The 144,179-nt window shown below is 38.1% G+C and overlaps 5 protein-coding genes across 7 annotated transcripts; 4 read left to right on the top strand and 1 right to left on the bottom strand.

Annotated features, from left to right (window-relative positions):
- Positions 1 to 16,520: 16,520 nt before the first annotated feature.
- On the bottom strand, positions 16,521 to 17,771 carry LOC131996249 (uncharacterized). Its single transcript, XM_059365761.1, has one exon. It carries the CDS (start codon positions 17,769 to 17,771, stop codon positions 16,521 to 16,523), a length of 1,251 nt encoding a protein of 416 aa, XP_059221744.1.
- Positions 17,772 to 26,949: 9,178 nt separating this feature from the next.
- Positions 26,950 to 45,960, top strand: LOC106082591 (transcription factor glial cells missing 2). Its single transcript, XM_013245598.2, has 3 exons — positions 26,950 to 27,039; positions 43,793 to 44,547; positions 44,615 to 45,960. Exons 1-3 carry the CDS (start codon positions 27,029 to 27,031, stop codon positions 45,958 to 45,960), a joined length of 2,112 nt encoding a protein of 703 aa, XP_013101052.2. The 5' UTR covers positions 26,950 to 27,028.
- A 12,205-nt stretch (positions 45,961 to 58,165) lies between these two features.
- LOC106084430 (thioredoxin-2) lies at positions 58,166 to 71,709 on the top strand. The gene is made up of 3 exons (XM_059364787.1): positions 58,166 to 58,307; positions 70,825 to 70,971; positions 71,031 to 71,709. The coding sequence occupies exons 1-3, from the start codon at positions 58,284 to 58,286 to the stop codon at positions 71,178 to 71,180; spliced, it is 321 nt and encodes a 106-aa protein (XP_059220770.1). The 5' UTR covers positions 58,166 to 58,283; the 3' UTR covers positions 71,181 to 71,709.
- On the top strand, positions 58,322 to 65,062 carry LOC106081830 (uncharacterized). Of its 2 annotated transcripts, none has more exons than XM_059364785.1 (2): positions 58,322 to 60,205; positions 63,353 to 65,062. In XM_059364785.1, the coding sequence occupies exon 2, from the start codon at positions 63,912 to 63,914 to the stop codon at positions 64,575 to 64,577; it is 666 nt and encodes a 221-aa protein (XP_059220768.1). In that variant the 5' UTR covers positions 58,322 to 60,205; positions 63,353 to 63,911; the 3' UTR covers positions 64,578 to 65,062. The 2 variants fall into 2 exon arrangements, with proteins under 2 accessions (XP_059220768.1, XP_059220769.1); XM_059364786.1 differs by lacking the exon at positions 58,322 to 60,205 and adding an exon at positions 62,880 to 63,286.
- Positions 71,710 to 77,820: 6,111 nt separating the features above from the next.
- Positions 77,821 to 111,946, top strand: LOC106085478 (galactosylgalactosylxylosylprotein 3-beta-glucuronosyltransferase S). 2 transcript variants are annotated; one of them, XM_013249781.2, is made up of 7 exons: positions 77,821 to 78,092; positions 78,495 to 78,912; positions 78,970 to 79,236; positions 98,656 to 98,931; positions 104,116 to 104,378; positions 104,476 to 104,827; positions 104,895 to 111,946. In XM_013249781.2, exons 2-7 carry the CDS (start codon positions 78,669 to 78,671, stop codon positions 104,954 to 104,956), a joined length of 1,464 nt encoding a protein of 487 aa, XP_013105235.2. In that variant the 5' UTR covers positions 77,821 to 78,092; positions 78,495 to 78,668; the 3' UTR covers positions 104,957 to 111,946. The 2 variants fall into 2 exon arrangements, with proteins under 2 accessions (XP_013105235.2, XP_013105316.2); XM_013249862.2 differs by lacking the exon at positions 78,970 to 79,236 and having other exon boundaries at positions 77,821 to 78,912.
- The last annotated feature ends 32,233 nt before the right edge of the window (positions 111,947 to 144,179 follow it).

The following is a 144,179-nucleotide window of genomic DNA, read 5'->3' as shown; positions in this document are numbered from 1 at the left end:
CCAAATCTGAACCGATCTAGGCCAAATTGAAGGAGGATGTCGAAGGGCTTAACAGTAGGCACTGTCCCAAATTTCGGCAAATTCGGACAATAAATGCGTATTCTATGGGTCCATCGGACCCTCCCCCTTACCCTAATGGGGGTGGTGCGATTTAAGTGAACTTTTGTGTTCTCTCTTATAGTAACCTAAAAATAAAAATTTGGTTTCCAAATTTTGGATGAAGAACCTAGGGAGGCCGCCCAACCCCCAAAACCTACCAAATATGTATTTAGACCAATCACGGCAATATGGGACTCAAATGAAACGCATTTAGGATAAGAAAAAGTATCTGATATCGGACCAAATGTTAGGGGGACCACCCCAACCCCCAAGCACCCCTAAATCAGACATACTTACCGACCATGGCAATATTGGACTCAAATGAAAGGTATTTGCAAGTAAAATACGAATCTGATATCCAAATGTGGGGCCCACCCCTGGGGGTCCACCCCTTCCCCAAAACATTGCCCAAACAGGACTTATTTACTGACTATGGCAATATGGGGCTTAAATAAAAGGTATTTGAGTGTAGAATACGAATCTGATATCCAAATGTCGGACCAAGTGTTAGGAGGACCACTCCAACCCCCAAAACACCCCTTATTCAGATATATTTACCGATCATGGCAATATTGGACTCAAATGAAAAGTATTTGCAAGTAGAATACGAATCTGATATCCAAATGTGGGGCCCACCCCTAGAGGTCCACTCGTTACCCAAAACATCGCCCAAACAGGACTTATTTACTGACTATGGCAATATGAGGCTTAAATAAAAGGTATTCGAGTGAAGAATACGAATCTGATATCCAAATGTTCCGCCAATTTTTTGGGGGCCACGCCTACCAAAAACACCCCACAAAGAGAACAAATTTACGACCATAGCAATATGGGGCTCAAATTAAAGGGCTTTGGGAGTAAAGAACGAATTTGATATCAATATACGGGAAAAAGTGTCTACGGGGCCTCCCCACCCTCATAACGCCATCCATATAGGATGTATTTGCTGACCATTGCAATATGGGGCTCAAATAAGAGGTATTTTAGAGTAGAACATGCATCTGGTATATATTTTAAGGGCCAAGTCACAGAGTGGCCATCTCATCCCCCGCAACACCCCTCAAATCGGACATGTTTGCCGACTATGGAAATATGGGGCTCAAATGGAAGGTATTTGGGAGTAGATCACTAATCTGATATCAACATTCGGAACCAACTGTCTAGGGGAAGTCCCACCCCCATAACAACCCCCAAATAGAACGCATTTGCTCACCATGACAATTTGGGTCTTAAAGGGAGAGGATTCCGATATTGTGGGTTTAAAAAGTATTTGGGGTTAGATGGCGATATAGGGTTCAAATAAGTTATATTTGAGAGTAGACCACGATGCAGATATATTTTCAGGGCTAAGTGTTTGGGGGACCTCCAGACTCCCCAAAACACCCATAAATCGGGTATATTCACCGACTACGTTAATGTGGGGCTCAAATCAAAGGTATTGGGGAGAAGAGCACGAAATTGATACCCACTTTCGCGACCAATTTTCTCCAAAACACCCCACAATTATTTACTGAGCATTGCAATATGGGGCTAAAATAAAGGTATTTTGGAGTAGAAAACGTATCTGTTATCCAAATGTGGGACCATATATTTAGGGCATCGCCCCTTTCCCAAAATACCCCCAAAGGGTAAAAATTTTGGGGCCAAGTGTTGTGCCTCATCCCATAAACTCCCCTTAAACCAATGGCAATATGGGGTTTAAATAAATCGTATTTGAGGGAAGAGCGCAATGATGATATTTTTTAAGCGCCAAGTATCTAGGGTACCACCTCACCCCCGAAAACACCCCTAAATCGGACATCATGACAATATCGGGCTGAAATAAAGTCTTTAAAGAATGGAGTATATCTAACACCCAGACGTTAATGACCCTAAACCCTCCGAGCGAATTCATAGACCAATAAAGATCATAAGGGATTTAGAAAACTAAATAGGTACCTATTTTAGAACATTTTTTTATTAAAAACATTACCACTTTTATATGAAAATTTAACATTTCATATGATAGTAGTAGGGGACAGTAGGAATAACGAGTAGATAGGTATAGAAAGAAATTTATTTTTTACCATTTAATTAAAGTTTTTTTTGTTTTCTACACTACGCCCATGATTTACCTGACTACTGACATGCACCAGTCCATCTTAATTTGTAAGGGTTTTTTACCTTGTCGTCCAACTCACACATCGTACTTCAAATTTTATCGTCCATAACACGAGCATCCGACTTCTTGGCAAAATGCTCTCCCAAAAACAAAAAAAAAAACATGTTCATTAATGTTAGCGAACGTGATCTTCAAATCGATTTTTGTCGCCATTGGTGACAATAATAACAGACTATGGTCCAGGGAGAATGCTTGTTTGAACAACACTTTAATGGCCAAAGGCGCAAAACCGCAAAAAAGCAACAGAAAACCCTTGGCCAAATCAAAATATTTGGTCAGTGAATTATATGCCCCCAAAGAACGTGTTTGGAATGTCAATATTTGACACTGAATATTAAGCAAACATATGATCACCAGAGCCAGCTAACGGGCAACTCAGGCAACCTCCCCATCAAGGATGATGCCTGCTATCATCAGAACCCTTTAAACTGAAATCAAACAGGCGTTCCTTAGATGCTGCCATTGCCAAGATGCTGCTCTCAACAAATTTATGCGATGCAGTTAGTGGCCTGGGGACATGTCCACTAACAGCTAATCAGTGGAAAAGACGGCAACTGCTCATCGTCATTGTTATCTTGGGGCCAGACAAGGCTAACGGCCCTGTTTATGTTTATGATACTCTCAAACTAATTTTGAATGTTTTAATTCATTCGCTCATATTTTCTTGGGAAATATGGCCCTAAGATAAGCCTGGCCCATGGTGGCCTTAAACTGCGATCAGTTAAATTTCCAATTTCATATGAATCTTCCCATATCTGGTGGCGAACAATCAAAACGAAATAAAAAAGCCAATTTCATAGTCCTGCTGCAGCAGCAGCAACACCTTGCTGCTGCAATTCTGATAGATTCGCCATATATTTGCCTTGTGATGATGCTAGGCCTCCCTGAAACTTGTCAATATGATAATGACTACCAGTAGCAAAAGACCGACGATAAGAGAACAAGGCCACCATCTAAGCATGCCAACATATCCAGGTGTTTAGCATAGGCGTAGAGAGGAAAATTTTTTGCCTAGTGAGTCAAAGACTATTTCGAGTTTTAATTTTTGATGTTTCTTCGTCCTTCCTAGAAAATTTGCAACTTTGATCATTACATTTAGCCGCTGGCATTTTACCACTTGCCCTTTCCATGATGGGTGACTTAATGGAAAGTCCCTTATTATGATTATGGATGGACAAATTAAATCGAAGAGCAACTTCAGCCTTTATTGTCAGCTACATGGAAGTTACATGAGGCTGCCATAAATGTCCCATTTTGAGTTGATGATAGGCTATGATTACCTAAATGTCTATGCTTGTGGGCTAAGGGTTCTATTTTTGTAACAAAAGTGCAAAATTGTCTTTCAATCTCTATGGCAAGGTTTCATTTACAGCAAGGCCATCTGACTTAACCCGTGCCCCCTACCCAAGCAAGCAAGCATTGACAGGCATTTGTTGTCAACATTATGACAACCATTGACAGGTGGAAAAAGCCTTTTTGAGATATGGCAGCAGAAAAAAAAATCATATATAAACCAAGTATTAATTAATTTAGCCCAACGATACCATAAAAATCCATTCCCATCGTTAGTTGTTGTTGCAAAATTACAGACTTGTGCCTGCGGCAGCAGATGAGGCATAAATGCTGGTCTTTAAAGGCGCAAAGTGGCGGTGCCACAAACAAATATTGGCTTACAGCTAAAGACATGGTCAACAACACAAGCGTGCTAACATTGTTTCACCATCAACAACTTGTCCTGCTGACTATCGCCCAGTTTTGTTTTGGAGTTGTTAAAGCAGATACCACAATAACCAGCACCTATCTGCTGAACGAGTAATAAATAGAGGCACTTACATTGTATCTTTAGGGGTCTTAAAAGATTGGCACGTGCTTAGAATCGATTAAATGAAAGCAAAAGTCTTTTTAGACCGAAAGAATCCTGCTAATTATGTGATCCACCAAGAGTGGTAATACCAGAATAGTATCATACCACCATGCTCCATTCTTGCTGGACATTGGTCTAATTAAATTGAATCTAATTTTAAAGGTGGAATTTTTCATGCATAAAACGGAAAATTGTTGTTAAATATTAATTAAATTGGATGCTTCATCAGAAGAGGATAGTAGTTTGATTTTATTGGAAAATTTATGATTATGGAACCCATATTATATGGAATATTTTAAAAATAATCAAATAATATAGAAGAAGCAAGTAAAAGCCCGTTAAGCTTTGTTGAGCAGAATATAACATATTAGTCCGTTGCGTTTCGTTACGTTCTCAATAAGTAGAATACAAAGATTGAATTAAAGATTTTAAAGTGAAACCAAGAATTTTATCCGGTGGCAAATCCCTTATCTTCTCTCTTGATATTTATGGCCAAGTGAATCGTGTAATGGATTCAAGAAAAAACGAAATGGAAAATCTATTTGTATAGAAAAAGAACACAAATCCCCGTTGAATAGATTAATAGATACAATCTTAGAAAACTCTCGAAAGTACCATCCAGCAGCAAAACAATATCAAAATACGTCTAGGTGAATACTTTCTTAACGATACACAGTGGAGCGGACTGAGGAAACAGGTGGCAAAAATCAGATATAGCTGCCATATAAACCTATCCTGGATCTTGACCGCTTGAGCCTTTTATCCCAGTTAGCTGCAATTTTGCACCAAGCGTTTCATTTAGACTTCCAATAACTGTGCTAAGTATGGTCTAAATCGGTTCGTAACCTGATATAGCTCCCATATAAACCGATCAAAGATCTTTAATTCTTGAGCCTCTAGAGGGCGCAATTATTATGTGTTTTGATTTGACCAACAACAACTGTGCAAAGCATGGTCTAACTCGGTTGATAACCTGATATAGCTTCCATATAAACCAATCACGGATCTTGACCTCCTGAGCCGCTAGAGGGCGCAATTATTATCCTTTATAGCTCCTATAAAAGCCGACCTAGGATGATGACTTCGTGAGCCGCTAGAGGGCGCATCATTATCCGATTTAACTGAAATTTTTCAACAAGCATTTTATTTTGATCATCAACAACTGATATGGCTCCCATATCCACCGATCTCAGACATTGACTTGTTGCACCGCTAGAGGGTACAATTCTTATCCGATTTGGCTGAATTAAGCGTTATTTTGACTTCCTACAACTGTGCCAAATATGGCTCAAATCAGTTTATAACCTTTTATAGCTCAACATATCAACATATCTCGGATATTGGCTTCTTCAGTCTCTAAAGGGCGCAATTATGATCCGAATTGGTTGAGATTTTGCCCAAAGCGTTTTATTTTGACCATTAACAACTGTGCCAAGTATGGTCTCAATCGGTATATAACCTGATATAGCTTCCATATAAGACGATCTCGGATCTTAAGTTCTTGAGCAGCTAGATTACGAAATCATTATCCGATTTGGATGAAATTTTGCACCAAGTGTTTCAATGTGACTTCCAATAACTGTGTTAAGTATTGTTCAAATCGGTTCATAACCTGATATAGCTCCCGTTTAGACCGACTTAGGATCTTGACTTCTTCAGCCGCTAGAGGGCACAATTATTATCCGATTTAACTGAAATTTTGCACCAAACGATTAATTTTGACCTACAACAACTCTGCCCAGTATGGTATAAATCGGTTCATAACCTAATATAGCTGCCATATAAACCGACCCTGGATCTTGAATTCGTAAGCCTCTAGAGGGCGCAATAATTATCTGATTTTTTCTGAAATTTTCTATGATGTTTTTTTATTTAACCATCAACAACTGTTCTATGTATGGTCCAAATCTGTTCAAAAACTAATATAGCCCCCATATAAACCGATCTCAAATCTTGACTTCTTGAGCCTCTAGAAAGCGCAGTTATCATCCGATTTTGCTGAAATTTTCCATGAATAATTGGAGTGGGATAGTCAATGAACTGTCATCTGTATACTCCGATGTCCGTGCGGAATTTCCTAGGTCTCCTCCAGTTTGTGACGATGCAGCCTGGTATCAGGGCCGATACAGACTAATTGCCTTCGGAGATCAACGCTCAATTGAAATGTATCGTTGGGAAGTAAAAAAGATTGGTGAGATTTGGCCAGGTGCAGCACTAGATTTAGTCAAGAAGAAAGATATTCCTTCTCGACCAATGGCGCATGCTTGGAACCCTGGGATTCCCTCAGATCCTGAATCGATACATGGAAGACTAAGGGAATGTAATCCCAATTTTTCAACCACCGACTGGAAGATTGGCAGATTGGGTGAGGCTTATGGTGGCCGGAGACATGCAGTATTCGTCCTAAACTAAGGCTGTCTCGCATATCTCAACAAGTCTGAAGAGGTTGTATTCTACGGATTCAACAAGTTGAAACTCAACAAGGGAATCAGGAGACGACTCAGCAGTTGCCGCTAAACACTTGCCTGAGGAACTATCGACCACATCGCTAAAGTCTGGCGGATTGCAGGAGACTAAAAATCCCTCTGCCACAATCGAGACAGTTCGTTGCCATCCCCTCGGCAACGAAACGGGACCCGACAAGCCCTGTGTGAGTGATCACAAAGTTGGATTAAGCTTAAGGTTTGCGCCAGCAGGGAAGCACGGAACTCAAAAATTACTTTCACAGCAGCAGGTTGTGAATCATCTAAGGAGAAATCGTCCACAACGCAAGTGCCCAGTGTCCTGAGGAAGAGTGATTCCACAGCTTTCTCACCTGCTCCTGGATGCGTACGGAAGCTCACGGAACTCCTGGTGGAATCAGAAGACGAGGCTAATAAACAGTGGTGGAAGTTCTGAATCCTGACTATGGTCCGGTTTCTACAGATAAATCTCCACCATTGTAAGAACCCTTCGGCGGCACTAAAGATCCTCCTGATAGCAGGGGGATTTGACATGGTTCTTATCCAGGAGCCATGGATCCGCATTCATTCATTTATGCGATTCATGAAGGAGGGCAGCCAAACTAAACGCGTATTTACTTCTTTTTCGTTATATTAAAACTGTTGTTCTTGCCTCCCAATTTCTTGTTTCATTTTTGATTGCCTCATTATATCAATAATTACTTTAAATTAATTTTTTTGCCTTCACTCAAAACTAAATCAGACAATCATAAAATATCTCCCGGATCTTTTCGAGCGAATTCTGACGGCCATTAATTACATTTACACCTTTAACGCGCAGACAATTAATGATTTTTGTATAAATCTGCTTTTTTCGTTATTTTCTTTGCTGTATGTAAACAGTTTACGATGATTTTGCTATGGTAAACAATTGGGCATTTATATGCAAAATGTGTTAAAGCACATCATCATCATAAACCGCAATAATGATGCGCATGACTTCTATTTAAATGGATGGCAAGCCTTATTGAAGATTTATTCAATTAATCGATATTAATGGTTGGCAAAGCGCCGCCGACATTTACTTGCATAAAAACTATTAATTTTCCATAAACTAAACAAAATATGCCATGTAGGCATTTTGACAAAAATGACGAAAAAAATATAGACACAATTTTGCTTTATTTTGTTTGAACAAAATGATTGCAAATTGTTGTAAGCCAGAGCTGATGGATGTTGTATTTTTATACCCTCCACCATAGGATGGGGTTTTACTAATTTCGTCATTCTGTTTGTAACTCCTCGAAATATTCGTCTAAGCCATAATTTTAAGTCGATCTAACCATGTCCGTTCGTCAGTCCGCCCGTCTGTCTGTCGAAAGCACTCTAACTTTCCAAGGTGTAAAGCTAGCCGCTTGACATTTTGCACAAATACTTCATAGTAGTGTAGGTCGATTGGGATTGTAAATGGGCCATATCGGTCCATGTTTTGATATAGCTGTCATATAAACCGATCTTGGGTCTTGACTTCTTGAGCATCTAGAAAGCGCAATCTTTATCCGATTATGCTGAAATTTTGCACATAGTATGAGTTTAGTATGACATGCAACAACTGTCCTAATTATGGTTGAAATTGGTCCATAACCTGGTATAGCTGTCATATAAACCGATATGGGGTCTTGACTTCTGGAACCTCTAGAGGGCGCACTTCTCATCCGATTTAGCTGAAATTTTGCTGCCATATAACCGATCCGGGATCTTGACTTCTTAAATTCTTACTTATGCTTAAATTTAGCATGTCGTGTTTTGTTTTGACTTCCGACAACTGTGCTAAGATCGGACCATAACCTGATGTAGCTGCCATATAAACCGATCTTAAATCTTGACTTCTTGAGCCACTAGAGGGCGCAATTCTTATCCGATTTGGCTTAAATTTTGCACGAGGTGTTTCGTTATAATTTTCAACGACTTGCTTAGTATGGTTCAAATCGGTTCATAACCTGATATTGCTGCCATATAAACCGATCTTAAATCTTGACTTCTTGAGTCGCTAGAGGGAGCAATTCTTATCGGATTTGGCTTAAATTTTGCACGAGGTGTTTTGTTATAATTTTCAACGACTTGCTTAGTATGGTTCAAATCGGGCCATAACCTGATGTAGCTGCCATATAAACCGATCTTAAATCCTGATTTCTTGAGCCACTAGAGGGCGCAATTATTATCCGATTTGGCTTAAATTTTGCATTACGTGTTTTGTTATGTTACTTCCAACGACTGTGCCAAATATGATTTAAATCAGTCCCTAACATGATATAGCCGTCATATAAATTTGTGTATAACGGCCTCTCCCATAAGCTTCAAGATACGTGTCAAATATGGTCTGAATCGGTTATAGCCTGATACACCTCCCATATAAACCAATCTCCCTATTTTACTTCTTGAGTCCCTAAAGGTCGCAAATTCCTATTCGATTTGGAGGAAATTTTACACAATGACTTCTTCTATGGTCTCTAACATTCAATCAATTAAGGTCCGAATCGGACCATAACTTTATATATCTCCAATAGCAAAGCAATTATTTTCTTTTATTTTTTATTTATTTATTTATTTTTTTTTTTGGCTAAAAAGAGATACTGGAAAAAGAACTCGACAAATGCGATCCATGGTGGCGGGTATATAAGATTAGGCCCGGCCGAACTTAGCACACTTTTACTTGTTTTGCCTAAAAAGAGATACTGGAACAAGAACTCGGCAAATGCGATCCATGGTGGAGGGTATATAAGATTCGGCCCGGCCGAACTTAGCATGCTCTTACTTGTTTTTCTCTTTTCTGGTGCCCATTGTGTACCCCAAACCTCATACAATTTAGTATTTTGCCTATCAATTGATGACCAATGCAAAGTCCCTAACTATAAACAAATTTGCCTTCTGCATTTGCCCATACTTTTTTGGCTTACGCTAGCCAAATATGCATTCTATCAAAAAAAACTGTCAAAATATATAATTTATTAGCCACGTCATTAGATTGCTCCATGTTGCCTTTCTAGCACTAGTGCCCATTTGCTGGCGGCAGAACCTAAAAGGTGGGCATTTAACACCAACAAGCACAATGGGTTGGAAAGAGAGAAAAACTGACCTGCTACAAATTATTCCATATGTCCTGTAAATGAAGGAATTCTCTTCCGAAGAAGCTGCTTCTCTGCTATCAAGGCAAGGAAGCTAATCTTGTGGCAAATAGGAAAATAGTACTAAGAACATGGAAAGAAGATTTTTCAAAGCTATTGACCTCTGGTAGATTCGGCGATAAAAATTCCTATTTTCTGACAAGTGGGGAAAAATAAACACTAGATTGCTAAAGAGCAACAAGGCAGCAGCAGCTAATGGGTTGCCTTCTAAATTATTTAAGACTGACGCAGAGATACTGTCAGTGTTTTGTAAACCGTCGGTTATGACAACAGTTGCCAACCTCTGCTTAATCATCAATAAATTTGATCGTCCATCCATCCAATATGTATGTCGAACCCTATGTATGCCTCCTACCTTTACAACAATTGCAGTAATTTATTTTAGTACCATCCAATACAAATCAGATATACTGTATAGTATATCAGTGCAAAGTGCTGCTGGTAAGCTATCGATATCATACAACCAAATGATTAATAGTGATTTGCGCTATATAGTACCAAAATAAAATACAAAAAATATTAAAATTTTTCACCCCACTGTGCTTAGTTGTGCTGCATACCATTGATTGTTAAATGCAATTTTTCTTTGTAGCAATTTTGTGAGCGCTTTCATAAATTATCCCAGCCCATTGAGGGCCTAGAGAGAGAGAGAAAGCCAAACAGTTAAAAATTAGCATTCTATTATTATGTAAGTATGCATGCAAAATAAACAACAAAAGAATGTTTATAACGAACTCGATACAAATAATCAAATGGTGAGTTGCCGATCTCTCTCTCTCACTCTCCCTCTGTCACTGCTTAGCCTGCATATGAGTGAGGGAAGTACTGGTAAAGAAAAAAACCCATACACACACATCCAAATACCCAAATAATTGCAATCATTAACACAAAAGGTAGCAACAACAACAAAAATCAAAATAAATATTGAACACCGATAAATTTCAACTTCAAAAAAAGGTACAACACAAACAGCACAGACAGACAGGCAATGTGACAGACACATGCAATTTCTACCCCCACATACCAAATATATTGTAAAAAAGGACAACTTTGGCAAACAAAGGACCTACAATTTAGAATAGGCGTACGCTAAACATCATCGTTGTCATTACAAAGCATTGACTAATGAACATGAAGCCGCATAAACATTCAAAACCATAATAGATGGAGGGACAAACAGACAGGCAGAAAGGCTGATAACTAAAACAATCAAATAACCGTTTATTTCGTCCTTTTTTATTGCAATTTTGTCCAACATTTTGGTGGTGAAAACAAAAAAAATTTAGCTTAGCACCTCTTCAAATCTGGCCCAGCATTGCAAATTGATTAGAGTGTGCTGCTATAGGGTGTTCTGTGCTATGTTTAGCAACAACACCAAACACCATTTACAATGTGGCAAACAAGGTCGTTAAGGATCAAATAACTTGAGTAATTTATGAGTCTTTGGACATTTGTCTAAAAGAATCAAAGGCCCAAACCGAGGGCCAGAGTACTTGAGAGACAATGGCATGTACCAAATCGAATAAACCATAACATGGTCCACCACAAAAGGTGTCCTTTATTAGAAAGCTATCAAGGCGGCCGGTCGTTTTATAGCCATTACAAATTCAAGTGTTTCATCTTTTATGCTAATTTCATATGGCCCATGATGAATACACCCGCTGCTACTGGTGGTGTTGGTAATTTTGAATATTTTTTGATGAGATGAGGGCAATGTTTTGAAAGTTTTAGAAAATGTTGGTAAAATCATACAAAAAAAATAAAACAAAACAAAAAAATAACAATTAAAAATAAAATAAAATAAAATATTATAATAAACAAGTAAACGCGTGCTAAGTTCGGCCGGGCCGAATCTTATATACCCTCCACCATGGATCACGTTTGTCGAGTTCTTTTCTCGGCATCTCTTCTTAGGCAAAAAAGGATATAAGAAAAGAGTTGCTCTGCTATTAAAACGATATCAAGATATGGTCCGGTTCGGACCACAATTAAATTATATGTTGGAGACCTGTGTAAAATTTCAGCCAATTCGTATAAGAATTGCGCCAATTGGGGCTCACGAATTAAAATATAGAGAACGATTTATATGGGATCTGTATCGGGCTATAGACCGATTCAGACCATAATAAACACGTTTGTTGATGGTCATGAGCGGATCTACCGTACAAAATTTCAGGCATATCGGATAATAATTGCGACCTCTAGGGGCCAAGAAGTCAAGATCCCAGATCGGTTTATATGGTAGCTATATCAGGTTATTAACCGATTTGAACCTTATTTGACACAGTTGTTGAAAGTAAAAATAAAATACGTCATGCAAAATTTCAGCCAAATCGGATAGGAATTGCGCCCTCTAGAAGCTCAAGAAATCAAATCCCCAGATCTGTTTATATGACAGCTATATCAGGTTATGAACCGATTTGAACCATACTTGGCACAGTTGTTGGATATCATAACGAAATACTTCGTGCAAAAATTCATTCAAATCGGATAAGAATTGTGCCCTCTAGAGGGTCAAGAAGTCAAGACCCAAGATCGATTTATATGGTAGCTATATCAGGTTATGGACCGATTTGAACCATACTTTGCACAGTTGTTGGGTATCATAACAAAACACGTCGTGCGAAATTCCATTCCAATCGAATAAGAATTGCGACCTCTAGAGGGTCAAGAAGTCAAGACCCAAGATCGGTTTATATGGTAGCTATATCAGGTTATGGACCGATTTGAACCATACTTGGCACTGTTGTTGGATATAATAAGAAAACACGTCGTGCAAAATTTCATTTCAATCGGATAAGAATTGCGCACTCTAGCGGCTCAAGAAGTCAAGACCCAAGATCGGTTTATATGGCAGCTATATCAGGTTATGGACCGATTTGAACCATACTTGGCACAGTTGTTGGATATCATAGCAAAACACGTAATGCAAAATTTCATTCTGATCGGATAAGAATTGCGCACGCTAGAGGCTCAAGAAGTCAAGACCCAAGATCGGTTTATATGGCAGCTATATTAGGTTATGAACCGATTTGAACCATACTTGGCACAGTTGTTGGATATCATAGAAAAACACGTCATGCAAAATTTCATTCCAATCGGATAAGAATTGCGCACTCTACAGGATCAAGAAGTCAAGACCCAAGATCGGTTTATATGGCAGCTATATCAAAACATGGACCGATATGGCCCATTTACAATACCAACCGACCTACACTAATAAGAAGTATTTGTGCAAAATTTCAAGCGGCTAGCTTTACTCCTTCGGAAGTTAGCGTGCTTTCGACAGACAGACGGACGGACGGACGGACAGACGGACGGACATGGCTAGATCGACATAAAATTTCACGACGATCAAGAATATATATACTTTATGGGGTCCCAGACGAATATTTCGAGTAGTTACAAACAGAATGATGAAATTAGTATACCCCCCATCTTATGGTGGAGGGTATAAAAACAAAAAATTTAAATAAAAGTAAGTTCAGCCGGGACGAGTCTTATATTCCCTCAGCATGGATCGCATTTGTCGAGTTCTTTGTTTGATATCTCTTTTTATGCAAACAAAGAATAATGGAAAATAATTATTATGCTACAGTCCGATTCGGACCATAAGTAAATTGAATGTTGTAGACCATAGTAAAAGTCATTGGTTAATATTTCAGTCCATTCGGATAAAAACTGCGTCTTGTAGGGCTCAAGAAGCATATTCAGGAGATCGGTTTATATGGAAGCTGTATCAGGCTATAGATCGATTAAGACCATATTGGACACGTATGTTGAAGGTCGTTGTGCAAAATGTCAGCGAAATCAGATAAGAATTGCGCCCTCTAGAGGCTTTAGAAGTCAAGATCCCAAATCGGTTCATATGACAGTTATATCAGGTTATGTATCGATTTGAACCATGTCATTTGTTGAAAGTCATAACAAACAACTTCATGCAAAATTTCAGCTAAATCGGATGAGAATTTCGCCCTCTAGTAGCTCAAGAATTCAAGACCCAAGATAGGTTTATATGGCAGCTATATCGGCTATGAACCGATTTGAACCATACTTAGCACAATTGTTGGAAGTGATACCAAAACACCACGTTCAAAATCTCAGCCAAATCGGATGAGAATTGCGCCCTCTAGAATATCAAGAAGTCTAAACGGGAGATCGATTTATATGGCGGCTATATCAGGTTATGGACTGATTCAGACCATACTTGGCACAGTTGTTGGAAGTCACTCTTCAACGATATGTGCAAAATTTCAGCGAAGTCAGATAACAATTGCACCCTCTAGAAGTTCAAGAAGTCTGATCGGGAGATCGGTTTATATGGCAGCTAGATATCAGGTTATGGACTGATTCAGACCATACTTGGCACAGTTGTTGGAAGTCATTCCTCAACGATATGTGCAAAATTTCAGCCAAGTCAGATAACAGTTGCGCCCTCTAGAGGCTCAAGAAGTCTGATCGGGAGATCGGTTTATAAGGCGGCTATATCAAAACATGGACCGATTTGGTTCATTTCCAATCTAAACCGACCTACACTAATAAGAAGTATTTGTGCAAAATGTCATCACGATATTTCGAGGTGTTACAAACGGGATGACTATATTAGTATACCCCCTTCCTATGGTGGAGGGTATAAAAACGAATTTGATATGCAATTGTTCATCAACGTCTTTGGGAAACCGTCTCACCCCAAAACCCTTCCAAACCGGACATAATTACCGACCATGGCAATGTGGAGCTTAAATGAAAGGTCTTTGGGAGTATAGAAATAAGCTGATATCAATTTTCAGGACCAAGTGTCGAGCGGCCGCCCCACTCACAAACACTTCCCAAATAGGAAGTATTTTCAGACCATGGCAATATGGGATTCAAATAAAAGATATTTGGTAGTAAAGCGATTAGGACGTATTTGCTAAACTTAGTAATATGGAGCTCAAATTGAAGGTAGCCGCCCGCCCAAGTCTCCGGGAGGCCACCCAACCCCAAAAAAAACCTCCACTCCCGCAAATTGGACATATTTTCCGACCATGGCAATATGGGACTCAAATGAAAGATATTTGGTAGAAGAGCACGAATCTGATATCAACAAAAGGGACCGAGTGTCTAGAGACCGTCCCAACACCATTACACCCTCCAAAAAGGTTGTATTTGCTGATCTTTGCGATTTGGGGCTGAAATAAAAAATATTTGAGAGTGAAGCACCATGGAGGGCCACTCCCACCTCTTAACAATCCCAGACAAGATATATTTTCAAATTATGGCAAAAGATACTTAAAAGTAGAGCACGAATTTGACATTTGTTTTGAAATCTAGTGTTTGGGGAAAACTCATCCCATGAACTCCCCCCAAACCAGACATATGTAGAAACCGACCATGACATGTGGGACTCAAATGAAAGTTATTTCCTGGTAGAAAACGAATCTGATATCCACTTTTGGGGCTAAAGGTCTGACTACCCGAAGCTACCACCATAACCATACCGTACATATATACCGACCATGTCAATATGTGGCTGAAATGAGAGGTATTTGGGAGTAGAGAACGAACTTTATATCCACATTCGAGGCTAACTATTTGGTAGGACGTCCCACTCCCATAATCCACAAAGGTAATATCCGGCTCAAAAAAAGGAATTTAACATACAAAATGACTAAAAACCTCCCGAAAAAAATTACTAAAAGCAGCCAAAGATCATTTCTTGGATCACTCTTTCCTTTTTTTTTGAGTACCCTGTGGTACAAGTGATAGATTATAAGATCTAGATTAGAGTATCACAGAATAGACTGAAAACATTCTATCCATATGAAGTGAATGTGCATATCTTGAAAATCAGACTAGAAACTTACTTCTTGCCACGTACGGCGAGTATTGTTATGTACTCGCAGTACGTGGCATCGCTGCTACATAAAATTAATTAAATTTGCATCCAAGACACTTTACTGGGTTGCGGCAGTTAGGTCGTCTTTCAGTAGCAACAGCACTGTCATCACCACATGCCCATAGGGTAATTTATAGCAAAACCATTATATCATAAAAAATGTACCTAATCATGTCATCGATTGAATTATGACTCAATTCCTTAGCCAATCACACTTAAGTTTTATCACCCATTTTGGTACGAGCCAACCGGGTTCTAATAACATTATTTAAAAAAAAATGGCCGTTATTTTGAAAATAAAAGAAAAACCAAAATTAAAACATCTGTCATATGTTCCTCCATTACAGCTACTTATTTGCATAATTCCTTTGAGAGCTTCCTGTGAAGTGGCCATAGCCATTTTCTCTTCTTTCTCCTCTTTACTTTTGTTTAACAAAGCTGACAATTTAACTCCCATAATACTTTTTCTTTTGTTGTTAATTAACTTAATTCGACGAAAAAGAGACACCGCAATGGTAGTGGCGTAGAGTACAATATCCTCATACAACGGTGTTTACATCGAATTATTGATGCAAATGCTAAGGTGAAAAACTTTTCACCTGATCAGCCCGCATCACTTGTTGGAAAAAAATACAAAGTGAATTTGTTTGTCATTATTTTTGGCCTGGTGTTCCCTTCAAAATGGTTAGATGATGTACTCCAAAGTGAACGGAAGTACGCCATGGTGTAGAACAGCATATGTAAGACATACACTGGGGGAAACACAAAAAACTTTAACTTCTTATTTGAAAATGTTGGAAAAAAAACATGAAACTCATAAGAATGATCTGGATTGAAAAGTTCCTAAGGAACATAGATACATCTATTGTAGTTTTTTTAATTAACCTGGGAATTATGATCCACTATGCAGGAATCTCAAAAATACCAACTGATTCCGCAAATACCAACTGAATCCGGTCGAAGACATGGTCGAAGACATGGTCGAAGACATGGTCGAAGACATGGTCGAAGACATGGTCGAAGACATGGTCGAAGACATGGTCGAAGACATGGTCGAAGACATGGTCGAAGACATGGTCGAAGACATGGTCGAAGACATGGTCGAAGACATGGTCGAAGACATGGTCGAAGACATGGTCGAAGACATGGTCGAAGACATGGTCGAAGACATGGTCGAAGACATGGTCGAAGACATGGTCGAAGACATGGTCGAAGACATGGTCGAAGACATGGTCGAAGACATGGTCGAAGACATGGTCGAAGACATGGTCGAAGACATGGTCGAAGACATGGTCGAAGACATGGTCGAAGACATGGTCGAAGACATGGTCGAAGACATGGTCGAAGACATGGTCGAAGACATGGTCGAAGACATGGTCGAAGACATGGTCGAAGACATGGTCGAAGACATGGTCGAAGACATGGTCGAAGACATGGTCGAAGACATGGTCGAAGACATGGTCGAAGACATGGTCGAAGACATGGTCGAAGACATGGTCGAAGACATGGTCGAAGACATGGTCGAAGACATGGTCGAAGACATGGTCGAAGACATGGTCGAAGACATGGTCGAAGACATGGTCGAAGACATGGTCGAAGACATGGTCGAAGACATGGTCGAAGACATGGTCGAAGACATGGTCGAAGACATGGTCGAAGACATGGTCGAAGACATGGTCGAAGACATGGTCGAAGACATGGTCGAAGACATGGTCGAAGACATGGTCGAAGACATGGTCGAAGACATGGTCGAAGACATGGTCGAAGACATGGTCGAAGACATGGTCGAAGACATGGTCGAAGACATGGTCGAAGACATGGTCGAAGACATGGTCGAAGACATGGTCGAAGACATGGTCGAAGACATGGTCGAAGACATGGTCGAAGACATGGTCGAAGACATGGTCGAAGACATGGTCGAAGACATGGTCGAAGACATGGTCGAAGACATGGTCGAAGACATGGTCGAAGACATGGTCGAAGACATGGTCGAAGACATGGTCGAAGACATGGTCGAAGACATGGTCGAAGACATGGTCGAAGACATGGTCGAAGACATGGTCGAAGACATGGTCGAAGACATGGTCGAAGACATGGTCGAAGACATGGTCGAAGACATGGTCGAAGACATGGTCGAAGACATGGTCGAAGAGGGAGATAAGGGGATCCGCTAAACAATTTTCTGATGTTTGCTCCGGGATTTGAACTCAAGCGTTCAGCATCATATACGGACATGCTAACCTCTGCGCCACGGGAATTAGGGTTTATGCATGATCTAGAGAGTCTTTGCGGATTTTTGAAGTAGCTGCACTGTGAGACGGTCATGGACTTTGTGGACAGTCAGACAAGGCTTAAGGCTCTGGCATAGGGACTTCTAAGATCGAGGCTGACATTCTTCGCGGGGTTTCGAAGCGTCTGGCTGCCTTGTCAGACTTTAGCGAGCTATGTGGGCAGTAGAAAAGTAAAAATCAGGGAATCGATTTATATGGAAGCAATATCAATGGACGAATTTAATCAAATTAAATAAAGTAAGTTGGAAGTCATGAGAGCAATCATGGTACAAAATTTAAGACCAATCGAAAGAAAACTGCGCCCTCTATAGGTGCAATGTAGCTTATAGGATACACTCAGTGTCGGAACATTTATTTTTGTTAAATTTTGCAAAAAATTTAACTTTGCCGATAGTATCGATAGGAAAAATATCAATCGAAATATAGACAAAAAATAAAATATCGAAAGTGCTATCGATATTTTGCCAGCTCTAGTCCTAGGGTCTCCAAGGAAGTGGCTAGAACTACCCTAGCCCCTAGGGTTTTATAGCCTACGGTTGCGGCTATAAAGTATACATCATTTACGTTTTTTTAAGTGTATCAAACATATCTTAGCACACTCATGCCGACTTTTACAAGATGTCAGTGTTAAAAATCCAAAAGAAAAAAAGACAAGGAAACGTTGACCCGAAGTTAGAGAGACGAGGACAACTGTCAAGCTATAAAGCGACACAAATGTTCCGCCAAACTTGTGATGATGGCTGTAGACAAAAAGGCTTAAAGATGACACTGAAGATGATTCCGTCTATTCCTCTGGCAACAAAAAACCCCTAATACTAGTAACGCATGGTTGCTTCTATGGACGATGGAGCTTGCCATGAAGGCAATGGATGTATGGAAGTACGCATGGCTGGTTAGTGAAACATGTCGCCTGGAGTTTATTCAAATGAATTAAGCGTGAAATTTCCAAGTCTATTTGCTACGCTATATGGGTACTTAGGTAGCGCGTAAATACTCTAATTAAGATGGCCACAAAACTATGGAAACTTGTACTAAAGACAAAGACTTTGCAACACTACCAATGGGCTTGCTTTGCTGTTAACCCCTTTCGCAGGTTTCATTGTCAAAGAAAGGAAGTGGCAATGGTAACACATCATGCTAGACATTTTTCGTTGGTTAACAGCTCATCTCGACTATAGGCAAACATTTTAATTACCGTAGTAACGTTTTTCTGTCAGAGGAACGTACCAAAATGTAACCAAAAAAATTAAAGGAAACAAACTCTGCAACAAACCTTTTTGACTACATTTTATACGGGTGACACAAACGATTGAGTGTGCTAGTCTTTGCGGTAGGGGAAAAATGCACAAGACATTAATGAAAATGAAAAAATACAACTTTTGAAAAACTCTCTGCCTGATAACATCTTTGAAAATTGATTGGCAACATGGCCCTCAAAAGTGGTGTAGAAAGCATTTTGGCTTCCATGCACGCACAGCTGCCGCCCGCCATTAGTCATGAGCATAGGTATATTGCAAATCCATAGAGAAGAACCTCATTCGAATGGGAACAATAGACAGCATATAGACGCCACAGATAAACTCCATATCGTAGTCAGCACACACATATGAGTAATTTATCCAAAAGTATCCAAGCTGTAACTGTTTCAAACGCTGTGTGAGGTCGTCTGCATTTTGGAGTTTGCCAAAGAATTCCAAAAAACAAATAATTTATTATATTCAAATTATGAAAGAAATGATTGAAAATAAAGTTTTTCAAAGCGTTGGTAACGTCTGAGAAAAACAAGTAAAGACACATTAAGTTCGGCTGTGCCGAACTTTTGGCACCCGTATAGATATCCAAATATAGGCCGATCTTAATCATATTTGGTTCAAGTGCCGGGAAGCTTTATACAAATAACAGTTTAAAATTTCAACGAAATCGGGTAATAAATGCTGCTTTTATGTGCTCTTCAAGTTATTCCAATTCTGGTCGCCCCAGTAGCTGACTAGGTAGCTTTATCGGCCCACCAGTGCGGGGGTCATGATCAATTCCCAACTCAGGTCTATTTTGAATATAGACTGCCAATCTAACCTAATCTTTACAAGTCTTGTTGAAATTACGCCCAAAGTCGGCGAGTACTTATTCGCTCGCAAAGAACTCTCCACATGCCCTTTAAAAGCGTAACCAATCACACGTACACATGTCTCCTAAGCTCCACTTTTGTGTAAGCCGAAGGTCTTACTGTTCTCGCTCCCCATAGGACCTTCCTATTCCCCCTTCAGCTTCCTCGTTCTCTCGTGTTACCAGCGGGTCACTCATTCAGGTTCATAACTCGGATATCCTTCGCACGAAGAGCTGAGTGCTCTTAAGTTTACAGGGAAAAACCTTCAGCCTTCAGTTACCCCACTGTAGCTCGACATCAAAATAATGCGGGTCTCTGATCCATACTCGTATTCTTTCTCAGATCACGTTGACACGAAGTTCTAAGCGTTCTGTAAGTTTATCGTTGGCGAAATAGTGATACGCATTCCGCGATTACTCGCATAGCAGTAGCTTTATGTGTCTCTTGTAGATGTCAATTCTCCCTTAGCAGTTTCCTTATATTATCGCGGTCGGGATCTTCCTTCCCATCGGATCATTATTAGCGGTTGAGTAACCTCTTCGTTACATCGTATTACATGCGCTAGTCTCGCCCATATTCTTAACGGTTATGCTATTGTCACAAAGATCTTTGTGTTAAATTTAAATTAAATTTAATGTAGGCAAAAATCTGACACTTACCATCAGCTTGTCCGCCTATTAATTGCCTCTAACCCCACTGGAAATCGGTACCCCAATATCGGGTATCTTAGTGTAAGTTGCAAAAACATAATGTGCCCTGTTTAGATGCCAGAGGTGGTACTGATCTCTTTCCCATTCTTCCACAGCATATGCCTTGTCTTGTGCTGTCTGGATCTCTGCATGGAATCTTTGCTGTACTAATCTATCTCCTATCCTTTTTCAACATTCGCCTTGTCTTATCGCAGTACGGATGTTTACATAGAATCTTTGTGATCCTTTCGACAAACTCTTCGTTGGCTCATGATAAGTGCACATCTCTCACCCATTTTGTAAACTCGCATAACATTGTCAGAAAGCCTTTCCTTATTGCTAGGTTTTCCGCTCTTGCATGCCTTAACAGCGTGTGCGCTAATCATTCGGATATACAACTGTAGGACTGTGTAATGATGATGCAGGCGATAGAAAAGCTCCATCTCTGGATTTTCAATGAAAATACCCATACTCGTTCTCTAGCCTAACTTCGAGCTACTCATTCTTTTTCGGGTCTCAAACCTCATTTTCTTAGTTTCCGCTTCTCTTTCTCTTCCCTATCTTCGAGTCACTCACACCGTCCAGGTTGGTTCCTTGCTCTGCAAAATAAACATCCATACCCTTTTCTTCCCAGCTTTGAGCAACTTATATCCGTTGGGGTCGATTCCTGGTTCAAAAATATAAGCACCAATATTCTTCCACTTCCACCCTATCTTTCCCAAGCTTTGAGCCAGCCATACCCGTTCGGGTCGGTTTCTGAATCTTCAATGTAAGCACCCATACCCATTCTCTTTCAAAGCTTCACCCATACCTGTTCTCTTTCCAAGCTTTTAGCCATTACAGCCATACCCATCGATTAGGCTACTGGATATGAACTATGAATACACATTACCCTTCTCTTCCATAGCTTAGGTTTGAGTCGGTTTCTGGATCTACAATATAAACACCCAATTTAATTATCATATTCATACTCTATTCTCAAATAACTTTTATTTGAGTCCCATATGAGTCCCGATCGGTCCACTTTTAATTTTGGACGCTAGTTTTGGGCCTGGATCGGCCTTCTAAGTACTTGGACCTAATTATAAATACCATATTCGTATTTAACTCCCAAATACCTTTCATTTGAGTCCCATATTGGCTCAATAGGTAAATATATCTTGCAGAGGGTTTTGCGTAGGTGGGGAGACCCCTCAGACACCAAGGAATAAATTTTTGTCAGATTTGTACTCTACTTTTACATACCTTTCATATCAAATCCATATTTCCCAAAGCGGAAGTGTTCTGTTTGGGGCTTTTTTAGGGCTGGAGGACCCCCGAACCCTTAGCGTGAAATTTGTATATTCTAAGTTCTTACTCTCCTCTTAAATACCTTTCGTTTGATACCCATATTATCGCAATCGGTAAATATGCCCGTCGGGGTGGGTTTTGGGATGCATCTGCATGATCGAAATTGAGCCAGAACTGATGCGGATTGCCAGGGGAGGTTAAATTCTTCAGATGCGAAGTGTGTTGGTCGTTCTCCAAGGACAACATTCACTCGAAAGCCATTTGCGGCATCTGTTACCGTGTCTGCATACACACACCCGTTCTCTTCTCCAGGTTCACCCAAACCCGTTCTCTTCCCTAGCTTTATACATATCCGTCCTCTTTCCTAACTTCATCCAAACCTGTTCTTTAACCTATCTTTGAGTCAACCATAAAAGTAAGGGTCGGTTACTAGATCTAAAATGTAAGCACCCATAACAGTCCTCTTTTCAAACATCGGACCAGCTGTAACCCTTCGATTTTTGAATTTACCATGCAAACACTTATACCCATAATTTTCCCTTACTTCATGCATACCCATCCTCTTCCATAGCTTCACCCATACCCGTTCTCTTCCCTAGTATGCTCCCTATTGTATGTTGCACCGACTTTACCGCTTGTAGCGCTCCAACCCAGTAAGCTTTTAACCATGACTAATGCCTGTCAATGATATTGACGCCACAAATTAATCAAAAAACATTTGGTTGGAAATCTCGCTTCTTCTCTAAGTCATCAGGCATTCGATAACAAACAACAACAATGATTTCTTTGCTATTTTTTGACTGGAATAGTTTTTTTTTCTGGATAATTTTTTAAACAAATTACCCATAACCAAATAAAAAAAAATCTAAACTAAATCCTAAGACAAACTACAAAGTGTGACTTGTGGCAGCTTTGGCATCATCATCATCAACTTGAGCATCGTCATAGTCGTCATCGTGAAATGGTTTTTTGGGGTAATTTACGCAATTAATTGGTGCTCACACTGGGCGGTCGTAAAGATTAACAGTTTTTACCCCTGCCAACAATCACAGCTAGATTTGAGCATAAACTCCCCAAATGATACCAAATGGGGATCATCACACAATGCTCTCCGTGGTTGGTTAGGGTTTTAGAGTTGAAGTTTTTTTTGTGTTCTTTCATATCTTTAACGCTTTTTATCATTAAAGTTTTTTTTTTGAAAAAGTTTTTGGCTGTTTCCAATTCCTTAGAAGTATTAACAAAAATCTTTACAGAAGAAGAAATTAATCAACACAAGAATAACTAATGCCACACAAGGAGTGTGAGTCGGCAACACATGACGAGTAGGGTACCAATTATTGCATTATCTACAACTAAATAGCACTTGTCACACCCTGTCGTACATGATTTTCATACAAAATTAGCAGACCAAGTTCATCCCAGGAAGCGGGAACATAATTCTCTTCTGTTAGTTTTTTCATTGGTTTTCTTTTAAGCGCCAAGTTGCCTGAAAATCTTCCTCAACGCTGAAATTCGGATGTCAGATTTGAACATTCATTTTCTTATTGTCCTTATTGGTCTATGTCTATGAAGAGGGGCGAACTCCGAAGATTTTTCTCCAAATTTTAAAGTCAGATTCACTCGATACTCCCGAAATTCATTTAATTTGAATCCCAACTTATCGCAGATGTCAACAATGGGTGGGGGCCCATAGAGTACCTTGTTTATACTTTTGACTTTATCGAATATTGCTGTGGCATGTGGCGAGAATGTGTAAGAGCTGTCAAATGTGACGCCAAGTATTTTGGGTCACTTGATGGTTGGAATCATTTCTCCATCGACCATCACAGTCAGCTCGGCATTAACATTAGTGGCAGATATCTTCAGATTTCGTGCAGCGAAATATGAGGCAAGTTCGTTGAAGTAGACGTTTAACCTATCGCAGATGTTAACAAGGGGTGGGGGGCCTGTTGCCATGATCGTACAATCGTCCGCATATGATACGATCTCTATGCCATCTGAAGGAGTGGAATGGAGGATAGGTAGAGGTTAAACAGTGCCAAAGATATCACCCCGCCTTGGGTTACTCCCTGTTTCATTCTACGGTGCTTCGACTTTTATCTTTAGATTCCACAAATGACTTGCGACCAAACAAATAATTCGCGACCCACGGTTTCAGGCCTGGTTGGAGGGACGTGTTTTTGGCAAATAGTTTGGCTTGGCTGACCGTGTCGAATGCCTTCGACAGGTCCAGTGCCACGATGACCGGCTTATCACATGACCTGGGCTGATTGAAGCCACGACAAATGTGTGCGGTGATGGCATGCAAAACAGTTATTGTCCTATTGTGTCTTCGGAATCCATGTTGATGCCCGGCGAATGGAAATTCTCCAACGAGGCCGGGAAGGAGCAATGCTTCAAGCGTCTTTGCTACTGGTGAGAGAAGGGAGATCGCTCTGTACGACTCCCCCAAACTCGGGTCCTTTTTAGGCTTCAGTATACCTTACCTTACTACTGTCCTCAGCCTGTTCAAAGACAGTGTAGAAATTCCGTCGGAGCCCAATGCCTTGAATGATTTGCGCCACGGATGACATTCGTAACTTAGCCCACGGTGAATTGTGATGGCTGTCCATCGGCTCGGATACCACGGATACGGCCTACTTGCCCAGTCACTCTCAAGATGCACAATAAATTGACGGTTTTTAGTACTATACCGTTATTTAATATTTCAACCCCTAATGAACTAAAATAAAAAACCTTTGAAAATTACTTTCATCTAATTTTATTACGATTATCTATGTCAAAAATTGCAATTAAATAATAACAAGAAAAATTTTTACCGTGACCAAACTCGATTCTTTGTATTCAGTAATTTATTCCACATCCATTGACTCTCAGAAATGGTTCTCATATGAATTCACCAACACAGCACAGTTTACCACACAAAAGACTTTATCATGTTTTTGATATACATAGATAACTTCCTTAACTCAATTAACTTAACTCCACTATCGAGCATTTGAACACGATTTTAAAATCATTTATTAAATTAAATAAATATTTTATAATCGCCTGAATAATGTAATTACAAAGCTAAACAACACTTTTGCCGCAGTGGAAAGAATACAAATGTGACGCCGTCTATTCTTAATAGCTTCCTCCGTCTGGTATTAATTTGATACCAAATGGTATTAAGAATATTTGCCAACAACAAAGTTTCGTCGTTTTTCTATCAGTGTACAAAATCTGTACACTATAATCTATAGGCAATGCAAAAACGCGGTTCTAACCTATTTTACAATTAATTAAATATATTTTCGATTTTTAATTCTCAAAAGAACCAGCAAAACAACAAATATATTTCTTTTTAAAAACATTGATGACCTTTTAAATACCACATATAAATTCATTTTAAATTCACCACTCGCACACACACACAAATAAAAAGAAATCATCAATTAAAGTGCATTTATCAGCTAATAATGAGCAACCCAACCACCTAAATGATAATGATAAAATGTTACAACAACAACAATAAGAGCTACGGTAAAAAACAAAAAAAAAACATTAAACAGAGAATTAACAGCTTTGTGTTATAATTATTGGTGGGTGGAGGGGGGAGTGGGGGAGAGCTATAATTACTAACAACAATAACACCATCATCACCACCCAGAAGTATCAACTACTCGTGTTTTAGTACATCGTTTATGATGATGCTTAAATATACTCAACCGCAAACATGCACACACACATACCCAAATTGGTATCATTTTCTGCTTGGTGTTGGTGTTAACAATGCATTTGAAATTTTATCCCACCAATGAGAAGCCAGCAAATGTAAATTTTACCACACACACACACTCAAGCACCAACCTTCACCCACCTCATACAATTCTTATTCACATGGCCACATGATGAGTAGTGCGCGTGTGTTTTTCTCTTCTCTTTGGAGTATTCTTATGTTTAGTTTCAGTTGTTGTTGTTGTTGCTATTGTTTTCAGCTGCTTGTGCGATTTGGATATGCTCGTTGGGTATATTTTATGCCCAGTGTAACGGAATTGGAGTTTGAGCTGTGTTGTGCTGTTTAAGTGGCATTTATGCGGGTGTTAAGCAACTTTGGCGCATTTATTCCTCTTTCTCCTTAGACGTATGTATGGATGGATAGATGGATGAAGGGTCGGTCGTGTACAGATAGATGATTGGATGTTTGTTGGTTTTCTGTGAAGTTCCCATATACATATAGTACATCTGCAAGTGTGTGCCATTCATTTGAGTTTTTATTGTTGTTTTATTTGTTTTTGTAGGTGGAGTCTTTGTCTGATTGTTTGGTGAAAACAATATCGTTATGAAGTGCTATGGCTATGTCTGCAAAAGGGGATCGTGTTCGAGTAACCGTTAAGTCGTTCATGGGGTTCATGCCGGTTAGTTGTCTAAAAGCCGCTTCAGTGTTTAACCCGTGCAAAGCCCCTAACAACGGATGATTGTTTAGTAACGCATCATCAACAGCATCATTTAGCAACACTACCGTCGTCGTCGTCGTCGTTGTTGTAGTCGTACTCGTCATATTCGTCGTGAATCTCTTTGTTTACCCCCAAAAAGTACCTCGAATGTGCTATTTGGCCAATTTTAAAACGGGCGACGGCAAAACGGAATTCTCATGCATCAGCCAGCCTCTTAACAATAACACAATAGCAATATAAGAAAAACTAAGCCTATTGTATGTGTGCGTGTGTGTGTGTCTTTTAACTATTGTAATTTTATTAATTAATTATTAACGTTTGATTGTTAGTTGTAAGTTCTAAAGCAAATAATAAAAACCAGTACAATAACATAATAAAAAAATCGCTTATTATGTTTTAACATGTAGCCGACTTATCAAAAGAATGTGTAACACTTAAAACAGCGATTACATGGAAGTGCATAACAATTTTTTTAATTAAGCAAAAATCACCCCACTTTGGATATAAAGGAATACCCAACCAGCAACACACACTCAATCAACTAATTGATAGCTGCTTTCTGATCTCAAGATACCTTCCCTTGGAATATGGTTATATTGTAAGTTTAAATTTAATCGAATATCTTTCACTGCAACTGCTGTAGAACTCAACATGTCGTAAAAATTTAAAAAAAAAAATCTACTTTTTATAACTAATCGGAAATTTGATCGGCTGTAGGTAAGAGGAATTCGATTTACAACACTTCTATAGACTTCGACACTTACTTCTAACCAATTTAGGCTTTGTTTGCCTGAGTAAATAACTAAAGTTATACCTTTTAACAATGTCCCGAGATGTACAATGATTAATCCCTATTCCTCAGCCCAAAGACCTTAATTCTGACTTCGAAAAGGATTTCAAACTATATTTTGAGCTATTGACCATGATTGATTTCCAATCCTGATTGCTCTCTTTAGTCCTTACTTTAATGTAACAATACATGAAAATCCTATTGGGCCAAGTATTATGCACCATGGATCCCTTTTTGAAGTCCGGCCTAAACAAAAAGCACAGAGTTTGAGGTAGTAATAACAAATCCGTATAAAACAATCCATCAACTTCGTATAAAAACTACAGATGCTCGAAAGTCACGTTGAAAGACCGCTTTGTACCAGCTTATTAATTGACTTGGACCATAGTTGCATACTAAGTTGACTTTCGAAGACCGCGTTATCCATTTGATGAACGCGGAATAGATTTCATTCCTTGTCCAATAAGTTTCCTAATGTCTTTTTAACATTTACATTGGAGTTTTGGTGTTTCCTTTCTGCATTTACCATCAGGTAAATGCCTTTTAGCTGGGACTTCCCATTCATTTCCAAAAATAGGGCCTAGCTAACCTAAGCGTTGTATTGTGATACATTAAATGTAATCATACAGGTCGTGGTTCCTAAGAAGCCGATGTTCTCCACCAATTCAGTTTGTTCTATAAATTCGGAATAAATTTCTTTCCTTGTCCAATTTCTGAAAACAAGTTTCCTAATATCTTCCTTAACATTTACATTGAAGTTTTGGTCTTCCCTTTCTGCGTTTACCACTAGGTTCTCCTTCCAATTACCTTTTAGCTGGGACTTCCTTTTTATTCCCAAAAAAAAAAGATCTAGCTAAAGTAATCGCTGTATTCTGATACGTTAAACGTCAACATACAGCTCGTGAATCCTAAGAAGCCGATGTTCTCCATCAATGCAGTTTGTTCCTTCCTTGTCCAATTTCTGATAACAAGTTTCCTTATGTTTTCCTCAACATTTCCATTGGAGTTTTGGTCTTCCCTTTCTGCTTTTACCATCAGGTTATTTTTCCAATGACTTTTTAGCTGGGAATTCCCATTCAATCCCCCAAAAAAGAGCTAGCTAAAGCAATTGTTGTATTCTGATACGTCAACATACAGCTCTTGAATCCTAAGCAGATATTCTCCATTAACGCAGTTTGGTCTATAAACTTTACTCATAATCTATTTCTCAAACACTCCATGTACTACCTCGCTATTTGAAACCCTACTTTGAAACCCTATATCTACACGGTTAGTATCAAAGTTTAGAAATGTGTACACCGAAAGAAAAGATGATTGATAGTTAATTAATACCGTGAATTAATACCAAAACAATACCGTCTGATATTTATAATGCTTTACATCGTCCATACCATATGGTATTGTTTTGGTATAACCAAAATTAATCATTGACGTTGGTATCAATTTGTCGTTCGGTGTAATATTTCCGTCATGAAAAAGGGCTATTAAATCCAAAGTAACATTTTAGGTTATTCTTTGTTATACACTTCACTATAGGATAGGGCTATACTAATTTCGTCATTCTGTTTGTAACTCCTCGAAATATTCGTCTAAGACCCCATAAAGTAAATACATTCTTGATCGTCATGACGTTGAAACTTTGTACAAATACTTCTCATTAGTGTAGGTCGGTTGGGATTGTAAATGAGCCATATCGGTCCATGTTTTCAGGGCGCAATTCCTATCCGATATGGCTGAAATTGTGCATGACGTGTTTCATTATGACTTCAACAACTGTGCTAAGTATGGTTCAAATCGGTCCATAACCTGATATAGCTGAATCTTGACTTCTTGAGGCACAAAAGGGTGCAGTTCTTATCCGATTTGGCTGAAATTTTGTCAGACGTATTTTGTTAAAACTTCCAACAACTATGCCAAATATAGTTAAAATTATTCCATAAGTATGGTTCAAATCGGTTTATAACTAGATATAGCTGCTATATAAACCGATCTGGGATATTGACTTCTTGAGCCTCTAGAGGGCGTAATTATTATCCGATTTGGCTGAAATTTTGTACAACGGCCTCTCATATGACCTTTAACATACGTGCTAAATATGGTCTGAAACTTTATATAGCCTGATATAACTCCCTATTAACTGATCTCCCTATTTTAGTTCTTGAGCTTCTAAAGGGCGCAATTCATATTCGATTTGGATGAAATTTTACACAACGACTTCTACTATGGTCTCCAACATTCATTTCAATAATGGTCCGAATCGGACCATAACTTGGTATAGCTCCAATAGCATAACAATTATTTTCTTTTATCCTTTGTTTGCCTAAAAAGAGATACCGGGAAAAGAACTCGACAAATGCGATCCATGGTGGAGGGTATATAAGATTAGGCCAGGCAGAACGTAGCACACTTTTAACTGGAGTATTCGTTTCGTTCATGGCGGTGCAGAGGTAGATTAAATTGCTGTCTTTCCCAAGTTGTGGTTATGAACTCTCTCCGTTTGCCCGGGTTTACACCACCACCCACCACCGAAGGATGAGGGTATATACATTTTGTCGCTTAAATTTGGCACAATGTTTTGCGAAAGGCTCCTCGACATTCGTACTGAGTATGGTCAGGATCGGGTTATATTTGGATATAGCTGCCCTATAGATTGATCTCCCGATTTAGGCTTTTGGGCCCATAAAAGGAGTTTTTATTACCCAATTTGTCTAAAGTTTGGCACAATCTCCGGGTTTTAAGCCTTGGGCCCCAAAAGCAGCATTTATTACCCGACTTCGATGAAATTTTGCGCCATATCGACCGATCTGCCGATTTAGGGTCTGACTCCCATAAAAGGTTTATTTATTACCCGATTTCGCTGAAATTTGGATCAGTGAGTTATTTAAAGCCTCCCGAAATCCGACTTGAATATGGTTCAGATCGGACTATATTCAGATAAAGCTGTTATATAGACTCATCGGCCGATTAAGGGGTTGAAACCCATAAAATGCAGATTTATTATTGTATAAGATTCTGATTCAGAAGAGCCCCTATTTAGATATAACTATGGATATGGAAGTGGAGTTATAAAAATATAGGATGATTAATATATACCGTAGCGCAGAGATTAGCATGTCCGCCTATGACGCTGAACGGCTGGGTTCAAATCCTGGCGAGACCATCAGAAAAAATTTTCAGCAGTGGTTTCTTCCTCCTAATGCTGGCAACATTTGTGAGGTACTATGCCATGTAAAACTTCTCTCCAAGAGGTGTCGCACTGCGGCGCGCCATTCGGACTCGGCTATAAAAATGAGGCCCCTTATCATTGAGCTTAAACTTCAATCGGACTTCATATGTGAGAAGTTTGCCCCTGTTTTTTAGTGGAATGTTCATGGGCAAAAGTTGCAAATATATACATGGTGGTGGGTATCCAATGTTCGACACGGCCGAAATTTTCACGTTTTTATACCCACCACCATAGGATAGGGGTATACGTATCACGAAATATTCGACTATGACCCCATAACATTCTGAGTCAATCTAGCCATGTCCGTCCGTCTAACGAAATCATGATAGCGCTTAAAATTTTGCACATATACTTTCAATTGATGTAGGTCTTTGGGGATTGTAAATGGGTCATATCGGTTCAGATTTAGATATAGCTCCCATATAAACCGATTTCCCGATTTCATTTCTTGAGTCTCTGAAAGCCGCAGTTTTTGTCCGATATAGCTGAAATTTTTCAGATAGTGTTCTGTTACGACTTTCAACAACTGTGTCAATCGGTCTATAAAGTGATATAGCTCCCATATAAACCGATCTCCCGGTTTGACTTCCTGAGCCTCTAGAAGCCCCAATTTTCATCGGATTTGGCTGAAATTTATTTGAATTTCCACAAATGCGCCACGTACGTCCAATTCGGTCTATAACTAGATATAGTTCCTATATTTTAGCAGAATCCACGGTGGAGAGTTCCCAAGATTCGGCCCGTCCGATGAAATAAACTTGTTTATTTGCATTTTGAAACATATTGACCCTAACAAACCGCAAAAATCTCGTAAGAGATTATAGAACGCTTTCATTATTACTTTTTTGAAACATTACGAAAATAGCAGTGATAAAGTTACAATTTTATTAAAATTTTACCATTAATATTGAGGGAATGTCCTACTTAATGAAATCAGCTAGTTTTCTTGCTTGAAAAACTATATCTAAAAAAAGTAATCGGCGAAAAATATTGCGAAAAGCGAATATAATACCAGCCTTTACTCCAAAGAAATCATAAAACGATAAAACGAACCCCCTTATATTAAAGACCCCTGCAAACGAACTAAGGATCATCTGGATGTACGAACTCTATACATAGAAGGTCCCGTTACTTGGTATTAATGAAGGAAGCAAAGGTTATTCTGTCAGCGGCTTGCTCAAAATCCTATTAGGCTACTGAATAAAAGTTGTATTCCTCAGATTTATCGTTCGACATGTCTCGTTCGCATATCGTCGACTCAGAATCACTTTCTGATTCGATTTAGCTATGTCCGTCTGTCTGTCTGTCTGTCCATGTTAATTTGTGTACAAACTACAGGTCGCAAGTTTCATCCGATCGTCTTCAAATTTGGTATGGGCGTGTTTTTCGGCTTGGGGCCAAACCTATTGAAATTGGAAAAAATCGGTTCAGATTTGGATATAGCTCCCATATATATGTTCGTCCGATTTGCAGTAATACTGCGATAAAATGGTCATTTGTTAACCGATTTTCTCGAAATTTGGCAGCAAGGATATTCTAATGACTCTGGACATTATTTCCAGAATTCCAATGACCCCAAGATTTTACTAAAAACTCCTAGCTCTTTTATGAATCAAATCAATCCTGAACAACTTAATTTATAGAAAATGTTATGGTTTCCACTTTCAATTTCAATGCAAACTTTAATATAAAAAAAAACATCTCCTAAATTCCTCTTTGATCTGACCACAGTAAATGAAACCATATACATTTATCAATTTTCAACTGTCTCGTTCAATTTCAAAGACTCACTCACCTTAAAAGAAGATGTTTTTTCTTAGTTATGCATAACAATATTGATTTGCAAACAAAATATTCTTCTCGGAGCTCTATGTTTGGCAACTGCAAATTAAATTTGTCCTCAAGCTAAGTAAACATTCCCATTAACACCTTTGATCTGACCGATTTTTGGCAAATAGACAAATGACCACAAAGTCCAAGTCAATCAGGGACCAGAAGTTAGAAATTGACAGAAAAAAATACAAAAAACCCAACAAACTCCGAACCATATCACTCTATTCCAACCAACTCTTCTAAGACAACATTTAAATGATGAGTCTGTGATGAGGTGGGCCACCACTCAGTTCATAGAGGTTTTTGAAACATTGGCTAATTATGAGATAAATTTTATCTCACTTCACTAAGGTGGAAGGAGAATATCCCATTTTTTGTCCCCCCCAAAAAGAATGAAAAAGTAGAAAGTGAGTGAGTGACAATGTTAAACCCACCCAAATGAAGATAATAAAGACCTTTCAATAAATTTATACAAACTATCTTTATAATATCCCAAAGCCGCCACAGACCACACACATGGTCAAGTTAACACTTTGGCCAGAATGGGACAATATCTACAAATCAAAGAAATGTATCCCCCACTCCTACTGCTGCTTTTCACAAAAGAAAGGGCCCATAAAACTATTAACTCTATCATGAAAACATTTCCATGAAGTGGAGGAGGAGGAGGAGTAGAAAAGACACAAGAACATAATTTACTCATTGATGGCTCATTATGATGTCAAAACCTTAAATTATAGAGGACAGACAGATGAAAAAAAACTTATAGGCCATATCTTCAATAAAAAAAATTATCATCATAGCATACTTCGCTTAACATCTTAGCCATAGAAAGCCATGCATAGAGCCATTCTCCCCCCTGCCACCGTCAATATACACCTTCTCAAGGGCTGGGAAAAATTATAGCAGAAGGACCCTTCATTTACAGTGGACAAAGGCTAATCTTCTGTAGGTGACAAGCTTATTATGTTTTGTTTAGAAGATCAACGGCTTACTATGACACTATCGGTGGCTATGATCTCTGAGTCTCTATCTCGCTCTCTTTCTCTATCTCCATGTCTCTACTAACCCCAGAGAGCTGACCAGCCAACATTGTCGTTGTAGTTATTAGCAAAATAAACCCCTAAGAAACATAACAAACAACAAAAAAGACACAAACAAACTGTGATACGAAAACAAGTTGAAATATTACATTCAACAACATTATTAGGCCTAAGAAATCACACAGAAGGTTAAGAACACTGAGGAAGATTCAATTAGGTGTAGATTTAAACAAATTCATTATGAGTTGGGAACAATACATGACAAAAGCTATCCAGGTGTTGTATTTAACACACACGACACGTTAACGAAAGGATTTTACTTTTGAGAAGTAGAAACATTGCCTCACCTGCTTTTTCAGCCGCTAATCTGCTGTAGTAGTTTCAGGTAGTACCAGTGTTTTGTAGAGAGACTACCCAGCTAACAATATGATCCGACTTTGTCGGACATCCGACATGTCTGCACATAGTCGGACGGAACATACGTTCCGTGCACAAGTCAGAGGGAATTAATTTTTCTATCCCGACATCTAAGAACGAAATCGTAACGATTTCTTATACTTTTTATTAGTGTAGGTCGGTTGGGATTGTAAATAGGCCAAATAGGTCTATGTTTTGAAATAGCTGCTATATAAACCGATCTTGGGTCTTGACTTCTTGAGCCTCTGGAGGGCGCAATGCTCGTCCGATTTGACTGAAATTTTGCACGTAGTGTTATGGCATCACTTTCAATAATTGTGTCAAGTATAATTCAAATCGGTTTATAATCTGGTATAGCCAAATAGATTTATAATCTGGTATAGCTGTCATATAAACCGATCTTGGATCTCGACTTCTTGAGCCAATAGAGCGCGCAATTCTTATCCAATTTTGCTGAAATTTAAGTTGAGGTAATAAGGTGTTTTGTTATGACTTCCAATAACTGTGGTAAGTATGGCGCAAATCGGCACATAACCTGATATAGCTGCCACATAAACCCATCTGGGATCTTGACTTCTGGAGCCTCTATAGGGCGCAATTCTCATCCGTTTTAGCAGATATTTTGTACAACGGCTTCTCTGATGACCTTCAACATACATGTCTAATATGGTCCAAATCGATCAATAGCTTGATACAGCTCCCATATAAATCTATCTCCCGATTTTGCTTCTTGAGCCCCTACAAGGCGCAATTCTTATTCGAATGAACTTAGATATTACACAATGACTTCTACAATGTTCAGCATTCCGAATCGGACTATAACTTGATATAGCTCCAATAGCACAACAGTTCTTATTCAATATTCTTTGTTTGCCTAAAAAGAGATACCGCGCATTGAACTCGACAAATGCGTTCCATGGTGAAGGGTATGTAAGATTCGGTCCGGCCGAACTTAGCACGCTCTTACTTTTTTTTGTTGAAATTGCGTGTGATGCTGTTAACTGTTGGCTTCGAAGATATGTTTTGTTTGATCAGTTGTAAGACATTCGTCAAGAAATCGGACCGAGTCGTCGGTAATACCGTCCGCATTTTATAAGACATTCGTCGAAAATCGGTCCGAAATCGTCTACGAATTCGGTCCTAATTCGTCAAGAAATCGAACCGATTCGTCGGCAAAATCGTCTGTATTTTGTAAGAAATCGGTCTGAAATCATCTACGAATTCGGTATGACGTAAAATTTACCATCCGAATTTCCCTGGAATTTTGTTCCGACATCGGTACGATATGAAGGTAAAAATATCAAATTTCCCTCAGCCCTGTCGTTCCGACAATATTATATGTATTTCATTCGATATCGGATGATTCATTCGATATCGGATGATTCATTCGATATCGGATGATTCATTCGATATCGGATGATTCATCCGATTGTCGGACCGAAATCGGAAATTTTGTTAGCTGGGTATATCGACGGCATTCAGAATCTATCGTAGAGTGAATAACTGGTCAGTGGTGGATTTGCCAGGTCTAAGGCACCGCTTATAACATCCACTTATTTCATTTACTTAAGACTTCCACTTCTTACACAATACGCTTGATAATATTTTGTAACCAATTGGTAGGAAACAGGTTGTTGACAATTGCCTTTTTGTCTCCCTAACTCTAACGTTAGCACCGCAGCGCAGAGGTTAGCATGTCCGCCTGGGTTCGAATCCTGGCGAGACCATCAGAAAAAAAAAACATTTTCACCGGTGGTTTTCCCCTCCTAATGCTGGCGACATTTGTGAGGTACTATGCCATCTTAAACTTCTCTATAAAGAGGTGTCGCACTGCGGCACGCCGTTCGGACTCGGCTATAAAAAGGAGGCCCCTTATCATTGAGTTTAAACTTGAATCGGATTGCACTCATTGATATGTGAGAAGTTTGCCCCTAATCCTTAGTGGAATGTTCGTGGGCAAAATTTGTAAAAATTTGCATTTGCATGTTCGCCCATTAACGTAAAAAAATAAAGTCAAAAACTAGTAAAACAGTGCGAATCTTATAATGGATAAGAATTGCTATGCTATTTCAGCTATACCAAGTTATAAACCGGTTGGGCCATTCTTGGTTAGACTTTTGGAGGCCAAAGTAAAAATCCATTGTGAAAAATGTCAGCCAAATCTGATAAGAATTGCGCCCTATAGAGGCTCAAGAAATAAAATTCGGAGATCTATTTAAATGGAAGCTATATCGGATTATGGACTGATTCAGTCCATATTTAACATGTATGTCATAAAAGAAGTATTGGGTTGCCCAAAAAGTAATTGCGGATTTTTTAAAAGAAAGTAAATGCATTTTTAATAAAACTTAAAATGGACTTTAATCAAATATACTTTTTTTACACTTTTTTTCTAAAGCAAGCTAAAAGTAACAGCTGATAACTGACAGAAGAAAGAATGCAATTACAGAGTCACAAGCTGTGAAAAAATTTGTCAACGCCGACTATATGAAAAATCCGCAATTACTTTTTGGGCAACCCAATAGTTATGCAAAATTTCAGCCAAATCGAATAAAATATGCTCCCTCTAGAGGCTCAAGAAATATTATCGGGAGATTGGTTTATATTGGAGTTATATCAGGTTGTGAACCGATTTGGGTCATACTTGGCACAGTTGTTGATGGTCAAACCAAAGCACTTGCTGCAAATATTCAGCCAAATCAGATAATAAATGCGTCCTCTAGCGGCACAAGAAATCATGATCCGAAATCGGTTTATATCTGAGCTATATCAGGTTATGAACAGAGTTGGTCCAAAATTTCAGCCAAATCGGCTAATAATTGCGCCCTCTAGCGGCTCAAGAAGCCAAGATCGGTAATTGGTTTATATGGGAGCTATATCCGGTTTTGAACCATACACACATACTTAATATTGATGTGGGTCATTGGGGATTGCAAATGGGCCATATCGGTTCAGATTTGGAAATACCTCACATAGAAACCGATCTCCCGATTTGACTTCTTGAGACCCTGGAAACCACAATTTTCATCCGATTTGGCTAAAACACATTGTGCCCTCTTATGACTTTTAATAACTGTGTTAAGTACCGTCCAAATCGGTCTATAACCTGATATAGTTCCCATAAAAACCGATCTCCCGATTTGACTTCTTGAGCCAACAATTTTTGTCCGATTTGGCTGAAAATTTTCACAAAGTATTCTGTTATGACTCCCAACAACGGAGCTAAGTACGGCCAAATGCGGTCTATAACCTGATATAGCTCCCATATAAACCGATCTCCCGATCTGACTTCTTGAGCCCCTGGTATCCGCAATTTTCATCCGATTTGGCTGAAATTTTGTACATTTTGTCTTCCAACAACTGTGCCAAGTGCGGTTCAAATCGGTCAAGAACATGATATAGCTCCCATATAAACCGATCACCCGATTTGAATTCTTGAGCCCTTGCAAGGCGTGATTTTTATCCGATTTGGCTGAAATTTTGCATATAGTACTCTGTTATTACTCTTAACATCTCGGCCAAGTACGGTCCAATTTGGTCTATAACTAGATATTGCTCCCATATTTTAGCAGAATCCATGGATTTCCAGAATTGATTCGGCACGGCCGAATTAAGCACGCTTTTACTTGTTTTAAATTCCCCCACACTGGAGAAAACTTGAACAGAGATTATGCTTTCTTCTAGTTAGAGTATACGGACAATCTGAAGCGATCACTTGATCGGAGTACTACCTTCGGTCTTAAATAATTCTGCTGGCAATCCATTGGTACCAGCTGACTTGTCTATTTTCGCTTGAAGTGACCAAGAGAGATCTTAAAAGCTTTTAGGTCTGTTTTCTCAAAAAATACCGACAATTGTTGAAAATAATCTTTACATTCACCTACAAGGTGTACGTTGACTATTCTCCCTATAACTGAATAAGGCATATCGTAATTAACCGATGATTCTCAGGGGTGTTTGCTTGCAACTTCTTAAGGATTCGCTGCTCTTTTTCAATTGGAGTTACCTTATTTACCCATTTTGGAGTCTGACTGACCCAATTCTTCCGCTGTGCCTTCTTTCACGCCAAACGATTCAATAGAACAAAATTCTTCTTTCTATAAAACTTTTTCTTATATATGTATTTCTAATTTTTATCTAAAATTTATGTAATAGAGGGCGTTACTATTCAAATGCTGGTTATCCCCCATTAGATGGCGCTAAAGTTCTTATTGATCATGCTCGTTATTGCATTCCATCACATCGTCATACTTTGTCAATTTTTCAATGCAATCAAATTGGCCCTTATATCGTCATTCCAGCGCCATCGTTACGCAAAATTTATATGCAATATACATACATACGAATGCATTTAGGAAAAAATTAGAAAAAAAAATTTTACGAAAAATTTTAAAAAAATTTTTTAATGAAAATGTTTTTAGCTATCATTTTCAAAAAAGTTTTAAAAATTTTTTTTTTTCAAAAAGTTAAAAATTTTGTTTTAGAAAAAAACAAAAAAATTTATAATTTCGTCGATTTTAAATTTTTTTCATAAATCGTCAACTTTTCATTTTCATATAATAAATTGTCTGTAATTTGGTGACAACCATCCTTTTCCTTAGCTGAAATTTGTTTTCTAGCTCTTCTCTATTTAAATGTCTCACAGTGCCATGACTGGCATTCGTCCAAAAAGACACAAACAACCTTAACAGCCTCCCAGATATTGACAAAATAAAAACATTAATTAAAAATAGCCACAAAACAACAACAAAACCGATTTTAACGCCACCTATGGCAAATGAATGGAGGAAGAGAGAACCCTGGAAGCCATCCCAAGCCCTATAAGAAGACAAGTAAGACACAGTAAACAACAAGGGATGGGCGGACGGACAGACAGACAATGACACACAAGCAGCTAAGAAGGTAGGGAAGGACGGACGGACGGACTAAACAAATGGTCTAGGCCACAATCACAGATAGGTCAACACCACCGCAAACAACCCAAAGATTGTTGGTGTGAGAGTCATTAGGAAAAGAAACGATTAAAGATGATCTTGTTAAGGTCTGAACCATCAAAATAACCAAAACAAAAAAATATATGGTTGGATTATAGTTTGAAGAAAAATACGTAGGGACCACACTTTGATTTCAGTCCGTCCGTCCATACATAAAGCCATAACCTGCTGACTTCCAAGTATCCATAATAAAACTATTTTTTATAACTTTTTATCTTGCACAACAATAAGAACAACAGCGTCAAGAATAAGGCGAGGGAGAAATTATGGCATAACATTCCAAAAATTTAAATCCAACAAGCCACATAAACATTCCTCTGACCTAGCTGAGCAAGGTGATGAATCAACTGGGCAAACTATAACAATTGACCCCCCACACATTTTGGTGTCACCGGTGGTGGGGTCTCGGCCGTGGGGCTTAGGGGTAAAGCTATGCCTTGAAAATCAGTTCCATTACAAACTCATCATCATTAATTCAAAACGATTTCTATGGAGTTATGATGTTTGGCCATTAAACATGGACCTGCCCTCCACACCATCCATCGCTGGCGTTATTTTTTTTTATTGCTAATTATGGCCTAAACGCCAGAATTCGTTTGTGCTTCTTTCTTTTTGTGTGTGATGTTTTCTTCTGATGGAGCTCAGCAAGACAAATAGAGGCAAAAAGTGTGCCATCAATAATCTTTTCACACTCTCTGCCAAACTGTGAAATGTCTAACGTTTTGTTTTGAGTTGTTTCTTTTTTTATAGGCAAATAGGCAGAAAACATTTAATTTTGTAACGCTTATCATTTCAATACAAAAAAAAAAACCAACAACAGAGAAATTTGAATACTCCTAACAGGGGTCATAAAAAGTTCATATTATTTCAAATAGGTCATAAAAAGTAGCTAGAAAAAGCCCCCAAAAACAAAGTAACCCAAGAATGCAGTTTTTCAAAAAGACTGATAACATCAGGTGAAAAAGTTTCTTAGTTCATATTTCCCACCATATTCTCTGAAAAGTTTTTCCTTCATTTCAAAATTGTTTGATAATTCAATTTTCTTATGTCTCCATGTCATATGACTCCAATTTTAAATATTAAATTCCTAATTATAGAGACATTTGCACATTAATTGCCGTTTTGTTTAAATTGAAGAAATTAAGAAAGTCTTTCGCTTTTCATGTCTAGAAAGTTGGCATATACGATTTCTTTTAGATATGGAAAACAACACATTCAAAATTATTTTTTGAAGAGAAAAATACCACTTAAAGGCCTATCAATTTACACTTAATGCAGTCATAAAAGTCATATAAATATCAAAGGTAATCGATTTGTAAAAATGTTTGTCTAATGAAAATTTTAAATTTATTTTAATAAAACATCAATAATTTCTATTTGACACTATATTTGTTTATTGTTTTGGGAAAAGGTACTAAGAGCACCCTTTCCGTAGGAAAAGGGTAATAAAATAAACCCTTCCTTAGGAAATGGGTACTAAAACTACCCTTGGCTTAAGGATCGGGTACTTAAACTATTCTTCCTTAGGAAAAGGGTACCAAAACTACCCTTTCCTTAGGACAGAGGTACCAAAATTCACCTTTAAAACTACCCTTTCCTTAGGGAAAGGGTACTAAAACTACACTTTTCTTAGGGAAAGGGTACTTAAACTACAATTTGCCTAGGGAAAGGGTACTTAAACTATCCTTTCCTTCGAAAAAGTGTATTAAAACTACCCCTTGCTTAGGAAATTGGTACTAAAACTACCCTTTTCTTAGGGAACGGGTACTTAAACTATCCCTTTCTTAAGAAAAGGGTATTAAAACTACCTCTTACCTAGGGACAGGTTACAAAACCTACCCTTTCCTAAGGGAAAGAGTACTTAAACTATCCTTTCCTTAGGCAAAGGGGTCTAAAATAAACCTTTTCTTGGAAAAGGATACTGAAACCAGCCTTTGATAAGGGAAAAGGGAACTTAAACTACCCTTTCCTTGGGAAAATGGTATTAAAACTACCCATTCCTTAGAAAACGGGTACTAAAACTCCCTTTGCTTAGGGAACAAGTACTAAAACCATCCCTTTCTTAGGAAAAGTGTGCCAAAACTACCCTTTCCTTAGGGATAGGGTACTAAAAGTACAATTTCCTTAATAAAAGGGTACAAAAACTATACCTTCCTTAGGAAAAGGGTACTAAAACTACCCTTTCCAAAGGAAAAGGGTACTTAAGCTATATTTTCCTTAGGGGAAGGGGGTTTTAACCATCCATTTTCCTTAGGAAAAGGGCACTAAAACTCAGGTAAAGGTACTAAAAGTACCATTTCCTTAGGGAAAGGGTACAAACACTACGCTTTTCTTAGGGCAAAGGTATCAAAATTAACCTTTCCCTAAAGAAGGGGTACTAAAACTACCCTCTCCCTAAGAAAAGGGTACTAACTACAAATTTCTTAGGGAAAGGATACTAAATCTACCCTTTCCTTAGGTAAAGAGTACTAAAACTACTCTTTCCTTAGGTAAAGGCTACTAAAACTACCCTTTCCCTAAGTAAAGGGTACTAAATCTTTCTCTTTTCCTAGGGAAAGGTTACTAAACCTACCATTTTCTTAGGGAAAGGGTACTAAAACTACCATTCCTTAGGGAAAGCGTATTAAAACTAACCTTTCCCTATGGACAGGTTACTAAACCTACCATTTCCTTAGGTAAAGGGTACTAAAACTGCTTTCCTTAGGTATAGTGTACTAAAACTACCCTGTCCTTAGGGACGGGTACTAAAACTAAAATTTCCTTAGGGAAAGGGTACTAAAACTATCATTTCCCTAGGGACAGGTTACTAAATCTACCATTTCCTTCGGTAAAGTGTACTAAAACTGCCCTTTTCTTGTGGTACTAAAACTACCCCTTCCCTACCAAAAATGTACTAAAACTACCCTTTCCTTAAGAAAAAGGTAATAAAACTAAACTTCCTTATGGAAAGGGTACTAAAACAACCCTTTCTATAGGAAAAGGGTACTAAAACTACCCGTTCCTTAGGGAAAGGGTACTAAAACTACGCTTTCCTTAGGAAATGGGTAGTAAAACTACCTTTTCCTTAGCGAAAGGGTACTAAAACTACCCTTTCCTTAGGAAATGAGAACTAAAACTACCCCTTGCCTAGGGAACGGGTACTAAAACTATCCCTCTCTTTGGGAAAGGGTACTAAAACTACCATTTCCCTAGGAACTGGTTACTAAACCTACACTTTTCCTAATAAAACTAAACTTTCTTAGGGAAAAAGTACTAAAACTACCCTCTCATTGGGGAAGGGTTTTAAAACTATCCTTTCCGTAGGGAAAGGATACCACCCCTTTCTTAGAGAAAGGGCAGTAAAGCCACACTTTCCGTAGGGAAAGGGTACTAAAGTTACCCTTTCCTTAGGAAAAGGGTACAAAAGCTACTCATTCCTCAGGGAAGGGGTACTAAACTACCCTTTTCTTAAGGAAAGGGTACAAAAGCTACCCTTTATTTAGGGAAAATGTATTTAAGCTACCCTTTCCTTGGGGAAAGGGTACTAAAACTACACTTACCTTTAGGGAAGGGAATTTAGGAAGAGTACTTAAACTACCCTTTCCTCAGGGATATGGTACTAATAGGTACTTAAACTACCCTATTTTTTATAGAAAGGTTATTAGGTTAGGTTATATTGAAAAGAGGGTACGGATATTAATTCGCCCCATGCCACTATGGACATACACCTAAGCCAGTACTCAGATTATTGTGTGCTCTTAATACTAAAAGAGTAACTTTGAAAAAGAAAATTTAAGTTAGGAATTCCCTGCTACTTACAAAATCCTTAATTATTTTCCATGCCACGCCCCTAAGTTGGGTTATGTCTGGCTAGTATTGCGTCCCCATTTAAGTGCCGGTATCTGTTAGACGCGAAAGCCGGGCTATCACCAAATAAGCTCATGAGCTCGTAGTCCTATATGTCCCGTTATGATGCCGATAGCTATACTGACCTCCTTCTTACTTTCTTTCAGTAATAGCTGTGTCTTCTCACGATCTGGATCTCCCCGAAGGATTTTCGCTGTTCTACCGACCGTTTCGCTATTCCACAGGATTGCATGCGCATTCGTCGCTAACGCCTTTAACTCGGACTGTGTCGAGCTTCGGGTTAACCAAGTTTATTGACTGCAGCCCTCTAGCCTTCACTGCCAAATTGTTTGCATTCTCTTTCCCAGTTGCTCTGCTCTGGCCCGGCAACCAAACAATGCGGATCGTGCCATCCTCAAAGAAGGATGGCACGATCCGTGGCAAACTACTAAAAATACCCTTTCCTTTGGGAAGGCGTTTTAAAACCACCCTTTCTTAGGGAAAGGGTACGAAAACTACTCTTTCTTTAAAGAAAGGTTACTAAAAATACACTCTCCTCAGGGAAAGGGTACTAAAACTGCCACTTCCGTTGGGAAAGGGTACTACAACTACCCTTTACTTATGGAAAGGACACTAAAAATACGATCTCCTTATGGAAAGGGTACTAAAACTAGCCTTTCTACAAGGAAAGGGTACTAAAACTACCCTTTTTACAAGGAAAGGGTACTAAAACTACCCATTTTACAAAGAAAGGGTACTAAAACTACCCTTTCTGCAAGGAAAGACTACTAAAACTACCCTTTCTGTAAAAAATGGCTACTAAAACTACCCTTTCTTCAAAGAAAGGTATTAAAATTACCCTTTCTTAAAGGACATGGTACTAAAACTAACCTTTCTTAAAGGACGGTGTACTAAAACTACCCTTTTCTTAGTGAAAGGGTACTAAAACTAGTCTTTTAGAAGGGAAAGGTTACTAAAACTACCCTGTTCTTAGAGAAAGTTTACTAAAACCGCCCTTTCCTCAGGTGTAGCTAACTCAAACTACCTTCTTCTTCAGGAAACTACCCTTTGCTTTGGAAAATGGTACCAAAGCGTCAACATAGTAGTTAGGAACTGTTGGAATTTAGAATAAAACAATATTAAAAAACCAATATTTTTCTTTTTTCTTAATGTCTTAATTATACATTTTATTCATGACCCTCTCTCTCCTTCTTCTCTTCCAGAAATGCCTACTGTTTCAATTCACGCAAACAGCAACAGATGAATATGAGCCACAGATCTAAGCGGGACTGGGATATCAATGATGCTGTGGTGCCACAAGTCAACGAAACAGATTTCGATGAATTTAGTGAATGGACCGATGGCCATGTTCGCCTCATCTATCCCATCAACAATGAGGAGGCCAAGAAACACATCTCAGGTTGGGCCATGCGCAACACCAACAATCACAATGTGAACATCCTGAAGAAAAGCTGCCTGGGAGTGCTGGTTTGCTCGCTCAATTGTACACTGCCCAATGGGAATAAAATCAATCTACGTCCAGCCATTTGTGATAAGGCCAGAAGAAAACAGGAGGGCAAAGCTTGCCCCAATAAAACATGTCGTGGTGGTCGTTTGGAAATTAAACCCTGTCGAGGCCATTGTGGTTATCCGGTAACACATTTTTGGAGACATTCAGCCAATGCGATATTCTTTCAGGCCAAAGGGGTGCATGACCACCCGAAGCCAGAGCCAAAAAATTCTAGTGTCTCGAAGAGAGCTTTTGGTAGGGTAACGGCAGTGCCCAGGAATTCATCGACCGCAGCTGGAGGTGGAAGAGGCAGTAAAAAGCCAGGAATGGTAAATGGTTTGGCTAGTAGCCTCAGGCAAATGAAGGCCCATAGTAGCTTCCTGAATAAAGTCTTGAAGAGGTCCAGCAAGACAAGCACAGCGGCACCCATAACACATACAACAGCTCTGGAGATATATCAATTCAATGGTAAGTTGGAATGAAACTTTGGAAAATAGAAGAAAATTTTAAGGTTTTGCCTTATCTGCCTTTGCAGCTTGCACAAAATGTTCCCCTAGAACTCAATGCACCTGCGTTATGGATCCCTTGTCTAATGCTGGAGGCTTCCAGTATGGTAATAATCCTTTGAATCATTACGACTCCTTGGCGGCACCTCCTCATCATCAAAGCTATACCCATCCCCACACTGTGTACAATGCCATGGAGACGATTAAACCCAAGTGTGAGGCTCCCACCGCTCTGTTAACCGTCAATCATCAGCACATCACCTACAACTATCCCATCTACCATGCGCCGGCAGCTCCGCTTATGTCAGCGAATCCTTCCTCATTAAATTCCTCACCCAAGTCCTCCTCAGCAGAATTACAACATGGCTGTGCTACAGCATCGCCAGCCACTGCTAGCCATGCTCCCCATTATAGTATGCCACAGGAGGACACTAAGGCTTCGTATCATCACTACCATCACCATCATCATCCCCCACCTGCACCTCCCCCCTCAAATGCAGTGGCGGCAGCAGCTACTTATACCAGTGAGACATCTAGCCTGTGCTACAACAACAACTGTGAGACACTAAATTACAATCAGGCTATGGCGGCAGCAGGATCTTACGATTATGATGGCTCCTCCAGACACCATCTAGCATCTCAACACCCAGCCTCCCATGATCATCATAACACAACCACTCCCACAGAACCTGCCGAATATATCAATTACTCCGACTTGAAATGTTCCAATGCCAGGGTAACAGCAACAGGCGCCGATATGAGTGGCTCTGAACCGGAATTTATAAACTACGCTGAACTGAAGCACTTCCCCCACATCATGGACTCCACAGCAGTGGCACAGGAAATTAAGCCCCCCAAATTAAGCGGCACAGATCATAGTTCAGTGTATTCGGATATCTGCAGCGGTCGCTCACCCAGTGATCCCTATGAGCATTGCTACTATGCCTCACCGGCAAACCATCGTCCTGCCAAAATGGAAAGGGACAAATCAAAGGAAAAATATATGGAACACCAACATTCCTCGACCCCAGCCTACAGCTATGATGTAGGGAATCCAACATCACACCATCATTACAGCAATAATTCCAGCTATTTTTCCAATGCCACAGGTGGCAGTGGTCCCATAACCAATAACCAGCAACACTATGCCGCCATTACGAATTACTATGACACAGCGGGCACAACGTCCTCACACTCTGCAGCAGCGTCTGCCGGACATCACCCCACGACGCAAAGTACCAACCATCCGGCATACGAGTACAATGCGACCTCATCGTCACCCTATTTAATGCACTATGGCTATGATCAAATGGCACCACGAAATACGGGACTTACAGCGGCGGGAACCGCTCCATGTCACACCTATGCTCATTAGATTTGTAAGAAGCAAAATTTATTCCAATTATTTAATATTTAATAGTTATGTAAGATTTTGTTGGATAATGAATGTTAATTTTTTTTTTTTGGGAAAAAGAAAATCTTAAAAAAAGGCTAAGTAATAAAGGAAAAATTGAAAAATGAAGCCAAGAGTGGAGAAATGTTTGTGGAGAAATTTTAACAAATCATGGTCTTATCAAAGGCCTCACTAGTCTGGTGGAGGATTTGGTGGTGTCTTATTGACTATCCTCGCTAGATTCAGAGCTTGCGAATAGGTTTCCGGTTGTAAGGTTGGAATTCTATCCATATCTAGAAACACTGGATGGGGTCCAAAGAGGATTCCCCTTTCGGGCCAAAGCCATATCTTCGTTGATCTGAAGTTGTCCTCGGGCAACTACACACCTTATAGGAACCCCCGAAAGACTAACTGGAACCGCTGCGCTGAAATCGCTGACGCAAAACTTGGACCTTAGGCATTGACGCCTAATGGTAAGGACTTTAATTCGGCAGCGAGGGCCATGCTCTTCGACGTCCCTCGTATACAAAACAGCGCTGAACGCTTTCCTGGTTGGGGACATGATAACGAAAGGAAAGAAAGTCCTGGCGACGAATTCGTTTGAACCCTACACAAAGAAGGAAACGGATGACTACTTTGTTGCAGATGGCGGGACAGTGTGCCATACGGCTCCTTGAGGTGACTTTTAGAAACTGCTATCAGCTGGACCTCACTCCGACTGGATGCCGAAAAGATGGGAAATTCAGCCCCTCCTGCCCATGCACTACAGACCAAAAAGTTTCTCACCTTTCGCCCTAACGACCCTGGAGAGACTACTTGACGCGTTTATTAGAAATATTCATAACCCTTCACTGACGCGAAGTTTGGTCCGAAGTCAGCCCCTCCGGCCCAAGCACTACAGACCAATAAGTTTCTCACCTTCCACCTTAAAGACCCTGGAGAGACTACTTGACGCGTATATTAAAAACATTCATAACCCTGCACTGGCACAAATTTTGGTCCGATGTCAGCCCCTCCTGCCCAAGCACTACAGACCAATAAGTTTCTCACCTTCCGCCTTAAAGACCCTGAAGAGACAAAGACTACTTGACGTTCAGCGTTTATTAGAAACATTCATAACCCTTCACTGACGCGAAGTTTGGTCCGAATTCAGCCCCTTCTGCCCAAGCACTACAGACCAATAAGTTTCTCACCTTTCGCCTTAAAGACCCTGGAGACGTTTGGAGAAGTTTGGTCCGAAGTCAGACCCTCCTGCCCAAGCACTACAGACCAGGTGCCACGTTGAGCAGCTATAAAGAAAACTGTCCCCTTATCCCCTGTTAAGAGATTGCACCCTGTATGGGAACGGGGACATTCATAACCCTTCACTGACGCGAAGTTTGGACCTTAAGCATTCACGCGTAATGGTAAGGACTTTGTTTCGGTAGCGAACCTGCTGGCAGTTGCCACGTTGAGCAGCTATTAAGAAAACTGTCCCCTTATCCCCTGTTAAGAGATTGCGGCCTGTATTGGAACGGGGACTTGAAGAAGCTTTTACAAAGTACGATGAGGTTCTACAAAAGCGCGAATGGAAGCTGCGTAAAGGGAAACAAATTCGGGGATAGGCGACTTCACTTTGGCGGCCATCTTGGTTATAGAAGGTGCTTTTGCACTAAGAATCGGTTGATACGCGAGGTTTGAGTCAATGCGTGGAAAAACGTGAATAGAGAGGAAGAAAGGGTTTGTTCCCCCATTTGTGGATTTTGGTTATCAATGGGATTTTCTGGTCCTTCAAGGCGGAAATGGCGAAGGACGTTGCCTGTAGGGATGATGTTGTCATCACGGTTAGAATAAACCCAAGAAAAAATTGACTGGAAACGAAAGCAGGGAGATGCCAAATGCCTGAACGTGGTAGTTGACCTGAATCTGAACTGGAGACAGCATGCCGAAGGAAGGGTCAGATGGGGACTGCAAGCGCTGTACTCATGTCGCAACTCGATAGAAAGATTTTAGGGGCTGAGTTTGGAGACATTACACTGGTACAGAGTACCGCGGCAGTATTGATATCTGAAAAAAAGGAGTGTTACCAGAGATGTCCGGAATGCCTTGATCGAATTCCGGGAACATGGAATTTTCGATGTTGGCGACGAACGTCGGAACGTCGAGGAAGAATCAGAAAACGAAGGACTGTCAATATTCGCTAGGAAGATTTTGTGAGCTAAGGTCGGCATCAGTACAGTGGTACAGGGTACCGACGCTGTGGAGATGGATGGGAGAAGACCCATTGACTTGAAATAAACCCCAGAAAAAGTGAGCTGGTATTTTTTACTAGGAAACGAAAGCAGGGAGATGATGGGGTAGAGTCATCGATCTCTCCGGATGCCAAGTGCCTGAACGTGGTACTTGACCTGAAACTGAACTGGACCCAGCATGACAAAGAAAGGGTTAAAAGGGGACTGTGCCAGGCTATACGCCTGTCGCAACTAGGTAGAAAGGTTTTGGAGACTTAGTTCGAGGACAGTACAATGGTACATAGTACCACGACATTGTTGATATCTAAAGAAAAGCAGGATATGTCCGGAAAGCCTTGAACGAATTTCGGGAACATGGAATTTTCTATGTTGGCGACAGAGCTTCAAGGAAAGAAACAGAGAACGAATGTCTGGGCTCTACTCATGTCAATATTCGATATAAAGGTCTTGCGAGCTTAGGTCGAGGTCAGTACATTGGCACTGGGTACCGAGGCAGTATTGCTCTCTGGAGCTAAGAGGAGTGTTAAGGAAACTGTCTGGATGGACGAAGAACAATTGGCTTGAAAAAAAAACCAAAAAAAGTGAACTGGTATTTTTTGCTAGGAAACGAAAGCAGGGAGATGATGGGGTAGAATTGTCGCTAGGCCTTACTTCTGTCGCAACTCGATAGAAAGGTATTGGGAGCTTAGTTCGGAACAGTGCACAGGCACAGTGTTGAGAGGAAGTATTCCGAGTGATGCGATCTTTTGCCTTTGTACCTTTTTATTGCATATGCGGCAACGAAGATCTCCCTTAGACTGAGGTCGTTAGGAACCTCACGTTCTCGATGATGGATACGGAACGTAGAAAGAAGGATAAGAAAAAGACTGAATGGGCTCTACTCCTGGCAAATACTCGATAGGAAAGTTGGAGTCTTAGGTCCTGGACTGTGCACTGGTACAGGGTACCGAGGCAATGTTAATCTGTGGAGCATAGAGGAGTGCTTTGAGAAAGGTGTTGAATGCCGTTACTCAATCTTATGAATCTATACCAGTGATAGGCGAATACACACACACTATTGAACTTATTGTGTATGTACACAAGAACATAAGCCCAAGGGGTTGAAAATTACGTGCACAAGTGTTGGTATGCCCAGCATTATACCTATAAGTAAACTATGCAGCAACGAACATCGCACTAAGCCCAAGGACGTCGTGGTATTTGTCTGTTCTGATGGGGTATGGCGATGCGTAGGGGGCAGGCTATGGGCGGCTGGGTGGGTAATGTTTTTTGACTTGATGAACATAGTTTCACCGGAAAAGTTTCTCTGGCCTGGCGCTTCCTCGTCTTTCTCAGGACCTTCCGACGTAGGAACTTAGAGTGAGTTTCCTGGCGAGAACATCAGAAAAAAATTTTCAACGGTGGTTATCCCCTCCTAATTTGGTTGACATTTTTGAGGTACTTTGCCATGTAAACACTTCTTCCCAAAGAGATGTCGCACTGGGGCACGCCGTTCGGACTCGGCTATAAAAAGTGGGTCCCTTATCATTGAGCTTAAAACTGGATCGGACAGCACTTATTGATATGTGAGAAGATTGCCCCTGTGCATAAATGGAATATTCATGGGCACATTTGCAATATGCCTTTGAACGGGTGAAGCGGAATTCTTTGCTGTTATGGATTTGTCGATGGAGGAAAGGCACTCCAGGATATGTCGATGCAAGATAGTCAGACCACTGGAACAGGCACGATATCCGTAGACAGTCAGGCAAAGCTAAAGGCTCTGGTATCGGGCTATGTGAGTTAGAGACTGGTTAGGAGAGCATGCTACTGATTCATACAACTTTCCCTGTGTGAGCTTCTTGGTAAGGTTGATGCTTTCTATGATAATAAGGCAAGATATGATGCCATGGGTTGCCGGTGGCCAAGGCCCTTTGGCTAAGTATTTCGCAGAACCGGTTTTAGACTCGGACTGCTTATAGAAGCGATGATAGGTCGTTGCATCATTAGATCTTCGAAGTGGCGCTGGAAACAGGGGGAGAACGATTTCTGCAGGGTCTGGGATGGCGAGGTAGAGTTGTGTCTTTACCTAGCAATTCCAGAATTATGGATGAAAAACTCTTTTCGTACCTGTAGTCCTTACAAGCACTTAGTCGTCATTGTGGACTACTATAGAAGCTTAAACTCGATGACTGAGCGAAACTTTCACCGATGAGAATTACACTAGTACGCCTGATTCTCTTCGTTTTTGTCTTGTGCTTTGATTGCTCTTCCCTATTTTAACGTAGTGGTGATGTACACCTGTCTATAGTGGACTTCTATCTGTATTCTTCGTCTTCTTTTTCTTTTCTAGGGTTCCCTAAGTTCCTCCAAATGAAGCGGCTAAGAACCAACAAACTTCATCACTCCATGATGTTTACTACAGGGCCTACCAGCTGTTTATATGCGCTTGGAATTCTTTTGATTAGCAACATATCAAAATTTCTTGCTTTAAAAGAATAGTCATACGAGTTTTATGGGTCGATGATGGATTGCAACTCGACTACAGTTGAGTTGCCAGGAGACAAAACCATGAAGTAAATATTTGTGTAAAGTTGAAAATTTTTGTTAATTTCATTCAATACCAACTGAAGTTGGGTTGCAATCCATAATCGAGCCATTGTTTTACTTTCCGTTTTATCGTTCAACTGTACCATTTGTTGTGAAGACACATTCCACAGAAGAGTTGTTGGCTTCACTAACCGTAACTGAAATGATAGTTAGGACAACAACCAACCACATGCTCATACATAGAGGTCGCCCTTCGAAACATTGCAAACTGCATTGCCAAATGAATGGGAAATTTTCAGATACTGATAGAAAATGTGCAAAAAATGCAAAATGTTGTTTTATAATTTTTTTAAGGAAGAAATTTAATTTTTACTTTTTTTAATTATCAGGGCTGTGTGTATTTGACACAATTTAGGCATTTATATGGGCTCACATGCTTTGAATGACTCGTTTTTGTTGCAAACAAGTCGTTTTACCCTTATAAATTGTAAAGAAAAACGGGTCGTTTTCAGAGAATTATATAGGAAAAACGAGTCGTTTGCTCAAAACAGCTTTGGTCTGAACATAGTATAAAATAGGTTTATTTTGACAGTTCTATAAAGGATATATGTCTAATAAACCTATGTCAAATCAACATTAAGTTTTGTGAATAAGTTTGTTAAACCTCGTTTACTCTGCTCATTAAATCCGGATTTAAGGCTCTCGTCAACTGATTTTATAAAGGGAAACAGATGATCGAGCCGTTAAATCCGGATTTAAGGAGCAGTGTAAACGGGGTTTTAGTGTTTATTAAATTTTATTTATGTAACATCAATCTATTTGCAATAACATTTTTTTAAAAACCATTCTTGAAAAAAAATTTCAAAGAATTTCTCTATAAAAAAATTTAAAAAAGTTAAATTTTTAACAAATACTTATTATTTAGTTTTATAAAACTTTTTTTAAAATTCCAAAATGGTCGAAAAATTGCTATACAAGGTAAATGTGATCTGATCTCAAGATGTCAACGAACCATTAATTTGTTGTATTAATATTGGGTTGCCCAAAAAGTAATTACGGATTTTTTAAAAGAAAGTAAATGCATTTTTTATAAAACTTAGAATGAACTTTATACTTTTTTTACACTTTTTTTCTAAAGCAAGCTAAAAGTAACAGCTGATAACTGACAGAAGAAAGAATGCAATTACAGAGTCACAAGCTGTGAAAAAATTTGTCAACGCCGACTATATGAAAAATCCGCAATTACTTTTTGGGCAAACCAATATTTTGTCAACGAACCATTAATTTGTTTTATTAATATTTTTAACTTCAAATATACTCGTAAATTAGTATGTGTGTGTGACAATTTCTTAGATCAAAAACTTTAGATAAATTTCTAATACAAGACTGGGGTGGATTGCCCAAACCATAAACTAAAATCATCTTCCACTTAGCGATTGATGACCAGATAACGGTTTTGTGACAACAAACAATGCACAACCCTGACTTCACCTCATGTTCTCAACGCCTCTTTTACAGGGCTGTTAATTTCACAATATACTGCAAAGGCAAATTTCTCACCCAAAGAGATATCGTTAAGTATGCTCCCACAAATACCAACACACAGGAAATGGCACTTCATAGAGATGCCAGATGATGTGTAAGAAAAGTTGGCATTGTCGTCACTTGGTGATAGGCAAATAGGGGAAATTTTTTACAAGAGTTATATTGTGGAAATAGACAAACAAAACAATAGCATCCTAAAGCTACTATTGCACTATATAAATGTGTTCGTGTACTAAAAAATTTGTGCAAATTTGAACAAATTGTTACTGGGAGTCGTTCGCGTACTTTGTTTGCAAGCAGAAGAGAGCGGAAGAGTGAGTGAGAACAAGCTAAATTTTGCGAGTTTGGTAATTGAGAGCTTGCAAATTTGTACTGGAAGTTTTTTTTTCCAGCACAAATTTGCAGCATCGAACAGCTGTTTTATGAAAACCATGTGTTTAATACAAATAAATACCAAAAGAGAGTAAAGGCTGTACTTACTCTCCTGCAAATTTTTACTGGTTTGTTTTTGTAAGAAGAATTAAAAAAATAAATGAGCAATACGATTCTTTAAGAGGCACCAAGAGCAAAGATTAGAAATAAACGAAGAAAATAAAGAGCTGTGTATATACTAGAGAGGTGCACGAAAAGAAATGTTGCTCACGCACGCTCACTCTCGACTCACGAGGCAAACATTTTACTCAAGCACGACTCACGAGACAATAACGACTCACGAGAGAATTACGACTGACAGCATTTGAACTTACGAATATCAGGGTATAAAATGTATCAGCCCTGCATAACCACTTATGGCTGATATTATGTTCGTTTTTTACCGTTGAAAACCTATGTTTTTCGGAATTACTTTTTTGAATTATTTTTTCATCTTTTAGTCGTGATTTTCTCGTGAGACGTGAGCATGATTTCAATCACTAACGCCTGAAGAATTTTAACTCAATCGCGTTCATGCACGAACACGTTATTGGATTTGGATCTCATTCTCGAATCACGTGACTCAGGCTCAAACGTCTCATCATCTTCCCCACATGCGTTTCGCATGCTATCACTTGCCGCACCGATTTTGCATAAGTGAGCTCATAGTCCTATGTGTCCCTTTAGGATACCAAAAGCTATACTGACCTCCTTCTTACTTCCTTTCAGTAATAGCCTCGTTCTCTCACGATCCGGATCACCCCAAAGGATTTTCGCCGTCCTACCGACTGTTTCGCTATTGCACAGTGTCACATGCGTGTTCGTCGCCCACGCCCTTAACTCGGACTGCGTCGACCTGAAAGGCTTCGGGTTAACCAAGTTTATTGACTTGGCCTTCACCGCCAAATCGTCTGCCCTTTCATTCCCCCTTACTCCGTTATGGCCCTTCACCCAAACGTATCCATTTCGATCCATTAGTATCCATTTTTCATTGAGAGGCATGTTTAGTCTATTATAATTTTAGAGCACACTCTAAACCAAAATATCTTAATTTAATTAAAGATTTCACAGAAAATTTTCCACACCAACGCAATCCTGCCATCATATTACCCTAGGATTAATTGTGCCTAAGCCATTTTAAGTCATTACCCTTAAAAATTAGTATACCCCCATCCTATAGTGAAGGGTATAAAAAAGCATTTTAATTGTTCACATTTTCATTCATTTACAATTTTTATCACGTGAAAAGCCTAATAGAGTAACAATCCTAATGAAAACAAGTAAAAGCGTGCTAAGTTCGGCCGGGCCGAATCTTATATACCCTCCACCATGGATCGCATATATCGAGTTCTTTTCCCGGCATCTCTTCTTAGGCAAAAAAGGATATAAGAAAAGATTTGCTCTGCTATTAGAGCGATATCAAGATATGGTCCGGTTTGGACCACAATTAAATTATATGTTGGAGACCTGTGTAAAATGTCAGCCAATTCGAATAAGAATTGCGCCCTTTGTGGGCTCAAGAAGTTAAATAGAGAGATCGATTTATATGGGAGCTATATCAGGCTATAAACCGATTCAGACCATAATAAACACGTATGTTAAAGGTCATGAGAGAATCCGTCGTACAAAATTTCAGGCAAATCGGATAATAATTGCGACCTCTAGAGGCTCAAGAAGTCAAGATCCCAGATCGGCTTATATGGCAGCTATATGAGGTTATGAACCGATTTGAACCATATTTGGCACAGTTGTTGGATATCATAACAAAATACTACGTGCCAAAATTCATTCAAATTGGATAAGAATTGCGCCCTCTAGAGGCTCAAGAAGTCAAGACCCAAGATCGGTTTATATGACAGCTATATCAGGTTATGGACCGATTTGAACCATACTTAGCACAGTTGTTGGATGTCATAACAAAACACGTCGTGCAAAATTTCATTCCAATCGGATAAAAATTGCGCACTCTAGAGGCTCAAGAAGTCAAGACCCAAGATCGGTTTATATGGCAGCTATATCAGGTTAAGGACCGATTTGAACCATACTTAGCACAGTTGTTGGATGTCATAACAAAACACGTCGTGCAAAATTTCATCCCAATCGGATAAGAATTGCGCACTCTAGAGGCTCAAGAAGTCAAGACCCAAGATCGGTTTATATGGCAGCTGTATCAGGTTATAGACCGATTTGAACCATACTTGGCACAGTTGTTGGATGTCACAACAATACACGTCGTGCAAAATTTCATCCCAATCGGATAAGAATTTCGCACTCTAGAGGCTGAAGAAGTCAAGACCCAAGATCGGTTTATATGGCAGCTATATCAAAACATGGACCGATATGGCCCATTTACAATACCAACCGACCTACACTAATAAAAAGTATTTGTGCAAAATTTCAAGCGGCTAGCTTTACTCCTTCGGAAGTTAGCGTGCTTTCGACAGACAGACGGACGGACGGACGGACAGACGGACGGACATGGCTAGATCGACATAAAATTTCACGACGATCAAGAATATATATACTTTATGGGGTCTCAGACGAATATTTCGAGTAGTTACAAACAGAATGACGAAATTAGTATACCCCCCATCTTATGGTGGAGGGTATAAAAATGGCGTGTGTTGTTTTGAAAAGTGATTGTCATTTATTAATTTCATACGTATCACACCATGTTTGCAACAATTGCAAAATTCGACATGTCACAATAAAATCACATACAGTGTGAGAACAGCTTAAGCAAATATCAAATATTTATTAAAAAAATAATATGTATACTATATCATCTTGAATTCTTCTCTTTAGGGGCTGAAGAAAAGAAGTTGGAAGATCGATTAAATGGGCAGCTGTATCAGGTTATGCACCGTTTTGGACCATACTTGGTAGGTATGGTGGAATTCAAAACATAACAACAAGCAACATTTTAGCCAATCGTATGAGGTATGTACAGCGGTCAAAAAAAGTATTCATCATTAGCAAAATTGATAATAAATTCACTTATTTTGGGTAATTGAAGAAAATTTAAAGTAAACAAATAATGCAGTTTTATGCAATAGTTTATTTTTCGTAATATGTTTTAAAATAAATTCAAAAAATAAATTTAATTAGCGCAAAAAAATGCAATTTTATATAATAACACCAAAAACAGAACAAAAAAAGTATTCATCATTGATGTGCTATCATCAAAGTCAAATTCAAATATTATTTGGGAATCCCCCTTTTCTGTTTTATTTAGTAAAGGAGGCTTTGCCCTTGACAGCAAATATTTAATTTCATTGAAAATATAGTTTTTGTCAAAATGGGTCGTAAGCAAAACGAGGTTTCTGATGAGGTAAAAGTTTTGATAATAAAACACCACAGGAATGGTTTAACTCAAAAAACTATCAGTGAAATATTAAATAGACCACGATCTACTATACAATCCATCATCAGAAAGTGGACAGAAACGAAAACTGTTGACAATAAACCAAGATCTGGTCGACCAAAAGCACTTTCAGTTGGAGATGTGCGTTGGCTAGTGCGGCAAGTTCAGAAAACTCCGAAGACAAATGCGACCATTCTTCGTAAAAACACTATGGAATATTTAGGGAAGGAAGTTACTACACAAACAATTCGAAATACACTCAAAAGGCATAGTTACAGAGGAAGAACTGCACGTAAGAAGCCCTTTATAAATAAAATAAACCGAGTGAAAAGGCAAAACTTCGCAAAAATGTATGTAAAACAGCCCGAATCATTTTGGAAAACAGTCATTTTTGCAGACGAGAGCAAGTTTAATCTTTTTGGGTGCGATGGAAAGGTCATAGTGTACAGAAAACCAAATACAGAGCTTGAAGAACGAAACACAGTTGCTACTGTAAAACATGGTGGAAGTGGTTTAATGGTTTGGGGGTGTATGGCGGCTTCAGGAGCGGGAAATCTTGAAATTATTAATGGAGTAATGGATCATAAGTATTACATTGACATTTTAAAGAGGAATTTAAAAGATAGTGCTGTAAAACTTGGGCTTGGTAATAACTTTCAATATTATCAAGATAATGACCCCAAACATTCTGCTTTAAATACCAAGATGTGGATGCTGTATAACTGCCCCAAAGTCATTAAAACTCCTCCTCAAAGTCCCGACATGCACCCAATTGAACATCTTTGGGAACATCTCGAACGCAAATTGAGAACGCGCAATTTTTCGAGCAAGAGTCAAATGCAACAGGTGATAATGGAGGAATGGACTAATATAGACCAAAATATAACCGCTAAATTAGTCCAATCGATGTCAAACCGTTTAAAAGAAGTTATAAGACGCGGTGGTCGAATAACAAAGTATTAATTTTTTTAAATTATGTTATTTATTTTTTTGTTTTTTTGCAATGATGAATACTTTTTTTGTTTAATTTTTTGTGTTCAGCTGTAAAATGGCCCTTTTTGTTCCAATAAATACAATTTTTTTCTTTAAAAACAATGAAATTGTGTACATATATATCACACAAGCACTACTGCATCATTAGTTTAATATGTTTTTATTCCAATTGTCTTTTGTAGACTTATTAAAAAAAAAACATTGAATGATGAATACTTTTTTTGACCGCTGTATGTGTTCTCCAAGTTACAAGATACATATACAACTGGAAGATCGGATTGTATGGAAGCAAAACCGAGTTATCAACCAATGAGCCACATTTGGCCCGGATGTTGGCAGCTATAGCGGAGCACACAATTCATCAGATATGAATAGCGTACACCACTCAAAGAATCAGATCGTAACACCCGGAGAAAAGTCGCAACTGTTATCCGATTTGGCTGAACTTTTGCAAGTAGTGTTTTGTTACGACTTCCAACAACTGTGCCAATTACGTTTCAAATCTGTCTATAACTTGATATAGATCCCATATAAACTGATCTCCTGAATTGACAATTGTAATCCTAGGTTATGTTAGGTTTGAGTGGCAGTCTGCCATTAGACTCACTTGGACGTTTTCGTCCATTGTGATACCACAGGAACAGAAGAAGGAAGATGCCTTCTAGTTCCTACCGTTGAACCATCGAGATCGCTTTTAAAAGCCCAATAAAAGCCCCACATCCGCGAAATCAGAGGGGTTCTCAAAGAAATGCGAACCTAAAGTGGAACTCCTAACTGCTAGTGCGACACACACACACACAGAAGGTGTTATATAGGCTCTTCTTCCTCGATGTCCCTTCTGCAAAAGTCGTTGCAGGCAACCTTATGCCCGTCAACTTAGTTCATTTGTGTACATTTTTGCCAAAATCCATGATTGTGGGTTCCCAAGATTTAGTCCGGCTAAACTTAGCAGATTTTTAATTGTTTCAAATTATCATCCGTTTTTATTTCATTCATTTTGGCAAATTGACAATTTTATCTCTATTTCGCATTAACAATGCTGTTAAAACGACCATATACATACAACAAATGTGGCAACGCCTGACCACATCGTATAAAAGTATGAATATGACATTGGTAAGTGGGTTGTTTAAGCGGCATTCGTTAAAGTAATATCATAGCGGACGGTTCGGTCAGAAGCATTCAATTTCAATAATTTTATTCAATTCTAATCAAACAACAAAACCAACAACATGGTCTACTCTGTAACAAGCAAGGTAAGTGTTATTGTTGTTGCTCTTCAAAACACTCAAGTGAAGAATTTTTGTGACAGCAGGAGAACTTGCAAGTGTTTCTTTCGATTATATGAAAAATAAAAAAAGAGCTAAAACGTGATTAAGAAAATTCCTAAACAAAATGTTATGCATTAACGTTAAAGCGACATAGAAAAAAAACCTTAAGGAATGACGTGTTTTTTCAAAAGTTAAAAGCCCTGTGCTGGTCATTTGGTCATTATTATTCCACTTGGTGTTATTAGTGTCTTGGCATACAAACTCAATGTGCCGCATGCATGTCTGTCGTCTATACTACGCCAATTAAGTAATCAAGTATATTTCATGGTTGCCACCTAGTGTTTCTTTGCCGCTCAAATACTAACATTTGTTACTGTACAAAAATGTGGGGGAATGTTTTTTGTTGTGTACCGCGACACAACCAAGCAGGCAGTGGTGGCAAATGACCCTTTACCACCACCGGCTTCATCTTATGGTCTCAGATGATATCATCTTTATATGAGTGTTCAGCTATCTCGTGTTGCCAAAAACGTTAAAAACAAAAATCAAAGTTTTGTGTGTCTTTCGTTTTATTTTCATATTCATTGTGCTGCCGTTGGTTTCGTCGTTTTTTGCATTTCAAATTCCATTACGTTGTGTGTTTGATTTTTATTTCTTTAGAAATACTGGGATAGAAATAACAACAAACAGCCAAAACACGTTTGCTGAGAAAGAAACAGAGTTCGCATTGCTGGATTTTAAGATTATCTTAAGAATTCCTAACATATTCAATATCAATAGCACTCAAAACAACTGGGTTTGTGTTAATGGTCATTGGCGGAAGATAAGTGAGAGAGAGAGAGGGAGAGAGGTTGTGAAAACATACCTTTTTTCACAAAAGAGAAGAGCAACCTCCAAAAAAAGGCGTGAGAATGTTATATTCAAACTAACTAATTAAACTCAAACCAGAAATAGTATAAAATAAACCCAAGACAACTAAAAATGTTCGTTGGAGTTCTGTACTTCAATGCAAACATAACAACACCAAATTTGATATTAAAAAAGCAGGACGCTAACCAAAGCAGTCAAGTTAAAAAAACTGGCATGGCTATCAATGCATTAGTGTTACAGTTGTCACACGCACACGTAAAATGTAGGTTAACAGGGGGTTTAGGAAAGGGTAATGAAAGTGTTTGGTAATGATGACCTAAAACCAACCCAACTTCACCGTTGCAATATTGAGAAAATATAAAAGTGACTTGAAGAAATGAATTGTGGAAAAAATTTATATTTCAAGGGTAACGATAACTTTCCTGATAAAACCACTTTAGTATTGCTTTGTGGTAATTATTTAGATATAATTAAGCATGGGTGATATCACTCCTTATTGGCGGTTAGCAAATAATCTGTTAAAACCTCAGAATATTTTACTGATTATATTTGAGGAAATTTTTATTTGATTTATTTTTAGAAACGAAATTATTGATAATACAATTGGATAAGAATTCCCCCCTCCAGGGCTCAAGGAATTAAATTGAAAAAAATCCATTATTATGGAAGTTAGCTGACATAGAGTCAACAATTCAAACGACCACAATTTTTTGTGTGAAAATATTTTGTTTATTGATTCATATGAAAGGAATGCCAAAGAGGTTTGAAATAACAGAGAAATGTTTGTGCTCTCAAAATTTGACAGCAAATGTCAAATTTGACAGCAGCTCTGCCGAAAAAATTTCAAAAAATCGAATTTGCAGCAAAAAGAAAGTTACACATATTGGAATCTAAGACTGCCTAAATGTGCATTACCCCACAGTTTTCTTCACGGGAAAGGAAATAATGCAAACGACTCAAACCAGGGATGATAAGAGAGGTTGGCAAAATGGTATTAAAAACAAGTTAAAAAGGTCATTTTTGTAGCCAAAAAGTACCATTTTTACTCAGTACTGTCATGTAAGAAAAAAAAAAAACATACAAATACCAGTAAGGAAAGGCAAAAGTCAGGCGGTACCTATAGATACAAAGTGGAAGCTACATATATCTAATTCTGAACCAATTTTGATGGACCTCGCCGTATGTTTTCAAATGGGTTATTAAACAATCCGTATCACATTTCGAGCAGATGTTCAAACTGTAATAACAACAACATTATTGCAAATTACCCAAAATTTGATAATGCGGTACTCGTCGAAAAAAGCGATGTGCAAAATTTTGCCAAACATTGGTCAAAAAATGCTCTTGCAGTAGCTCTAGAAGTGAAAATCAGGTGATATACATATATGACAGCTATATCTAAGTCTGAACCGATTTCTATGAAATTCATCTACAATATAATGTCGAGAAGCAAGAGAAAATCGTTTCTGCCATATTTCGAGAGAATCTATTAACAAATGACCATTTTATTGCATTATTACTGAAAATCGGACGAACATATATATGGGAGCTATATTCAAACCTGAACCGATTTTTTTTCCAATTCGTCTCAAGGCCGAAAAACATGCCTGTACCAAATTTGAAGACGATCCTATGAAAACTGCGACCTATATTTTGTACACAAATTAACATGGACGGACGGACATAGCTAAATCGTATCAGAAAGTGGTTCTGAGTCGATCGGTATACTTATCAATGGGTCTATCTCTCTTCCTTTTTGGTGTTACAAACAAATTTACTAAGTAGCACAGTAGTGGTGTAGGGTATACAAATTGATTCGATTTATTCCATGCAATATGAAAACAAGTCATTCATTGTTAGCTAACTATCTCTCTCTCTCTCTCTCCCTCCCCTCTAAAAATTTCTAATATTATTTTTTTTAATTTAGTCACTTGTATTACGACAATCACTGCGATATTATTTTTGATTTTTATAAATGACTTATTTGCATGTTTTTAATACAAAAGTCATGAGTCAAAATCAAACTGTATACCGGATTCTTCGGTCATTTCTGTGTTTTTTAAGATTGTCATATACCTGCTTTACATTTTGCATCTTGCGATGACACATGCATAGAAAGGTAGTTTCACTCAAATTAATTATGATGAAAGCATTTGATGAATAATTACCATTGTCAAATTACTAATTGATGTTATTGCCTTGTGCATTGGGTTTACTTTGTTGTTTATGGACATTTTATTAGAATACTATATTAGACAAAATGTAAATAGCCCAAATGATATGAATACACAATGACAAATAGTAAAGGTGCAAAGTCAAATAGAACTATAGTCCGGGATAACCCATATCGCCCTGTTGTGCACTGACGGTTCGTACGTAACAGGCTGCAAAAATTTGGCTGCGTTGTTATACATAGTTCCTAATGGTGGAGTTACATACCTCGCGCAGCACTGATGCGTTCATATGCGTGCATGCCAAAAAAAAAAAAAAAATAGGGGTGAGTAACATAACAAATGCACGCACGCATCTGACGGAATATGTTAACCAACTCTCAACTCTGAACGCGTTACATGGCGCGTTACATATGATTCGAAGGGCTGCAAAAATTGTTTTGCAGCCTTTAAATTAGAGAAATATTTTTTTGAAAAGGTGAATAGAATACTCAGCTCAACTGTAAAACGGGTTTACGTAACGGTATTCACCAACATGATTTTGACAACCCAGCAAACCAATCGTTATGAAATCTGTACGAACTTCGGATGATTCTTCCGACTTCGGATCCGAAATCGTAACGAAATCTTTACGAAAGTTATATGGAGTGGTTGACATGATTACTGAACGAAACGTCGATGTTACGGAGAGAAATTGGAACGAATTCGTTCCGGTTTCGGAACGAAATTTGAAAAAAAAACCTTGGGAAATTTCATGCTGAAAATTCTTAAAGAATTTTGAACGATTTCGGAAGTAATTTCGTAATGAAATCGGATGTTCCTTCCGAAACTTCGTAAAGTATTTTAAACGATTTCAGAAGTAATTTCGTATTGAAATCAGACGTACCTTCCGAAACTTCGTAAAGAATTCTGAACGATTTCTGAAGTAATTTTGTATAGAAATCGGCCGTACCTTCCGAAACTTTGTAAGGATTTCTGAAGTAATTTCGTATAGAAAGCGGATGTACCTTCCGAAACTTCGTACATAGATCTATCAACAAACTGAATTCTTTTTTTATTGACCACATAATGGTAAACAAATAAAGATATGTAACCGTTGAGCAGAGAAAAATATCTGTATCTCAGAAAAGCTACTATCTATTACGTCTTTCAGGAATTGGCTCAAAATGGACTCCATGTTGTCCGCCCTTTCTACACAAACAAACAGTACAAGAATCATTCCGAACTGTCGGAAAAAAGCTTCAAAAAAAAAAAACATACAAAAAGGCGGTCAGATATCGTTTAGAATTCTTTCAGAACTGTCGGAACAAAAAATTTAATTAGTTGAAGCGAAGTTCATACGGATGCAGCGACATGTTGCTACAATTTTGCTCGTAGAACTTCTTCTATTTCTTCCTTCTATTTCTTCTATTACTTCTATTGTAAAAATGCATATTATGTCACCCTGTTCCGCAAAGAAAATTTCATTTGAGCTGCGTACCTGCAAGCGAAAGTTTTGTATAGGATATATCAATGCATTTCTTATCGTAACGAAAATTTCGCCAGATGTGCATACTGCGCTTAAAGCAGGGTATTCTGTTCAGCTTTTCACGCGAATCCAGTCAAACTTCATATAAAATACATTGGCGAAACGTAGAAAAAAAATAAGCAATAGTGGTACCCTGATCATAGTGAGGAAAATGACAAAAAATAATATTGGCAACCCTTGAAGTTATTTGGCTGTCATTGCTGGCATGTTATTTATTTATTTGCTAAAAAAAACTATAAAACAATAAGTGCAGATAAAACAACGTCTTTTGGTATGGAAACAAAATATATGATTATTGTAAAATTTCGCTCATGAAGCAATTGAAAACTTCAGCGACCATTCCGAAAGCAGAACAGAATACCAACCCTAAGTTGTTTCAAAGTGACAGTGATAACGTACGTAAAAAAGTTAGAAAATCTTTTAGCCACACACCGATTTTTACACATTTTTCTCTTCTATAGCATTGATGGTATTAAAAAAAACAACTTTTTAAACAAACAAAAAAACTCGTACAATGGACTTAAAAACGAGAATAAACACCCTTTTAAAGGATTCTTCTACCTATATAAGTCTTAAGAGAGATCCCACAGCCAGTCTACAAGAAAAGAACAATTTGCTGGTGGAAAAACTATTCAAAATCAAAGCCATAGACATTGAGGAAAAGAAAAGATTGTTCAACAAAAACACATTGCCACCAAAAATAACAGGACTTCACAAATCCCAAGAAGAAACGACTTCGGCTAGACCTATTTGTACTTTAAAAAATTCTCCAGGATATGCTCTCACACGCTATATAGCAGAGATTTTAAAGCAAATGACCAAAAACTCAAAATACAATGTTTGCGAGGCTTTGGATTTCAAATCCAAATTGGCACAAATGGAAATAGAGGCAGACGATGTATTGGTCTCCTTTCATGTGGTCTCGTTATTTGCCGTATACCCATCAAATTGGCCTTGGGAGTCATTGAAAGCAAATGGCATGTATTGAGAGATTACACTAATATTCCTAGAGAATTATTTATGGAAATGCTAATATTTTGTCTCAAGGACCTCAGTTATTTTAAATTCGAAAATAAATTGTATGGTCAGCAGAAAGGTATGCCCTTGAGCTCTTCGCTCACTCCTGTGCTAGCAGATATAGTCATGGAAGAGCTATTGGACACCACCACGGAGAAGATGAACGTGAAACCCAAAATTCTAACCAAATATGTTAATAACTTATTTGCCATTATTAAAAAGAGTGAAGTGGAAAATACTTTGGGTCTTTTAAAATCCCACAATAAAGGAATTCAATTCACTATGAAGCAGGAAATTGAGGGTAGGCTTTCGTATTTGGAGACTGTGGTAATAAAACAAGACAATAAACTGGTCATGGATTATCATTTTGAGTCTAGCCTACAGCCAAAGAGTTCACATGCCAAAACCGGTGAAGTTTTCGCTATAAAAGTCTTGACAATTAGCGACAGGGAATTTCATGAGAATAACAAAAAGAAGATACGTTTGATTTTAAAGGTGAACAAATTTTCCTATGGAACCACAAATGGTATACTGAGATGCGCCGAGGATCGGGTAAAAGGAAATCATTATAAGATGTTAGGAAAAATGGCGAAGCCGAATAAAGTTAAGGGTGGTGAAATGAGCCAGGATCATAGAAATGAGCTGGCTCAAAATGAAGCTGCGACTTGAAATTTAGAGAAGGAACTACAAATGAGCTAGAAGGAACTACAATGCTGCGTTAAATGGAAGAACTCAAACTTTCTCAGCCGGGCTCACTAAGAACGTAACACTCGAACGGAATATTTTCGTTCGCATCATTCAAGTAAAGTTGGAAATTTTTGTCAGTTTCATACAATATCAGTATTTTTAAAGTTCAGATACTAAGAAATTTGTAAAAAAAATACGTTATTTAATATAAAAGTAAAAATGTCTGTAAAAAATTTGGCCGTTGGCAATGCAACTGAAGTTGAGTTGCCATCCATAATCGACCCATAAAACTGCATATCAAAAACTGTATTAATTTTATACATGTGCCATAAAAGTTTAGATTTACAGTATTTCTTAAAACTTTTTTAAGAATTTCAAACATTTTTTTAAGTTGTTATCAAAAATTGTGATGTATACGTCAAGGTGTGACATTAAAATTGTCAATAAAATTTTGTTTACGATTCATAGGCTTTGGGCTTTTTGATTCAAAAGTGGGGTTATAGATGTACACAGACTATAAGGAAACTACTAAAGAGACAATGACTAGAAGCGGACTGGGACTTATAAAATAAATGAATAAATAACATACAAAAGTGAAGTTAAATAGGCAAAAAAACATTTGCGAATCTATAGAAAAATTAAACGAGCCGTCTAGATATCTTAGGTTACTCCCTCGAACTCTTAAAAATATATTGGGAGACGAGAGAACTTTTAGACATTCTTGTTATAAAAATTTTCTGCTACTCGGTTTCATGATGAAAGAATGCATCAAGTAACAGGTAGTGTGTCACATATGTGTAGATAGCGATCCTTCTCAAGCTTCTCTTATAGGTAAGCAAGGTCGTTGCGGTCCATAGGATCGATCGCAGCATCGAACGCGTGGTCATTTTGAGTGTCGCAGGCAAAGGACTAGCTCAGCTTAGGTTAAAGAAGAGGGTCTGGATTTTTATCCGCCTAATGCCACCATGGACATATACCAAAGCCAGCAATTGGCTTATTGTGCTTTCGAAGGACCGAAAAGTAACCATGTAAAAAATCTATGTCAGAAAATCCCATACTTAAAATCAGTTAGGCTCTATGCCCCTAAGTGGGTTTAAGTCTGCTATGAAATCCGCATCTGTGTGCCGGAGTCTTTTAGACGCCCCTAAGTGGGTTTAAGTCTGGTATGGACTCCGCTCCTGTGTGCCGAAGTCTGTTAGACGCGACAGCCGGGTATTGACAAATGTTCCAACGCTATAATGTTGCAGAAAACCATACTGACCTCTTGTCTTCTCACGGCTTGGATCATCCCATATTGATCCAGAATTGCGTCGTGCCACAGACAATTTCTCTGATCCACAGTGCCACATGCGCGTTCGTCGTCCGCGCCCTTAATTAGGACTACGTTGCTCGATAGGAATCGCTTTCATCAAGTTTATTGATGGCAGTCCTCTGGTACTAACAGCCAAGTCGTCTATGCTCTCGTTCCCCTTACTCCGCTATGGACCGGCAACCAAACGATATCCATTGCGTGAAGGCATTAATATCGTACTTAAACTCCAAGACCTTCCGTAGTCTTACTATTCTGGATGTTGTGACACTAAAAGCCAACATTCTCGCATTTATACCATACCACATCACACATTCTGTGATCCCCCCGATTTCCACACCTGAAGGACCGTGTTTTGATCTGGCAGCTGGAAACAAAACTCATGTCTCTGGGTTCACAATGAAAATGCCCCCACCTGTACTGTCCTCTAGCATTGATTTATATCTGTAGCATGATGACAATACTAGAGGATCATCTCGCTAAGCTGTAACGCTTGCAACAGTGTCTCACACTCGACCTCAGAACCTTTTCCAATCCGTCTAGGTCTCCCGCCTCGATATGAACTGTTCCTGAATTCTATCCATTCTTTCCTCGCCTTAAGTTTCTTATTTATAAAAAAAGCTTTGTATTTATAAATTTGCAGATATCATGGGTATAAAAAACATTTTTGATGATTTCACATTCTTTGCATATAAACCTGATCTTCTGATCTCATAAAATCGGATTTTAGTTATATGTATATAGCCGCTATATAGACTGATCTCCAGATTTAAAGTTGGTAATTTTTCATCCGATTACGACCAACTTTGGCACAGTGAGTTCGGACAATATTTGGATAAAGCTGCCCTTAGATCGACCACCCAATCTCTCGATATAGAGTATTGAGGCCATAAAAGATCCATTTATTACCCGAATTCGATGAAATTTGGCACAGTGTGTTTTGGTAGACCCCTTCCCATTCCTGTCAAATGTGGTACAGATCGGACCATATATGGATTTAGCTACCATATGTACCGATCTCCGCATATTGTGTAATGAGCCTATAAAAGGAGCATTTTTCCTCCTATTTCGATGAAATTTGAAAAAGTGAGTTTTGATAGACCTCTACACCTGTTTGTTGAATATCGTCCAGATCGAAACATATTTGGATATAGCTGCCATATAGACTGATCTCGGGAGAAACTCATCTCTACTAACTACGCTACCAATGTTCTGTACTGCAAAGGCTTCGGAATGCCTTTTTTCTGGATTCTCTTCAGACACAAAGTATCCTTAACATTCAGGATCACATGCGAACTCGAATTGGCAGATTGTGTGATGGAGAGCACTTTCCCGGTCGCCAATCTCTCATTCTGTTCTGGTTGATTTTTATCATTTTCGCTCTATAATCTCGTTTTCTTCTCCTGTTTCGAGTCTTCGAGATTTCATCCTCAACTTGATCTTTCTTTAAACATTCCGTTTTTCTTTGTTCAGATTATACACCATATGAGGTTTTTTTTTATAACTGTCTGCCTGTTATTCCATTCTCACATCATGAACTATACATACATACACATATACATAGTAGGTATTGTTTTTTAACATACCGCAATGCCTGTTCATATTTCAATTTCAGCGTTAGATTGGATTTAGTTGGCGCCTTAAAAGTTACCTATAGTTTCCATACACTACCTATAAACCAATCTTCTGATTTGCAATTTAGCAGTACCTATTCAATGTTCATCCGAATTCCTTGAACTTCCTCCACCATTTTCAATCTGTATTCAGAGAAATCCAAACTAAACCTGTCTGTTGAATGCTTTTAATTGGGAGGGTAGATATAAATCGGCATAGGTATATAGTCTTTTCGTTCGTTATGTTTTGTTGTCAAGGTTAACAGTGTTTAAATTTGAATAGGACTTTTTCATAACCCCCATTGTTACTACTTTCTATTTCTTTGGAAGCTTTAGATAAATTGAAATAAAACAACTGAAAAATATGTTTGTTTTATTTAAAATAAAATCACATTCTACTGATTAAAGAAAATAACGCTTACTTGTAGCACCCTCATAACAACATACATATATGTATTAGTTTAACGTTATTTTTTATTTGTTCATACTAGTATGTCTACTCTCCGAGAGCCCAAATAAATTTCATGTGTGAGAGAGAGAGAGAGAGAGAGAGTAAACAAAAGCCATATAAAAAAAAACTAAAAAACCCGAGTGACTAAGCAAAAGACTAGAGATAAGATCTTTCTTTCTCTCCCTCTCTCTCTCTCGCTGCCTGCCACCCTATTGAATTTCAAATCACATTGATGACGTCAATTATAGTAAATGTATTTATTAACTTTGTTGTCTTCATAATTTCTAAAGAGGCTGCTGGTGCATATTGAAATATTATTTAGCATGATGACTAAGATTTTTTTCTCTGAACTAAGATCAATAAGTCAGCGTTTTTATACCCTCCACCATAAGATGGGGGGTATACTAATTTCGTCATTCTGTTTGTAACTACTCGAAATATTCGTCTGAGACCCCATAAAGTATATATATTTTTGATCGTCGTGACATTTTATGTCGATCTAGCCATGTCCGTCCGTCTGTCCGTCCGTCCGTCCGTCCGTCTGTCTGTTGAAAGCACGCTAACTTCCGAAGGAGTAAAGCTAGCCGCTTGAAATTTTGCACAAATACTTCTTATTAGTGTAGGTCGGTTGGTATTGTAAATGGGCTATATCGGTCCATGTTTTGATATAGCTGCCATATAAACCGATCTTGGGTCTTGACTTCTTGAGCCTCTAGAGTGCGCAATTCTTATCCGATTGGCATGAAATATTGCACGACGTGTTTTGTTATGATATTCAACAACTGTGCCAAGTATGGTTTAAATCGGTCCATAAGCTGATATAGCTGCCATATAAACCGATCTTGGGTCTTGATTTCTTGAGCCGCTAGAGTGCGCAATTCTTATCCGATTGAAATGAAATTTTGCACGACGTGTTTTGTTATTATATCCAGGAACTGTGTCAAGTATGGTTCAAATCGGTCCATAACCTGATATAGCTGCCATATAAACCGATCTTGGGTCTTGACTTCTTGAGCCTCTAGAGGGCGCAATTCTTATCCGATTGGAATGGAATTTCGCACGACGTATTTTGTTATGATACCCAATAACTGTGCAAAGTATGGTTTAAATCGGTCTATAACCTGATATAGCTGGCATATAAACCGATCTTGGGTCTTGACTTCTTGAGGGCACAATTCTTATCCGATTTGAATGAATTTTTTGTACGAAGTATTTCGTTATGATATCCAACAACTGTGCCAAGTATGGTTGAAATCGGTTCATAACCTGATATAGCTGTCATATAAACAGATCTTGGGATTTGACTTCTTGAGCTTCTAGAGGGCGCAATTCCTATCCGATTTGGCTGAAATTTTGCATGACGTATTTTATTTTTACTTTCAACAACTGTGTCAAATAAGGTTCAAATAGGTTCATAACCTGATATAGCTGCCATATAAACTGATCTGGGATCTTGACTTCTCGACCCCTAGAGGTCGCAATTATTATCCGATATGCCTGAAATTTTGTACGATGGATCCTCTCATGACCATCAACAAACGTGTTTATTATGGTCTGAATCGGTCTATAGCCCGATACAGATCCCATATAAATCGTTCTCTCTATTTTACTTCGTGAGCCCCAATGGGCGCAATTCTTATACGAATTGGCTGAAATTTTACACAGGTCTCCAACATATAATTTAATTGTGGTCCGAACCGGACCATAATTGATATCGTTTTAATAGCAGAGCAACTCTTTTCTTATATCCTTTTTTGCCAAAGAAGAGATGCCGGGAAAAGAACTCGATAAATGCGATCCATGGTGGAGGGTATATAAGATTCGGCCCGGCCGAACTTAGCACGCTTTTACTTGTTATAAATAACATGAAGCATCAGTAGGTATGTTAGGTATATTTATTTTGAAACTGAATCACAACTTGAGACTAAAGCTGAGTATTCTGTTCAGCTTTCCAAGCGGAATGCTGTCAAACTTCATTAAAAAAAACCTCGGCGATACGTTGGCCAAAAATAGGCGAAAAAAATACAAAGTGGCAACACTTGAAAGCATTGCGGGCATCGTTTTTGTATGTTTTATAAGTTTCAATGGTTCGCTTTTCTTCATTTATTTGCGATAAAATAAATGGAGAAAACAATATGAGCGGATAAAAAGTGTTTTGGTATGGAAACAAAAACATTTGACTGCTGTCAAATTCCGCTCGCAGAACAATTAAAAATTTCAGCGACTATTCCGAAAGCCAAATAGAATACCAACCCTAATTGAAGGTTACATGCAGCGTTGCCACTGCAAAAAAAATGCCGAACTACATTTTTCAAAAAACCTACCAAATACCCTTCCAGCCTACCAAATTTTTAAACTAAATAAGCCGGTAGCCGAGTTGGTAGCGTGCTTGGATTACCAGTGCAGGGGACGTGGGTTCGATTCCTGCCAGAAGCATTGGTCTGTCGCTACTGTGGTATCACAATGGACCTAAAAATGTCTAAGTAAGTCTGTAAAAGACTGCCACTCTTACCTAACCTAAGCAAATCGTTTCCTTTGTTTAAGTTTGGCAAGATTATAAGAAATTAAAGCGCCAGCAATTATTAATTAAATTTGATTTGTGGGACAATTGATTAGAATTTCAGCTCACACTATGCCAGTTTTGTGTGTTTTATCAATTCATTTAAGGGCGCTAAAACACGCAGACAACACACTTAAATAATATATGTAGGCCATAATTCTAATCAGTAGTGTTATTAGGTCGTGGTATAGCGATAGCTTGGTGGTTAAAACCTAACTCATGATAAACGAAGAATATCTATCTGGGAAATGTGTGTAATAAATAATAATTTCTACGCTTTTCTTTGTCTTTTACAGTCCGATTTCGATCAGCAACTCGAAAATGCTGGAGATAAATTGGTGGTTGTGGATTTCTTTGCCACCTGGTGTGGCCCTTGCAAGATGATTGCCCCCCATTTGGAAGAATTGTCCAAAGAATATGCCGGCAAAGTGGTTTTCGTCAAGGTATGTCTGGAACTCTTTGTCTAGATTTCGATATTAACTGTAAATTGTTTCTCTTTCAGGTTGATGTTGATGATTGTGAAGATGTTGCCATGGAATATGGCATTTCCAGCATGCCCACTTTCATTTTTATCAAGAACAAGGAAAAGCTGGAAACCTTCTCCGGAGCCAATGCTGATAAATTGACGAAATTGGTTCAGCAACATGCTTAAAATCTGCAGCCAACAAGCAGGACTAAAATATCCCTCTAGCTATTATTCATAAACGAATGTCTTATATACATACCTACATACTTACCTACATAACATATAATTAATTATGTCACGTTGTACTTCTTAGCTAGCTAAAGTAGGCTTCAAAATATTTTCGTTTTTTCTCATATCAGCATAACTTTTTTTTTTTGTAAATTTATATTTTTTACATAAGTTACATATATATTTTTAAAAATTTTTGTAATTTATTTTAGAGATTTCAATTATTGTTTTCATTTTTGTTTAAATTTTTTACAATTTGTTATACAATTTCTTTATATATAATTTTCCTTTTTCTAAAAAAAGACCAGATATCATTCATCTATAGGGAAAAGTAAGCGACCTTAGTAAACTGCTTAGCGTTTTTTTTTTTGTTATTTTTAAATACCTTCAGTAGTTTTGAAAACGCCTTCACAATATTGTAATAGTTCAGGAAACATTTAAAGATAGTAGTGCATTTTTGAAATAAATAGTTTTTCTTTTCGTTAAATTGTAATATTTTCTAGCAAACTTAAAAACAATAAATGTCAAAATTTGTTCAAACCTAAAAAACAAACAAAAAAAGACATCACTTCCACGAAAAACGAAAATATTTAATTTTTATAAAAAAAATTATAGAAATGATTTGCAAGAAAATACATATCAAATGCGATTTTCATAAAAATTTCCCAAATTTGATTTCCAGCATATTTGGTCCAAATTAAAATTAAAAAAAAAAAAACAGTTTAACGCACATTTTTCGAAAATTGATGCTCGCGGAAAATGTTTTCAAAATCTGATTTTGTGAAGCTTGGTGTATGGTATCGGCTATAGGTCATGGGGAAAAAACAAAGTTTTTGACAGTTTTTTTTTGTCTTATTAAATTATACCCCCCACCATAGGATGGGGGGTATACTATTGGGTTGCCCAAAAGTAATTGCGGATTTTTTAAAAGAAAGTAAATGCATTTTTAATACAGCTTAGAATGAACTTTAATCAAATATACTTTTTTAACACTTTTTTTCTAAAGCAAGCTAAAAGCAACAGCTGATAACTGACAGAAGAATGAATGCAGAGTCATAAGCTGTGAAAAAATTTGTCAACGCCGACTATATGGAAAATCCGCAATTACTTTCAACCCAATAATTTTTGTTTGTAACACCTCGAATTGCCATCTGGAAGATCATGTTACACGGATGGATCAAAGCTAGAGGACAGAATTGGCCTGGGGGTCTACATTGAGAACCTAGAGGCTGAGATCTGTTTTAGACTGCCTGACTATAATGCGGTCCTGCAGGCGAAAATCCGGGCTATCACGGAATGCGTGAAGTGGTGTGGTGCTAACGCGAGGACATTGAGTGTGAACATCTTTACGGACAGTGAAATTGCCACAAGGGCAATAACAAGCAGGACAGTAAGGTCGCGAACAGGTAACGCCTTCTGTGAGGATGGCAAAATCCGCATCGTTTGGGTGCCGGGCCATAACGGAGTAAGGGGAAATGAAAGTGCAGACGATTTGTCGGTGAAGGCCAAAGGACTGCCGTCAATAAACTTGGTTAACCCGCAGCCTTTCGGGTCGACGCAGTCCGAGTTAAGGGAGTGGGCGACGAATTTGCATGCAACAAACGGTCGGTAGGACGCCAAAAACCCAAGGGCGAATCTAGATCATGAGAAGACGATGCTATTACTGAAAGGAAGTGAGAAGGGGGTCTGTATAGCTATTGTTATCATAACGGGACACATACTACTACTAGCTCACTTATGTAAAATCGGTGCGGCAAGTGATAGCATGTGTAGCGCATGCGGAGAAGATGATGAGACGTTGAAGCATTTCTTTTGTCATTGCCCGGCTTTCGCGTCTAACAGATACCGGCACTTAGGTGGGCACACAATACCAGACATGAACCAACTTAGGGGAGAGGTATTGAAAACAAGTAAGGATTTTGTGAGTAGCACGGAATTCCTAACTTAGAGCTACAGGCTTAGGTGTATGTTCATAGTGGCATGGGGCGGATTAATATCCGCACCCTCTTTTCAACATAACCTAACACCTAGAAATATGCGTCTAAGACCCCACGTGGTGTTTTTGTATCACTTCAAATAACTGTGCTAAGTACGGTTCAAATCGGTTCATAAACTGGTATAGCTGCCATATAAACCGATCTTGGGTCTTAACTTTTCGAGCCACTAGAGGGCGCAATTCTTTCCGATTTGACTGAAATTTTGAATGAGGTGTTTTTTTATGACTTCAAACAACTGTGCAAAGTATGGTCTAAATCGATATATAACCTGATATAGCTGCCGTATATACCGTTCTTTGATTTCGACTTCTAGAGGGCGCAATTCTTATCCGATTTTGCTGAAATTTAGCATGACTTGTTTTGTTATGACTTTTAACAACTGTGCTAAGTATGGTTCAAATCGGTTAATAACCTGATATAGCTGCCATACAAACCGATCTTGGGCCTTGACTTCTTGAACCACTAGAGGGCGCAATTCTTATCCGGTTTGGCTGAAACTAAGCATGAAGTATTTTGTTATGACTTCCAAGACCTGCGATAAATATAGTTCAATCGATATAGCTGCCATATAAACCGATATGGGATTTTGACTTCTAAAGACTCTAGAGGGCGCAATTCTTTTCTGATTTGGCTGAAATTTTGTACGACAGCTTCTCCCATGACCTTTAGCATACTGACCAATTTGGTCTTAATCGATCTGTGGCCTCATATAGCTCCCACAGAAACGAATCTCCCGATAATGCTTCTTGAGCCCCTACAAGGCGGAATTCTTAACCGAATGGACTGAAATATAACCCAATGACTTCTACTATGGTCTTCAACATTAAATTTCCTTATGGTCCGAATCGGACTATAACTTGATATATCTCCAGTAGCATAACAATTTTTTCCATTATTCTTTGTTTGCCTAAAAAGAGATACAGCGTAAAGAAGACGACAAATGCGATCCATGGTGGAAGATACATAAGATTCGGCATGGCCGAACTTAGCGCGCTCTTACTTGTTTCCAATATTTCGGTCGACGTCGTCAAACCATTTTCAACGCGCGATGTTTACACAAAATTTAAATTTAAAACATTGTAGTAACATAATTCTTGTGAAAGCAGATGAGGCAGTGCTTGGAGTATTTGAGAGAAAGATTCTTCGTAAAATATATGGACCAGTTTGCGTTAACGGAGAATATAGGCGACGTATGAACCACGAGCTGTATGAGCTGTATGACGACGATAGCATAGTTACACGCATCAAAATACAACGGCTGCATTGGCTAGGTCATGTTGTCAGAATTGATGAAGAAGCTCCAGCAAAGAAGTCTTTTGAAGGCAAACACGGTGGTACACGCAAACCGGGAAGACCAAAAGCCCGATGGAAAGATCAAGTTGTGGGAGACACCTCGAAACTTGGTGTCAGAGATTTTAGAATGAGCGCAGAAGATCGAGGCGCTTGGAACGCTATTCTACGTTCGGCTAGTGGAAGAAATATTCTGTCATAGCCAATTAAAGTAAAGTAAAGTAACATAATTCACAATATTATTTTTATACCCACCACCGAAGGATGGCGGTATATCCATTTTATCATTTCGTTTGCAACACATCGAAATATCCATTTCCGACACTATGCAAACCGATAACCGCGGGAACGTGATAGCTATTGTTTATTAAATAACGCCTATAACCCGCCTTGCTATATTGAGTTTCATAAGCAATTAGTATTTAAGAAAGATCCGGTGCCGCCAGGCCGCTTACTGAGACTTTTCAGTTAATATCGCTGACAGTCCGCGACTACAGTTGCACTTAATCCGTATACCTAAGGAGCTTTCCAATATCTGCAACCTGTGGACGCGCGAGGTAGCTTTTTTCAGAGCTATTCATAATATCTTGAACACCACACAGATTGGAGCTCTAAGTACCAACTTGAATGGTGCTCATAGTAATCCCGTGCGGGGATAGGGCACCATTAAATAACCGATGGGCATCACGCTCCGTTGGCACCAATAGCTACTCTTTTGTTGTCGTGTTGTTGTAGCCACATCTTCATGTGGAGGTGGAGATGCTAGCCAAGCTCCTGTAGGTGAGAAGGCTCTTTCCGGTCCAAAGGACCCATCGCCGAGGGAACAGGGTGGCCATTGGATATTTAAAGGCGTCAAAAACTTCCCTTGTCATATCAAGCATCAGAGGCACTCAGTATCTGAGCAGAGGCGGTGCCGCCCGACCCCTCACTGAGATTCCCCGCTCGATACCGCTGATTGTCCGCGACTGCCGTTGCAGCTACTCCGTATGGAGCATTCCACTATCCGCAACCTGTGGACGCGCCCGGTAGCTTGCAGCTAAGCTTCTCGTGATAGCAATGAACACCACACAGAACAGACCTTAATGTTCCGGCCTATGTGGTGCTGACAGCTATCCTGTGCAAGGAGCTACTCGTATAATGTTCCGGCGGCGATCCTATAGACTGGAAGAAACCTGCTCACCTAAGGAGCTTGACGAGTATCGCTACCTCCACATCCAAATATAGGATCTCGAAAAATAATGCTTACCTTTCACATATTCAGGGATTTGTATTTTGATTTTGAACGACCTTAAAATCATCTTTCAGGAACTGAATAATATTATGCGGCTCCAGTTTCTGCACTAATGTATTTTATTAGACTTCAATCAAATACCAGAAATAGCTTAAATTGTCCTAGGCTTTAGCCTGAGATCTTTTGTCAGATCTCTTGCCTCAAATCTAAGCCTTGTTGATAGAATGTGGGGAAGCATTTTCGCCAACAGCAGCATTGTTTTATTTACACAAAACACACAAATTGATGAATGTAAAAACTTCTTCGAATAATTTCTTTTTTTTTTTCTTTTATTCTACTTCTATTAACCATTTCGAAAAAGTGCATACTTTATACCGAGTATTAAATGTCATTAAAGTTGCAAAAGCTCAAATAAAATGTAGTTCAAAAAACTACCGTTAGATGCACACCTGGCTAGTAATCGAGTAGACGAATTCCTTTTAGATTTTTTGCTCAAATTTCCAGTCCCTCGGGTGTTCACAAACTATTCTCAAAAAACAGACATCAGATTCGTCGTTCCTGAGGTCTAAAAATTTTACTTTTACGTCGTTTTTAAAGCAGTCTTGTATTAAAAACCCCAATAATGCAGCGCGTGCGAATACCCCATTTAAGTATGGCAAATGCTTGGCTTTTATTCGGCTTGCCAAGAAATCGATTACATAGTGGCTCGTATTAATCGGATTATCGAAATTAGTTACAAGCATCGTACTTCGATAAGTTTTACTTTATTTCGCCTATGAGTCTTGTTTGAAAATAAATCAAAGCAAATAATAAATGACGGACGGAAATATGATTACAGTTTTTTGCTTAAAATATATAAATAGCTTTGTTTTTGGCCGTTGCAATGCAACTCTGTAAACAAATCACACAAATGCAACGCTCAAGCCACGGCGAAACAATTAAAGGTGGTCTCATTTGTACAACAACCACAAATCATATGGTGCAATTTGCCATCTTACCTTCAAGCTGATCGACGTTTTGCCAAGATATGTAGGTAAAGAAATTTGTGCGCTTGTGTGTATACGTGTCCATAAATGTGCAGAGAATATGCAAGAAAGAAGATAAAAACAAAGAGAATCAGAACAAAAATCTGACATCTTAATACTGTCAATCCTGGCCGGCTGCTAACAGCTGCTCGCGTGCGACCACCTTATTTAATCCGCCTTGCGCTCAAACCAAGGCGATATAAAAAGGTGGTCTCACGCGAACAGCTGTTAACAGCCTGCAGAATTTGACGGTATTAAGATGACATATTTTTGTTTGCATTCTCTTTGTTGTTGTCTTCTTTCTCGCATATTCATTGCTCATGTACGCACGCACACATTTGTTTACGAGCGTTGGCAAATCGGTGATCAGCTCGATGGCAAGATGGCGGATTGCACCATATGATCTGTGGTTGTTGTACAAATGAGACCACCTTTAATTGTTTCGCCATGCGCTCAAACTTAAAAAAAATTGAACTTAGACGCAGGATTCACTAAAAGAAGGTTAGGTCACCTGCGAAAACATAAAGTGGATAGGCCCCTTGAACATCATTAAGGATGTTAAATTTGGCGATTGAAAATGTCATCAAATAGGAGCAAAAGTAAACAAAGCTGAGTACAATTTTTTTCTCGCAATGTGAACTATCTGTCATCGAGTTTTGGTTGTTTGTGTGTATTATAGCTAAGAACCATATACATTCAAGTAATGAAAATGGCGCGAACTAGTAACATACACAACATCAGAGTTGCACTAATCACTGATTTTGATAGATAGTGCACGAAATGAATACATCACGGCTGGTACTTTGTTCATTTTTCACAGTTGAAAATCACACGTTTACCTAATACTTTTATTAATTATTTTGTCCACTTGAATGTGCAAGTCTGGTTTTGCTTCAAAGTCTTTTCGATTTTTTAAGTATTCACTAAAAACTTTGACGAAAAGCGAACATAGTACCAGCCTTGTTGTAGAAATCCCATAAAAGCGCTTTATATAATAAAAACAGATGTAGGCAACCCCATCATATGATGATTTAGCACTAGCATTTATTTTGGTAAATTGTGTTGTTTGCGAATGGGAAAATGCTGTTATTTTTATTAAAAGGCTAAAGACAATGAACGCAATGCCGCGTGCCGCGCGCTGTTAGTAAAATACTAAGGTCTAAACGTATAAACAAATTAAAGAAAGTGTTTCTATGTTAGGTTGCTTTAATTTGTTGTGACAAGCCACTCGGGTTAAAATCCAGTTTGAAAAAATAACAAGCAATACCAAAATAAACTACAAAATACTTTTTGCTTTGCCTTAAATAAAACTCATAGTCAAATAAAGGTTTGTTAGTGTCGCAACTAAATTCTCTGGCTGGGCATTCGAAGAAAACAAAGGAAAATGTGGCGTGGTGTGGCTTCATATATGGGTGCAAAAAGTTTTAAGTGATTATGACAAACCTCACACAATTTCCCAACCAATTTAAAAGTGAATGAATTGTAACAAAAAAAATCGATTTAATTGAGGTTACTGTTTGTTACTGCAACGCCTAACTAGCTGGCGTTTGTTGTTGGGGGTTTGTATGGGGAAGTAGCCGGAGATTCGTTTGTCATCATCCCCCCCTACCCCACCAAACAAAAGTCAGTGGCAAACGCAAAGGAAAAGTCAAAGCCAAAGCAGGGCAGAAAGGAAAGTCCACATGTTGTTGTATTTCTATAATAAAACGAGATGATGTTGTGTATTCAGGAAATATTTGACTATGATTAAGGGCAAGAGTGGAAAGAGTCATCATTGAAGTGTTTGAAAGAAGAATTGATTGATAAAAAAAGAAAGAAATTCAGAAAAATAAAACTTCCCTAGTGTTGGCTCGCAGGGAGTATAAATTTTCCCAGTTTAAGATACCAAGTGAGTGATATAATAATGCCCAGCACCGCTTTGTACCGTCCACTTGAGAGCAATGGCACGAGGCCATTGCAAACCTCTACTCTTCGAACATCATCCTATGCGGGTAGTAAAGGGCGTTCGTTTTGGCCCAAAACAGCAAGTAGTCGCCGTTTATTTGTCTGTGCATTGATTTTGATGACCCTATTGGTCTATGCGGTCTGGTGTGCTGTGATAAATAACTCAGATGACAGTCGAGGAGGCGGTTATGGGTCGACAACAGGTAATTTCCAACAAAATACGGCATATTCCTATTTCTCCTCTAATAGCACATTACTAGCCCAAGCAACTTCACTACCACCACAACAAGGGGAAAATAAGAATGGTAGCCACCAGCCAGCAATTGAAAATGAAGGCTTCATTGTCGCTAAGGTGGCACCACTAATGCTGGAAAAGCTGAAACTGAGGGCGGCGGATGATCCCTTCAATCGGTACTCTACTTCTTCCTCCTTATCCTACTCATCACCATCATTATCATCATCAACACACACAGCATCTATAAAAACGAATAGCAGTGCCAGTGCACGTGATATGCTAAGCTCGTCAAGTGAGTAAGACCAACGTTCAACAAACAAAAAAAGAAATCAAGGAATGAAAATCATAGGTGGTGCATGATGTTACATATGACCATCTTGCATACACATGCGCTGGCTCTTAAACGTCCTCGAAGAGGAGAAACAGAGAGAGAGTGGGTGTGCGTGTGTGTGAAATTCCTCCTTCCTTTCCTATCCTATCCTAGCCATACTAAAATTAAACACCACTATACAAACTTCCATATTATGCATACAACTACCCGCAACCACTGCCCAACTGCCCCCTGCCCTCGCATCAAAAAGCATGTTCTTCAAGAGAGCACCGAACAACATCAGCACAAGAACAACACAATACCAACATAAACAGCAGCTTTGTTTTCAGCACACATTGTGTGTGTGGTAGTAGAATGGTGATGGAGATGTTTAATACCCTTTTTCACAGACAAAGCCACAAACAAAGGTTCTATAATGACATTTTCAATGTAAACATAATGATGTTGTTGTCATTATACCCTACACCACTACAGAGGCATCCACAAATTACAAATTTTACAATAACAAAGAGGAGAGTAGACTTAACGGTAATCTCACTTATTCTGTGGTACTAAGTCAAAATCAGCTGATTTGATAACGGTGAAAACAGTTGTTTAAATAAATGAATTGACAAAGAAGTTGTGGCTTTCAGTTGCAGCAAGCGATTAAGAATGTCCAACTGATTCCATAGGAATGTGTCCGTCTGTCTGCAAACCAAACAAAACCAAGCAAAATTATGAATTAATTCTAGAAAAAAAGCTAAGAATTGGTATGAGTTCATAATGCCTTAATACAATTGAGAAATGTGGTATAAGGTCTCAGCGCTCGATTTGGCTTTAAGTTCACAAGCTTTGTGCTATGATGACTTCCATCCAATTATGATCAAATATACGATCCCATATAAAGCGACTCTAATTTGACTTCTTAATCACCTAGAGAGGACACATTTTATACGAATATATCTTAACGAAGATTATCTTAAGGTGCATGGTACACTTCTCCTATGTCAATGAGTTCACCTCCTTTTTTAGAACCAAGTCCGAACGGGGTGCCTCTTGGCGACATCTCACCTTAAAGAAGTTTAACTGGATAAAGGCCTCACAATTATCACCAGTATTTTAAAGGTAATAAACACCGCTCATATGATTTCCTGATGTTCTCGCCGGGCGGACATGTAAACCTCTGCGCCAGGGTGCTCCTCCGCCCTATAAACACGTTGCATGGTGAGGGAATTATCCATTCCTATTGTCGACCTTACAAGTGGTGCAGGGTATATCCAGGTCGGCCACAGTCGACTATTGTTCTTCCCTCATTGACGTTTCCCTTGTTGTTGGATACAAGAAAAAAAGCTTGCATAGGCATCAAGTTGTTTATTTGGTTGGCGGTTTATTTTCTTGTTCGCCGTTATTTACGATTAATCACTTTAACACACTTTTACAAAACATTTGCTTGCAACTAATGTGACATTACAACAGTATTGTGTGGCTCGATGATGAATTTTTAATGCCTGCCTCCACCTACATGTTTATGCGTGCCCCACAACTAACAAACAAACAGCGAATCAAGCAGGACAGACATGTCAGCAGCAGCAGCAGCTGGACAACAGCAATGATGGCTGGTGAAGGTGTGAAGCGAGTATAGAAAACCGTGAAACAATTTCATTATTCATCAGCATTGGGCCTCCACTTGGGCCTGTCAATGCAGTAATTAGAATTTTTGGTGAATCAGGTTGAGCCATTATTCTGATAAGGGCAGTGTAAATATTTTCACCATGTACTTAATTATAATGTTTATCCATACTAGTAGTGGTTGAGGGGAAGAGGAGTGGGAAGGCTGTGGTAAAATGTAATTAACAGGGCAGTGGATAAAATGAGATGTTGGACGTCAATGCATTGACTTTGAGCGTTTGTTCTCTTAGCCCTCAATATGAATAATCGTCAGTTATTATCACAATAATTAAAATTGATAAGGTCGCGCAGACTGTTACATTTTTAAACCCTCCAGAATAGGAGGGGGTATACTAATTTTGTCATTACGTTTGTAACACATCAAAATATTGATGTGAGAACTACTACTACTAAATTTCCCATGAACATTAAATAAAGGAACAGGGAATACCTTTCTCATATCAATGAGTGCAGACTGGTTAAAGTTTAAGCTTAATGATATCCCGAGACCGAACGGATGTAGCCAGCATTAGTAAGGGGAAACCGTCGCTGATATTCCGGACGAGATTTGAATCCAGGAGTTTGGCGCCATAGGCGGACATGCTAACCTCTGCGCCACGGTGCCCTCTGAGATCTAACAAAGTTTATAAATTGTTGATCGTTTTGAGATCCAAACCGATTGAGCAATGTCCGTCCATCTGTCTGTCCAACTTTCGAAGGAATAAAGATAGAACCTTGAAATTTTGCAAAAATACTCCCTATTATTTTTGGTAGAGCTGGCAGAATATCAATGGTACTATCAATGGGAGCTATATCAGGTTTTACACCGATTCGGTCCGTACTTAACACACTTGTTGGAAGCTTTAACATACATACAAAATTTCAGCCAAATCGGATAAAAATTGTGGCTTCCAGGGGTCAAGAAGTCAAACCGGGAGATCGCTTTATATGGGAGCTATATACAAATCTGAACCGATATGGCCCATCTGCACTCTTCATCGACCTACATCAAAACTTAGTATTTGTGCAAAATTTCAAGCAGCTAGCTTTACGCTTTCGATCGCTATCGTGCTTTCGACAGACTGAAGGACGGATGGAAATGGCTAAATCGCTTCAGAATGTAGAGACGATCCAGAATATACATACTTTATGTGGTCGCAGATCCATATTTCGAGATGTTACAAATGGACTGACTAGATTAGCATACCCCCATTCATATCAAAAGGAGAAAGTTTGTTGGAGTAGAAAACACGACGAACTTTTCTCACATTTGAATTGCTTGGAGGCGTCCCGATGGTGGCTCATCATGTGTTGGTTCAACTGTTATTGCAATAGGCATTAAAATACCATTGCGGAGTCGTTTACTCGCGTGGAGTTGCATGTAACCGAAGTCTTTCCTTGAGGGCAAAGATTTTGGATACTCTTTGCAACAAACTCATTGATCATCTTTTGGGCCGATGTTATGTGGTTGTTTGAAGTTACTGAAATTATCGATAGTTATCGATATTTTTTTTGAAAAATATCGAATGTTGCGAAAATCCATAGTTTGCCAGCTCTAATTGTAGATCGATTGTGATTGTGAATGGGTCATATTGGTATATGTTTTGATATAGCTGCCCTATAAACCGATCTCGGATTTTGACTTCCTGATCCTCTAAAGGGTGCAGTTCTAATCCGATTTAGCTGAAATTGTGCAAGAGTTTTTTTGCTTTAAATGCTAATAACTGTGGCTTGTATGCTCCAAATCGATACATGTTGTTGGTGTAGTCACATTTGCATGTGGAGATGGCGATACTCGTCAAGCTCTTATAGCCGAGCAATCTTGTTCCGGTCTACACGACCTATCGCCGCGGGAACATGATGGCCATTGGTTATTTAAAAGGCGCCAATATATCATAGGCACTCAGTATTTTTGCAAAAGCCTGTGCCGCCCGGCCTCTCACTGAGGTTCTCCGCCCGATACCGCTGATTGTCCGCGATTGCTGTTGCAGTTACTCTGTATGGAGCATTCCACTATCCGAAACCTGTGGATGCGCCCGGTAGCTCGCAGCTAAGATTCCCTTGATAACATTGAACACCACACAGTTCGGACCTCTATATTCCAGTCTGTGTGGTGCTTACAGCTATCCCTTGCCGGGTTTGCATGAGGTGTTTGCGCCAAGTATGGTACAAATCCTTTCATAACCTGATCTTTTTTCGTAGCAACCATATTAGCCGATCTTCAGATTTAACATCCTAATTCCCCGATTAGACTGTAATATTACACGTTAAATTTTGCTTGCCACGTATGATAATCGGTCTATAAACTTATATATCTAACATATATGCCCATTGTAAGCTTTGACTTCTTGAGCCTCTAGATATCACAGTTATTGACCGATTTGGCTGAAATTTTAAACGTGGTATATAACGGCTTCTTATGTTGTTGTTATTGTTGTAGCGGTGTGTAGTACACTGAGGCGGCAGTCCTTGCTAATGAAGGACTCCATCGGGTCAATCCGGTACGTACAACCGGCTTCTAATAGTTGTGAGTAGTGGCGGTCCTTATGGGTCAATAACTTGATGTAACTCCTTTATATTTGAAAAAATATTCAAAGAAAGTGTCAAATGCGATGCATTGTGGAAGGTGCATAAGTTTCGGCAAGGCGGTTTTACTTTTTAGAACTACCTCAGAATTTGTTAAAACATTTGTTTTTACTTAATTATATTTAAAACTGTAGTGATTTGCATTAGGCTTATGTTGAACAAAAAATGCATGCAATTATATCGTCTCATTGCAACACGCCATGTAACTTGACACCAATATAAGCAATTAAGTTGTATTTGTTAATAGGAAACGACCTTCACATGCATAACTACAACGGTGATGATGATATAAGCGGGGGTGTTTTTTTAACTTCGAAATATAGACAACATTTTGCATTTTACAAAAAAATTCTTTTGGAAAAATTTTTCCTACGAGAAATTTTCATAACTATTTTGTACTACGAAAAGTTTTCAGAGAAATTTTGTCCTTCGAGAAAATTTCATAGATGTTTTGCCTTTATTGATGTCTTTAGAGAAAATTTCGTAGAAATTTTGTCCTTCGAAAAAATTAAAAAAAAAAAATTGTGTCGTTAGAGAATATTTCATAGAAACTTTGTCTTTAGAGATTTCGCTGAATTTTGAAGTAGTGAGTTGTTTTAAGCCTCCCGACATCCGACCCAAATATAGTTCACATCGAACTATATTAAGATATAGCTGCCATATAGACCGATCTGCCGATTTAGGGTCTGGAGCCCATAAAAGCTTTATTTATTATCCGACTTCGCTGAAATTTGAAAAAGTGAGTTGAGTAAAGCCTCCCGACATCTGACTCAAATATGATCCAGATCAGTCTATATTTTGATATAGCTGCCATATAGACCTTTCAGCCGATTCAGGGTCTGAAGCCCATAAAAGTTATTTATAACCCGATTTCGTTGAAATTTAAATCAATGATTTGTTTTAAAACTCTCGACATCTGGTCCAAATATGTTTCAGATCGGACTATTTTTGATATAGCTGTCATATATATCGATCTGCCGATTAAGAGTCTGAAGTCCATAAAAGTTCTATTTATTACCCGATTTCGTTGAAATTGGAAACAATAAGCCGTTTTAAACCTCCCGACTTAAATATGGTTCATATTGGACTGTATTTAGATATAGCTGCCATATAGACCGACCTGCCGATAAATAGTTTGAAGCCCATAAAAGTTTTATTTATTGTCCGATTTCTCTGAAATTTTAAACAATGATTTGTTTTAAGCCTCCCATTATCCAATCCAAATACAGTTCAGATCTGGCTATATTTAGATATAGCTACCATATAGACCCATCTGCCGATAAATGGTCTGAAACCCCTAAAACTTTTATTTATTGCCCGATTTTGCTGAAACTTCAACTAGTGAATTGTTTTAAGCCTCTTGACATTCGACCTAAATATGGTACAGTTTGGACTATATTTAGATATAGCTGCTATATAGACCAATCTGCCGGTTTAGGGTTTGAAAACTTCAAATAGTGAGTTGTTTTAAACCTCTTGACATTCGACTCAACTATGGTTCAAAGCGGAGTATATTTAGATACAGCCACCATATAAACCGATCCGTCGATCAAGGGTCTGAAACCCATAAGAGCTGCATTTATTGTCCGATTTCGCTGAAACTTGACACAGTCAATTGCTTTAAGCCTCCAGACATCCGACCTAAATATGGTACAGATTGGACTATATTTCGATTTAGCTTCCATATAGACCGATCTGCCGATTAAGGGTCTGAAATCCATTTCATCGAAATCGGATAATGTGCTTATATTATTTGAAACTGTAAGTTGAGTTAAGCTTCCCGACATCTGACCCAAATATGATCGAGATCATACTATATAGATATAGCCGCCATATAAACCGATCTTCCAGTTTAGGGCCCAAATCCCATAAAAAGCGCATTTATTGCCTGATTTCGCTGAAACTGTCACTTGTATAAGAGTTTTCGAGATCAGAATAAAATATGATCAAAACCAGCCCCAATTTAGATATAACTATGAATATGAAAGTGGAGTTATTAAAATAGGGTGAATAATATACCCATGGTGTTGGGTATCCAAAGTTCGGCAAAGCCGAACTTAAAACGTTTTTCCTTTTTTTTATTTCTTCTCATGAATAACTCTTTTTAGTGCTATTTTGTTCCATTTAATACCAATTCGATAAATGTATTTTTAGATCCATTTTATACATTCTACTCGTAGTATAATTTATACCATTTGGGTATAAAATGTTCTCCTATTTTCAAATTTGTCTCTTTTGTTAGATTCTATACTCAATTTTGCAGTATTTTCAATGCTGTGCTTTTTTAGCACAATTTTATGCCAAGTGTTATACTGTAGTATAACAGTATACCACTTAGCTAAGAGTTGTTGAACGTGCCATCTTACATAGATTATAAGTTAGCGACTTTATATTCTTTCTGTTTATATTTCACAGAAACTGGGCTTATGGATATCCAATGTTAAATTTAAAGTCGAAATACTTGTTCTAATTGCATTTGCATTAAAAATTAGCCAAACGTTCCACACAACTTATTATTAACAGGTTTGAAAAAAAAAATATATTGAACTGCTTTCCACTTGGATGTAGCACCATTAAAAGTTATGAATAATAAAATAATTAACTATTACAAAAACCCCTTACAGTTGTCTCAAATGATAAGGTACTGCTCTAGCACTTTGTAATAATTCCAACAAGTTGCGTTGCTGTTTGGTTAAAGCAGATTGCGTCATATATTCTTAGCGACTGGTTTCAAAATTAAATGAATATGACACTTATTCTTAATGAAATGACCTATTAAGTAATATGGACATTTTTGAAACGGATTGAACATTATGACATTGATGTTATAATAAATTTATTTTGGTAATTTTTATCATTGCCGGCTAAAAAAAAAAAACAATGAAAAAAATCCCAAACAGGTTGATACATTTGTTTTTATTATTAAAAATTTAAATAAACTAAGTTGATAATGAATTTTTAATCCTGTTTATTTGTTTATCGCAAAGGAAACAAATTTTCGTTATAAGATATGGTTAAGTAACTACATAGAAAAAAGAAAGTTGATGATATTAATGATTTTGGATTTTTGAAAAAATTTCGATTTCGCCCCAATAAAACTTTTCCTTGCCTCTATGAAACTTATAAGGTTTTAATGAAACATATCATAAACTTTATAAAAACCAAACATATAACTTAAGAAGAACTTTCCTTACATTTATGAAAATTATTCATAATATTAATGAAAATCTTTTCGAAAGTTTATAAAACTTTCCTAACAATTATGAGCATTTTTCATAAAATTTATGAAAATTTTCATAAAACTTTTGAATAATTTCATAAAATTTATGAAAAATTTCACACAGCTTATGAAAATTTTCATAAAATTTATGAAAATTTTCATAAAATGTATAAAAAATTTCATAAAATTTATGATAAGTTTTATTTCATTATTTTTATACAGCTATAACTGCCTCCTTAGGGATTCCTTGGAAAAATGTTCACGATACTAATGAGTTTGGCCTTTCTGAAAAAATTTTGATTTCGTCTCAGTAAAACATTTCATAGCCTTTATAAAACATATGGGGCTTAAATAAACTTACCTTAAAGTTTATAAAACTAAAAAATATAACTTATGATAAAGTTTCCTTACATTTATGAAAATTATTCATAACATTGACGAAAATCTTACATAACATTTATAAAACTTCCCTAACTTTTGAAAAATGTTCTTAGGCCCATAAAAGTTGCATTTTTTAACCGATGAATTGGGTACAATGAGTTGAGTTAGACCTTCACATATCCTTACTGAATATAGTGGAGATCGGACTATATTTAGATATATCGTAGCTCCTATGGTTTCACAATATTTATATCCGAGGTGGTGGGTATTCAAAGTTCGCCCGGCTGAACTTAGCACGCTTTTACCTCTTTTATATGGAGTTTCACTGCGAAAGCTGAACTTAATCTTTAGGGAAAATTTTGAATTCGTTTACTCTATTTTCCAGTGAGTCTTCAAGCATTTGAGAGCTTTTGGGTAGTCATTTGGTAGTGCGGGACAATTGACTACTTTACCAATGAATCGCGAGGGCAGTTATACGATACCAGGCTAATCATTGTGCTAAACTTTTGAGCAACAGTGTGATGCTCATATTTAATTAATTTTTCATCCCTGGGTGAGAAATTAGTGAACAGATTTTACGCGACTTATTCCGGGTTTCATGCATCAGAATAAACGGAAGAAGAGGTAGAATGGCACGAGAGTTCGGGCGTGCATAGCATATATTTGGGATCTTTTCTCAGTGATGTGACGTAAGACACGAGTAAGGTGAAAGAGAAACATCATGTCATCTCTCCAGGTCAAATTTTTCCTAGTGCATTTGTATGTAACACCCAGAAGGAAGAGAGTTGGACCCATTGGTAAGTATACCGATCGACAGTCTGTCTGCCTGTCCATGTTAATTTGTATACAAAGTACAAGTCGCAGTTTTTATCCGATCGTATTAAAATTTGGTGCAGGCATGTTTTTCATCCCTCAGACGAAGCCTATTGAAATTGAAAAAAATCGGTTCAGATTTGGATATAGTTCCCATATATATGTTTGTCCGCTTTGCAGTAATAATTCAATAAAATCGTCATTTGTCAACCGATCCTTTCGAAATTTGGCAGGAAGAATTTAATAGGGGTTGTTTAAAAATCCATCTGAAAACATCCGCCGAGGTCTATCAAAATTGGTTCACAATTGGATATAGCGCCCACATTATACTTATTGGGTAGGTGTAGGGTATTATACAGTCGGCTACGCCCGGCTTTTGCCCTTCCTTATGGGTTGTTGTTAGCTTACTGCAAGAGAACACACTAAATTTCGCTTAAATAGCACCACGCACTAAGGCAAAGGGGAGGGTCTGCGCCACTAAAGATATTATCAAAAAATGTAGTACCCTATTTGCACCATCTGTGAAAATTTCTAGAAAATCGGTTTAGCCGTTTTTGATTCTACACAGAACAGACAAATAAACACAAATTGATTTTTATATATAAGACTAGCATAACCCCGGTCTGCTTCGCTATCTCCGATGGCACACCCAGTGTCAAGGTGTAACAGTATTTTAATTTTGAGAGCTGTAGCTCAATCTCTAAATGAATTACCATTTAGTACATTTTAGCTCCTTAATGTACGAACTTCAAAAAATTCCTCTAGTCGCCCGGAATATGCTCTCAATGTGTACCTGTAGCCCAAATTCCAAAGCTGTATATCAGTCAGTAAAGAAATCACAATTTCGTAAGTTTTAAGTACCAAAATGTACGAATTTTGAAAAAAATCATTCAGTCACCCTAAATATTTTTCCTGGATTAGCTAACATACCGAATTTCATAGAATTTCAGAATTTAAATTTTATAGCTGCCATATAAACCATGCTAATATGGTGGAAATCGCTCCATAACTTAATATAGCTGTCATATATATCGATCTTGGATCTTGACTTCTTAAGCCAATAGAGGGCGCAAATCTCATCTGATTTGGCTGAAATTTTGCTTGACGTTTTTGGTTACGACTTTCAACAGCTATGCCAAATATGATTCAAATCCGTCCATAACCTGATATAGCTGCCATATAAACCGATCTTGGATCTTGACTTCTTGAGCCACTAGAGGGCGCAATTTTTATCAGATTTGGCTGAAATTTTGTACAACGGCTTCTCCCGTGACCTTCTAAGGTTTGCCCAAAAAGTAATTGCGGATTTTTTTGAATGATTTTTTTTATGAACTTTAATCAAATATATAATTGCTATTTTGTTCGATAACCTTTTGCCTTTTGCCTGGCAAATTTAGTATTCCACGCCCATAGAACTTCTGGCCTTTATCTGCAAAAAACTGAACCAAGTGCGATTTTATAGCCTCATCATTGCCGAAAGTTTTACCATTTAAGGAGTTCTGCAAAGATCGAAATAAATGGTAGTCTGATGGTGCAAGGTCAGGGCTATATGGTGGATGCATCAAAAGTTCCTAGCCAAGCTCACTCAGTTTTTGGCGAGTGACCAAAGATGTGTGCGGTCGAGCGTTGTCCTTGTGGAATATGACACCTTTACGATTGACAATTCTGGTCGCTTCTCCTTGATGGCTGTATTCAATTTGTCCAATTGTTGACAGTAAACATCCGAATTAATCGTTTGGTTCCTTGGAAGCAGCTCAAAATATACCACACCCTTCCAATCCCACCAAACAGACAGCATAACCTTCTTTTGGTGGATATCAGCCTTTGAAGTGGTTTGAGCTGATTCACCATGCTTGGACCATGATCCTTTTCGACTAACGTTGTTGTAAACAATCCATTTTTCATCTCCAGTTATGATTCGTTTTAAAAACGGATCGAATTCATTGCGTTTAAAGTGCATATCACAAGCGTTGATTCGGTTTGTTAAATGGATTTCTTTCAATACATGTGGTACCCATATTAAAATTGACGCCAAATCAACAAATGTAAACAAAAGTTCGCGCACTTTTTTTCTAAAGCAAGCTAAAAGTAACAGCTGATAACTGACAGAAGAAAGAATGCAATTACAGAGTCACAAGCCGTTGAAAAAATTTGTCAACGCCGACTATATGAAAAATCCGCAATTAGTTTTTGGGCAACCAAAGCCTGATACAGCTCCCATATAAATCGATCTCTCCATTTTACTTCTTGAGCCCCCAAAGGAGCAATTCTTATTCGAATTGCGTGACATTTTACACAGGTCGCCAACATATAATTTAATTGTGGTCCGAACCGGACCATATTTTGATATCGCTCTAATAACAGAGCAAATCTTTTCTTTTATCCTTTTTTTGCTTAAGAAGAGATGCCGGGAAAAGAACTCGATGGAGGGTATATAAGAAGAACTCGGTGGAGGGTATATAAGATTCGGCACGGCCGAACTTAGCACGCTTTTACTTGTTAATCTTGTTTTTTCGAGACGCTGTTCGCGCTGCGTAAAAAGTCACCATTTCGTAATTTTGGGGCAAACTTCTCACATATCAATGAGTGCAGTCCGATTCAAGTTTAAGCGCATTGATAACGGGCCTCCTTTTGATAGCTGAGTCCGAACGGCGTGCCGCAATGCGACACTTCTTTTGGAGAGAAGTTTTACATGGCATAGTACCTCACAAATGTTGCCCGTATTAGCAGGAGAAAACCACCGCTGAAAATTGATGGTCTCGCCAGGATTCGAACCCAGGCGATCAGCGTCATAGCGGACATGCTAACCTCTGCGCTACGGTGCACTCCATGTCTTATGGGATTACTAATGAAAAATTATGTTTTTTCATTTAATTTCAAGAAAACATACATTTTTTTAAACTAATAAAAACGGTGTCCCTAATAAAATGACCACCACTGTACATTCAATTCAAAACGAGATACCTTCACTTAATTGTGCATAAAAACGAGAGATGTGCATCGATTTCTATGATCAATGCCTCATTTTGTTTATTGGTTATGTGACTTTTCGCGAAGTCTACAAGCTATGACTTTTTTTCATTTTTGTTTTTATATGATTTAAAAAGAAAGAAAAAATTAAAATTTTTTCACAAAAATATAACTTCTAAATGGTTTGTGCGTGACCTTTTTCAATATTTACATAGAATAAACGTTATTTTAGTCATTAATAGGCAAAAGCTCATTCATTCATGAAAAGTCATCACCCTAATGGCTACCTGTAGTGTGTAAACTAAACAAAATTCAATGCTATTTAGGAATTTTTGTTAAGTATAACAATAAGCTCGAAATCCATTATGGTCGCTAAACAAAACACAATCATTTTCAGTTATTAACTTTATCGGTTTTCCCTCTTTGGAAACATGGATCCCAACACGGCAAAGGCAATCAAATAACGATAAGGTTGTTGCCTTATGATTAAGTTAAAAAAACCCAGCGGAGATTATTTTTACCAATGACATCTGATATGGCGATAACACGCAAACCTTTAAAGCTATATCGAGGAATCGAATATAAAAATAAATATTTTCATTGGAATTATAAATATAGGTTGGTCTTTTCAGGGACCACAATATATGCACTTCACACTTGTCGGTCTGAACAAGCAATCCTACTCAGTTGTAAAAATATACTCACTTTTATTTTAAAGAAAGTGAAGTAGGATAGGCTTCATTATTTTTACTAGGGGTTAATTTTCTCAATTTCTATGATCAGTATACATAGTTCGTAAGCAAATGGCTTTAGCAGGTCTAGGCAAAAGGCTTTAGCAGGTCTGGGCAATTCCAGCATTTGGTTTGATTTGTTGAATTTTTCCACCTATACCAAAACTATTCACTCTCTCTCTCTCTCTCTCTCTCTCTGATTACATTGCCCACGTATGAATATCATTATGGAAATATCCATTCACATTCACTTTATATGCCAAAGGGAATGCTACTGTTTCGATGTAAAGCATTTCTATGAACGTGACAGGTCTAAAGGCCACGAAATACATAGATTGGAACACATTGAAACACATGAACGTGATTAGGCAATATTTATCATTAAAAAAGTCGTTAAAAAACTAATTATTATTATTGCCAATTTTATAAACGGCGGGCGTATTGTCATTGCTTATGGAAGGAAGGAAGGAAGGGGCGGCATGATATATTGCCTATTGACATTAAAGGAAAAACCAAACAATTTAAACGCAAAAGATAATTTGAAATGAGTTTATTTATGAATTATGTGCTAAAAACATTCTTAAACAATCATTTCAAGCCTACGTTTTTCGTTGCCACTTAGCAAGAACAAACAAGTAAAAGCGTGCTAAGTTCGGCCGGGCCGAATCTTATATACCCTCCACCATGGATCGCATTTGTCGAATTCTTTTCCCGGCATCACTTCTTAGGCAAAAAAGGATATAAGAAAAGATTTGCTCTGCTATTAGAGCGATATCAAGATATGGTCCGGTTTGGACCACAATTACAATATGTGTAAAATGTCAGCCAATTCGAATAAGAATTGCAACCTTTTGGGTGCTCAAGAAGTAAAATAGAGAGATCAGGCTATAGACCGATTCAGATCATAATAAACACGTATGTTGATGGTCATCAGAGGATCCGTCGTACAAAATTTCATGCAAATCGGATAATAATTGCGACCTCTGGAGGCTCAAGAAGTCAAGATACCAGATCGGTTTATATGGCAGCTATATCAAAACATGGACCGACTTAAACCATACTTGGCACAGTTGTTGGAAGTAATAACAAAACACGTCGTGCAAAATTTCATTGCAATCGGAAAATAATTGCGCACTCTAGAGGCTCAAAAAGTCAAGACCCAAGATCGGTTTATATGGCAGCTATATGAAAACATGGACCGATTTAAACCATGCTTAGCGCATTTGTTGAAAGTGATATCAAAACACCACGTGCAAAATTTCATTCCAATCGGATGAGAATTGCGCCCTCTAGAGGCTCAAGATGTCAAGACCCAAGATCGGTTTATATGGCAGCTATATCAAAACATGGACTGATTTAAACCATGTTTAGCGTAGTTGTTGGAAGTGCTACCAAAACACTACGTGTAAACTTTCATTCCAATCGGATGAGAAGTGCGCCCTCTAGAGGCTCAAGAAGTCAAGACCCAAGATCGGTTTATATGGCAGCTATATCAGGTTATGGACCGATATGGCCCATTTACAATCCCAACCGACCTACACTAATAAGAAGTATTTGTCCAAAATTTCAAGCGGCTAGCTTTACTCCTTCGAAAGCTAGCGTGATTTTGACAGACAGACGGACGGACGGCCGAACAGACGGACGGACATGGCTAGATCGGCATAAAATGTCACGACGATCAAGAATATATATACTTTATGGGGTCTCAGACGAATATTTCAAGTAGTTACAAACAGAATGACGAAATTAGTATATCCCCATCCTATGGTGGAGGGTATAAAAAATAAACACAATATAGAATTTAAACATTTTGCCTAATAGATGTGGTCATCATGATTAACCATTTAATCTACATATACAATGGGGTGGAACGAAAATAATATGCTTTATCAAAATCTTTTCAATTTTAAGAAGATCGGTTGATGGGTGGACTTGCAAAAGCCCTAAAAGTAACACAAGTAAAAGCGTGCTAAGTTTGGCCTGGCGGAATCTTGGGAACCCACCGCCATGGATTCTGATAGAAATTTATACAAAATAAATTTAGTTGTTCTATATTCCAAACTTCTGTCAAACCAGTAAAAATTAAAGTTTCTAGGAACCGAACAAGGATGATCGAGAGACCGGTTTACATGGCAGCTATATCAGATTGGAAGTCGTTGCAGATGTTGGAAGTGGTAACAGAACACCGCATGCAAAATTTGAGCCAATTCGAACAATAATTTGTAAGAACTCAAGAAGTCAAATCGGGAGATCGGTTTATATGGGAGCTATATCAGGTTATAGACCGATTTCGACCGTACTTGGCACAGTTATTAAAAGTCATAACAAAACACTGGAGGCCGCCGCAGCGCAGAGGTTGGCATGTCCGCCTATGACGCTGAACGACTGGGTTCGAATCCTGGCGAGAACATTATGAACATTTTCAGCGGTAGTTATCCCTTCCTAATACTGGCGACATTTGGGAGGTAATGTACCATTTGGTATGGTAGCCATGTATAAACTTCTTCACAAAGAGGTGTCACACTGCGCACGCCGTTCGGACTCGGCTATAAAAAGGAGGCCCCTTATCATTGAGCTTAAAACTTGAATCTGACAGCACTCATTGATATGTGAGAAGTTTGCCCCTGTTCCTTAATGGAATGTTCATGGACAAATTTGCATTTGCATACCAGAACACTATATGCTTAATTTCAACAAAATCAGAAAAAATTGTGGCTCAAGAAGTCCAATCGGGAGATAGGTTTATATGAGAGCTATATCAGGTTATAGACCAGTTCGGACCGTACTTGATCCAGTTGTTGGAAGTTATAACGGAACACGATATGCAAAATTTCAATCAAATCGGCCAAAATTGCGGCTTTTATGGCTCAAGAAGTCAAATCGGGGGTCGGTTTATATGGGAGTTATATCTAAATCTGAACCGATATGACCCATTTGCAATCCCCAATGACCTACATCATTATTAAGTAACTGTGAAAAATTTTAAGCAACTAGCCTTGCGCGTTCGACCGTTATCGTGATTTCGACAGACGGACATGGCTAGATCGATTCAGAACGTCGAGACGATCAAAAATATATATACATACCCCGATTTTGCATGCCACCATACCATACCCAAAAATAAGAAATTGGGATAAAATTTTGGGGTCAAATAACCCCCCATCCCAAAACCCACCCGAACGGACATGTTTACCGATTGGGACAATATGGGTATCAAATGAAATGTATTTAAGAGTAGAGTACGAATTTGGCATTAAAATGTCAACATATGCTTTGGGGGGTCCGCCACCCCCAAAAACACCGTCCAACAGGACACTTTTACCGCTTTGGGCAATATGAGTATCAAATGAAAGGTATTTAAAAGTAGAGTACAAATCTGGCATACAAATTTATTCCTTGATGTTTGGGGGGCCACCCCACCCCCTTGGTGATGCAAAAAATGGGTAAACAATGAAAGGTTTTTAGGAGTTGACTACAAATCACGTATACACATTTGGGACAGGAACCGGCACACACACTAAATACCTTTCAATTGGATTGTAGCTCGATCGGGATAATATGGGAATTAAAACAAAGGTCTATGACAGAATAGTTCGAATTTAATGCTGATATAAGAATTCAAGTATTTGGTTCACGTCCTGCCGTTTAGGAGACAGGACATGTATGCGACAATAAAGGACTGAAATAAATTGTCTTTTCAGTCTTTGCGTCATGGGGGACTGCCCCACGTTACATTCCCCTAAAACTAAACATATTTGTGGACTATGACAAAAAGGGGCTCCAATCTGATACCTGTTTTATGGGCAAGTGTTTCAGGGACCCCTAACCTTATACACTCCCTCCAAACCATACATATATACCCATATGTAGCTCAAATGTAGTTTTTGGGAGTAGTGTATGAATTTGATATCCACTTTCGGGGCAAGGGGCTTGTCTACTCCAATTCACCACCAAAACGAAGAGAATGAAGTAGATCTAACATCTAAACTTTATTGGGCGGACCCTCCCCTTACCCTATTGTAAAAAACCTAGGATCTAGGAAACAGGTGGTTCGATTTAAGCGAAATTTGGTTTGTTTATAATAACTCAAAATCAAAAATTTTGTATCCTAGGGGGGTTGCCCAACCCCCAAAGTACGCCAAATGGAAATATAAACCAATAATGACAATATGGGATATGTGAGACTAGAGCAGGAATCTGATAAATGGGGGTCCGCCTCATCCCCAAAAATACCCACATACCGGACATATTTACCGATCATAGCTATATAAGTCTCAAATGAAAAGTATTTGAGAGTAGAACAGCAATATGATATCTGAAATATCTGAAAGGCTGTACCCGTAACCCCAAACAGGATTCATTTCCTGACCGTGCCAGTATACGGCTCAGAAAATATAATAAAGTGAAGAAAGAAGCAGCGATGCGGGCCCTGTCCAGCTAGTAGCTCCTGGAAGCGGCAGTTTTTTTTTCCGATTTGCCTGAAATTTTACATAGAGTGTTCTGCTACGACTTCCAACAATTGTGCCAAATACAGTCTAAATCGGTCTATAAACTGATATAGTTCCCGCATAAGCCGATCTCCTGATTTAGTCCCCGGCCTGGAGGCTGCAATTTTTGTCCGATTTGGTTCAAATTGCACCTGTGTTCCTATTATCCTGTATCCTATTATAGTTCCCACACATCTTGAGCACCTAGAAACAGCGATCTTTATCCGATTTGGCTTAAATTTTCCACGTAGTTTTCTGTTATGGCTTCCAACTAAACATCAAACTGAGTAAAATTATGCTCTTCAACTAAATTTATTTTGTGTAAATTTTTAACAGAATCCATGGTGGTGGGTTCCCAAGTTTCAGCCCAGACGAACTTAGGAGGTATATGAGCTGTAATTTATCAAGAGTGTCTTTCTTTAATACTTGCTGTGTTTTGTTTTATTTGAGTATATTATATGCTGTTTTTTTATTTCTATTCAATGCAAGTCAGATGTTTTGGATGAAATATCAGTGTAAAGTTGTACTTGTAAGTTATCGATAACATGCAATAACAGATAATAAGAAACGATTAATCGTGATTTGCACTATATAGTACTAAAACGAAAGATAGTCATAGTTCGTATCACGAATTATCGGTTATTGTATGTTATCGCATGATATCGATAACTTGAATAATTATCGGATGTACAATTTTACACTGAAATTCTATACAGAACATCTGACTTGCACCCTGGGTAGGAGTAAAATGAAACACAGCAACTATAAAGTGACCATCACATGTCGCATGATATCGATAACTATACAGTATAGGAAATCTATACAGCATAGCATAATGATGTTAGACTTTCCTTCCAAATTTTTATCAAATAATTTTCGTCCCACCCCAACGTAAGATACTTCAACGGAAAAATCTTATCACAATACGACTTGTATACGCGATTTGACTAAAATTTGCTTTGTTGCTTCGACTATGTGATGGCGCTGACAAAATGCTTTAAGCTTTTAAAAAAATTTTTAATACATCCGATTATCTCAATTAGCAAACTTTCTGCTAATCGTAAGCTATTTTTGTATATTTTTGCTTCAAATAAAACAATATTTGCTTTGATTCGACTGTAGCATTTTGAAGTAGAGGAAGATAACAAGCGATAATCAACTAAAGGTTATGTTAAGTTGACCGAAATACTTATAGCGCAAAACAAGCCAATTACTGGGATAAGAGGGGATAAATATCCACACCCTGTTTTCAACCTAACCTTTTTTTGGTAGAAAATTTGATTTTCGTCGAATCTTTGTTTGCATACCCATATTGTCCCAGTTTGTCAACATGTCCGTTTTAGGGAATTAAGGGAGGGGCGTTCCCCCCCATTTTTGGATTAGCATGAGGATACAAACAAAATTTCGCTTTAATTGAAATATCGCATTTTAAATAGTTAAAGTAAAGGGGAAGGCTTCACCACAGGCCCAACTCACACTGCTACTTGCTGCTCCTTGTCTGCATATTTCATAGTCCTATGCTCCTCGTATGCTCCTATGTCCCTTACTGTTCTCCTTCATACGTCCCCTTAGCATTACCCACGTCTTGTCACGATCCGAAATCCGCATAGGATTTCCATTGTTCTTCTGCTTGTTTCACAAATGCTTTTTCATCGTCCGCGCGCTGTCCATGATGATGAATCTTCGATCATGTTTTTTCTATCCTGTGGAAAATGCGCATTCATCAAAATCCTCAACATGTCCTATGTTGTTTCTCCTCCAACTTCCATGTCGTCTACCAATGTTTTTCTTGATTTATTTGATTTTGATGTAATTTTTTTTTTTTTTAATTTAAGAAAATATTGTTATCTAGCCCTTATCGTTTATATTACGAGTGTAGCACCAAAGTTTCTAAAATGTGTATCACAAACACCACTTGATTGCCTTTAATAAAAAATGTAATTTTAGAAATTGTTGCTATAAATATTTTTCTTATTTATCAAGTAGTTTTTTTATGATTTAAAAAAAAATCGCATACCCTCGTGTATATCATAAAAATGTGTATAGAATGATTGTGAAATCTAAATTGGGCCATTGTTGAATGGTGGATGTAGAGGTGAACGACAATTTGTTAAGGCAACATCATTATTATGGTATTTGTTGTTGGTGTTGTAGTCTTTAAATAGATTTCAGCCAAATTAAATGTTCTACGACAGCCATCGACCAACGGAGAGACAGACAGGCACAAATGTCAACATTATAACATATGTATCCTATGTAGGTACTATCGTACATACCACATGCATGCATTCATTCATGTATGTATGTATGAATGTCTCTCTGATGTCACCATATCATAGACAGCCAACATATCGATGCATGGTGGTGGCGAAGCGCATATTTCCCCAAAAATATTCTGTCTGCCTGCTGCGTTATTAGCTTTTAATCATTTCTCTCTATCCTTTCTCTTCATTATTATATGGTCGACCTATTTCTTGGTCTCCCCACCTATTACTCACAACTCTCTAGCATTTGTTCATAGTTTTGTCCATTTCCCTTATTGCAGATTTACTCGATAACAAATTGGCAAATGAATCTCCATCGACACTATGCACAGAGTTGTTCAACGATACACGACTCTATATACAGGACCGGCCACGACAGGAGTGGGCCAATTTAAGTACCATCTACTTTGTGACGCCCACATATCCAAGGCGAGAACAAGTGCCCGAATTAACGAGACTGGCGTATACGCTGATGCATGTGCCACGTTTGCATTGGATTGTGGCCAATGATCACAATGGCTGCAATCCTTATTTGGATACTTTACTTAATCGATTTGGTGAGTATGTGAAGTTGGATATTTTTCTATAGACTCACGAGGTGGACCATAGTTAGGGGTTTGATTTTTGATTTGCATTTTATTTTGATCAAAGTTATCGAAAACATTCGATTACGCACATTTAGCAATGCTGCTCTCATATTAATCACAGCTGGCAAACTATCGATAATCGCAACGTATCGATTTATATAGAAGCAATATCAATGCACATACCAAATAAAACCAAGATTAATAAAGTCAGTTGGAAGTTTCGAGAGAAATCATTGTACAAATTGTTAGCCTAATCGGATGAAAATTGCGCCCTCTGTAGGCGCAATGAAATTTCAAGGATGCATTCAGTGTCGGATTGCTTATTTTTGTTTAATTTTGCAAAAAATTTAACCTATACGATAGTATTCATCGAAAAAATATCAAATATTCAGCCAAAAAATTAAATATCGATAGTGCCATCGAAATCGCCAGGTCTAATATTAGTGCCCTGTAGTTTGTTTTCAACATTGACTGGAATCTAGACACATCGATTTATTACCTTTGTTTGATTTATCAAATAGGCCATTAGACATGCTTTGATAAAAGAGTTTATGATGTGATAATAGCCGATAACATATGCTTAGACCTTAATATAACAAGTAGAAGCGTGCTAAGTTCGGCAGGGCCGAATCTTATATACCCTCCACCATGCATCGCATTTATCAAGTTCTTTGTCCAAATCTCTTTATAGGCAAACAAAGTATAATGGATAAAAATTGCTATGCTATAGGAGCTATATCAGGTCATGGACCGATTCAGACCATACTTGATTTGAATGTTGGAGACCATAGTAGAAGTCATCGGGCAAAATTTCACCCAAATCGGATAAGAATTGCGCCCTCTAGAGTCTCAAGAAGTAAAATCGAGAGATCGATTGATAGGGGAGCTATATCAGGCTATGGACCGATTTGGACCATACTTGGCATAGTTGTTGGAAGTCAAAACAATACACCTTATGTAAAATTTAAAACAAATCGGATAAAAATTGGCCCTCTAGAGGCTTAAGAAATCAAGATCCGAGTTAGGTTTATATGAGAGTCTTATCTATAAATATAAAAGAGTAGCGTGACTGACTGATCATCGCACAGCCCAAACGGCTAAAACTAGAGTCATGCAATTTTTCACGAATGTTGGTCTTGGGTCATAGGCAAGGGATAAGGCTGCATTTAGTGATATTCGTCCATTTAGGTACTAAAAATACTAAAAAGTACCAAAGAGTACGAAAGGATACACATTTGCCCAGCGTAAACGGAAAGGGCTAGAATTTTGTTCTTGGGTTCAAATTAAAAAGCGTCTCGAAGAAATAAGGTATTGGATTGGATTCTACCTTTAAATAGCTTTCATTTGATTTCCATATTATCCCAATTAGAAAAATTTGTCCTGCTGGGGGGTTGACATCAGACATCGAAAAATAAATTTTTGTGTCAGATTTGTATTCTACTTTTGAATACCTTTCATTTGATACCCATATTGCCCAAAGCGGTAAAAGTGTCCTGTTGGCTACAGGTTTTTTGGGGGGTGGGGGACCCCCCGACACTTAGGGTTACTACTCTTAAATACCTTTCATTTGATACCCATGTTGCCCAAAGCGGTGAGAGGGTCCACTTGGGGCTTTTTTAGGGGTAGGCAACCGCCCCGAAAATTAAGAGTGAAATTTGTCTACCAAATTTTTACTCTACTCTTAAATACCTTTCATATGTTACCCATATTGTCCCATTCGGTACACATGTCCGTTCGGGTGGGTTTTGAGATGGGGCGTCCCCTCAAGTTAGTTGACCCCAAAATTTTATATCAACTTCGTGTTTTTGGGATACCATGAGGTGGCATGCAATTTTCACTTAAATCGGTGCACGCATCTCCGAGATCTGATGTTTTTGAAAATTAGGGTAAGGGGGAGGGTCAGCCCCCCCTTCGGATATCAAATAATTTAGTACCCTATTTTCACCGGAGGCCTAGAATCTACCATCTGTGAAATCTGTGAATATTTCATGAAAATAGGTTCAGCCGTTTTTGAGCCTATACGGAACAAACAAACAAACAAAGCTCAACAATTTCATTTTTATATAATTGATATAGCTCTTAAAGTAATTTATCGGCTGTTATCGGAAGCATCATGTTGTGATAAGTAATATATGGACTATTAATAAAGCTAATCGTTCTCAGTGTAAGATATCGGCGGTTATTGAGTTTTATTGAAATCAAAAAAGAAGAATAGTATATAGCTTAACATAATATCGATATATTACTATATCAACTTAAATGAATTTCAGAAATAATCGATATCTGGCTTTCCTTTTCCATTTGCAAAGAAAAAATCTCCGATCATTGGACTCGTCTCGAAAGAGAAACAAACGAACAACAAATGTTGTTCGATGTGATTTGTTCGCCTAGGACAAATGGATAAATTGATAATTGACAACTAAAAGGAGTATGAATTAAACAAGTAAGAGCGTGCTAAGTTCGGGCCGAATCTTATATACCGTCCACCATGGATCGCATTTGTCGAGTTCTTTGCGCGGTATCTCTTTTTAGACAAACAAAGAATAATGGATAAGAATTGTTATGCTTTTGGAGATATATCAAGTTATCGTCCGATTCGTATTATAAGTGCATTGAATGTTGAAGACCAGAGTAGAAGTCATTGGGTTATACTTCAGTCCATTCGGTTAAGAATGGGAGATCGGTTTATGTGGGAGCTGTATGAGGCTATAGATCGATTCACACCAAATTAGATACGTATGTTGAAAGTCATAGGAGAAGCCGTTGTGCAAAATTTCAGCAAAATCGGATCGGAATTGCGCACTTTATTGGCTCAAGAAGTCAAGATTGGTTTATATGACAGCTATATCAAATATCGCGTGCAACATTTTACCCAAATCGGATAAGAATTGCGCCATCTATTGGCTCAAGAAGTCAAGATCGGTTTATATGGCAGCTATATCAAATTGGATAAGAATTGCGCCCCTCTATTGGCTCAAGAAGTCAAGATCGATTTATATGGCAGCTATATCAAATACCAAGTGCAACATTTTACCCAAATCGGATACAGTTGTTGGAAGTGATACCAGAACACGTCATGCAAAATCGGATGAGAATTGCGCCATCTAGTGGCTCAAGAAGTCAAGACCCAAGATCGGTTAATATGACAGCTGTATCAGGTTATGAGCCGATTTGAACCATACTAAGAACAGTTGTTGGAAGTGATACCAAAGCACCACGTGCACGATTTCAGCTACATCTCTGCTACATCTGATGCTCAAGAATTCAAGACCCAATATCGGTTTATATGGCAGCTATGTCAAAACATGGACTGATTTGGCCCATTTACAATCCCAACTGACCTTCACTAATCTTCTTTTATATAAAGATCAATTTGTGTTTGTTTGTAGGTTTGTTTGTGTGTTCCTTATAGACTCAGAAACGGCTGAACCGATTTTCTTGAAATTTTCACTGATGGTGCATAATGATCCCGTGGTGATAATAGGGTAACACATTTTTTGATATCTAAAGGGGAAGCGGACCTTCCCCCTTACCCTAATTTTCAGAAACGCCAGATATTGAAGGTATTTAAGATTAGAAAACGTATATGAGACCTAAATGTCGGACCAAGTGTTTGGGGGACCACCCCAACCCCAAAACCCTCCTAAATCGGGCATATTTACCGACCATGGCAATATGGGACTCAAATAAAAGGTATGTGTGAGTAAAATATGAATCTGAAAACCAAATTCGGGATAAAGTTTCTGGGGGTCCACCCCTTCCCCAAAACACCCCCCAAACAGGACTTATTTACTGACCATGGCAATATGGGGCTTAAATAAAAGGTATTTGAGTGTAGAATACGAATCTGATATCCAGATGTGGGACCACGTGTTTGAGGGGCCGTCCATCCCCGAGAACATACCCCAAAGTAGACAAATTTACGACCATAGCAATATGGGGCTCAAATGAAAGGTCTTTGGAAGTAAAGCACTAATCTGATATGTTCGGGAAAAGTATCTATGGGGCCACCCCACCCCCATAACACCACCCAAATAGGAAGTATTTGCTGACCATTGCAATATGAGGCTCAAATAAGAGGTATTTTAGAGTAGAACACGGATCTGATATATATTTACAAAGCCAAGTCACTGAACGGCGGCCCCATCCCCCAAAACACCCCCAAACCGGTCATGTTTCAGGGCTTAGTGATTGGGAGACCACCCCACTCCCAAAAACTCCTCTAAATCGGGTATATTTACCGACCAAGTCAATGTGGGGCTTAAATTGAAGGAATTGGGGGTAGAGCAAAAATTGATACCCACTTTCGGGACCAATTTTCTGGGGGTCTACCCCTTTCCCAAAATACCCCACAAACAGCTATTTTTTACTGACCATCGCAATATGGGGCTTAAATAAATGTATTTGGGAGTAGAATACGAATTTGATATCCAAATGTAGGACCATGGGTTTAAGGCATCACTCCTTCCCCAAAATACCCCCCAAAGGCTCAAATGAAAGGTATTTGAGATAAGAAAATTAATTTGATAACCAATTTTGGGACCATGTGTTTGGGGGACGCCTTATTCTGTAAACTTCCCTCAAAACCATTGGCAATATGGGGTTTAAATAAATGGTATTTGACTTTATGGGGTGTTAGACGCATATTTCGGGGCGTTACATACGGAATGGCGAAATTAGTATAACCCCATCCTATGGTGGTGGGTAGAAAAATAACTACTATACAACGCTTAAGCAATATATCTGACAAGTAAATATCGATTTTTAAAAGATTTATTAAAGAATCATGCCTCTGACAGTCGGAGGGACACGGTGATCAGGAATGTTTATCATTTTGAGGTACTTCAAAGTTTGTATGCGCTTCATTCTATAGTAAAGTAGGAGTTAAACTAAGAACCCTTGTTTTGGTCCACCCTGTAGCTGTAACTCAAATAAGGTCAAATCCTAGATATGTAGCATTTGCCAATTTGTGCATTTGTGTAAGTACGTATAACTATGCGTGTGTGTATTGGTCTAAAAGTATATGTGCATGTTTTGGTCGTTATCGAACTTGTTTTATGTTCTATAACTCGGCCACTGATGTGTTTGTTGGTGTTGCTATCGTTGTTATTGTTGGTTTGAATTAGTCTTATTGTATTATTCTCGTTGTTGCAGGTATTCCCTATACACATTTGGCAAGTCCCATGCCCCAACGTTACCACAAGGCTGAATCGAAGCCAAGAGGGGTGGCCAATAGACGTGCCGCCATGCAATGGCTGCGTCAGCATAACATTACCACGGGTGTGCTATACTTTGGCGATGACGATAACACGTATGATCTCAAGCTTTTCAGCGAGATACGTGACACCAAGCATGTGTCCATGTTTCCTGTAGGCCTAATTGCCAATTATGGCATTAGTGGGCCTGTGGTGCGTAAGGTAAGATGAAAGGAAACAAATGATTTATATCCGCCGCAGCCATGTCAAAAGCGTTTTAAACTCTAAAATTTATTTCCTTATCGATTTTTGCTTAAAGGGTAAAGTCATAGGATTTCTGGATTCATGGGTGGCAGGCAGACGTTGGCCCGTTGACATGGCGGGTTTTGCTGTGAGTTTGGCTTATATGGCTGAGAGACCCAATGCCACCATGCCCTATAAGCCTGGCTATGAGGAGGATTACTTTTTGCGCAGCATAGGCCTAACGCTGGAGATGATAGAGCCCAAGGGCAATAACTGCACCGAGATTTTGGTGTGGCATACACAAACCAAGAATCATGAACGTACCATGGTGAAATTGAATCATGAGTACTTGGATGATCGTTCCAATTTAGGTGCTCTCTTCAAAGCCTTAACGGATATGGGTGTATCGGGGGCTTCAGATAGTGAAGGTGAGTTGAAATGATTTCATTAAATTTTTACAATATTTGTAATTTTGTTTTTTTTGCTTTTTTTCAGGTCAAAAAGCCATCATTAGCAAAAATGGCAAAGCTAAGGCCTTGGGTTATTTCCTTAGCTGAGATACACTGCAGTTCGAACAGTTTATACGCAATCTCTTTTCCGTCTAATACTGTTCCTAATCTCTGGAAGGGTGCTTTACCCACAATTTCTAATTTAAGGTCCTATAATACTCCCTCACCCCCTAATTCTCTCTAAATTAATTTATTATTTCTTTCGGTTTCTAAAAATCAATCACAAATTGTATAATTTTTCTATTTATTTTTAAAATCTAGCCGCCTTTTTTTTTAAGTCTGTTAATTTATTTAAATTTTGCTTCCTTAATAGAATATAATTATTTTCTCTTTGTTAGCTTTTAGTTCTTATGTTTGTTAAATATTTTTTTTAGGTTTATTATTTATTAGTTAGTGCGTTTTTTGCAAAGTTTGTGATAATATTTAGGATATACATATATGTGTATGTTTTTGTAAGCAGAGAACAATTTTATGTTGTTGTTATTAATTTAGATTGGTTAGGATTTTAAGCACTTAGGGCCGTTCATATTTGAAGATTTTTTTTGTTCCAAAAGGTTCCAACAATGGCACTGGTTTATTCGAAAGTGTTTTCCATTGAAAGTTGCACCGATAATTATCGATATCTTGCGATAATTTCCAATAACACATACTATGTGCTGTATAGTTTTACAATAAAACTGGAAACTTTTTGTTTTATCTCTATTAAGCTCCGTTCAGGTATATTGAATAGATTTCCTATGCAAAGTTACACTGTTTAGTTATCGATATCATGCGATAACATACCATGCTGTGCGTTGTGTATGTATTAATTAAATAAAACAAGGTCAATCAACAAGTTAATGTTTCTTTTTACGATAAGTTGAAAAGTCGATAAATTAAAATATCGATTACAGTAACTATTATATGGACAATAGCAATAGTTCTTGGTACTTTGAAATTCAAAATTAGTGTTTCTCCGTTAAATTTCTAAATCAGTAGTTTTCACAAGATTCGGTTTGGGCAATTTTCCATATAGAACTATGCAGAGCTGGCAAACTATCGATAATAGCAACATTCGATATTTTCGAAATTTTTAATAGTAAATATCGATAGTATCGATACTATAGTTTATTTCCCTTTACCTTTATTTAAAACGAAACTAAGTAACAATCAGGATATAGGATATCACAGACCGAATAAAATTATAGTACAAAATCGTTGACCAATCGGATGAAAATTGCGCCCTGTTTAGGGGAAATGTATCTTAAAGGATATATTCAGAGTTAAATTTTGCAACAAATTGAACTCTGCCGATAGTATTGATAGGAAAAATATCAATCGATGTTCAGACAATCAATCGACACGAAAGAAATAAAACATTGATAGTATCGATAGTGCCATCTATATTCCAATGGGATTAGCTTATTACATAATGTATATCGACACCTGAAATGCAAAACAACCGATAACACGTTGGAGCGCATAGCACTCAAATTATACCGCGACAACAATTTCACTGTAAAGTTATCGATAACTATATATATATAACATCCCATAACATTTACTTTTCAACCCTAACTTCTAAACTAAAGCAGTGTAATTGATTTTTGGTGTAATTTTACATTGTATAGTTATCGATATCATGCGATAACATCCGAAAATTCATTCTTGTTATCGTTTGAAATCCCAATATAAACGTACTTTAAAACATATCAAACATTTTAAGTCCATTTTTAAGGCCTTTTTTTTAGAATTACACAGTGCAGATCACCATTTATGATATCGTTAACTATCCCGCTCAACTTTGCACTGGATAAAATAAAAAAAAAAACACGGCAATAATTGGGAAATAATTGAATACGTCTGATTTATAGTAGTACTCGATAGATATCGGTATCTTGCCATTAATACAGATCAAAAGAAGTTTTCTGTTATCTTAAACCAGAGGTTCTCATTAGTATTCACCTCATTTATATTTTAGTACTAAATTGTGCAAAATGCGAACTATCGACTATTATGGTAGTTATCGAATGCAGGTCGATATACATATGATCGTAACATAAATTAAATTTTAATAAAACTGAATATATGTATATTAAGTCTGATATTTTTTTAACTAAGTGCAAATTAGTTATCGATATCGTGCGATTACTATCGATAACATGCACTTTAAACTGTAGTGCTCTACTTTGTTTATACTTTTCAAGGTACAATTGGGTTGCCCAATAAGTAATTGCGGATTTTTCATATAGTCGGCGTTGACAAATTTTTTCACAGCTTGTGACTCTGTAATTGCATTCTTTCTTCTGTCAGTTATCAGCTGTTACTTTTAGCTTGCTTTAGAAAGAAAGTGTAAAAAAAGTATATTTGATTAAAGTTCATTTTAAGTTTTATTAAAAATGCATTTACTTTCTTTTAAAAAATCCGCAATTACTTTTTGGGCAACCCAATATATAGTTCGAAGTATGAGTTAATGACTCTTATCGTATAATTATCGATATGACGGTTTATAAGTATTTCTGATTTTATTATATAGAACTAAGGCTAAACTGCCCCATAATTACCCACTACCTAAGGAATGATTTTTCTATTAGTTTCAAGTTGTCCGAAATAGGATTTATTAGCCAATATAGAAAGAATGTCGATATCTTTCAAGTAGTAAAATTATTTAGTAATAACACCAGATCGAACTTTAGACGAACTGAAGTTTTTAATCTGGCTAATTTTCGAATACAAAGTTTTTACGCTCGATATATACCGATATCTTGCAATAACAGTCGATAACACATAATTACTATCTGGAACATAAAGGACACCTACAGTTACTAGCCTCTAAAACGTAACTTTGGACTACCGCATGGTTCAAAGTCTGAGTTATCGGCTCTTATCGTCTAGATATCGATCAGCTTTGTGAAAGTCTGAGTTATAGGCTCTTATCGCCCAAATATCGATAGCGCGTTAGCTGATATACTCGTAAAAATTCAGCTTTGTGAAATGACTGTGAAATAGTGTAGTAGTCTCTTATCATTCAGCACTTACTAATGCAGGAGAAGACTTCCTACTGCGCTTTAAAGGAACGTTGGGGGAAAATAGGAATATTTTGAGAATTTGCACTTCCATTATAGACAATCCAAAATTAGCACGACCTCGCATAAACATCATACTATTAATTTTAGATATTGTAGATCGAAGTTAATGTCATATCATTAAATGGCTTAAGATTTGTTTATCCTTTTTATATGATTTGTAAGCTGTTACATGACAAATTAAAAATTGAAAAATATAAAATAACGCAAAAAATGCATTTTAATTTAAGGGTTTTATTTTTGTAAAAGTTCAAAACAAATTGCTAAACTATTGTATTTTGCATTTCAGGTTACGATATATGTAGGCATAAAATATTCCAAAATTAACCTAATTTAAGAAAATTAGAATGATTTACTCTAAATAAAACAAAACTTTTCTATTCACACCACCGTGCTACAGCATAAATAGTTATCGATAACTGTCGAAAACATCAATTTTGTACTCCATTTCCGTGTCTTATTTAAGTACTATATAGTGCAAATCACGGTAAATAGTTTCTTATTGTCTGTTTGCATGTTATCGATTACTTACCAATGCAACTTTGCATTGATACTTTTTCCAGAGCTCTGACTTGCACTGGATAGGACTAATATAAAACACAGCATATAATTCTAAAATAAAACAAGGCCACTATCAATTTTCGCTTATGTTCTTTTATACCAGTTACGAAATATCAATATAATCGATAACAATTTCAATAGTTACGTTTGTATGTGTTATTAGCAGCTATCGCATGTTATATAAATAAATATTTATGCAAAAGTTTGGATAGTGTAAATACGAGAGTTTTATTTAAGTTCTATAGGGAGCTAATTTATTGTCATCGATTGTTATCGAATGATATTAAAAACTATCCAATTTTACTTTCCACTGGAAATTTGCTTGCCAGTACATACCAATAAACAACAGGTCCAAAATTCTAGTTGTTGCCGATAATATGCAACATGTTATCGAAAACATTGCCCGTGACACTAAACCCGGATTTATGGCCTTTTCGAGATTTAAGTGCTCAATCCTGTGTTTTGTTGTAGATTTTATCATAGAAAAATAAAACCCATATTTGGCAGGTTTAATATTTAAATTCCAAATAAACCCGATTTCATGGCTGAGTAATCGATAAAAGTACCAAAATATGCAACTGTTTTCGAGAATTGTATTCATGTGTACGCCTGTGTATGCCACTTAAATCCCTAAAAATGAAGTGTAAAGGGACAGGATTTTTTTTTGGATTTAGTTAAATCCAGATCATCAATATTTCAATGTAAACGTGTTTGAACACTTTAAAAATGTTATCGATTACTATTTGTAAAGTACATCAGGCAGTGCAAATGTATCTGGCCTATATGACGGGCCTTATTCTGACGTTTATATAAAAATGTGGATACTTATACTATACTCGGCCTATAATAGACTTATTATCGATACCATTTAACTTGTAATCGAAAGCTTTCAACTGTGCTTACTATGGTTAAAATCGATCTTTAAGCTGAAAGAGCTGTCTATAAACCGATCTTGAAATGTGACTTCTTGAGCCACTAGAGGCCGCAATTTTTATCCAATTTCGCTGAAATTTTGCATGGGGTGTTTTTTTAACAAATGTGGTAAGTATGGTTGAAATCGGTTTATAACCTGATGTAGCTGTCACAAAAAACTTATCTGGGGTCTTGACTTCTTTAGCCTCTAGAGCGCGCAATTCCTATCCGGTTGGGCTGAAATGATGGTTGAAATCGGTCTATAACCTCAAGAGGTCGCAATTCCTATCTGATTTCGCTGAAATCTAGCACGACGTTTTTCGTTATGGTTTCCAACAACTGTGCTTACTATGGTTGAAATCGGTCCATAACCTGATGCAGCTGTCATATAAACCGATCTTGAATCTTTACTTCTTTAGCCACTAGGGCACAATTGTTAAGATTTCCAACAACTGTGCCAAATATGGTTCAAATCGGTCCAAAACCAAATATAGCTGCCATATAAACCGATCTGGGATCTTGATTTCTTGAGCCTATAGAGGGCGCAATTATTATTCGATTCGGCTGAAATTGTGTACAACGGCTTCTCTCATGACCTTGAACATACGTGTCAAATATGGTCTGAATCAGTCTATAGCCTGATACAGCTCCCATATAAACCGATCTCTCTAATTTCCTTTTGGAGCCCCTAAAGGGCGCAATTATTATTCGAATTGGCTGAAATTTTACACAATGATACAGCATAGCAATTTTTATCCATTTTCCTTTGTTTGCCTATAAAGAATGCTTGGAAAAATACTCGACAAATGCGATCCATGGTGGAGGGTATATAAGATTCGGCCGAACTTTTTCACTTGTTTTGTTACAATTCAGAGCAAATCACGCATCATGAATGTTATCGACACATATCGAAATCATACAGCATTATACCGATAAGTGTTAATACAGTAAATCAGGTAGTGTAAATGTACCTGGTTTATTTTAGTATTATTTAGAGCAAATCATGCATCATTGGTTGTTATTGAATAATATCGATAACTGTACTATTAAACTTTGCGCTGAATGTCTATTGAGTAACATTGAATAGAGCGAAAGTTAAACACGAAATCGAGGACAATATAACACTTACTCTGGTATTTTTAAAAAGAGGACACATATGTGACAACTGGCCTATATTCATATATATAGATTTGCTGTTATCGATAACATTTAAAATTCGATAACTTTTTTTTACAATACATTGGATAATGTAAATGGAGCTGTTTAATTTTTGTTCTATACAAAGAAAATTTCATGTTTTTGGATTTTATAAGCTGATATCGATAACTATCGAGATCATATTTTCATTGGCTGTCACTGGAAAGACGTCTATTATAAAATAGACAGCTTCTCTAACCTCTTTTAAAAAAGAAGATACATATACAACATAAGACCTATATTCAGCTTGTTATCGACAACATTCAACATGTTATCGAAATCTTTCAATAAGTTATCGATAACTGTTTTTAGTACTTTAAGCGGTTAAATGAACCTGTTTGAGTTTAGTACTATACAGAGCAAATGACCTGCTATCGAAATCATATCGAAAACTATAGAGTTAAATATTGCTTCGGAAGTCTATTGAATTGTTCTGGATGGAGCATAAAACAGTAGTCAATATGAGAGTTTGTCTGACAGACTATGTTATCGCCTTTAATTTTTTATCCCATATCTTAGAGATTTTTTTATGTATTTTCTGTTTATCCTGATTAAAACAAACAATTATACTCTAATATTAATAATAACTCAATGATAATCACTGATACCTATAGAGAACTTTATTTTCCGAATAAAAGACAAATTTCTTAGTGAATAAGTGCAGTTTTTTCAAAAAAATAATACAATAACGAATGGATTTTATAAAGGATAGTTTAAATCATAATGCACATGTTTAATATAGCTCAAGGTGTGATCGCCAGATGGCAAGCGTTTGAACAATAGTGTCATAAATCATTTAAAATTACAAAAATTATAACAAGAATGCTCCAAAAAAATTTTTCATTTTTTTTTGCAATTAACTATTCTTTGAAGTTAAGCTAATCCGTGCAGGTTGTGTCAACAATATTTTGCTATTTTTTGTTGAGGTTAGTTGCTATGCAATTTTAATCTTTGTATCTATCTATTTATCGATCGTTGGTAACTACTATAACCTAAGATTTGTTTTTAGAATTATTTGCTAAAATGAAGATATCTACCCTTGATGGGATAATTTTAGTTTTGCGCCATAGTATGTGCCGCTAAATAGTTATTTAAGATTACACAAAAACAAAGCAACGCAGTTTCTTGGATGGACACTCTAGTTCTTAGATTTAATACTAGACAAGAATATTCTAAAATCTAAAAAGTATTAATAAGGTATGATGGTCCTATGGACCGATCTCCCCCCTCTCTAAATCACTGTCTTTGTATTGATACAAGCGAATTAAAATAATAAAATGATATAGAAACTTTAGCAACAAAATGGAAATTTGTTTTATTTGGTAACTTGCCGAACCGAGCGCTCCCTGCTGCGCCTTCTTTAACTCTCGAATATCTTTTTAGGGTTGCGACACTTCGCCCTGAATGTGGCTATGGAATTCATGCCACTGTAGCCTATGTCTGCATATGACGCTGAACGCCTGCATTCGAATCCTGGCGAGAACATCGGAAAAATTTAAAGCGGTGGTTATCCCCACTTAATGCTGGAGACATTTGCGTGGCATCATGCCATGCATGGTCATGTACAAAATTCTCCCAAAAGAGGTGTCTCACTTCGGCACGCCGTTCAGACTCGGCTATAAAAAATATCCCTTATCATTGATATTAAATTTAAACTTATCGGAAAACTCATTAAAGTGTGAGAAGTTTGCCCCTGCTCGGTTCCTAGTTAAATTTTTACTCTACTCCCAAATGCCTTTCTTTTGAGTCCTATATTACCGTGTTCGTAAATATATCCGGGTTACTTACCAATACGGTAGTATTGGTAAATATTTCCGGTTTAGTTTAAGGGCCAGACACTTGATCTTTAAACAAAATATAAGATTTGTGATCTACTTTCAAATATATTTTATATGAGCCCCATGGTAACATTATCGGCAAATAAGTTCTGTGTGAAGTTGGGGAGGGCCCCAGGGTCTTTGTCCGGAAAATTAGTATCAATTTTCCGAAAATCAATCAATTTCCACCCAAACATCTTTTTTTTAATAGGGAGGTAATTTGTTTTCTTTATCTCAAGCTCTTTGGTGTATATATCCATTTGACGGATTTTGGGCGGCCCCCGAGGCACCCGAGGCCCCAACAATTGACACCATGTTTTGTTTTTGGTGACTGTGAGAGTGCAAAAAAATTTGGAACGAATCACATCAATCTCCGAGATATGGCGTTTTTGAAAATTGGCGTGATGAGAAGTGCTTTTTAGGGGAAGGATGGCACCTCAGATACTTCGACTTAAATATGGATATAAAATTCGTGATCCACTCCCAAATCCCTTTATTTGAAACCATATTGCCATGGTCGGTAAATATGAACTGTTTGGAGGTTGTATGGGGGCTAGGGCGACCAGCGGCAATTTGCCCTGAAAATAGATATTAAATTCGTTCTCTACTCCCAAATACCCTTGATTTGAGTTCCATATTGCCATAGTTGAAAATGAAGTTCAGTTTAGAGGGTGCTTAAGGGCGTCTCCCCAAACACTTAGCCCACAAATTGTATATGAAATTCGTTTTCTACTTTCAAATACCTTTCATTTGAGTCCCATATTCTCATAATGGGTCATTTAATCTATTTGACGTATTGTTAGGAGGAAAAGCACCACCTAGACTTGAACGCAAATTTTAATGTTATATTCGTAATCTACTCCCAAAAACGTTTTATTTGAGTCCCATATAGCCATGGTCGGCTAATATGCTCCTATTACTCGTACCTATTTTTTTATGCCGTATTTGTAATCTACTGCCGTATACCTTTCATTTGAGTCCCATATTGATATGAACATCAAATTTATCTGTTTAGAGGAGTTTTGGGGTTGGAGCGACCCGCTGGGTACTTGGATCCAAATTTTAATACGATATTCGTTTGCTAGTCTCCAATACCTTTCATTTGATACCCATATTGTGCCTTTTGGTTTTGGGAGGCGTTTTTGGGCAAGGGGGAGGGTCCGCTCTCATCCGATATCTAAAAATTATATAGCCTATGTTTCCTTCCAGACAAACCTACACAATCTGCAAACATTTGAAGGAAATCGGTGCAGCCTTTTTTGATTCTACGGAACAAACAAACAAACTGAGACCCCTATATTCATGAAGGGTCATATTCCCATTTGGTCCGTTTTTGGGGTGTGGGGTGACCTCCAATACTTTGATCTGATTTTGTATGTCAGATTCATAATCTACTCCCGATTGCTTTTCATTTGAGCCCCCTTGATATGGACGTCCAATATGTCTGTTTGGGTGAGTTTTGGAGTTGGGGTGCCCCGCTGGGTACTTGGACCAAATTTTAATACGATAATCGTTTTCAAGTCTCCAATACCTTTCATTTGATATCCACATTGGGCCTATCGGTCCACTTTTGGTTTTGGGTGGCGTTTTTGGGGTAAGAAGGGGGTTGCTCCCATCCTATATCTAAAAAAATATATAGCCTATGTTTCCTTCTAGACAAACCTACACAATCTTTAAACATTTTAAGAAAATCGGTTCAGCCATTTTTGATTCTACGAAACAAACAAACAAACCGAGTCCCCTATAGTCATGAAGGGTCATATTCCCATTTGGGGTGTCGGGTGACCCCAATACTTCGATCTGATTTTGTATGCAAGATTCATTATCTACTCCCAAATACCTTTCATTTGAGCCCCATTTGACATGGTAGTCCAATATGTCTGTTTGGGTGAGTTTTGGAGTTGGGCCGACCCGCTGGGTACTTGGACCAAATTTTAATACGATAATCGTTTTCTAGTCTCCAATACCTTTTATTTGATTTCCATATTGGGCCTATCGGTCCACTTTTGGTTTTGTGTGGCGTTTTTGGGGTAAGGAGGAGGGTCCGCTCCCATCCGATATCTAAAAATTATATAGCCTATGTTTCCTTCCAAACAAACCTACACAATCTTTAAACATTTTTAGAAAATCGCTTCAGCCATTTTTGATTCTACAGAACAAACAAACTGAGACCCCTATAGTCATGAAGGGTCATATTCCCATTTGGGGTGTCGGGTGACCCCCAATACTTCGATCTGATCTTGTATGCCAGATTCGTAATCTACTCCCGAATACCTTTCTTTTAGGCCCCATTTAACATGGACTTTCAATGTGTCTGTTTGGGGGAGTTTTGGGGTTGGGGCGGCCCGATGGGTGATTAGACTCAAATTTTAATACAATATCCGTGTTCTACTCTCCAATACCTTTTATTTGACACCCATATTGTCCCCATCCGTCCACTTTTGATTATGGGCGGCGTTTTTGACATACGGGGGAGGATCCACCCCCCTTCCGATATCAAAAAATTATATAGCATTTGTTTCCTTCTAGATCAACCTACACAATCTGTGAAAATTTCAAGGTAATCGTTCTGCCGTTTTTATACCCACAACCATAGGATGGGGGTATACTAATCTAGTCATTCCGTTTGTAACATCTCGAAATATTGACCTAAGACCCTAAAAAGTATGTATATTCTTGATCGTCTGGACATTCTAAGTCGGACTAGCTATGTCCGTCCGTCCGTCAAGCTAGCCGCTTCAAGTTTCGCACAGATACTTAATATTGATGTAGGTCATTGGGGAGTGTAAATGGGCCCTATAGGTCCAGTTTTAGATATAGCTCCCATATAAACCATTCTGCCGATTTGACTTCTTGAGCCACTGAAAGCCGCAATTTTTGTACGATTTGGCTGAACATAGTGTATGACTTCCAACCACTGCGCCAAGTGCCGTCTACATTGGTCTATTACTTGATATAGCTCCCATATAAACCGATCTCCCGATTTGACTTCTTGAGCCACTGGAAGCCGCAATTTTTATCCGATTTGACTGAAATTTTGCTTCTGGTGTTTCGTTATGACTTCCAATAAGTGTGCAAAGTACATTCTAAAAAGGTCTATAACCTGATATAGCTCCCATATAAACCGATCCCTTAATTAGACTTCTCGAGCCAATGGAAGCCGCAATTTTTGTCCGATTAAGCTGAAATTTTGCATATAGTGTTGTGTTATGACTTCCAATAACTGTGCTAAGTATGGTCCAAATCATTCTACATCCTGGTATAGCTCCCATATAAACCGATCTCTAAGACCCCATTAAGTATATATTCTTGATCGTCTAGACGTTCGGAGTCGATCAAGCCTTGTCTGTCCGTCTGTCGAAATCACGATAGCGGTCGAACGCGTAAAGCTATCTGCTTGAAATTTTACACAGATACTTAATATTGATGTAGGGGATTGCAAATATGCCATATCGGTTCAGATTTAGATATAGCTCCCATATAAACTGATCTCCCTAATCGATTTATTGAGGCCCTGGAAGCCGAAATTTTTGTCCGATTTGGCTGAACACAGAACACAGATAGTGTTCAGTTATGATTTCCAACAACTGTGCTAAGTACGGTCCAAATCGGACTATAACCTGACATAGCTCCCATATAAACCGATCTCCCGATTTGACTTCTTGAGCCCTTGGAGGCCGCAATTTTTGTCCGATTTGGCCGAAATTGAGCATGTGGTTTTTTGTTATGACTTTCAACAACTGTTCCAAGTACGGTCCAAATCGGCCTATAACTTGATATAGCTTCCATATAAACCGATCTCCCGATTTGACTTCTTGAGCCCCTGGATGCCCCAATTTTTGTCCGATTTGGCCGAAATTGAGCATGTGGTGTTTTGTTATGACTTTCAACAACTGTTCCAAGTACGGTCCAAATCGGTCTATAACTTGATATAGCTTCCATATAAACCGATTTACCGATTTTATATCTAGAGCCTCTGGAAGTCGCAATTTTTGTCCGATTCGGCTGAAAGTTTGCAGATAGTGTTCAGTTATGATTTCCAACCAATGTGTCAAGTACGGTCCAAATCAGACTATAACCTGACATAGCTCCCACATAAACCGATCTACCGATTTGACTTCTTGAGCCCCTGGAGGCCGCAAGTTTTGTCCGATTTGGCTGAAATTGAGCATGTGGTGTTTTGTTATGACTTCCAACAAATTTGCCTAATACGGTCCAAATCAGTCTACAACGTTATATATTGTAGTTCCCATGTAAACCGGTCTCTCGATTATCCTTGTTGGGTTCCTAGAAGCTTAATTTTTGCTGGTTTGACAGAAGTTTGGTATGTAGAATAAAATTTTACACTTCAACTAAATTTATTTTGTAAAAAATTTTAGCAGAATTCATGGTGGTGGGATCCCAAGATTCGGCTCGGCCGCACTAAGCATGCTTTTACTTGTTATATATAAAATGATGGAAGAATTGGATGTTAGAATGCAATAAAACAGAAATTGAAGAAGAGAATCTAAATCATGATTTTTTATTGAACTTAAATTTAAACTATCAAAACTCTCGTAAATGATTTTTTTTTTAATTTTTGTAGGAAAATTGTATTTTCTGCATACACCCAGATACAGAGCAATCCTTTTGACATATCTTTCCTTCATCTCTGTTTAACGAAAATATAACCTCCAATAAAATAATAAGGCCCACTACAGAAATGCAATTAAAGCTTCTTTATGCTTTGCGCTATCCATTGCTTTAAGGCTGCTTACAGCAGACATTTAACACAAGATGACCGCCAACAACTAGCCCAGACGAAGGACATACTTGTGAAGCAGCCATCCTCATGTGGCAACTGAACTGAATGGTCTGAGTATTTGTGATCATCCATATTTCATTAAGTTGAATACGCCCTTGAGAAATTTTTGAGCTCATTTTGCTGAAGGGGTTTCATTTTCCATTTCTTTCTTTGGCGATAGTTCGTAAAAACCACAACATGTTCATGCATTCGCACACACATAATAAGGATATGGTCCAAAGGATTACATGTGTTTGCCATATGCGTGGTAGATGCTAGGAATGTGTCAACTTGTGTGTTTGTAAAAGTATGGTTATTTTTTTTTCTTTTTGTTTTTATTCATATGAATCCTTGTTTATGTACATACATAATTAACAATATGGAAATTTATGAGTGTGTGAAAGAAGGCGAGCAATTTGAACAATAAGGCATAAATAAATAGTCCATTATTTGCATTTATTTTTTCACTAGATGGCTCGGTGCACTTCGGAGACCTATGTAAAGTGTCAGCCAATTCGAATAAGAATTGCGCCCTTTGGGGCTCAAGAAGTAAAATAGGGAGTTCGATTTATATGGGAGCTGTATCAGGCTATAGACCGATTCAGACCATAATAAACACGTATGTTGATGGTCATGGGAGGGATCGTCGTACAAAATTTCAGGCAAATCGGATAAGAATTACGCCCTCTAGAGGCTCAAGAAGTCAAGACCCAAGATCGGTTTATATGACAGCTATATCAGTTATTGCATATAATAACAAAACACGTCGTGCAATTTCATTCCAATCGGATAAGTATTGCGCCCTCTAGAGGCTCAAGAAGTCAATAACCAAGATCGGTTTATAGGGCAGCTATATCAAAACATGGACCTATATGACCCATTTACAATCCCAACCGACCTACAGTAATAAGAAGTATTCTTGCAAAATTTCAAGCAGCTAGCTATACTCCTTCGAAAGTTTGCGTGCTTTCAACAGACAGACGGACGGACGGACATGGCTAGATCGACCTAAATTGACATGACGATCAAGAATATATACTCTTTATGGGGTCTCAGACGAATATTTCGAGTAGTTACAAACAGAATGACGAAATTAGTATACCCCCATTCGTGAGTGACATCAAAATCCAATCACATGATCGTGCGTGACTGTGATTGAATTTAAATTCTTTGTGCGTGAGCGTGAGTGAGTGAGATCATGCTCAAGACACTAATCGCGACTCACGAGACACTTACGAGACGCTCACGATTTTTTTATTAAACTTTAGTCGTGATTTTCTAGTGAGTCGTTATCTTCTCGTGACTAGTGAGTCGTGATTTACTCGAGTGTGGTGAGTGACTCGTGAGTGTCTCGCGAGCGTGCGTGAACGTGAGTTGGTATAAAAATGTCATGCGAGAATAAAATTTTTTTCTCGTAAGCCTGCGTTAGCTTGAGTGGAAAATCACTCACGCTCACATCTCTATTAGGTGGGCAGACTCTGCAGACGGGATGTTAAGCAAAATTTCTGCTCTCTCTACAGAGGATTGCTGTTCTTAGGATCATGTCATGCAACCAGACAGTGCTTCCGATAAACCGCCGTGAAACTCAAAGTAAATATACATGGGCCATACGAGAGGAGATTATCGACAGATGAGAACAAAATTGGATGTATGAGAGCCGGAGCTGATGGGCGTTACAACTCCTTATAAATGCAAGTGCATTTATAAGTCGATCGTCATGACATTTTAAGTCGATCTAGTCATATCTGTCCGTCCGTCGAAATCACGGTAGCGGATTTAGATATAGCACCCATATAAACCGATCTGAATAATCGTTTTAGCTAAAATTTTGCACGTTGTGTTCTTTTATGACTTCCAACAACTGTGCCAAGTACGGTTTAAATCAGTCTATAACCTGATATAGCTCCCATATAAACCGATCTCCCGATTTGACTTCTTGAGCCCTTATAAGCGGCAATTTTTGTCCGATTTGGCTGAAATTGAGCATGTGGTGTTTTGTTATGACTTCCAACAAGTGTGCCAAGTGCGGTTTAAATCGGTCTATAACCTGATATATCTCCTATATGAACCGATCTCCCAATTTGACTTATTGAGCCCCTGGAAGCCGCAGTTTTTGTTCGATTTGGCTGAGACTTTGCAGATAGTGTTCTGGTATGACTTTCAATAACCGTACCAAGTATAATCCCAATCGGTCTATAACCTGGTATAGCTCCCATATAAACCGGTTTCTCGATTATCCTTGTTCGGTTCCTAGAAGCTTTAATTTTTGCTTGTTTGACAGAAGTTTGCTATGGAGAATAAAATTATGCCCTTTAACTAAATTTATTTTGTGTAAATTTTTAGCAGAATCCCTGGTGGTGGGTTTCCAAGATTCGGCCCGGCTGAACTTAGCACGCTTTTACTTGTTTTCTGCTACCAAAATACACGCTAGGTGGCTTTTGGTGAGAGTGGCAGACCTTTACAGACTCACTAAGACAATTTTAGTATATTGTGATAATACAGTAGCGGCAGACCAAGGCCTCTGTCGGGAATCGAACCCGCCATCCCCGCATTGGCAATCCGAACACGCTCCCATATCGGCTACCGGGGCGCTACACGCTAAGTATGATAAAATTCGGTTCATAACTTGATATACGTGGTATTTTCCCATAACTTAATAGAGATCCATGGTGGAGGGTTTATAAGATTCGGCCCAGCCGACCTTAGCCATCTTTTACTTGTTTAATTTTTTAACCATCTTGTTATACCCTCCACCATAGGATAGGGGTATACTAATTTCGTCATTCTGTTTGTAACTACTCGAAATATTCGTCTGAGACCCAATAAAGTATATATATTCTTGATCGTCGCGACATTTTATGTCGATCTAGCCATGTCCGTCCGTCTGTCCGTCCGTCTGTCTGTCCGTCCGTCTGTCTGTCGAAAGCACGCTAACTTCGGAAGGAGTAAAACTAGCCGCTTGAAATTTTGCACAATTACTTTTTATTAGTGTTGGTCGGTTGGTATTGTAAATGGGCCATATCGGGTCATGTTTTAATATAGCTGCCATATAAACCGATCTTGGGTCTTGACTTCTTGAGCCTCTAGAGGGCGCAATTCTTATCCAATTTGAATGAAATTTTGCACATAGTGTTTTAGTATCACTTCTAACAACTGTGCTAGGAATGGTTCAAATCGGTCCATAACCTGCTATAGCTGTCTTATAAACCGATCTTGGGTCTTGACTTCTTAAGCCTCTAGAGTGCGCAATTCTTATCCGATTCGAATGAAATTTTGCACGACGTGTTTTGTTATGATATCCAACAACTGTGCCAAGTATGATTCAAATCGGTTCATAAACTGATAAAGCTGCCATATAAACCGATCTGGGATCTTGACTTCTTGAGCCTCTAGAGGTTGCAATTATTATCCGATTTGCCTGAAATTTTGTTCGACGGATCCTCTCATGACCATCAACATGCGTGTTTATTATGATCTGAATCGGTCTATAGCCCGATACAGCTCCCATGTAAATCGATCTCTCTATTTTACTTCTTGAGCCCCTTAAGGGCGCAATTCTTATTCGAATTGGCTGACATTTTACACAGGTCTCCAACATATAATTTAATTGTGGTCTAAACCGGATCATATCTTTTCATCGTTCTAATAGCAAATTTTTTCTTATATCCTTTTTTGCCTAAGAAGAGATGCCGAGAAAAGAACTCGATAAATGCGCTCCATGGTGGAGGGTATATAAGATCCGGCCCGGCCGAACTTAGCACGCTTTTACTTGTTTTTATTTTAATTTTTTTTTAAGTTAAACCAACACTCTGCTATAAATTTGCTCTTTACTGTTAACCAAAAAAAAAATTGATAATACATTTTATGGACTAAGGAGCCATTTATTTTTTATTTATGATTTTACTATGGAATAATTTTAATGAATAACTGAAATTTTTTTTTTGTTGCCCATGGTCATACACAAGGAAATTTATGCAAAGAAACCTTTGGCTCTTAACAAGAACACACGAACATGGGCAAATAAACAACCAAAAATGAGAAAAAAATACAACAACAAACTTCACATTTACACTGATACAACTAACCAAACACTTATGAAAAGGCTACAGATAAAGAGATGCTGGGTAGGCACTCAGTGGGGCTTAAGTAAAATGAGGAAATTGAATGAAACTATATGAACAAACACATACACACATACATAGCAATATTTTCCATTAGTGTTCTTATTATGTCCATGTTTGGAAGGATCAAGGCTGAGTGCATGTGTGTGTGTGTGTGTGTGTGTTTTGCGTATAGTTCTCTTTATGTAAATACTTGATAATTTTCCCTACTCACACATTGTTGGACCTAAGGATTTGTTGTGTAATCCACTGTACTTCATTAGTTTGCCCAGCAGCGGAAGGAAGGAAGCAGAGCCAGTGTATGTGAGTGAATAAATCTCAGTAGTTGTTGTTGTCAGGCATGAAGGTATTATGTCTGTTCTTATGGACAAGCATAATGCGAATGCATTCATTCATTCATTCATCAGGCATACGGTAAGAGTAGTAAGTAATGAAGCTGCTCAAATGATGAATAGCTATTGTTGTTATAGCTAATGTTGTTGTTGTTGTTGTTCTCTCAACATTAATATTCTCCCCCCAAAGTCCAAATAACAAAAGATTGAAATATTTGCACGAGTTCAATGTGTGGTTGAGGGGACCTGGGGATATGGGGTCTGGGGTTTTAATAGCTTTTAAGCCTTTGGCTATTTTTCATATAATTTTCAAAATTTGTTTGCATTTCATGGCAGAACGTTCTTAAGGATATGAATTAACTTGTCATTTGAAATTGAATTGCAACATAGATCCCCAGGATAATCTTAAATGATACAAAACTCCCATAAACAAACATCATTCATTCATTGTTTATTTTGACATGGAAGGATAATCAAAATATTTATATTATAAGGAAACTGTAGAAGATTGTTATGTTAATTGGGGGAAGTTGTTAAAATTGAATTGTAGACATGAAAGAAAAGAAAAGGATTTTCAAAGGACACCAAATATAAACAATACAAACGATTAAAAAAGATTAAAAGTATCTGTGTATAATTTAAGTGGATATCATTATTCATTCGACCGCTATCGTGATTTTACACAGACTGGCGGGGACATATTTAGAGAAAAAGATGGTAGGGAGTCCATGAGGGCTCAGTAGGGAGTCCATGAGGGCATATGGCCTCATAGACTCTACGTTGAGTCTGAAAAGACGGAGATTTTCATTAGGTCACTATATTTACAAACGCTTCCTTAGCAGAACGACCACGATATGCAAAAGATCCGAAATAGTTCAGTACCTGCGGAGATTTAAGATATTCAGGAGCGTGCTAACAGACGTGGACCACTACAATAAAAGCTACGGCTGATGGATAGTGATGAAGAGGATAATACAAAAGGCTATACATTCATGCCAGCTCCACATACATACGGATAAAGTATGAGACAGTCTAGCTGCCAGGAGACTTCACACAAAGGGGAATGGATGAAATGTGGAAAAAGGACGGACTGACGGACAGACGGACAGACAGACAGACAGATAAGGACGTCGTTTCATATAATGTAACCTCATTACCAAATTAGTCTCGGCAAGTCACTTTGATGAAGTAGAACTGTACTTGAAAAAGGCAATCATAATAGTTGGGGACTGGTTTACAACAGTGAACCTGCATCTGGTGGAACATAAAACGGAGGCTGTACTCATAAATGAGAAGAGAAACAAGTAAAAGCGTGCTAAGTTCGGCCGGGCCGAATCTTATATACCCTCCACCATGGATCGCATTTGTCGAGTTCTTTTCCCGGCATCTCTTCTTAGGCAAAAAAGGATATTAGAAAAGAGTTGCTCTGCTATTAAAACGATATCAAGATATGGTCCGGTTCGGACCATAATTAAATTATATGTTGGAGACCTGTGTAAAATTTCAGCCAATTCGTATAAGAATTGCGCCCTTTGGGGCTCACGAAGTAAAATAGAGAGAACGATTTACATGGGATCTGTATCGGGCTATAGACCGATTCAGACCATAATAAACACGTTTGTTGATGGTCATGAGAGGATCCATCGTATAAAATTTCAGGCATATCGGATAATAATTGCGACCTCTAGGGGTCAAGAAGTCAAGATCCAAAATCGGTTTATATGGTAGCTATATCAGGTTATGAACCGATTTGAACCTTATTTGACACAGTTGTTGAAAGTAAAAATAAAATACATCTTGCAAAATTTTAGCCAAATCGGATAGGAATTGCGCCCTCTAGAAGCTCAAGAAGTCAAATCCCCAGATCTGACAGCAATATCAGGTTATGGACCGATTTCAACCATACTTGACACAGTTTTTGGATATCATAACGAAATACTTCGTGCAAAAATTCATTCAAATCGGATAAGAATTGCGCACTCTAGAGGCTCAAGAAGTCAAGACCCGAGATCGGTTTATATGGCAGCTATATCAGGTTATGGACCGATTTGAACCATACTTGGCACAGTTGTTGGACATCATAACAAAACACGTCGTGCAAAAACTCATTCTGATCGGATAAAAATTGCGCACGCTAGAGGCTCAAGAAGTCAAGACCCAAGATCGGTTTATATGGCAGCTATATCAGGTTATGGACCGATTTAAACTATACTTGGCACAGTTGTTGGATATCATAACAAAAAACATGTCGTGCAAAATTTCATTCCAATCGGATAAGAATTGCGCTCTCTAGAGGCTCAAGAAGTCAAGACCCAAGATCAGTTTATATGGCAGCTATATCAGGTTATGGACCAATTTGAACTATACTTGGCACAGTTGTTGGATATCATAACAAAACACGTCGTGCAAAATTTCATTCCAATCGGATAAGAATTGCGCTCTCTAGAGGCTCAAGAAGTCAAGACCCAAGATCGGTTTATATGGCAGCTATATCAAAACATGGACCGATATGGCCCGTTTACAATACCAACCGACCTACACTAATAAGAAGTATTTGTGCAAAATTTCAAGCGGCTAGCTTTACTCCTTCGGAAGTTAGCGTGCTTTCGACAGACAGACGGACGGACGGATGGACGGACAGACGGACGGACATGGCTAGATCGACATAAAATGTCGCGACGATCAAGAATATATATACTTTATGGGGTCTCGAGTAGTTACAAACAGAATGACGAAATTAGTATACCCCCCATCTTATGGTGGAGGGTATAAAAAGGACAATCTGACTATTAAAGTGGGTAGAGTTGTGAGTTTTGAGAGACGAACGCTTGAAGATCACTCAGCACTTGGTATACGTTGTAGGCATCGAAAGTGGACAGCACACTTTCCAGAATGGTGCCACACCTAGGCGGCCCTCTATGAAGTCCATGGGTGCTACTCACAAGTTTTGTTTATTCATGTCTGATGTATGGTTAAAGTTCCCACATGACATTCATGGATAGACTAAGCCGTCGCTGAATATGCAGTTGCTACAGAACCATCTAAACGACGCACCACACGTGGTACCAGGGATGATCCCCTTCTATATGCTTCCTAGGGAACCTACCAATCTATATATAAAAAAATGAATTTGTGTTTGTGGGTTTGTAAATTTGTTTGTTCCGTATAGACTCAAAAACGGCTGAACCGATTTTTTTCAAACTTTCACAGATTGTGGAAGCAAAAGGCTATATAATTTTTTGATATCTCAAGGGGGGCGGACCCCCCCTCTTACCTTAAATGTACCATCCAAAAATAAAAGTGGAAAGATCGGGGCAATATGGGACTCAAATGAAAGGTATTCGGGAGTAGAATTCAAATTTGATATCAAAATTTGGGTCCAAGTACTTAGGGGGTTGCCCTGACCCCAAAACCCCTGTAAAAAGGCATATTGGACGATAATGACAATATGGGACTCGAATGAAAGATATTCGGGAGTTATACGTTACTCCAAAAACACCACCCAATACCAAGTTTTACCGATCGGGACAATATGGGTATCAAATGAAAGATATTGGAGAGTACAAAACAAATATGGTATTAAAAGTAGAGTCCAAGGAACCAAGGGCCACTCCAACCCCAAAAGTTCCCCAAACAATAATATTAGGCGAACATATCAATATGGGACTCAAATGAAAGGTATTCGGGAGAAGCCTAAGTATTTGCGGGACGCCCCATTCCCAAAAGGCCCCCCAAATGGGAATTTTACGCGACGATTATTGCTATATAAGACTCAAATGAAAGGTATTTGAGAGTTGACTACGAATATGACATTAAACTTTGTGTACAAGAATCTAGGTGGCGCTTTAACTCCAAAAATCTCCTCCAATAGATTATTTGACAATTAAAACAATAGGGCATCAAATGATAAATATTTTTGAGTAGAGTGCGTCATTCAAATATGTGCTCAAGTGGCAGATGGAGTGTGGCGCACAACCCTCATATAGACACCCTTCACCAAACGGATGTATATACGACAATATGAGGTATATTAGAGGTATATTTGAGGTATAGATTTGTGGACTACGAATCTTATTTTCAATCTGCTCATATAACTACACCACCACACTAAAAATATAGAATGCCAAATTATTTCTTTTTCGTTTAATATGGCAATTTGAAATTATTTAAAAAAAGACTAAATGATGACTATTTAAAAGCGAGTAGTAGCACTGATATTTACGCTAACGCCATATACTGGCTGTTTTCAAATGGATTTAGTTTATCCAAATGAAAACAGCCAGCAAATGGCGCTAATTTAGAGAAGCCAACATGAACAGAAAGAGGGCAGTTTGCGCTCTGCACCTTTCGTGTCTCTTGCTGCGATGTCGTCATCATATCCTCCTAGAAAGGATACATCTGGCAATTCAGTTTGCAGTTTTCGTTCATAACTGGCATTCCACAGATCCGGTCCGATTATGAAGCCATGCGCCGCTCCTTATGTGACCTCATATTGACTCATTCCATCCTTCGAGTTATAGATCAGTAACCTGTCATGCAGGTTACTTTTTATTGTTCTCATCAGATATGCCGGTACATTTAAATCCTCTCTGAGTGTGCGAGTGTCCGGATACATTGATACATTTTTCGCATCCTGTCTGGCCAAAAGGACAATTGGCCAAGGTTAGTGGTTCCTTTGCCTAGCCGCCTCTACTATAATCACCACATCTCTGAGAGCTTCGATCGTGGACATTTCTGTTCGGACGATATGTTGTCTCATTGAGGGTCAACATACTTTATGGCTTCCTGCAGTCCTGACTTTATGATTTAATCCAAAAACTTGGCGGCCGTATCCGCTTTATAGAGTGGCCTTCATGAGGATATCAGAGCTTTACTCTTGGTTATAAGTACCAGCTTTTGTTTCTTCCATGCAAATGCAAATATGCCCTGCACATTCCATTAAGGAACAGGGGAAAACTTCTCACATATCAATGAGTGCAGTCCTATTCAAGCCTTCTTTTCTAAGGACGACTCCGAACGGCGTGCGCCTACACCACTTATAAGAGAAGTTTTAACATGACTGGATACCTTACAAATGTCGTCAGCAGTTGTAAGGGGATAACCACCGCAAAAATTTGTTCCTGGTGCTCACGCGTTCGGCGTCATAGGTGGATATGCTAACCTCTGCGCCACGGTGGCCTCCGTTTCTTCCATATTTCCTCCATGTTTCTTCCATATCTCCGAAAAAAAAAATCTTTCAATAGGCACCGGTTAAACAATCTCAGAACAAAATCCTAATGACCTCGGCCATAATTCCGATGAACAGCGGATTTTCCTGCTCTGGATGCTGGGGGCCGTATTGCTTAGCTCCTCTATAGTAAAACAGGCGTTTATTGTCAATGAGCTCTTCATAAAACCCATCTTCTATGCCATTGTGCAGGGGGAAGAGGGTGTTTAAAGCTCACTAATTTGTCAGAATTCCGTTTTCTTGAATGTTAATCAAATAACGTTTGCTAAAGGGTTTCCAAAGTCATTGACTAAAAATTCTGTTCGAAAACTTACGTGATTCACGATTACGAAAATAGCGATTTATTATTCCGTTTTTGGGTTTGTGGCCAAAAATTTGAACATTTGCTCATGCAGTCATTCACTTACTCAAACATTCATTGACAACACCATCATTCATTGACAACACCATTACATATAGCCCCGTAACATCTGCATTCTTCTTTGCCAAGCGGCTCCTTTCCTCCGTCATACTCTATTCATTTTTCTAATTGCTCCCAAACCAACAGGCAATCCACTTTCCGAGGATTAGGGGTCTTATTTATGGTCTAGTCCGGTGACAAGTCACAGAGCTTTGCCTTGTTTTCTGCATTCCCTTTTATCTCGCGTTGGATGGAAAATACTCCTGGATAATCGATTTATGGCTTATCCTTTCTCAAAGTGCATACAGTACCCTATATTTTCTTGAGTATCATTCTTACAATTGAATAAATCGGACAATGATGATAATGGCAGCAAAACTTTAACGAAAATATTATTGGAAGCTAAAAACTAAAATTGAAACGGAAACAGGAAATCTGAAACTGAAGCTAAAATTTCTTTGGTGAACAATGCAGCCATCAACGCCCATGGCAGCAAAAACACAGAAAAATTGAACTTAAAATGAAGTGAACGAGAAGTTTACAGCAGCATTTATGCACTATTGGAGTCCAAATAACTGTGAAAACATCAATGCAGGAAGGGGGGTTGGAAAACTTTTGTACAATGCAGAACCCCCACCCCGTAACTACACAAATGCAGGAGAAAAAAAAATAATGCACAACAGCCAGCCAGCCATTTAACCAGCCAGACGAAAACAATAACAATGTATTGGAACTTTTCCCACACTCACACAACCATATGTACACATACTTTAATATATGCCCCCACTGTAAGTGCATTGGGTAAGTCTAAATAAATAAAAGCTGTATTGGCTTAAAAGGGAAATGGGTTATGTAGAAAATTTCTAGGTGAAATTTAAAATTTTGACTCAATTTTCCCCCTACACTATGAAAATGATACTTAAAGTACTCCTTCTCGGGAAAATAGAACTAAAAGTACCCCTTTACAATTTCAAATGCTGGTAGTATTTCCCCTTCCTGGGGGAAATTATTGTAAAAGTATTTTTTTATAACGGCAATGGTACTAAAAGTATCCCTTCCCAAGGGAAATGGTACTAAAAATACCCCCACCCAGTTTGAAATGGTACAAAAATGGCACCCTGACAAGGCAAATGGTACTTAAAGTAGCCTACACAAGGGAAATGGTACTAAAAGTATCCCTTCCCACGGAAAATGGTACTAAGAGTACCCATTGCCAAGGTAAATGGTACTACCAGTACCACTTGCCAAGGGAAATGGTACTTTAAGTACCCCTTTCCATGGGAAATGGTACTAAAAACACGCCTTTCTAGTATGAGATGGTACAAAATGGCACCCTGCCAAGGTAAATGGTACTTAAAATATCCTACCCAAGGGAAATGGTACTTAAAGTACCCCTTCCCGAGGGAAATGGTACTTGAGGTAACAATTCTTAAGAGAAATGGTAGTAGTAGTACCCCTTTCAGGGGGAAAGGGTAGTCTTTATTTCAAGGAAAAATATACTAATGTAGAACTTGCGGAGGGAAAGGGTACTTATTACCTTATTACTTATTACCCCTTTTTGAATGGTCCAAAAGTACCCTTTCTCAAGGTTAGTGGTACTAAAAGTACCCTTTTTCAAAGCTAGTAGTACTAAAATTACCATTCCTCAAGGATAATGGTACTAAAAGTACTCTTTCTCGAGGGAAGTGGTACCAAAAGTACCCTTTATTAAGGGAAGTGGTACTAAAAGTATTCTTTTTAAAGGGTAGTGGTATTAAAAGTACTCCTTCCACAAGGGTAGTGGTCTAAAATTACCTTTTGACAAGGGTAATGGTACTAAAAGTACCCTTTCTCAAGGTTAGTGGTACTATAAGCATCCTTTCTCAATGGTAGTGGTACTAAAAGTAATCCTTCCACAAGGGTAGTGGTATTTAAAGTACCCTTTTTCAAGGCGCTGTGGTACTAAAAGTACCTTTTCTCAAGAGCAGTAGTACTAAAAGTACCCTTTCTCAAGAATAGTGATACTAAAAGTTCCCTTCCACAAGGGTAGTGGTAGTTGATAGTGCAGGTCGGTTGGGATTGTGAATGGGCCAAATCTGTCCATGTTTTGGTATAGCTGCCATATAAACCGATGTCGGATCTTGACTTCTTGAGCCTCCTAGAGAGCGCAATTCGTATCTGATTTGGCTGAAATTTTGCACCATGTGTTTTATTTTGAATTTCAACAACTCTGCCATGTATGGCTCAAATCTGTTTATAACCTGATATAGCTGCCATATAAACCGATTTCGGATCTTGAATTCTTGTGTCGCTAGAGGGCGCCACTCTTATCTGATTTGGTGAAATTTTGCACGAAATGTTTTGTTTTAATATTTAACAACTGCGCCAAGTATGGTTTAAATCGGTTTATAACCTGAAATAGCTCTAATATTAACCGATCTCGGATCTTGACTTCGTGGGCCTCTAGAGGGCGCCATCATTATCCGATTTGGCTGAAATTTAGCATGAAGTGACCATAAATAACTGAGCCAAGTATGGCCCAAATTAGTTCTCAATCTGATATAGCTCCAATATAAACCGGTCTCCCGATTATACTTCTTGAGCCTTTAGAGGGAGTAATTCTTATCAATTAACAGCCAAACCAAGTATGGCCCTATTCGGTTCATAACTTGATATACCATAGCGATTCTTATCCATTACCCTTTGTTTGTCTATGAAAAGATATCGGTCAAAGAACTTGACAAATTCGATCCATGGTGGAGGGTATATAAGAACCGGCCCGGCCGAACATAGCACGCTTTTACTTGTTTTTGTTTGCTTGGGACTCCCAATGAAATTGGTTTAACTGGGTCTTCCAATATTCTATAGAAAGAAAGATTGTTATGGGCTTCTAATGGGTTGCTGTTTCTTTTTTTTTACTGTTACGAAAAGGTTTTGTACAAAGAACCAAATTCAAACGTTTTCATTAAAAATCAAACAGCCACATTTTCATAGAATTTTTAACAACATTTTTGTGCAAATCATTATTCCATGAAATTTTTTGAAAAATGTACGCTTAAAAATTTTTTGAATAGGTTCTAATCTTTCGATAGAAATTAAGAAATTAAAAATGGTGAAAATACCTTTTTTAATATCCGGCAGATGTACCTTCAGGTGACTTAGCTTATCTCCTCTGGTATTTTAATTTACCACTACATATACGCCAGTTGTCACGATTAATGGACTTTTTTGATATTATCTAAAATCTAAGGAAACTTTTGTTTTACATATTTTGGCTTTTAACTGTAAAGTCATTTGAGTACGGTTAGATCAAAAAAGCAAAAAACCCGATATTATGAGTTTTTAGTCATAAAGGGGTATGCGAGAGGAAATCCAAATAATGTGAATATAAGAATTTAAGGCTCTCGGAAAAATTGTTAACAGCTAATAATTATTTAAGTATTTTTAAGTTTTATAATAATTTATTTGTAATTTTTATTGGTGGCCCTATTTTTGGTGGTCTCCCATCTTCCCCTAATATTGAAAATAACATTGCATTACAAATTCCCGAACATTAATAGGTTATTCAAGGTAAAGGTACCACGTTAGATTTAAGTACTACTTTAAAAACTACTTTACGTGTAAGTACTACGTTACGTCAAAGAACTACGTTACGTTTAAGTACTACGTTGCGTTCAAATGCTACGTTACGTTTAAGTACTACCTTATGTTTAAGTACTTCGATACTTTTAAGTACTACGTTTTGTTTAAATGCTACGTTACGTTAAAGTAATACGTTACGTTTAAGTACTACGTAACGTTTAAGTACTACGTTATGTTTTAATACAACGTTACGTTTAAGTTCTACGATGCGTTTAAGTACTAGGTTATATTTAAGTACTGCTAATCTTCTAAGTACTACGTTATGTTTAAGTACAACCCTACGTTAAAGTAATACGTTACTTTTAAGTACTACGCTACGTTTAAGTACTCCGTTACGCTTAAGCACTAATTACATCGTAAACAGCCATTTCAGATTGAATTTGTTTGTCTCTCAGTCTGTCATTTAATTAAAACTCTTGACCTTAATAAACAGCAGATTTTATAACCCATTTTTCCTCAGGAACGAATAAAAAATGCAGAACAGCTAAAGCACTTAGCACGATATGGTAATAAATCTATGCGTAATTTTCCCCCATAAAATGACAAAAATAATTAAATTAGTCTCTTTATCCCCAACAACGAAGAGGTGTTTGTTTAGCAAGTGTTTGTGTAAGGTGTGTTTGTTTTTGTGTGCATATTGTGAATGGGTAGGATGTGCAGGAAAACGATTGGCGAGTGGATTAGTTGTAATCGTCGGTCGGGAGGGAACGGCAGGGGGCAACTTAGTCTCCATTTCTGTTTAACCGAGCCGAAATGCCGAGAAAATGAGCCAGAGTGTGGGCAGGAGTGAGAGGAAGTGTAGGATCCTTTGAAGTGTAGAAGTAAATTTGTTTAAGTTGCTGTTGGCTTTGTTGGTTTTGCCACCTACTCGGCGTAGAGGGACCAGATTTTATTACTTCCGAAGAGGTTTTTGGTTACGAAAAAAAGCAAACAACCAAAAGCGGCAGCATCTGAAGTAGCAGTAACAATAATAACAAAACAGCAATAAGAGGACAGCGACAACGAGAGGATACCCCGACTAGGACAAATAACATTATGTACTACTTCGAAAGCAGCAGCACACACACACACACATCCGCACACATATATACTTGCGTAAAACTAACGCTACTGTTGTATACAAAATTGCGGTTTTATGACTCAACACAAAAAGGATGCAGACATCTAATCAAAAGATTTATTTATTTAGTAGCCAAGTTGCTGCTACAACATGTGACCGACCGACCAAAGGATGGATGGACAGACGGTCATACCAAGCTGACCACTTCAATGGATTGCTCGGTCGACACTTTGCTAAGTGATATGAGGGCATGTCAATGCCAAGTGTTTTCACCAAAAAGAAAACACACATCTACATATGTCGTACAAGAGTACATACACAAATTCTCGTACATATATATCAGACACATTTCGTTTTGGGGTTTGTGATGTTTGGGGTTACAGACAAATAAATAGTTCTTTGAAATAATGTTTGTGGGCCGTAAACTTCTTTAATTTCTCACTTAAAGCTTAAAGTTATTTTGCCTTCTTCTTCCCAAGGGAAATGGTACTAAAAGTACCCTTCCCAAGGAAAATGGTACTAAAAGTACCCTTCCCAAAGAAAAAGGTACAAAAATTACCTATCCAAAGAGAAATGGTACTAAAAGTACCCTTTCCCAAGAAATTGGTACTAAAAACAGTCATCACAAGGGAAATATTACTAACACAACCCCTTTTCAAGGGAAATGGTACTAAAATTTCCCTTTCCAGGGAAATGGTACTAAAAATACCTCTACTCAAGGGAAATGATACTAATAGTACCCCTTCCCGACGAAAATGGTACAAAAATCACCCTTCCCAAGGAAAATGGTACTAAAAGCACCCCTTCTCATGTGAAATAGTACTTAAAGTAACCATTCTCTGATAACATGACACTGAAAGCACCCTTCCCAGGCGAAATGGGACTAAAAGTAACCATTCTCATGGGAAATTACACTAAAAACACCCTTCCCAAGGAAAGTGGTACTAACAATAACCATTCTCAAGGGAAATGGAACTAAAAGCTCCCTTCCCAAGGAAAGTACTTCTCCATAGAGAATTGGTTCTAAAAGTACCCCTTATCAAGGGAAATGGTACTAAAAGTATCAGTCCCTAGGAAAATGGTACTAAAAGCACCCTTCCCAATGGAAATTGTACTTAAAGTACCCCTTCCCAAAGGAAATGGTACTATAATCACGCATCCTATGGGAAATGGTATTAAAAGTACCCCTTCCCAAGGGAAATGGTACTAAAAGTACATCTTCTCATGAGAAATGGTCATAAAATTATCCTTCCCAAGGGAAATGATACTTATAGTACCCCTTCTCAAGGAAAAGGGAAACTAAAAGTACCCATCCCAAGGAAAATGGTACTAAAAACACCCTTCCTTAGGGAAATGGTACTAAAAGTACCCCTTCCCAAGGGAAATTTTTCTAGAAGCACACTCCCAAGGGAAATGGTAGCAAAAATATCCTTTCCAAGCGAAATGTTACTAAAAGAACCTCTTCTCAAGGGAAGTGGTACTAAAAGTACCCCTCCCCAAGTGAAGTAGTACTAAAAGCATCCTTTGCAAGGCAAATGGTCCTTAAAGTACCCTTCCCAAGGGAAATGGTACTAAAAGTAATTACGCCTTCCAATGAGAAATGGTACAAAATTTTCTCATCCATAGGTACTAGAGGTACCCTAACGTTTTAAAAGTACATCTTCTCCAGGGAAATGGTACTAAAAGTAACTGTTCTCAAGGGAAGTGATATTAAAAGTACCTCTTCCCAAGGGAAATGGTCCTTAAAGTTCCTTTTCCATGGAAAATGGTACTAAAAGTTACCATTCTCAAGGAAAGTGATACTAAAAGTATCTCCTCTCAAGGGAAATGATCCTAAAAGTTCCCTTCCCATGAAAATGGTACTAAAAGTACCTATTCTTTATGGAAATGGTACTAAAATTACCCATCTCAAGAAAAATGGTACTAAAAGTACCCATCCAACGGAAAATGGTACAGAAAGTCCCTCTTCCCAAGGGAAATGGTACTAAAAGTACCTCTTCCCAAGGGAAATGGCACCAAAAACACCCATCCCAAGAGAAATGGTACTAAAAGTACTCCTTCCAAGGAAAATGGTACTAAAAGTACCCACTCCGTAGGGATATGGTAACAAAAGTGGCTCTTTCCTAGGCACTAAAAGTACCTCTTCCCTACGGTTGTGGTGGTCAAATTAACTCTTATTTAGGGAACTGGAAGTAAAATTACCTTTCCCCAGTGAAGTGGTACTAAAATTATCTTTTTCCAAGGGAAATGGTTCCAAAAGTTCCCTTCCCATGAAAATGATACTAAAAGTATTTTCTTTATGGAAATGGTACTAAAAGTACCCATCACAAGGGAAATGGTTCTAAAATTACGCCTCTCAAGGAAAATGGTACTAAAAGCATCCTTCCCAAGAGGAATGGTACTAAAATTACCCATCTCAAGAGAAATGGTACTAAAAGTACTTCTTCCCAAGGAAAATGGCACTAAAAGCACCCATCCCAAGGGAAATGGTACTGGAAGTACCCACTCCGAAGGGATATGGTAACAAAAGTTGCTCTTGCCTAGGTACTAAAAGTACCTCTTCCTAGGGTTGTGGTAGTCAAATTAACTCTTATTTAGGGAACTGGAAGTAAAATTACCTTTCCCCAGTGAAGTGGTACTAAAATTATCTTTTTCCATGGGAAATGGTACTAAAAGTACCTCTTTCCGATGAAAATTGTACATAAAGTACCCCTTCCCGAGAGAAATGGTATTAGAAGAGTCACTTCCCGAGAGAAATGGTACTAGAAGTGCCCATACCCAAGGGAAATGGTACTATAAGTGCCCCTTCCGAAAGGAAATGGTACTAGAGATGCTCCTTCCCAAGGGAAACGATAATAGAAGTTCCATTTTCATGGGGAAATGGTAAAAAAGCACGCCTTCCTAAGGTACGAATAGTACCCTAAGGTACTAAAAGAACCCCTTCCCAACAGAAATGATGCTGGCATTACCCTTTCCCAAGGAAATGATGCTTAAGTTACCTCTTACAAAGAGAAATGGTACAAAAGTACTCCTTCAAAAGGTATTAAAAGTACCCGTTCCAAAGTGAAAAGGTACTAAAAGTACTACTTTCCAGAGGAAATGATACATTTTTCAAGGAAAGCTGTGAGTATTGCAAAGAGAACATTCAGCTGCGTTTGAGTTGGGAGAGTGAAATCCCTGGTTGAGCTCCAAAAAATTACCTTGTACAAGGATGCAAGTTTTTTTCTAAGTGTTCCATAGACGATCATAACATGTAGACGCTATTTGGAATTTCAAGTTCTTACACATGCCACTTTCCCATAGTAGTCATAGTCATCATCATCATCAACAACGTCCTAATCCACTTTCACATACCATCCATCTTAAAGGCAAACAACATTTCTATGAAGTCTGTCAAAGTGTAACCAAGCTCAGCATCAAAACAAACACCACCAACAATAAAACCAATATGGGAAAGGATGATGTTGAGGACGTTCGATGTTGGTGGTGTTGCGCCCAGGAAACTTTGGTTCTTACAGCACTGGAGAAAAACTTTAAAAGTAAATGCAAAGCAGGCAACATTAACGTTTTGAGTAAGATGCAGCAATCATAGGAAGCTCAGCAACATTTCATATCTGTTGATACTCTGAAGTTGTTGCTTTTTTTACTGAAGAGAAAACTCTCATATATCATTGTCTGTCCAGTTGAGTGACTTAGTCAGTCCAAGCATCCATCCATCCATTCTTGCAACCAAGCAACCGCTTATACCCCCAATATGAGTACCTTATTCCACATCGCCACTTGCTAACTAAGTCAGATGATCTCTTTGTTAACTGGCATTGCCACCGACTGCTGCTGCTTGTTGTTTGTTAACAGCACAACAATGAAAAGAAAGACGGTGGTTTACTCTTCGTTGAGCCACAAAGAAACAAAGTGTACACTTTTAATTTTTAATGGAAATTTTTTCAATTTAAAACAATAAATTACTTTTAAATTTTCAATTAAACTTGCCACAAAACACGATGAGAAACATTCAAGCAAAGCTACGTCTTGCAGGACATCGAAGGACCATGGCATAGAAAAGGGACCAAAGCCGTAGCTGAAGTAGAAACAGTGGCAGACTCAGTGTCTGAGGAAAGAGTGCCACACACTGCAAAAAAAAAAAAAAAAACGATAGGGCGAGAGAGAAAAACAAAAACCAAGAAAACCATCATAAAAAGCTGTAATTTAAAGAGCCATCAAAATGTTATTACCAAATGTTTTTATAGGATGGCTGTGTGGCACAGTTTTACAACATGCAGCCAAGCAGTCCAAAACCAATCCAAACCCAACCACACCATACCATACCACAACAACAACATCTTACATACACCCACTACAACAGAAATTGGTAACAGTGAACCAATTTATGTGATACTTCGATTTCAGTATTTATTTTATTTGCAATAATTTTTGTCGAATATCAATAAATATTTGTACTCCATAAAACACAAGTGTGCCTTCAAGTGATCCTTCAGGCCGTTTTCCGTTGTATGTGTGTGCTCAATTTCTTAGCAAATTATATGGACATATTTGCTCATATGAGGGCAAATATGTAACGCCATGTAATTCGTGTTTATTTTATCTTGTATCCTTTGGACTAAGGATTCCTGGCCAAATGAGATTTTTATTTTCAACTCAATTTGGCAATTAACAAAAATTGCAATGGTTTTGGCCGCGATAAAAAGGAAATTGTATTTAAAATACGGCTTTATGAGCAGAATAGAACGGTAAGGCTATTAAAAGTAGACTTTCCTTAAGAGAAGTCACCTAAAAATTACCTTTCCCAAACACATGTACCAAAAATAACATTTCTGAAAAAAGGTACTAAAAGAACCATTTCCCAAGGGAAAAAGTACTAAAAATATCCATTCCCAAGGAGAAGGGTACTAAAAATACCCTTTTCTTAAAGATACTTACTAACAGTACCTTTAACACAGGATGTGGTACCAAAAGAACCATTTCTCAAAGAAAAGGCCTTCAAAAGCAAACTTTCATAAAGAAAAAGTTACTAAAAATTTACTTTTCCGAAGAAAAAGGTATTTAAAGTCCACTTTTCGAAGGAAAAGAGAACAAGAAGTAGACTTCCTCAAGGAAATTGGTGCTAAAATTTACCTTTCGCAAGTGAAAAATTAATAAATGTACCCTTTTGAGGCCACCGTAGCGCAGAGGTTAGCATATCCGCCTATGACGCAGAACGTCTGGGTTCGAATCCTGGCGAGCCCATCAGAAAAAATTTTCAGAGGTCAAAATTTATAATTTATTATTATTTACCCTGTTGAGGCCACCGTAGCGCATATGTTAGCTTGTCCGCCTTTGACGCTGTACGCCTGGGTTCAAATCCTGGCGCGAACATCAGAAAAATTTTCAGCGGTGATTATCCCCTCCTAATGCTGGCTACATTTGTGAGGTACTTTGCCATGTAAAAACTTCTCCCCAAAGAGGTGTCGCTCTGCGGTACGTCGTTCGGACTCGGCTATAAAAAGGAGGCCCCTTATCATTGAGCTTAAACATGAATCGGACAGCACTCATGGATTTGTGAGAAGTTTGCCCCAGTTCCTAAATGGAATATTCATGAGCAAATTTGCATTTGTATTACCCTTTTATTACCAAAATAACTGTTTCCAATAGGAAAAGCCTTACACCAATGTAAAGGAATCAAAAAGCACCAATTCAATTAGGAAAAGGATACAAGGAGTTCTATTTCCAAAACAAACGGACTCTATAAGTATTCTTCCTCAAGACAAAGGCTTGGTACTAAAGAAAGAGGTACTAAAAGTACACTTTCCCAAAGAAAAAGGTATTAAAAATACCCTTTCCCAAGGGAAGAGGGACTAAAAGTTTTCTTTAGCAAGGGAGGTACTAAAAGTACCCTTTCGCAATGGCAGAGGTACTTAAACTATCCTTTCCCAATGAAAGAGGTACTAAAAATACCCTTTCCTAGGGGAAGAGGAACTAAAAGTACCATATTCCAAGGGAAGAGGTAGTAAAAGTACCATTTTCATTGAAAGAGGTTATAATAATACCCTTTCCAAGAGAAGAGTACTAAAAGTGTCATTTCCCAAAAGGAGAGGTACTAAAAATACCCTTTCCTAAGGGAATAGGAAAGAAACACTAAAGTACCTTTTCCCAAGGGAATAGGTCCAAAAATTAACCTTTCCCAAGGGAAGAGATACTAAAACTACCTCTTCTCAAGGGAAGTGGAGTCAAAAGTAGCCTTTTCCAAGGGAAAGGGAACCAAAAGTAGCCTTTTCCAAGGAAAGGGGTACTAAAACTACCTTTTTCCAAGTGAAAAGGTACTAAAAATAACCTTTCCCAACGAAAAAAGCTACTAAAAGTACCCTTTCCTAAGGGAAAAAGTACCAAAAATAAACTGTCGCAAGGGAAAAAGTACTAAAAGTACCCTTTCCAAAGGGAGGAGGCACTAAAGTACCTCTTCACAAGAGAGGAAGTACTGAAACTACCATTATCGAAAGGAAAGGGTACTTAAACTACCATTTGCCAAAAGAAGGGGTATTAAAACTATCATTTACCAAAAAAAAGGGTACTAGAACTACCCTGCCTAAAGGAAAGATTCCTAAAACTTTCCCAGGGGAAAGGGTACTAAAACTACTCTCTCTCTCTCTCAAAGGAAAGAGTGCTAAAACTATGCTTCCCAAAGGAAAGGTTACAAACCAATCCTTTGCCGAGGAAACAAGTGCTAAAACTACCCTGTCCAAAGGAAAAGGGTACTATAACTATCCCTTCCCAGTGGAAAGAGTACAAAAACTATCCTTTTCTAAAAGAAAAGGCACTACAATTACTCTTTCGCAAAGGAAATGGTACTAAATTACTCTTTCCCAAAGGAAAGGGTTATAAAACTAACCTTTAACAAAGGAAAATTTACTTAAGCTACCTTTCCAAAAAAAAAGGGTACATAAACTACTCTTCCCAAAGGAAAGAGTACAAAAACTATCCTTTTCTTAAAGAAAGGGCACTACAATTACCCTTTCCCAAAGGAAAGGGTTATAAAACTAACCTTTAACAAAGGAAAATGTACTAAAACTACCTTTCCCAAAGAAAAGGTACATAAATTACCCTTCCCAACGGAAAGAGTATCAAAACTAACATTTAAAAAGGAAATGGTACTAAAACTACCCTTTCGCAAAGGAAAGTGTACTAAATCTACCCTTTCCCAAAGAAATGGGTACTAAATCTACCCTTTCCCACAGAAAAGGGAACTTAAACTACCCTTTGCCAAAGAAAAGGAACTACCCTTTCCAAAGGATAGAGTACTTAAACTATCCTTTTCCAAAGGAAAGAGTACTAAAACTACCCTTTTACAAGTGAAAGGGTACTAAAAGTAAGGTTTCCCAAAGAAAAGGGAACTTAAACTACAATTTACTAAACAAAAGAAACTACCCTTTCCAAAGGATAGGGTACTTAAACTATACTTTTCCAAAGGAAAGAGTACTAAAACTACTCTTTCTCAAAGGCAAGGGTACTAAAACAACTCTTTTTCAAAGAAATGAGTACTAAAACTACCTTTTCCCAAAGAAAAGTTACTAAAATTTTACTTTCCCAAAGGAAAGTGTTTAGTACCCTTTGTCCTTTCTCAACGAAAAGGGTACTAAAACTACACTTTCCCCAAGGATAGGGTACAAAAACAACCCTTTCCTGAAGGAAATGGTACTTAAACTATCCATTCTCAAAGAAAAGTGCACTAAAACTACGCTTTGCCAAATAAAAGAGTTCTAAAATTGCCCTCTTCCAACGGAAAGGGTACTAAAACAACTCTTTCCCAACGGAAATGGTACTAAAACTACCCTTTCCGTAAAAATGAGTACTCAAGCTGCCCCTACCCAAAGGAAAGGGTACTAGAACTAACCTTTCCCAACAGAAAGGGCACTACAACTACCCTTTCTCAAAGGAAATGGTACTAAACCAACATTATTCTAACCTCTTCCAAAGGAAAGATTACTTAAACTACTCTTTCCCAAAGTTAAGGGTACCAAAATTCTTTTTGCCCAAAGAACAGAGCACTAAAAAACTATCTTTCCCAAAGGAAAGTGTACAAAAACTACCCTTACTATAGAAAAGGGTACTAAAACTACCTTTTCCAAAAGAAAGGGTGCTAAAACTATCCATTTCTAAAGGAAAACGTACTAAATTACCCTTCCCCAAGGAAAGGGTACTAAAATTACTCTTTACTAAAGAAAAGGGCACTAAAACTACATTTTCTGAGAAGAAAGGGTACTAAAACTACCTTTCCAAAAGAAACAGTACTAAAATTACCTTTCCAAAAGAAAGAGTACTAAATCTTTCATTTCCCAGAAGAAAGTATCCTTTCTCAGATAAAAGGGTACTAAAACAACTCTTTTCCAAAGGAAATGGTACTTAAACTACCCTTTTCCAAAGGGAAGGGTACTAAATCTACTCTTCTCAAAGGAAACAGCATTAAAACTATGCTTTTCCAAAGGAAAGGGAACTTAAACTACCCTTTTCTAGAGGAAAGATAAAATTACCCTTGCCCAAAGAAAAGTGCACTAAAACTACCCCTTCCGAAAGAAAGTGTACTAAAACTACTCTCCCCAAAGGAAAAGATATTGAAACTTTGCTTTTCCAAAGGAAAGGGTACTAAAACTTCCCTTTTCCAAAGGAAAAGGGTACTTAAACTACCAAAAAGGTACTAAAAGTACCATTTCCATTTGGCATGGGGAGAGGTGCTAAAGTACACTTTTGAAAGGGTAGAGGTGCCAAAAGAAGGCTTTACCAAGGGAAAAATACTAAAATTAGTCTCTCCTTAAGGAAGAGTGACTTAAACTAGTTTATTCTAGGCAATAATTACTACAAGTTATGTATGGCAAGATATTAGGTACTAAAACTACTTTCCCCAAGGAAAAAAGTACTAAATATACTCTTTTCCAAGGGTAAAGGAACTAGAAGTAACTTCTACCAAGAGAAAAGGAACATTTTCGGAAGGAAATTTGTTCTACGATCAAGCTTTCTTGAGGGGAATGTTCTCTTTCCAATAAAAGTACCAAAAAACTTTTTTTAGTAAAAATGTACAAAAAGGTAAAATGTACTCATTCCGGGGAAAAATTATAAAGAGTATGCTGTTGAAAGATAATTTACTAAAATAACTTTTACCTGGGAAAAGCTACACCTTTTAGCCGTAAAGGGTCCTGAAATTACTCATTCTAGGGAAATTTCGTTTTGTGCACAAACTTGCTAGTGCTTTGCCCACTGTGCTCAAAGTTCTTCAACCACTAGACATTTTTGCAATGCAACAACATTATCATTCTCAAGCGCAACAACGACCAAAACAACAACAACAATCAAGAACGAATGAATGAAAATTGGAAAAACATTACATTACACTCAATGGCAGTGGCAGCGCAGCGTCCAAGCGACAAAGCAAGTGAGCAATAGCAAAATCCAGAAACAAAAAAGATAGGGCGAATAAAAAAGTTTCCACAACTTTATTTTTACAATACACGCTTCTGATCAGATAAAATTTCAAGTGTCAAAGTTGTAGGACGATTGAGAAGAGAAGTGGTAGGGGAGTAGGGTAGTGTGGTGGGTGGTTAGAGATGCAGGGATGCAGGACGATGCCATGAAGAGCAAGCATGACTTTGAAGTTTCTATGGGGTACCATCATAGTGTGGATGCTGCCTGTAGTGGCTCAAGGGTGATGATGGCTGACTGGTTTTGTTTTGTTGCTCTCTTCCCCACTTCAGGCCATTATAGACTTATTGAATGGTCCCACTCTTTAGTAAATTATTTTTCTAATAAAGTCAGCCAAGCCAGAATGGAAGGCGAAAAGTTAAATGCCCTATGGTTGGGTGAACCCTCATCTCCATCTTCCATCGTCCGCCTGCAGCCTGACTGTGAAAGGGTTAAAAACCGTAAGAGAACAATTTAATGCAGCTGATGATTTTATTGCTTACTTGGCTCATTGAATGGAATACAAGACAATAATGCAAGAAGTGTGGGGTGAAGTTAAAAGGAGCTGGAATGTTGCTTTGTGGTTGTGGAAATATCAAAACAATAAAGCCCAGCATCATGGTGGCAGTAGCGGGAAACCAGAATAAAACCCTTGTAACGATAAAAATCAATAGAGGTAGGGGGAAAGAGGGAGAGGAACCTCAACTCTTTTTCATGATTTGTTGGGCTTCTCCTTGGGGCAGTCGGAGTGATGGTGAGTGACTCAAATGACATTGTCCCAAGACTTCCTGTGTTTCTGTCACAATGACAATGTCGTTATGTACTCCGTCTGTGCCATATCGAAAACAATAAATATGAATGGAAATATTGAGGGATCCTTTGCCTGGGCCCAGACTTAATGGATGGTATTGAAAATTTTAATACCCAAGTAGAAAATTCCCAAATATTATGACAGGCCAGCATTGATTGTCTGATGGGTGAAAAGCAATTTTGGTAAAATAACATTTCACACACACACACACACACAACACAGACAGTTGAACTAACAATCTGATATACGGAAGGAAACAACCATCCATGTGCGTAAGGTTGGAATATATCAACTTTACATGTGTTACCCTTTTGCGGAACATTGTCGAAACTATTTCTTTGGCCCGGCCTAAGGTCGTGGTCAACTTAAAGGGATCACCACCATAGCAGGGATTCCACTAAACTTTTAACCTTTTAGTCCCTCTTTGACAAAACAAAAATGGAAAACAAAAGGGTTTCCTGCCCAACCACCAAGGGTTATGCCACAATTACCGAACAAAAGGGAAAAAGGTCTACCAACAAAGCAGGCAGACATTGTCACCTTCTCCCAAAATGATTAGACCCACATTGTAGGTCGACCGACATGTGTTAGGGACTGTGACGAAAAACAATTTCTATTGCCTTTTATTATTAACACTTGGAAATTGAATAAAATCGTTTACGCTTCAATTCCAAATTCATATTAAAAATATAAGCAGAAACTGTAACGGTTCTGAATGGGGGCTCAACCAAAAACCAGTCCTTCAAAAGCTTTCATGCAAAAATTCATGGTCGATGGAGAGATGATTTTCCAAATTGAAAATCGGGTTTAACAGAAAAATGTGTGCCAAATTAAGAATTTATGATCAATTTCACCAAAGTTAAAGTTTAAAGAAATGTTTGCGAACGCCAAATTTACACACAAATTTAAGTACAGTCGAAACTGCATAACTGCAATACGCTTTAGTGAAAAATTCCGCTTAAGTGAAACTTAATAAAAAGAACCATTAATTTTTGGTGTTACTCAATGCAATTGCAATCGTTTAGATGAAATATCGCTTAACTGAAAATTTCGCTTAAACGAAAATTTCGCTTAACTGAAAAATTTTGTATACCCCATAACTGAAACAAGTAAAAGCGTGCTAAGTTCGGCCGGGCAGAATCTTATATACCCTACTCCATGGATCGCATTTGTCGGGTTCTTTTCCCGGCATCTCTTCTTAGGCATAAAAGAAAAGATTTGCTCTGCTATTAGAGCGATATCAAGATAGAGTCCGGTTTGGATTACAATTAAATTAAATGTTGGAGACCTGTATAAAATGTTAACCAATTCGAATAAGAATTGCGCCCGTTGGGGGCTCAAGAAGTAAAATAGAGAGATCGATTTATATGGGAGCTGCATCGGGCTATAGACCGATTCAGACCATAATAAACACGTATGTTGATGGTCAAGAGAGTATCCGTCGTACAAAATTTCAGGCAAATCGGATAATAATTGCGAACTCTAGAGACTCAAGAAGTCAAGATCCCAGATCGGTTTATATGACAGCTATATCAGGTTATGAACCGATTTAAATCTTGTTTGACACAGTTGTTGAAAGTAAAAATAAAATACGTCATGCAAAATTTCAGCCAAATCGGATTGGAATTTCGCCCTCTAGAGGCTCAAGAAGTCAAGACCCAAGATCGGTTTATATGACAGCTATATCAGGTTATGAACCGATTTAAACCATACTTGGCATAGTTGTTGGATACCATAACAAAACACGTCGTGCAAAATTTCATTCTAATCGGATAAGAATTGCGCACTCTAGAGGCTCAAGAAGTCAAATCCCAAGATCGGTTTATATGGCAGCTATATCAAAACGTGGACCGATATGGCCCATTTACAATACCAACCGACCTACACTAATAGGAAGTATGTGTGCAAAATCTCAAGCGG

Source organism: Stomoxys calcitrans, chromosome 3, assembly GCF_963082655.1.
Source record: "Stomoxys calcitrans chromosome 3, idStoCalc2.1, whole genome shotgun sequence".
Lineage (NCBI taxonomy): Eukaryota > Metazoa > Arthropoda > Insecta > Diptera > Muscidae > Stomoxys > Stomoxys calcitrans.
The sequence above is the reverse complement of the archived record's forward strand: the minus strand, read 5'-3'. Positions and strand labels throughout refer to the sequence as shown.

What these genes read in the sequence shown, in the direction of transcription:
- LOC106084430 (XM_059364787.1), top strand. Translation starts at nt 58,284, where the DNA reads ATGGTCTACTCTGTAACAAGCAAG. An exon ending in TCTACTCTGTAACAAGCAAG is followed by an intron (nt 58,308 to 70,824) that starts GTAAGTGTTATT and finishes TGTCTTTTACAG; the next exon opens with TCCGATTTCGATCAGCAACT. An exon ending in GCAAAGTGGTTTTCGTCAAG is followed by an intron (nt 70,972 to 71,030) that starts GTATGTCTGGAA and finishes TTTCTCTTTCAG; the next exon opens with GTTGATGTTGATGATTGTGA.
- LOC106081830 (XM_059364785.1), top strand. Translation starts at nt 63,912, where the DNA reads ATGGAAATGCTAATATTTTGTCTCAAGGACCTCAGTTATTTTAAATTC.
- LOC131996249 (XM_059365761.1), bottom strand. Translation starts at nt 17,771, where the DNA reads ATGTCTTCGACCATGTCTTCGACCATGTCTTCGACCATGTCTTCGACC.
- LOC106082591 (XM_013245598.2), top strand. An exon ending in GGAGATATATCAATTCAATG is followed by an intron (nt 44,548 to 44,614) that starts GTAAGTTGGAAT and finishes CTGCCTTTGCAG; the next exon opens with CTTGCACAAAATGTTCCCCT.
- LOC106085478 (XM_013249781.2), top strand. Translation starts at nt 78,669, where the DNA reads ATGCCCAGCACCGCTTTGTACCGTCCACTTGAGAGCAATGGCACGAGG. An exon ending in CGGTTATGGGTCGACAACAG is followed by an intron (nt 78,913 to 78,969) that starts GTAATTTCCAAC and finishes GCACATTACTAG; the next exon opens with CCCAAGCAACTTCACTACCA. An exon ending in TACTTTACTTAATCGATTTG is followed by an intron (nt 98,932 to 104,115) that starts GTGAGTATGTGA and finishes TCGTTGTTGCAG; the next exon opens with GTATTCCCTATACACATTTG.